The sequence below is a fragment of the Electrophorus electricus genome, chromosome 6 (genome assembly GCF_013358815.1).
Source record: "Electrophorus electricus isolate fEleEle1 chromosome 6, fEleEle1.pri, whole genome shotgun sequence".
NCBI classification, from domain to species: Eukaryota; Metazoa; Chordata; class Actinopteri; order Gymnotiformes; family Gymnotidae; genus Electrophorus; species Electrophorus electricus.
The window spans coordinates 3,601,057-3,738,298 of NC_049540.1; the positions used below are offsets into that span (position 1 = coordinate 3,601,057).

At 40.6% G+C, this 137,242-nt stretch overlaps 7 protein-coding genes, 1 long non-coding RNA gene, 15 other non-coding genes and 2 pseudogenes across 25 annotated transcripts in view; 3 read left to right on the forward strand and 22 right to left on the reverse strand.

The window, feature by feature from the left end:
• Nucleotides 1-476: 476 nt before the first annotated feature.
• trnat-agu lies at nucleotides 477-550 on the reverse strand. Its single transcript has one exon. It is a non-coding gene; the product is annotated as a tRNA-Thr (tRNA).
• A 1,918-nt stretch (nucleotides 551-2,468) lies between these two features.
• Nucleotides 2,469-2,542, reverse strand: trnat-agu. The gene has a single exon. It is a non-coding gene; the product is annotated as a tRNA-Thr (tRNA).
• A 1,915-nt stretch (nucleotides 2,543-4,457) lies between these two features.
• trnat-agu lies at nucleotides 4,458-4,531 on the reverse strand. The gene has a single exon. It is a non-coding gene; the product is annotated as a tRNA-Thr (tRNA).
• Nucleotides 4,532-8,442: 3,911 nt separating this feature from the next.
• trnat-agu lies at nucleotides 8,443-8,516 on the reverse strand. Its single transcript has one exon. It is a non-coding gene; the product is annotated as a tRNA-Thr (tRNA).
• Nucleotides 8,517-10,435: 1,919 nt separating this feature from the next.
• trnat-agu lies at nucleotides 10,436-10,509 on the reverse strand. The gene has a single exon. It is a non-coding gene; the product is annotated as a tRNA-Thr (tRNA).
• A 4,141-nt stretch (nucleotides 10,510-14,650) lies between these two features.
• trnat-agu lies at nucleotides 14,651-14,724 on the reverse strand. Its single transcript has one exon. It is a non-coding gene; the product is annotated as a tRNA-Thr (tRNA).
• A 1,783-nt stretch (nucleotides 14,725-16,507) lies between these two features.
• Nucleotides 16,508-16,597, reverse strand: trnar-ucu. Its single transcript is given in 2 exon segments — nucleotides 16,508-16,543; nucleotides 16,561-16,597. It is a non-coding gene; the product is annotated as a tRNA-Arg (tRNA).
• A 613-nt stretch (nucleotides 16,598-17,210) lies between these two features.
• Nucleotides 17,211-17,284, reverse strand: trnat-agu. Its single transcript has one exon. It is a non-coding gene; the product is annotated as a tRNA-Thr (tRNA).
• Nucleotides 17,285-19,067: 1,783 nt separating this feature from the next.
• trnar-ucu lies at nucleotides 19,068-19,157 on the reverse strand. Its single transcript is given in 2 exon segments — nucleotides 19,068-19,103; nucleotides 19,121-19,157. It is a non-coding gene; the product is annotated as a tRNA-Arg (tRNA).
• Nucleotides 19,158-21,627: 2,470 nt separating this feature from the next.
• On the reverse strand, nucleotides 21,628-21,717 carry trnar-ucu. Its single transcript is given in 2 exon segments — nucleotides 21,628-21,663; nucleotides 21,681-21,717. It is a non-coding gene; the product is annotated as a tRNA-Arg (tRNA).
• A 613-nt stretch (nucleotides 21,718-22,330) lies between these two features.
• trnat-agu lies at nucleotides 22,331-22,404 on the reverse strand. The gene has a single exon. It is a non-coding gene; the product is annotated as a tRNA-Thr (tRNA).
• Nucleotides 22,405-24,187: 1,783 nt separating this feature from the next.
• trnar-ucu lies at nucleotides 24,188-24,277 on the reverse strand. The gene is given in 2 exon segments: nucleotides 24,188-24,223; nucleotides 24,241-24,277. It is a non-coding gene; the product is annotated as a tRNA-Arg (tRNA).
• A 613-nt stretch (nucleotides 24,278-24,890) lies between these two features.
• trnat-agu lies at nucleotides 24,891-24,964 on the reverse strand. The gene has a single exon. It is a non-coding gene; the product is annotated as a tRNA-Thr (tRNA).
• Nucleotides 24,965-26,747: 1,783 nt separating this feature from the next.
• On the reverse strand, nucleotides 26,748-26,837 carry trnar-ucu. The gene is given in 2 exon segments: nucleotides 26,748-26,783; nucleotides 26,801-26,837. It is a non-coding gene; the product is annotated as a tRNA-Arg (tRNA).
• A 613-nt stretch (nucleotides 26,838-27,450) lies between these two features.
• On the reverse strand, nucleotides 27,451-27,524 carry trnat-agu. The gene has a single exon. It is a non-coding gene; the product is annotated as a tRNA-Thr (tRNA).
• A 2,829-nt stretch (nucleotides 27,525-30,353) lies between these two features.
• Nucleotides 30,354-36,446, reverse strand: LOC118240074 (annotated as a pseudogene).
• Nucleotides 36,447-41,169: 4,723 nt separating this feature from the next.
• On the reverse strand, nucleotides 41,170-53,055 carry LOC113586811 (GTPase IMAP family member 9-like). Its single transcript, XM_035526865.1, is given in 6 exon segments — nucleotides 41,170-41,335; nucleotides 41,574-41,924; nucleotides 41,926-42,205; nucleotides 52,315-52,502; nucleotides 52,792-52,845; nucleotides 52,997-53,055. Coding segments are annotated over 6 exon segments (1,098 nt in total).
• An 11,531-nt stretch (nucleotides 53,056-64,586) lies between these two features.
• LOC113586812 (verrucotoxin subunit beta-like) lies at nucleotides 64,587-65,934 on the forward strand. Its single transcript, XM_035526866.1, is given in 4 exon segments — nucleotides 64,587-64,593; nucleotides 64,898-64,984; nucleotides 65,268-65,371; nucleotides 65,374-65,934. Coding segments are annotated over 4 exon segments (759 nt in total).
• Nucleotides 65,935-73,724: 7,790 nt separating this feature from the next.
• LOC113586813 lies at nucleotides 73,725-80,403 on the reverse strand (annotated as a pseudogene).
• Nucleotides 80,404-87,854: 7,451 nt separating this feature from the next.
• On the forward strand, nucleotides 87,855-96,209 carry LOC113586809. Of its 3 annotated transcripts, XR_004776186.1 has the most exons (4): nucleotides 93,407-93,783; nucleotides 93,865-93,940; nucleotides 94,344-94,424; nucleotides 95,019-96,209. It is a non-coding gene; the product is annotated as an uncharacterized LOC113586809 (long non-coding RNA). The 3 variants fall into 3 exon arrangements; XR_003411660.2 differs by lacking the exons at nucleotides 93,407-93,783; nucleotides 93,865-93,940 and adding an exon at nucleotides 87,855-88,073; XR_003411659.2 differs by lacking the exon at nucleotides 93,865-93,940.
• Nucleotides 96,210-102,513: 6,304 nt separating this feature from the next.
• si:ch211-284e13.4 (insulin receptor substrate 1-B) lies at nucleotides 102,514-117,096 on the reverse strand. The gene is made up of 3 exons (XM_027025182.2): nucleotides 116,300-117,096; nucleotides 111,600-114,812; nucleotides 102,514-102,639 (listed from the first exon to the last, which is right to left on the reverse strand). Exons 1-3 carry the CDS (start codon nucleotides 116,649-116,651, stop codon nucleotides 102,632-102,634), a joined length of 3,573 nt encoding a protein of 1,190 aa, XP_026880983.1. The 5' UTR covers nucleotides 116,652-117,096; the 3' UTR covers nucleotides 102,514-102,631.
• A 939-nt stretch (nucleotides 117,097-118,035) lies between these two features.
• si:ch211-284e13.5 (uncharacterized protein LOC793850 homolog) lies at nucleotides 118,036-121,610 on the forward strand. The gene is made up of 3 exons (XM_027025202.2): nucleotides 118,036-119,493; nucleotides 119,647-119,982; nucleotides 120,185-121,610. The coding sequence occupies exons 1-3, from the start codon at nucleotides 118,947-118,949 to the stop codon at nucleotides 120,748-120,750; spliced, it is 1,449 nt and encodes a 482-aa protein (XP_026881003.2). The 5' UTR covers nucleotides 118,036-118,946; the 3' UTR covers nucleotides 120,751-121,610.
• Nucleotides 121,611-122,629: 1,019 nt separating this feature from the next.
• On the reverse strand, nucleotides 122,630-124,957 carry LOC113586824. Its single transcript, XM_027025198.2, has 4 exons — nucleotides 124,697-124,957; nucleotides 124,191-124,249; nucleotides 123,837-123,878; nucleotides 122,630-123,296 (listed from the first exon to the last, which is right to left on the reverse strand). The coding sequence occupies exons 1-4, from the start codon at nucleotides 124,839-124,841 to the stop codon at nucleotides 122,865-122,867; spliced, it is 678 nt and encodes a 225-aa protein (XP_026880999.2). The 5' UTR covers nucleotides 124,842-124,957; the 3' UTR covers nucleotides 122,630-122,864.
• Nucleotides 124,958-125,243: 286 nt separating this feature from the next.
• On the reverse strand, nucleotides 125,244-130,595 carry si:ch211-284e13.6. The gene is made up of 3 exons (XM_027025201.2): nucleotides 130,318-130,595; nucleotides 126,972-127,889; nucleotides 125,244-126,763 (listed from the first exon to the last, which is right to left on the reverse strand). Exons 2-3 carry the CDS (start codon nucleotides 127,857-127,859, stop codon nucleotides 126,752-126,754), a joined length of 900 nt encoding a protein of 299 aa, XP_026881002.2. The 5' UTR covers nucleotides 127,860-127,889; nucleotides 130,318-130,595; the 3' UTR covers nucleotides 125,244-126,751.
• A 2,498-nt stretch (nucleotides 130,596-133,093) lies between these two features.
• gucy2d (guanylate cyclase 2D, retinal) overlaps nucleotides 133,094-137,242 on the reverse strand; it is a 14,657-nt gene continuing 10,508 nt past the window's right edge. The window contains exons 11-19 of the mRNA XM_035527239.1: nucleotides 136,995-137,146; nucleotides 136,719-136,882; nucleotides 136,251-136,443; nucleotides 135,832-136,006; nucleotides 134,854-134,952; nucleotides 133,985-134,079; nucleotides 133,589-133,674; nucleotides 133,337-133,445; nucleotides 133,094-133,172 (exon numbers count right to left, since the gene is read on the reverse strand). Of these exons, the coding sequence (XP_035383132.1) occupies nucleotides 133,361-133,445; nucleotides 133,589-133,674; nucleotides 133,985-134,079; nucleotides 134,854-134,952; nucleotides 135,832-136,006; nucleotides 136,251-136,443; nucleotides 136,719-136,882; nucleotides 136,995-137,146 (1,049 nt within the window). The 3' untranslated portion in view covers nucleotides 133,094-133,172; nucleotides 133,337-133,360. The remainder of the gene's footprint in view (nucleotides 133,173-133,336; nucleotides 133,446-133,588; nucleotides 133,675-133,984; nucleotides 134,080-134,853; nucleotides 134,953-135,831; nucleotides 136,007-136,250; nucleotides 136,444-136,718; nucleotides 136,883-136,994; nucleotides 137,147-137,242) is intronic.

Below are 137,242 nucleotides of genomic sequence, written 5' to 3' on the forward strand. Positions count from 1 at the left end.
AAGCATGCCATAAGAGACCTATAGGAAAGTTAAAAATTAAAAGGCTGAGATGAGTAGACTTGTCAATAGGCACTCTCTTTGTAATTGATTTACAATTGATAATCATTGCCAGGCACTGGCGGTATTAGCAAGGAACAAGGAAAAGTAGCAACTCTGGTGGCACAACCTTTAAAGCTGAGTCTGGCAGTCAAATGGCCGACTCATTACACCAGAGAGGCTAGGTAAGACAGAGGTCGTACTGTCAATACATGCCCTAGCAGATTTTTCCACAGAGCAATGGCACAGATAAAATTTGAATGCTGCACCTAATATTTAAGAGGTATGCATTATCATAATCTAAGATCTCCCACCCTGCTTTAGGGAGTATCACTGTTTCTTTGATGTGCCCTCTCCATACTTGCAACTAATGTCAGCTGAATTGTGAGCATGAATATGGAGTCCTAACAAAGATTACCATGATGTTACCATGATGTAAGAGGTACCGCTGGGAGTTGAACCCAGGACTTCCTGTTTACTAGACAGGCGCTATGACCAGCTAAGCCACGGCACCTTCTCGGTGAGCTGGTTGAACAAATTGCAACAAATACAAGTTCCCGATTGACTGCCATGCAGAAAAATTCATTTGCATGTTGGGCAAACGTTACAGCATCTACCATTAACTGTAAATCATTTAAAAAGCAGTGACATATTGCATTAGTCTCTCAGCTCTAATTAATCTGCAGACTTGAAGGAGGTTTCAAACCATTGGTATTAATCAAGACAATTATGTATTAGCAGCACAAAAAAAATCAAGCAAAGTGTTTCTGCACATATCTAAAAAACTAACAAAAATTGGCAACTCCAAAATATGCTGCCAGCATATTTGCTACTTTATTAGGCAGGTACTGGTTCTTAGAGAAAACAAGCCATAAGAGACCCACAGAAAAATAAAAGAATGACATACACGTGTTAAACTTTGTCAGACAACAGTGGGAGTAGCAAGGAACAACAGCTTTCAAGGTCCTCCAGAAGAGATACGACTGGGGGAACTCAAACCCACAGCCTTTGAATGATTTCGAATTTGAGCCTAGAAGCCCAACGCACTATTCATTGTGCCAACCAGCCTAGAAAACTTAGTTTTTGACACTCATTCAAAAAAACTAATTTGGATTTTGTGCAAATGTCACAGAATCTACCCATAGCATTAAATCAGAGAATAGGCTGTGACAGCATTCGAAAGCCAGGCAAGTAGATTTTCAAACATCTCATGTAAATGCTAACCTGAATGATGAATTTTGCCTGATATATACTCATATTGGCTGTTGACTTGAAGGAGCATTCAGAACCCTGGTGCATATTGGTGTTAAGCAACACATTTATGAAATACCACAATACAAATAAATAAATCAAATCGTATCTGCACCTATATAAAAAACTCACAATGCCTCAGAATGCCACATCCTGTAAAGTGTTTCCATAAGGTAAAGGTAACACTGGAATTGGAACATAGGACCTCCCATTTACTACACAGGTATGAAGGCAAGTTAAGTCACAGTACACTTTTGATCAAGACAATGCAGGGTCTTTGATGAGTACTTTCACCTTCAACAATGGCAGCAAATGCAAGTTTTCGATTGAAACCAGTGCAGAAAAACTCATTTGGATTTTGTGAAAATGTCACAGTATCTACCCATAGCATTAAAAAAGAGAATAGGCTGTGACAGCATTCGAAAGCCAGGCAAGTAGACTTTCACCCATCTCATGTAAATGCTAACCTGAATGATGAATTTTGCCTGATATATACTCATATTGGCTGTTGACTTGAAGGAGCATTCAAAACCCTGCTGCATATTGATGTTAAGCAACACCTTTATGCAATAGCACAATACAAATAAATAAATCAAATCGTATCTGCACCAATATCAAAAACTCACAATTATTTGGCAATTTGACTGTGTGCTAACACGTCCCTCTCTTTGCTAACCTAATGACTTGGAGAAAGAGCAGTTACTGGTTCAAAGAGAAAGCATGCCATAAAAGACCTATAGGAAAGTTAAAAATTAAAAGGCTGAGATGAGTAGACTTGTCAATAGGCACTCTCTTTGTAGTTGATTTACAATTGATAATCATTGCCAGGCACTGGCGGTATTAGCAAGGAACAAGGAAAAGTAGCAACTCTGGTGGCACAACCTTTAAAGCTGAGTCTGGCAGTCAAATGGCCGACTCATTACACCAGAGAGGCTAGGTAAGACAGAGGTCGCACTGTCAATACATGCCCTAGCAGATTTTTCCACAGAGCAATGGCACAGCTAAAATTTGAATGCTGCACCTAATATTTAAGAGGCATGCATTATCATAAACTCAGATCTCCCACGCTGTTATAGGGAGCATCACTGTGTGTTTGATGTGCCCTCTCCATACTTGCAACTAAGGTCACCTGAATTGTGAGCATGAATATGGAGTCCTAACAAAGATGACCATGATGTAAGAGGTACCGCTGGGAGTTGAACCCAGGACTTCCTGTTTACTAGACAGGCGCTATGACCAGCTAAGCCACGGCACCTTCTCGGTGAGCTGGTTGAACAAATTGCAACAAATACAAGTTTCCGATTGACTGCCATGCAGAAAAATTCATTTGCATGTTGGGCAAACGTTACAGCATCTACCATTAACTGTAAATCATTTAAAAAGCAGTGACATATTGCATTAGTCTCTCAGCTCTAATTAATCTGCAGACTTGAAGGAGGTTTCAAACCATTGGTATTAATCAAGACAATTATGTATTAGCAGCACAAAAAAAATCAAGCAAAGTGTTTCTGCACATATCTAAAAAACTAACAATGAATTAGCAACTCCAAAATATGCTGCCAGCATATTCGCTACTTTATTAGGCAGGTACTGGTTCTTAGAGAAAACAAGCCATAAGAGACCCACAGAAAAATGAAAGAATGACATACACGTGTTAAACTTTGTCAGACAACAGTGGGAGTAGCAAGGAACAACAGCTTTCAAGGTCCTCCAGAAGAGATACGACTGGTGGAACTCAAACCCACAGCCTTTGAATGATTTCAAATTTGAGCCTAGAAGCCCAACGCACTATTCATTGTGCCAACCAACCTAGAAAACTTAGTTTTTGACACTCATTCAAAAAAACTAATTTGGATTTTGTGCAAATGTCACAGAATCTACCCATAGCATTAAATCAGAGAATAGGCTGTGACAGCATTCGAAAGCCAGGCAAATAGACTTTCAAACATCTCATGTCAATGCTAACCTGAATGATGAATTTTGCCTGATATATACTCATATTGGCTGTTGACTTGAAGGAGCATTCAGAACCCTGGTGCATATTGGTGTTAAGCAACACATTTATTAAATACCACAATACAAATAAATCAAATCGTATCTGCACCTATATAAAAAACTCACAATGCCTCAGAATGCCACATCCTGTAAAGTGTTTCCATAAGGTAAAGGTAACACTGGAATTTGAATATAGGACCTCCCATTTACTACACAGGTATGAAGGCAAGTTAAGTCACAGTACACTTTTGATCAAGACAATGCAGGGTCTTTGATGAGTACTTTCACCTTCAACAATGGAAGCAAATGCAAGTTTTTGATTGAAACCAGTGCAGAAAAACTCATTTGGATTTGGTGAAAATGTCACAGTATCTACCCATAGCATTAAAAAAGAGAATAGGCTGTGACAGCATTCGAAAGCCAGGCAAGTACACTTTCACCCATCTCATGTAAATGCTAACCTGAATGATGAATTTTGCCTGATATATACTCATATTGGCTGTTGACTTGAAGGAGCATTCAGAACCCTGCTGCATATTGATGTTAAGCAACACCTTTATGCAATAGCACAATACAAATAAATAAATCAAATCATATCTGCAACAATATCAAAAACTCACAATTATTTGGCAATTTGACTGTGTGCTAACACGTCCTTCTCTTTGCTAACCTAATGACTTGGAGAAAGAGCAGTTACTGGTTCAAAGAGAAAGCATGCCATAAGAGACCTATAGGAAAGTTAAAAATTAAAAGGCTGAGATGAGTAGACTTGTCAATAGGCACTCTCTTTGTAATTGATTTACAATTGATAATCATTGCCAGGCACTGGCGGTATTAGCAAGGAACAAGGAAAAGTAGCAACTCTGGTGGCACAACCTTTAAAGCTGAGTCTGGCAGTCAAATGGCCGACTCATTACACCAGAGAGGCTAGGTAAGACAGAGGTCGTACTGTCAATACATGCCCTAGCAGATTTTTGCACAGAGCAATGGCACAGATAAAATTTGAATGCTGCACCTAATATTTAAGAGGCATGCATTATCATAATCTAAGATCTCCCACCCTGTTATAGGGAGTATCACTGTTTCTTTGATGTGCCCTCTCCATACTTGCAACTAATGTCAGCTGAATTGTGAGCATGAATATGGAGTCCTAACAAAGATTACCATGATGTAAGAGGTACCGCTGGGAGTTGAACCCAGGACTTCCTGTTTACTAGACAGGCGCTATGACCAGCTAAGCCACGGCACCTTCTCGGTGAGCTGGTTGAACAAATTGCAACAAATACAAGTTTCCGATTGACTGCCATGCAGAAAAATTCATTTGCATGTTGGGCAAACGTTACAGCATCTACCATTAACTGTAAATCATTTAAAAAGCAGTGACATATTGCATTAGTCTCTCAGCTCTAATTAATCTGCAGACTTGAAGGAGGTTTCAAACCATTGGTATTAATCAAGACAATTATGTATTAGCAGCACAAAAAAAATCAAGCAAAGTGTTTCTGCACATATCTAAAAAACTGACAAGTAATTGGTAACTCCAAAATATGCTGCCAGCATATTTGCTACTTTATTAGGCAGGTACTGGTTCTTAGAGAAAACAAGCCATAAGAGACCCACAGAAAAATGAAAGAATGACATACACGTGTTAAACTTTGTCAGACAACAGTGGGAGTAGCAAGGAACAACAGCTTTCAAGGTCCTCCAGAAGAGATACGACTGGTGGAACTCAAACCCACAGCCTTTGAATGATTTCAAATTTGAGCCTAGAAGCCCAACGCACTATGCATTGTGCCAACCAGCCTAGAAAACTTAGTTTTTGACACTCATTCAAAAAAACTAATTTGGATTTTGTGCAAATGTCACAGAATCTACCCATAGCATTAAATCAGAGAATAGGCTGTGACAGCATTCGAAAGCCAGGCAAGTAGACTTTCAAACATCTCATGTAAATGCTAACCTGAATGATGAATTTTGCCTGATATATACTCATATTGGCTGTTGACTTGAAGGAGCATTCAGAACCCTGGTGCATATTGGTGTTAAGCAACACATTTATGAAATACCACAATACAAATAAATAAATCAAATCGTATCTGCACCTATATAAAAAACTCACAATGCCTCAGAATGCCACATCCTGTAAAGTGTTTCCATAAGGTAAAGGTAACACTGGAATTGGAACATAGGACCTCCCATTTACTACACAGGTATGAAGGCAAGTTAAGTCACAGTACACTTTTGATCAAGACAATGCAGGGTCTTTGATGAGTACTTTCACCTTCAACAATGGCAGCAAATGCAAGTTTTCGATTGAAACCAGTGCAGAAAAACTCATTTGGATTTTGTGAAAATGTCACAGTATCTACCCATAGCATTAAAAAAGAGAATAGGCTGTGACAGCATTCGAAAGCCAGGCAAGTAGACTTTCACCCATCTCATGTAAATGCTAACCTGAATGATGAATTTTGCCTGATATATACTCATATTGGCTGTTGACTTGAAGGAGCATTCAAAACCCTGCTGCATATTGATGTTAAGCAACACCTTTATGCAATAGCACAATACAAATAAATAAATCAAATCGTATCTGCACCAATATCAAAAACTCACAATTGTTTGGCAATTTGACTGTGTGCTAACACGTCCCTCTCTTTGCTAACCTAATGACTTGGAGAAAGAGCAGTTACTGGTTCAAAGAGAAAGCATGCCATAAAAGACCTATAGGAAAGTTAAAAATTAAAAGGCTGAGATGAGTAGACTTGTCAATAGGCACTCTCTTTGTAGTTGATTTACAATTGATAATCATTGCCAGGCACTGGCGGTATTAGCAAGGAACAAGGAAAAGTAGCAACTCTGGTGGCACAAGCTTTAAAGCTGAGTCTGGCAGTCAAATGGCCGACTCATTACACCAGAGAGGCTAGGTAAGACAGAGGTCGCACTGTCAATACATGCCCTAGCAGATTTTTCCACAGAGCAATGGCACAGCTAAAATTTGAATGCTACACCTAATATTTAAGAGGCATGCATTATCATAATGTAAGATCTCCCACCCTGTTATAGGGAGTATCACTGTGTCTTTGATGTGCCCTCTCCATACTTGCAACTAAGGTCACCTGAATCGTGGGCATAAATATGGAGCCCTAACAAAGATTACCATGATGTAAGAGGTACCGCTGGGAGTTGAACACAGGACTTCCTGTTTACTAGACAGGCGCTATGACCAGCTAAGCCACGGCACCCTCTCGATAAGCTGGTTGAACAAATTGCAACAAATACAAGTTTCCGATTGACTGCCATGCAGAAAAATTCATTTGCATGTTGGGCAAACGTTACAGCATCTACCATTAACTGTAAATCATTTAAAAAGCAGTGACATATTGCATTAGTCTCTCAGCTCTAATTAATCTGCAGACTTGAAGGAGGTTTCAAACCATTGGTATTAATCAAGACAATTATGTATTAGCAGCACAAAAAAAATCAAGCAAAGTGTTTCTGCACATATCTAAAAAACTAACAAAAATTGGCAACTCCAAAATATGCTGCCAGCATATTTGCTACTTTATTAGGCAGGTACTGGTTCTTAGAGAAAACAAGCCATAAGAGACCCACAGAAAAATAAAAGAATGACATACACGTGTTAAACTTTGTCAGACAACAGTGGGAGTAGCAAGGAACAACAGCTTTCAAGGTCCTCCAGAAGAGATACGACTGGGGGAACTCAAACCCACAGCCTTTGAATGATTTCGAATTTGAGCCTAGAAGCCCAACGCACTATTCATTGTGCCAACCAGCCTAGAAAACTTAGTTTTTGACACTCATTCAAAAAAACTAATTTGGATTTTGTGCAAATGTCACAGAATCTACCCATAGCATTAAATCAGAGAATAGGCTGTGACAGCATTCGAAAGCCAGGCAAGTAGATTTTCAAACATCTCATGTAAATGCTAACCTGAATGATGAATTTTGCCTGATATATACTCATATTGGCTGTTGACTTGAAGGAGCATTCAGAACCCTGGTGCATATTGGTGTTAAGCAACACATTTATGAAATACCACAATACAAATAAATAAATCAAATCGTATCTGCACCTATATAAAAAACTCACAATGCCTCAGAATGCCACATCCTGTAAAGTGTTTCCATAAGGTAAAGGTAACACTGGAATTGGAACATAGGACCTCCCATTTACTACACAGGTATGAAGGCAAGTTAAGTCACAGTACACTTTTGATCAAGACAATGCAGGGTCTTTGATGAGTACTTTCACCTTCAACAATGGCAGCAAATGCAAGTTTTCGATTGAAACCAGTGCAGAAAAACTCATTTGGATTTTGTGAAAATGTCACAGTATCTACCCATAGCATTAAAAAAGAGAATAGGCTGTGACAGCATTCGAAAGCCAGGCAAGTAGACTTTCACCCATCTCATGTAAATGCTAACCTGAATGATGAATTTTGCCTGATATATACTCATATTGGCTGTTGACTTGAAGGAGCATTCAAAACCCTGCTGCATATTGATGTTAAGCAACACCTTTATGCAATAGCACAATACAAATAAATAAATCAAATCGTATCTGCACCAATATCAAAAACTCACAATTGTTTGGCAATTTGACTGTGTGCTAACACGTCCCTCTCTTTGCTAACCTAATGACTTGGAGAAAGAGCAGTTACTGGTTCAAAGAGAAAGCATGCCATAAAAGACCTATAGGAAAGTTAAAAATTAAAAGGCTGAGATGAGTAGACTTGTCAATAGGCACTCTCTTTGTAGTTGATTTACAATTGATAATCATTGCCAGGCACTGGCGGTATTAGCAAGGAACAAGGAAAAGTAGCAACTCTGGTGGCACAACCTTTAAAGCTGAGTCTGGCAGTCAAATGGCCGACTCATTACACCAGAGAGGCTAGGTAAGACAGAGGTCGCACTGTCAATACATGCCCTAGCAGATTTTTCCACAGAGCAATGGCACAGCTAAAATTTGAATGCTGCACCTAATATTTAAGAGGCATGCATTATCATAAACTCAGATCTCCCACGCTGTTATAGGGAGCATCACTGTGTGTTTGATGTGCCCTCTCCATACTTGCAACTAAGGTCACCTGAATTGTGAGCATGAATATGGAGTCCTAACAAAGATGACCATGATGTAAGAGGTACCGCTGGGAGTTGAACCCAGGACTTCCTGTTTACTAGACAGGCGCTATGACCAGCTAAGCCACGGCACCCTCTCTATGAGCTGGTTGAACAAATTGCAACAAATACAAGTTTCCGATTGACTGCCATGCAGAAAAATTCATTTGCATGTTGGGCAAACGTTACAGCATCTACCATTAACTGTAAATCATTTAACAAGCAGTGACATATTGCATTAGTCTATCAGCTCTAATTAATCTGCAGACTTGAAGGAGGTTTCAAACCATTGGTATTAATCAAGACAATTATGTATTAGCAGCACAAAAAAAATCAAGCAAAGTGTTTCTGCACATATCTAAAAAACTAACAATGAATTAGCAACTCCAAAATATGCTGCCAGCATATTCGCTACTTTATTAGGCAGGTACTGGTTCTTAGAGAAAACAAGCCATAAGAGACCCACAGAAAAATGAAAGAATGACATACACGTGTTAAACTTTGTCAGACAACAGTGGGAGTAGCAAGGAACAACAGCTTTCAAGGTCCTCCAGAAGAGATACGACTGGGGGAACTCAAACCCACAGCCTTTGAATGATTTCGAATTTGAGCCTAGAAGCCCAACGCACTATTCATTGTGCCAACCAGCCTAGAAAACTTAGTTTTTGACACTCATTCAAAAAAACTAATTTGGATTTTGTGCAAATGTCACAGAATCTACCCATAGCATTAAATCAGAGAATAGGCTGTGACAGCATTCGAAAGCCAGGCAAGTAGATTTTCAAACATCTCATGTAAATGCTAACCTGAATGATGAATTTTGCCTGATATATACTCATATTGGCTGTTGACTTGAAGGAGCATTCAGAACCCTGGTGCATATTGGTGTTAAGCAACACATTTATGAAATACCACAATACAAATAAATAAATCAAATCGTATCTGCACCTATATAAAAAACTCACAATGCCTCAGAATGCCACATCCTGTAAAGTGTTTCCATAAGGTAAAGGTAACACTGGAATTGGAACATAGGACCTCCCATTTACTACACAGGTATGAAGGCAAGTTAAGTCACAGTACACTTTTGATCAAGACAATGCAGGGTCTTTGATGAGTACTTTCACCTTCAACAATGGCAGCAAATGCAAGTTTTCGATTGAAACCAGTGCAGAAAAACTCATTTGGATTTTGTGAAAATGTCACAGTATCTACCCATAGCATTAAAAAAGAGAATAGGCTGTGACAGCATTCGAAAGCCAGGCAAGTAGACTTTCACCCATCTCATGTAAATGCTAACCTGAATGATGAATTTTGCCTGATATATACTCATATTGGCTGTTGACTTGAAGGAGCATTCAAAACCCTGCTGCATATTGATGTTAAGCAACACCTTTATGCAATAGCACAATACAAATAAATAAATCAAATCGTATCTGCACCAATATCAAAAACTCACAATTGTTTGGCAATTTGACTGTGTGCTAACACGTCCCTCTCTTTGCTAACCTAATGACTTGGAGAAAGAGCAGTTACTGGTTCAAAGAGAAAGCATGCCATAAAAGACCTATAGGAAAGTTAAAAATTAAAAGGCTGAGATGAGTAGACTTGTCAATAGGCACTCTCTTTGTAGTTGATTTACAATTGATAATCATTGCCAGGCACTGGCGGTATTAGCAAGGAACAAGGAAAAGTAGCAACTCTGGTGGCACAACCTTTAAAGCTGAGTCTGGCAGTCAAATGGCCGACTCATTACACCAGAGAGGCTAGGTAAGACAGAGGTCGCACTGTCAATACATGCCCTAGCAGATTTTTCCACAGAGCAATGGCACAGCTAAAATTTGAATGCTGCACCTAATATTTAAGAGGCATGCATTATCATAAACTCAGATCTCCCACGCTGTTATAGGGAGCATCACTGTGTGTTTGATGTGCCCTCTCCATACTTGCAACTAAGGTCACCTGAATTGTGAGCATGAATATGGAGTCCTAACAAAGATGACCATGATGTAAGAGGTACCGCTGGGAGTTGAACCCAGGACTTCCTGTTTACTAGACAGGCGCTATGACCAGCTAAGCCACGGCACCCTCTCTATGAGCTGGTTGAACAAATTGCAACAAATACAAGTTTCCGATTGACTGCCATGCAGAAAAATTCATTTGCATGTTGGGCAAACGTTACAGCATCTACCATTAACTGTAAATCATTTAACAAGCAGTGACATATTGCATTAGTCTCTCAGCTCTAATTAATCTGCAGACTTGAAGGAGGTTTCAAACCATTGGTATTAATCAAGACAATTATGTATTAGCAGCACAAAAAAAATCAAGCAAAGTGTTTCTGCACATATCTAAAAAACTAACAATGAATTAGCAACTCCAAAATATGCTGCCAGCATATTCGCTACTTCATTAGGCAGGTACTGGTTCTTAGAGAAAACAAGCCATAAGAGACCCACAGAAAAATGAAAGAATGACATACACGTGTTAAACTTTGTCAGACAACAGTGGGAGTAGCAAGGAACAACAGCTTTCAAGGTCCTCCAGAAGAGATACGACTGGTGGAACTCAAACCCACAGCCTTTGACTGATTTCGAATTTGAGCCTAGAAGCCCAACGCACTATTCATTGTGCCAACCAGCCTAGAAAACTTAGTTTTTGACACTCATTCAAAAAAACTCATTTGGATTTTGTGCAAATGTCACAGAATCTACCCATAGCATTAAATCAGAGAATAGGCTGTGACAGCATTCGAAAGCCAGGCAAGTAGACTTTCAAACATCTCATGTCAATGCTAACCTGAATGATGAATTTTGCCTGATATATACTCATATTGGCTGTTGACTTGAAGGAGCATTCAGAACCCTGGTGCATATTGGTGTTAAGCAACACATTTATGAAATACCACAATACAAATAAATAAATCAAATCGTATCTGCACCTATATAAAAAACTCACAATGCCTCAGAATGCCACATCCTGTAAAGTGTTTCCATAAGGTAAAGGTAACACTGGAATTGGAACATAGGACCTCCCATTTACTACACAGGTATGAAGGCAAGTTAAGTCACAGTACACTTTTGATCAAGACAATGCAGGGTCTTTGATGAGTACTTTCACCTTCAACAATGGCAGCAAATGCAAGTTTTCGATTGAAACCAGTGCAGAAAAACTCATTTGAGATACTACAAACTCATTTGTAGATACTGTGAAAATGTCACAGTATCTACCCATAGCATTAAAAAAGAGAATATGTTAAGCAACACCTTTATGCAATAGCACAATACAAATAAATAAATCAAATCGTATCTGCACCAATATCAAAAACTCACAATTATTTCCAATTTGACAGTGTGCTAGCATGTCCCTCTCTTTGCTAACCTAATGACTTGGAGAAAGCTGTTACTGGTTCAACGAGAAAGCATGCCATAAGAGACCTATAGGAAAGTTAAAAATTAAAAGTCTGAGATGAATTTGACAAACAAATAGGAAAGCAAGCATTGGAAATCTATGAGTAGACTTGTCGACAGGCACTCTCTCTGTAATTGACTGACACTTGTTAAACATTGCCAGGTACATTCAGAACCCTGGTGCACAATGGTGTTAAGCAACACATTTATGCAATAGCACAATACAAATAAATAAATCAAATCGTATCTGCACCTATATAAAAAACTCACAATGCCTCAGAATGCCACATCCTGTAAAGTGTTTCCATAAGGTAAATGTAACACTGGAATTTGAACATAGGACCTCGCATTTACTACACAGGTATGAAGACCAGTTAAGTCACATTACACTTTTGATCAAGACAATGCAGGGTCTTTGATGAGTACTTTCACCTTCAACAATGGCAGCAAATGCACGTTTTTGATTGAAACCAGTGCAGAAAAACTCATTTGGATTTTGTGCAAATGTCACAGAATCTACCCATAGCATTAAATCACACAAAAGGTTGTGACAGCATTCGAAAGCCAGGCATATAGACTTTCACCCATATCATGTAAACACCAACCTGAATGATAAATTTTGCATGATATATACTCATATTGGCTGTTGACTTGAAGGAGCATTCAGAACCCTGGTGCATATTGGTGTTAAGCAACACATTTATGCAATAGCACAATACAAATAAATAAATCAAATCGCATCTGCACCTATATAAAAAACTCACAATTATTTGGCAATTTGACAGTGTGCTAGGACGTCCCTCTCTTTGCTAACCTTTTTCAAAATTAAAAAACATGTAGTAAAGCAAGCATCGGAAATCAATGAGTACACTTGTCGACAGGCAGTCTCTCTGTAATTGATTTACACTTGTTAAACATTACCAGGCACTGGTGGTATTATCAAGGAACAAGGAATTTCAAGTTCCTCCAGAAAAGCAGCATCTCTGGTGGCACAACCTTTAAAGCTGAGTCTGGAAGTCAAATGATCTACTCATTGCACCACAGAGGCTATGTGAGACAAAGTTTGCAGTGTCAATTGGCACTCTGAGCCTTAGCTTCATGCCCTAGCAGATTTTTTCACAGAGCAATGGCACAGTTGAAATTTGAATGCTGGACTTAATGTTTAAGAGGCAGGCACTATCATAAGCTAAGATCACCCACACTGTTATAGGGAGTATCACTGTGTCTTTGATGTGCCCTTTCCCCCTCCATACTTGCAACGAAGGACACCTAAATTTTGAGCATTCACTTGCATGTTGGGCAAATGCTACAACATCTACTATTAATGGTAACTCATGGAAAAAGCAGTGATATGTTGCATTAGTCTTTCAACTCTAATAAGTCTGCGGGCTTGAAGGACGGTTCAAACCATTGCTATTAATCAAGACAATTATGTATTAGCAACACAAAAAAAAAACAAGCAAAGTGTTTCTCCACATATGTAATGAACTGACATTGAATTGGCAATTCGAAAATATGCTGACAGCATATTTGTTACTTTATTAGGGATCTGCTGGTACTTTGAGAAAACAAGCCACAAGCGACCTACAGCAAACTAACATAAACTTGTTATATTTTGCAACACAAGTGTGGGATTAGCAAGAAACAAGGGATTTCACGATCCGCCAGAAAAAAGCTGACTCTGGTGGGACTCGAACCCACAATCTTTGAATGGCTTCTAATCCTAACCTAGAAGTCCAATGCGCTATCCATGGACTGTCATTCATGATTGTGAACCTGAACGTTACATTCTATAAAGTGTTTCCGTAAGGTAAAGGTAACACTGGAACTTGAACATAGGACCTCCCATTTAATACACAAGTGTGATGACCTGTTAAGTGACAGCACACTTTTGATCAAGACAATGCAGGATCTTTGATGAGTACGTTCACCTTCAATACAGGCAAGAAACGCAAGTTTTCCAGTGAAACCAGTGCAGAAAAACTCATTTGGATTTTGTGCAAATGTCACAGAATCTACCCATAGCATTAAATCAGAAAAAAATGCTGTGACAGCATTCGAAAGCCAGGCAAGTAGACTTTCATGCATCTCATGTAAATACCAACCTTAATGATTAATATTGCCTGATATATACTAATATTGCCTTTTTACTTGAAGGAGCATTCAGAACCCTGGTGCACATTGGTGTTAAGCATCACATGTATGTAATAGCACAATACAAATAAATAAATCAAATCGTATCTGCACCAATATAAAAAACTCACAATTATTTGTTAATTTGACTGTGTGCTAACACGTCCCGCTCTTTGCTAACCTAATGACTTGGAGAAAGAGCAATTACTGTTTCAAAGAGAAAGCATGCCATAAGAGACCTATAGGAAAGTTAAAAATTAAAAGGCTGAGATGAGTAGACTTGTCAATAGGCACTCTCTTTGTAATTGATTTACAATTGATAATCATTGCCAGGCACTGGCGGTATTAGCAAGGAACAAGGAAAAGTAGCAACTCTGGTGGCACAACCTTTAAAGCTGAGTCTGGCAGTCAAATGGCCGACTCATTACACCAGAGAGGCTAGGTAAGACAGAGGTCGCACTGTCAATACATGCCCTAGCAGATTTTTCCACAGAGCAATGGCACAGATAAAATTTGAATGCTGCACCTAATATTTAAGAGGCATGCATTATCATAATCTAAGATCTCCCACCCTGTTATAGGGAGTATCACTGTGTGTTTGATGTGCCCTCTCCATACTTGCAACTAAGGTCACCTGAATTGTGAGCATGAATATGGAGTCCTAAAAAAGATTACCATGATGTAAGAGGTACCGCTGGGAGTTGAACCCAGGACTTCCTGTTTACTAGACAGGCGCTATGACCAGCTAAGCCACGGCACCTTCTCGATGAGCTGGTTGAACAAATTGCAACAAATACAAGTTTCCGATTGACTGCCATGCAGAAAAATTCATTTGCATGTTGGGCAAACGTTACAGCATCTACCATTAACTGTAAATCATTTAAAAAGCAGTGACATATTGCATTAGTCTCTCAGCTCTAATTAATCTGCAGACTTGAAGGAGGTTTCAAACCATTGGTATTAATCAAGACAATTATGTATTAGCAGCACAAAAAAAATCAAGCAAAGTGTTTCTGCACATATCTAAAAAACTGACAAGTAATTGGTAACTCCAAAATATGCTGCCAGCATATTTGCTACTTTATTAGGCAGGTACTGGTTCTTAGAGAAAACAAGCCATAAGAGACCCACAGAAAAATGAAAGAATGACATACACGTGTTAAACTTTGTCAGACAACAGTGGGAGTAGCAAGGAACAACAGCTTTCAAGGTCCTCCAGAAGAGATACGACTGGTGGAACTCAAACCCACAGCCTTTGAATGATTTCGAATTTGAGCCTAGAAGCCCAACGCACTATTCATTGTGCCAACCAGCCTAGAAAACTTAGTTTTTGACACTCATTCAAAAAAACTAATTTGGATTTTGTGCAAATGTCACAGAATCTACCCATAGCATTAAATCAGAGAATAGGCTGTGACAGCATTCGAAAGCCAGGCAAGTAGACTTTCAAACATCTCATGTAAATGCTAACCTGAATGATGAATTTTGCCTGATATATACTCATATTGGCTGTTGACTTGAAGGAGCATTCAGAACCCTGGTGCATATTGGTGTTAAGCAACACATTTATGAAATACCACAATACAAATAAATCAAATCAAATCGCATCTGCACCTATATAAAAAACTCACAATTATTTGGCAATTTGACAGTGTGCTAGGACGTCCCTCTCTTTGCTAACCTTTTTCAAAATTAAAAAACATGTAGGAAAGCAAGCATCGGAAATCAATGAGTAGACTTGTCGACAGGCAGTCTCTCTGTAATTGATTTACACTTGTTAAACATTACCAGGCACTGGTGGTATTATCAAGGAACAAGGAATTTCAAGTTCCTCCAGAAAAGCAGCATCTCTGGTGGCACAACCTTTAAAGCTGAGTCTGGAAGTCAAATGCTCTACTCATTGCACCACAGAGGCTATGTGAGACAAAGTTTGCAGTGTCAATTGGCACTCTGAGCCTTAGCTTCATGCCCTAGCAGATTTTTTCACAGAGCAATGGCACAGTTGAAATTTGAATGCTGGACTTAATGTTTAAGAGGCAGGCACTATCATAAGCTAAGATCACGCACACTGTTATAGGGAGTATCACTGTGTCTTTGATGTGCCCTTTCCCCCTCCATACTTGCAACGAAGGACACCTAAATTTTGAGCATTCACTTGCATGTTGGGCAAATGCTACAACATCTACTATTAATGGTAACTCATGGAAAAAGCAGTGACATGTTGCATTAGTCTTTCAACTCTAATAAGTCTGCGGGCTTGAAGGACGGTTCAAACCATTGCTATTAATCAAGACAATTATGTATTAGCAACACAAAAAAAAAACAAGCAAAGTGTTTCTCCACATATGTAATGAACTGACATTGAATTGGCAATTCGAAAATATGCTGCCAGCATATTTGTTACTTTATTAGGGATCTACTGGTACTTTGAGAAAACAAGCCACAAGCGACCTACAGCAAACTAACATAAACTTGTTATATTTTGCAACACAAGTGTGGGATTAGCAAGAAACAAGGGCTTTCACGATCCGCCAGAAAAAAGCTGACTCTGGTGGGACTCGAACCCACAATCTTTGAATGGCTTCTAACCCTAACCTAGAAGTCCAATGCGCTATCCATTGCGCCACAGAGCCTAGGCATACCAGTTTTTGGACTGTCATTCATGATTGTGAACCTGAACGTTACATTCTATAAAGTGTTTCCGTAAGGTAAAGGTAACACTGGAACTTGAACATAGGACCTCCCATTTAATACACCTGTTAAGTCACAGCACACTTTTGATCAAGACAATGCAGGATCTTTGATGAGTACTTTCACCTTCAATACTGGCAAGAAACGCAAGTTTTCCAGTGAAACCAGTGCAGAAAAACTCATTTGGATTTTGTGCAAATGTCACAGAATCTACCCATAGCATTAAATCAGAAAAAAAGGCTGTGACAGCATTCGAAAGCCAGGCAAATAGACTTTCATGCATCTCATGTAAATACCAACCTTAATGATTAATATTGCCTGATATATAATAATAATACATGCCCTTGCAGATTTTTCCACAGAGCAATGGCACAGCTGAAATTTGAATGCTGCACCTAATATTTAAGAGGCATGCATTATCATAAACTAAGATCTCCCACCCTGTTATAGGGAGTATCACTGTGTCTTTGATGTGCCCTCTCCATACTTGCAACTAAGGTCACCTGAATTGTGAGTATGAATCTGGAGACCTAACAAAGATTATCATGATGTAAGAGGTACCGCTGGGAGTTGAACCCAGGACTTCCTGTTTACTAGACAGGCGCTATGACCAGCTAAGCCACGGCACCTTCTCGATGAGCTGGTTGAACAAATTGCAACAAATACAAGTTTCAGATTGACTGCCATGCAGAAAAATTCATTTGCATGTTGGGCAAACGTTACAGCATCTACCATTAACTGTAAATCATTTAAAAAGCAGTGACATATTGCATTAGTCTCTCAGCTCTAATTAATCTGCAGACTTGAAGGAGGTTTCAAACCATTGGTATTAATCAAGACAATTATGTATTAGCAGCACAAAAAAAATCAAGCAAAGTGTTTCTGCACATATCTAAAAAACTGACAAGTAATTGGTAACTCCAAAATATGCTGCCAGCATATTTGCTACTTTATTAGGCAGGTACTGGTTCTTAGAGAAAACAAGCCATAAGAGACCCACAGAAAAATGAAAGAATGACATACACGTGTTAAACTTTGTCAGACAACAGTGGGAGTAGCAAGGAACAACAGCTTTCAAGGTCCTCCAGAAGAGATACGACTGGTGGAACTCAAACCCACAGCCTTTGAATGATTTCGAATTTGAGCCTAGAAGCCCAACGCACTATTCATTGTGCCAACCAGCCTAGAAAACTTAGTTTTTGACACTCATTCAAAAAAACTAATTTGGATTTTGTGCAAATGTCACAGAATCTACCCATAGCATTAAATCAGAGAATAGGCTGTGACAGCATTCGAAAGCCAGGCAAGTAGACTTTCAAACATCTCATGTAAATGCTAACCTGAATGATGAATTTTGCCTGATATATACTCATATTGGCTGTTGACTTGAAGGAGCATTCAGAACCCTGGTGCATATTGGTGTTAAGCAACACATTTATGAAATACCACAATACAAATAAATCAAATCAAATCGCATCTGCACCTATATAAAAAACTCACAATTATTTGGCAATTTGACAGTGTGCTAGGACGTCCCTCTCTTTGCTAACCTTTTTCAAAATTAAAAAACATGTAGGAAAGCAAGCATCGGAAATCAATGAGTAGACTTGTCGACAGGCAGTCTCTCTGTAATTGATTTACACTTGTTAAACATTACCAGGCACTGGTGGTATTATCAAGGAACAAGGAATTTCAAGTTCCTCCAGAAAAGCAGCATCTCTGGTGGCACAACCTTTAAAGCTGAGTCTGGAAGTCAAATGCTCTACTCATTGCACCACAGAGGCTATGTGAGACAAAGTTTGCAGTGTCAATTGGCACTCTGAGCCTTAGCTTCATGCCCTAGCAGATTTTTTCACAGAGCAATGGCACAGTTGAAATTTGAATGCTGGACTTAATGTTTAAGAGGCAGGCACTATCATAAGCTAAGATCACGCACACTGTTATAGGGAGTATCACTGTGTCTTTGATGTGCCCTTTCCCCCTCCATACTTGCAACGAAGGACACCTAAATTTTGAGCATTCACTTGCATGTTGGGCAAATGCTACAACATCTACTATTAATGGTAACTCATGGAAAAAGCAGTGACATGTTGCATTAGTCTTTCAACTCTAATAAGTCTGCGGGCTTGAAGGACGGTTCAAACCATTGCTATTAATCAAGACAATTATGTATTAGCAACACAAAAAAAAAACAAGCAAAGTGTTTCTCCACATATGTAATGAACTGACATTGAATTGGCAATTCGAAAATATGCTGCCAGCATATTTGTTACTTTATTAGGGATCTACTGGTACTTTGAGAAAACAAGCCACAAGCGACCTACAGCAAACTAACATAAACTTGTTATATTTTGCAACACAAGTGTGGGATTAGCAAGAAACAAGGGCTTTCACGATCCGCCAGAAAAAAGCTGACTCTGGTGGGACTCGAACCCACAATCTTTGAATGGCTTCTAACCCTAACCTAGAAGTCCAATGCGCTATCCATTGCGCCACAGAGCCTAGGCATACCAGTTTTTGGACTGTCATTCATGATTGTGAACCTGAACGTTACATTCTATAAAGTGTTTCCGTAAGGTAAAGGTAACACTGGAACTTGAACATAGGACCTCCCATTTAATACACCTGTTAAGTCACAGCACACTTTTGATCAAGACAATGCAGGATCTTTGATGAGTACTTTCACCTTCAATACTGGCAAGAAACGCAAGTTTTCCAGTGAAACCAGTGCAGAAAAACTCATTTGGATTTTGTGCAAATGTCACAGAATCTACCCATAGCATTAAATCAGAAAAAAAGGCTGTGACAGCATTCGAAAGCCAGGCAAATAGACTTTCATGCATCTCATGTAAATACCAACCTTAATGATTAATATTGCCTGATATATAATAATAATACATGCCCTTGCAGATTTTTCCACAGAGCAATGGCACAGCTGAAATTTGAATGCTGCACCTAATATTTAAGAGGCATGCATTATCATAAACTAAGATCTCCCACCCTGTTATAGGGAGTATCACTGTGTCTTTGATGTGCCCTCTCCATACTTGCAACTAAGGTCACCTGAATTGTGAGTATGAATCTGGAGACCTAACAAAGATTATCATGATGTAAGAGGTACCGCTGGGAGTTGCACCCAGGACTTCCTGTTTACTAGACAGGCGCTATGACCAGCTAAGCCACGGCACCTTCTCGATGAGCTGGTTGAACAAATTGCAACAAATACAAGTTTCCGATTGACTGCCATGCAGAAAAATTCATTTGCATGTTGGGCAAACGTTACAGCATCTACCATTAACTGTAAATCATTTAAAAAGCAGTGACATATTGCATTAGTCTCTCAGCTCTAATTAATCTGCAGACTTGAAGGAGGTTTCAAACCATTGGTATTAATCAAGACAATTATGTATTAGCAGCACAAAAAAAATCAAGCAAAGTGTTTCTGCACATATCTAAAAAACTGACAAGTAATTGGTAACTCCAAAATATGCTGCCAGCATATTTGCTACTTTATTAGGCAGGTACTGGTTCTTAGAGAAAACAAGCCATAAGAGACCCACAGAAAAATGAAAGAATGACATACACGTGTTAAACTTTGTCAGACAACAGTGGGAGTAGCAAGGAACAACAGCTTTCAAGGTCCTCCAGAAGAGATACGACTGGTGGAACTCAAACCCACAGCCTTTGAATGATTTCGAATTTGAGCCTAGAAGCCCAACGCACTATTCATTGTGCCAACCAGCCTAGAAAACTTAGTTTTTGACACTCATTCAAAAAAACTAATTTGGATTTTGTGCAAATGTCACAGAATCTACCCATAGCATTAAATCAGAGAATAGGCTGTGACAGCATTCGAAAGCCAGGCAAGTAGACTTTCAAACATCTCATGTAAATGCTAACCTGAATGATGAATTTTGCCTGATATATACTCATATTGGCTGTTGACTTGAAGGAGCATTCAGAACCCTGGTGCATATTGGTGTTAAGCAACACATTTATGAAATACCACAATACAAATAAATCAAATCAAATCGCATCTGCACCTATATAAAAAACTCACAATTATTTGGCAATTTGACAGTGTGCTAGGACGTCCCTCTCTTTGCTAACCTTTTTCAAAATTAAAAAACATGTAGGAAAGCAAGCATCGGAAATCAATGAGTAGACTTGTCGACAGGCAGTCTCTCTGTAATTGATTTACACTTGTTAAACATTACCAGGCACTGGTGGTATTATCAAGGAACAAGGAATTTCAAGTTCCTCCAGAAAAGCAGCATCTCTGGTGGCACAACCTTTAAAGCTGAGTCTGGAAGTCAAATGCTCTACTCATTGCACCACAGAGGCTATGTGAGACAAAGTTTGCAGTGTCAATTGGCACTCTGAGCCTTAGCTTCATGCCCTAGCAGATTTTTTCACAGAGCAATGGCACAGTTGAAATTTGAATGCTGGACTTAATGTTTAAGAGGCAGGCACTATCATAAGCTAAGATCACGCACACTGTTATAGGGAGTATCACTGTGTCTTTGATGTGCCCTTTCCCCCTCCATACTTGCAACGAAGGACACCTAAATTTTGAGCATTCACTTGCATGTTGGGCAAATGCTACAACATCTACTATTAATGGTAACTCATGGAAAAAGCAGTGACATGTTGCATTAGTCTTTCAACTCTAATAAGTCTGCGGGCTTGAAGGACGGTTCAAACCATTGCTATTAATCAAGACAATTATGTATTAGCAACACAAAAAAAAAACAAGCAAAGTGTTTCTCCACATATGTAATGAACTGACATTGAATTGGCAATTCGAAAATATGCTGCCAGCATATTTGTTACTTTATTAGGGATCTACTGGTACTTTGAGAAAACAAGCCACAAGCGACCTACAGCAAACTAACATAAACTTGTTATATTTTGCAACACAAGTGTGGGATTAGCAAGAAACAAGGGCTTTCACGATCCGCCAGAAAAAAGCTGACTCTGGTGGGACTCGAACCCACAATCTTTGAATGGCTTCTAACCCTAACCTAGAAGTCCAATGCACTATCCATTGCGCCACAGAGCCTAGGCATATCAGTTTTTGGACTGTCATTCATGATTGTGAACCTGAACGTTACATTCTATAACGTGTTTCCCTAAGGTAAAGGTAACACTGGAACTTGAACATAGGACCTCCCATTTAATACACCTGTTAAGTCACAGCACACTTTTGATCAAGACAATGCAGGATCTTTGATGAGTACTTTCACCTTCAATACTGGCAAGAAACGCAAGTTTTCCAGTGAAACCAGTGCAGAAAAACTCATTTGGATTTTGTGCAAATGTCACAGAATCTACCCATAGCATTAAATCAGAAAAAAAGGCTGTGACAGCATTCGAAAGCCAGGCAAATAGACTTTCATGCATCTCATGTAAATACCAACCTTAATGATTAATATTGCCTGATATATAATAATAATACATGCCCTTGCAGATTTTTCCACAGAGCAATGGCACAGCTGAAATTTGAATGCTGCACCTAATATTTAAGAGGCATGCATTATCATAAACTAAGATCTCCCACCCTGTTATAGGGAGTATCACTGTGTCTTTGATGTGCCCTCTCCATACTTGCAACTAAGGTCACCTGAATTGTGAGTATGAATCTGGAGACCTAACAAAGATTATCATGATGTAAGAGGTACCGCTGGGAGTTGAACCCAGGACTTCCTGTTTACTAGACAGGCGCTATGACCAGCTAAGCCACGGCACCTTCTCGATGAGCTGGTTGAACAAATTGCAACAAATACAAGTTTCCGATTGACTGCCATGCAGAAAAATTCATTTGCATGTTGGGCAAACGTTACAGCATCTACCATTAACTGTAAATCATTTAAAAAGCAGTGACATATTGCATTAGTCTCTCAGCTCTAATTAATCTGCAGACTTGAAGGAGGTTTCAAACCATTGGTATTAATCAAGACAATTATGTATTAGCAGCACAAAAAAAATCAAGCAAAGTGTTTCTGCACATATCTAAAAAACTGACAAGTAATTGGTAACTCCAAAATATGCTGCCAGCATATTTGCTACTTTATTAGGCAGGTACTGGTTCTTAGAGAAAACAAGCCATAAGAGACCCACAGAAAAATGAAAGAATGACATACACGTGTTAAACTTTGTCAGACAACAGTGGGAGTAGCAAGGAACAACAGCTTTCAAGGTCCTCCAGAAGAGATACGACTGGTGGAACTCAAACCCACAGCCTTTGAATGATTTCGAATTTGAGCCTAGAAGCCCAACGCACTATTCATTGTGCCAACCAGCCTAGAAAACTTAGTTTTTGACACTCATTCAAAAAAACTAATTTGGATTTTGTGCAAATGTCACAGAATCTACCCATAGCATTAAATCAGAGAATAGGCTGTGACAGCATTCGAAAGCCAGGCAAGTAGACTTTCAAACATCTCATGTAAATGCTAACCTGAATGATGAATTTTGCCTGATATATACTCATATTGGCTGTTGACTTGAAGGAGCATTCAGAACCCTGGTGCATATTGGTGTTAAGCAACACATTTATGAAATACCACAATACAAATAAATCAAATCAAATCGCATCTGCACCTATATAAAAAACTCACAATTATTTGGCAATTTGACAGTGTGCTAGGACGTCCCTCTCTTTGCTAACCTTTTTCAAAATTAAAAAACATGTAGGAAAGCAAGCATCGGAAATCAATGAGTAGACTTGTCGACAGGCAGTCTCTCTGTAATTGATTTACACTTGTTAAACATTACCAGGCACTGGTGGTATTATCAAGGAACAAGGAATTTCAAGTTCCTCCAGAAAAGCAGCATCTCTGGTGGCACAACCTTTAAAGCTGAGTCTGGAAGTCAAATGCTCTACTCATTGCACCACAGAGGCTATGTGAGACAAAGTTTGCAGTGTCAATTGGCACTCTGAGCCTTAGCTTCATGCCCTAGCAGATTTTTTCACAGAGCAATGGCACAGTTGAAATTTGAATGCTGGACTTAATGTTTAAGAGGCAGGCACTATCATAAGCTAAGATCACGCACACTGTTATAGGGAGTATCACTGTGTCTTTGATGTGCCCTTTCCCCCTCCATACTTGCAACGAAGGACACCTAAATTTTGAGCATTCACTTGCATGTTGGGCAAATGCTACAACATCTACTATTAATGGTAACTCATGGAAAAAGCAGTGACATGTTGCATTAGTCTTTCAACTCTAATAAGTCTGCGGGCTTGAAGGACGGTTCAAACCATTGCTATTAATCAAGACAATTATGTATTAGCAACACAAAAAAAAAACAAGCAAAGTGTTTCTCCACATATGTAATGAACTGACATTGAATTGGCAATTCGAAAATATGCTGCCAGCATATTTGTTACTTTATTAGGGATCTACTGGTACTTTGAGAAAACAAGCCACAAGCGACCTACAGCAAACTAACATAAACTTGTTATATTTTGCAACACAAGTGTGGGATTAGCAAGAAACAAGGGCTTTCACGATCCGCCAGAAAAAAGCTGACTCTGGTGGGACTCGAACCCACAATCTTTGAATGGCTTCTAACCCTAACCTAGAAGTCCAATGCGCTATCCATTGCGCCACAGAGCCTAGGCATATCAGTTTTTGGACTGTCATTCATGATTGTGAACCTGAACGTTACATTCTATAACGTGTTTCCCTAAGGTAAAGGTAACACTGGAACTTGAACATAGGACCTCCCATTTAATACACCTGTTAAGTCACAGCACACTTTTGATCAAGACAATGCAGGATCTTTGATGAGTACTTTCACCTTCAATACTGGCAAGAAACGCAAGTTTTCCAGTGAAACCAGTGCAGAAAAACTCATTTGGATTTTGTGCAAATGTCACAGAATCTACCCATAGCATTAAATCAGAAAAAAAGGCTGTGACAGCATTCGAAAGCCAGGCAAATAGACTTTCATGCATCTCATGTAAATACCAACCTTAATGATTAATATTGCCTGATATATAATAATAATACATGCCCTTGCAGATTTTTCCACAGAGCAATGGCACAGCTGAAATTTGAATGCTGCACCTAATATTTAAGAGGCATGCATTATCATAAACTAAGATCTCCCACCCTGTTATAGGGAGTATCACTGTGTCTTTGATGTGCCCTCTCCATACTTGCAACTAAGGTCACCTGAATTGTGAGTATGAATCTGGAGACCTAACAAAGATTATCATGATGTAAGAGGTACCGCTGGGAGTTGAACCCAGGACTTCCTGTTTACTAGACAGGCGCTATGACCAGCTAAGCCACGGCACCTTCTCGATGAGCTGGTTGAACAAATTGCAACAAATACAAGTTTCCGATTGACTGCCATGCAGAAAAATTCATTTGCATGTTGGGCAAACGTTACAGCATCTACCATTAACTGTAAATCATTTAAAAAGCAGTGACATATTGCATTAGTCTCTCAGCTCTAATTAATCTGCAGACTTGAAGGAGGTTTCAAACCATTGGTATTAATCAAGACAATTATGTATTAGCAGCACAAAAAAAATCAAGCAAAGTGTTTCTGCACATATCTAAAAAACTGACAAGTAATTGGTAACTCCAAAATATGCTGCCAGCATATTTGCTACTTTATTAGGCAGGTACTGGTTCTTAGAGAAAACAAGCCATAAGAGACCCACAGAAAAATGAAAGAATGACATACACGTGTTAAACTTTGTCAGACAACAGTGGGAGTAGCAAGGAACAACAGCTTTCAAGGTCCTCCAGAAGAGATACGACTGGTGGAACTCAAACCCACAGCCTTTGAATGATTTCGAATTTGAGCCTAGAAGCCCAACGCACTATTCATTGTGCCAACCAGCCTAGAAAACTTAGTTTTTGACACTCATTCAAAAAAACTAATTTGGATTTTGTGCAAATGTCACAGAATCTACCCATAGCATTAAATCAGAGAATAGGCTGTGACAGCATTCGAAAGCCAGGCAAGTAGACTTTCAAACATCTCATGTAAATGCTAACCTGAATGATGAATTTTGCCTGATATATACTCATATTGGCTGTTGACTTGAAGGAGCATTCAGAACCCTGGTGCATATTGGTGTTAAGCAACACATTTATGAAATACCACAATACAAATAAATCAAATCAAATCGCATCTGCACCTATATAAAAAACTCACAATTATTTGGCAATTTGACAGTGTGCTAGGACGTCCCTCTCTTTGCTAACCTTTTTCAAAATTAAAAAACATGTAGGAAAGCAAGCATCGGAAATCAATGAGTAGACTTGTCGACAGGCAGTCTCTCTGTAATTGATTTACACTTGTTAAACATTACCAGGCACTGGTGGTATTATCAAGGAACAAGGAATTTCAAGTTCCTCCAGAAAAGCAGCATCTCTGGTGGCACAACCTTTAAAGCTGAGTCTGGAAGTCAAATGCTCTACTCATTGCACCACAGAGGCTATGTGAGACAAAGTTTGCAGTGTCAATTGGCACTCTGAGCCTTAGCTTCATGCCCTAGCAGATTTTTTCACAGAGCAATGGCACAGTTGAAATTTGAATGCTGGACTTAATGTTTAAGAGGCAGGCACTATCATAAGCTAAGATCACCCACACTGTTATAGGGAGTATCACTGTGTCTTTGATGTGCCCTTTCCCCCTCCATACTTGCAACGAAGGACACCTAAATTTTGAGCATTCACTTGCATGTTGGGCAAATGCTACAACATCTACTATTAATGGTAACTCATGGAAAAAGCAGTGACATGTTGCATTAGTCTTTCAACTCTAATAAGTCTGCGGGCTTGAAGGACGGTTCAAACCATTGCTATTAATCAAGACAATTATGTATTAGCAACACAAAAAAAAAACAAGCAAAGTGTTTCTCCACATATGTAATGAACTGACATTGAATTGGCAATTCGAAAATATGCTGCCAGCATATTTGTTACTTTATTAGGGATCTACTGGTACTTTGAGAAAACAAGCCACAAGCGACCTACAGCAAACTAACATAAACTTGTTATATTTTGCAACACAAGTGTGGGATTAGCAAGAAACAAGGGCTTTCACGATCCGCCAGAAAAAAGCTGACTCTGGTGGGACTCGAACCCACAATCTTTGAATGGCTTCTAACCCTAACCTAGAAGTCCAATGCGCTATCCATTGCGCCACAGAGCCTAGGCATATCAGTTTTTGGACTGTCATTCATGATTGTGAACCTGAACGTTACATTCTATAACGTGTTTCCCTAAGGTAAAGGTAACACTGGAACTTGAACATAGGACCTCCCATTTAATACACCTGTTAAGTCACAGCACACTTTTGATCAAGACAATGCAGGATCTTTGATGAGTACTTTCACCTTCAATACTGGCAAGAAACGCAAGTTTTCCAGTGAAACCAGTGCAGAAAAACTCATTTGGATTTTGTGCAAATGTCACAGAATCTACCCATAGCATTAAATCAGAAAAAAAGGCTGTGACAGCATTCGAAAGCCAGGCAAATAGACTTTCATGCATCTCATGTAAATACCAACCTTAATGATTAATATTGCCTGATATATAATAATAATACATGCCCTTGCAGATTTTTCCACAGAGCAATGGCACAGCTGAAATTTGAATGCTGCACCTAATATTTAAGAGGCATGCATTATCATAAACTAAGATCTCCCACCCTGTTATAGGGAGTATCACTGTGTCTTTGATGTGCCCTCTCCATACTTGCAACTAAGGTCACCTGAATTGTGAGTATGAATCTGGAGACCTAACAAAGATTATCATGATGTAAGAGGTACCGCTGGGAGTTGAACCCAGGACTTCCTGTTTACTAGACAGGCGCTATGACCAGCTAAGCCACGGCACCTTCTCGATGCGCTGGTTGAACAAATTGCAACAAATACAAGTTCCCGATTGACTGCCATGCAGAAAAATTCATTTGCATGTTGGGCAAACGTTACAGCATCTACCATTAACTGTAAATCATTTAAAAAGCAGTGACATATTGCATTAGTCTCTCAGCTCTAATTAATCTGCAGACTTGAAGGAGGTTTCAAACCATTGGTATTAATCAAGACAATTATGTATTAGCAGCACAAAAAAAATCAAGCAAAGTGTTTCTGCACATATCTAAAAAACTGACAAGTAATTGGTAACTCCAAAATATGCTGCCAGCATATTTGCTACTTTATTAGGCAGGTACTGGTTCTTAGAGAAAACAAGCCATAAGAGACCCACAGAAAAATGAAAGAATGACATACACGTGTTAAACTTTGTCAGACAACAGTGGGAGTAGCAAGGAACAACAGCTTTCAAGGTCCTCCAGAAGAGATATGACTGGTGGAACTCAAACCCACAGCCTTTGAATGATTTCGAATTTGAGCCTAGAAGCCCAACGCACTATTCATTGTGCCAACCAGCCTAGAAAACTTAGTTTTTGACACTCATTCAAAAAAACTAATTTGGATTTTGTGCAAATGTCACAGAATCTACCCATAGCATTAAATCAGAGAATAGGCTGTGACAGCATTCGAAAGCCAGGCAAGTAGACTTTCAAACATCTCATGTAAATGCTAACCTGAATGATGAATTTTGCCTGATATATACTCATATTGGCTGTTGACTTGAAGGAGCATTCAGAACCCTGGTGCATATTGGTGTTAAGCAACACATTTATGAAATACCACAATACAAATAAATCAAATCGTATCTGCACCTATATAAAAAACTCACAATGCCTCAGAATGCCACATCCTGTAAAGTGTTTCCATAAGGTAAAGGTAACACTGGAATTTGAACATAGGACCTCCCATTTACTACACAGGTATGAAGGCAAGTTAAGTCACAGTACACTTTTGATCAAGACAATGCAGGGTCTTTGATGAGTACTTTCACCTTCAACAATGGCAGCAAATGCAAGTTTTCGATTGAAACCAGTGCAGAAAAACTCATTTGGATTTTGTGAAAATGTCACAGTATCTACCCATAGCATTAAAAAAGAGAATAGGCTGTGACAGCATTCGAAAGCCAGGCAAGTAGACTTTCACCCATCTCATGTAAATGCTAACCTGAATGATGAATTTTGCCTGATATATACTCATATTGGCTGTTGACTTGAAGGAGCATTCAGAACCCTGCTGCATATTGATGTTAAGCAACACCTTTATGCAATAGCACAATACAAATAAATAAATCAAATCGTATCTGCACCAATATCAAAAACTCACAATTATTTGGCAATTTGACTGTGTGCTAACACGTCCCTCTCTTTGCTAACCTAATGACTTGGAGAAAGAGCAGTTACTGGTTCAAAGAGAAAGCATGCCATAAGAGACCTATAGGAAAGTTAAAAATTAAAAGGCTGAGATGAGTAGACTTGTCAATAGGCACTCTCTTTGTAATTGATTTACAATTGATAATCATTGCCAGGCACTGGCGGTATTAGCAAGGAACAAGGAAAAGTAGCAACTCTGGTGGCACAACCTTTAAAGCTGAGTCTGGCAGTCAAATGGCCGACTCATTACACCAGAGAGGCTAGGTAAGACAGAGGTCGTACTGTCAATATATGCCCTAGCAGATTTTTCCACAGAGTAATGGCACAGATAAAATTTGAATGCTGCACCTAATATTTAAGAGGCATGCATTATCATAATCTAAGATCTCCCACCCTGTTATAGGGAGTATCGCTGTTTCTTTGATGTGCCCTCTCCATACTTGCAACTAATGTCACCTGAATTGTGAGCATGAATATGGAGTCCTAACAAAGATTACCATGATGTTACCATGATGTAAGAGGTACCGCTGGGAGTTGAACCCAGGACTTCCTGTTTACTAGACAGGCGCTATGACCAGCTAATCGACGGCACCCTCTCGATGAGCTGCTTGAACAAATTGCAACAAATACAAGTTTCAGATTGACTGCCATGCAGAAAAATTCATTTGCATGTTGACCAAATGTCACAGCATCTACCATTAACTGTAAATCATTTAACAAGCAGTGACATATTGCATTAGTCTATCAGCTCTAATTAATCTGCAGACTTGAAGGAGGTTTCAAACCATTGGTTTTAATCAAGACAATTATGTATTAGCAGCACAAAAAAAAAATCAAGCAAAGTGTTTCTGCACATATCTAAAAAACTGACAATGAATTGGCAACTCCAAAATATGCTGCCAGCATATTTGCTACTTTATTAGGCAGGTACTGGTTCTTAGAGAAAACAAGCCATAAGAGACCCACAGAAAAATGAAAGAATGACATACACGTGTTAAACTTTGTCAGACAACAGTGGGAGTAGGAAGGAACAACAGCTTTCAAGGTCCTCCAGAAGAGATATGAATGGTGGTACTCAAACCCACAGCCTTTGAATGATTTTGAATTTGAGCCTAGAAGCCCAACGCACTATTCATTGTCCCAACCAGCCTAGAAAACTTAGTTTTTGACACTCATTTATTATTCTGTGCCAGAATGCCACATCCTGTAAAGTGTTTCCATAAGGTAAAGCTAACACAGGAATTTGAACATAGGACCTCCCATTTACTACACAGGAATGAAGACCAGTTAAGTCACAGCACACTTTTGATCAACACAATGCAGGGTCTTTGATGAGTACTTTCACCTTCCACAATGGCAGCAAATGCAAATACGACTGGTGGGACTCAAACCCACAGCCTTTGATTGATTTCTAATATGACCCTATATGTCCATTACGCTATTCATTGTGCGTAAGAGACTGCTCTAGAATCTCTCTCTGTTTTCTTCCACTGTCCTCACCATCTTCTCCAGCAGCTCTGAGACCTGAGACCCATCCCCACACTCCTTAATGTTGAGTCAGTGAAACACATTCCTGCATTTCTCCACAAGTGTCTGGATCTCCTGTCTTCCTGACTGAATGAATTGTTCAGGGTTTTTATCTTCCTCTGTAACAGTAAAAAGGATCATGGTGTTTCTCCAACATCTCTCTCCAAAAATCTCCTCCATTTTCTTCAGCATCCCTCTCTCCTCTCCTGCAGGCTGTTTCACTGGTATGACTAGGAGGAAGGCGTGGGGTCCTGGGGCAGACAGGCAGACACAGAGTTGCACGTCCTGTCTTACTTCCTTCAGAGAGGGTTCAGGGCAGAACCAGTCAGGAGTGTCCACCACAGTCACCTGTCTTCCAGCAACCTCCTCCTGTCTGCTCTCACTCTCCTGGATCACTGTAGATGTACCAGCCTGGTTTCTCTCCTCTCTGCCCAGGATGTTGTTTCCTGCTGCACTCTTCCCAGACCCAGTTCTCCCCAGCAGCACCAGCCTGAGTTCTGGTACAGAAACCAGCACTGAAGAGTCTGGACTTGAGGATTCTCCACCCACTGGAAAAGAACAAGAATTTACCAAATTTAATCAAATAATTTTGTATTACATTCTGGTGATTGTGCAGTTCAGAGAAAATACTAAAGCTACTATATGAAAGTCTATTAATCACTTACTTGCTGGATGTCCCTAGATACTGATTCTCCTCCTACATGATGCTGCTGAGTCTGGAGTCTCTCCACTCACTATAATAAAGCAGAACCAGGCAGAATGGGAAACACATTTTCTTCAAAAGTTAGAGTTAGCAGAGAACTGACATTATGAAGATAATCTGTTTATATTTTACAAAATGATTTTATTGCTTAAAATAGTGTAATATAGCATTTTGAGGAACCATGAAACCGCTATGTTTTAATTATAAATTAATTACTTTTTGGTACCTGCAAACTACTGCTGTGTCTTCTCCTGACTGGGACTGATGAGTCTGAATCTGTCCTCTCCTGCTGCTGTTTGCTTCTCTCCTCTAGAAGTCTTTTTCCTCCACCTGTTTGTCTTTCTCTTCAAGCTGTTTGTTCTTTTCTGCCAATTCATTTTTCTGTTGTTCTAGTAGGATCATCATCTCCTGTAGTTGTCGTTTCTTCTCCTGCAGTAATTTCTCCAAAGTTTCCAGTTGCTTTTTACTGGTTCCTGCCTCTCTGAGTGTTTTCTCCAGTAGTCGCTCTTTCTCCTTGAGCAGTTCATTTATATAATTTATATAAATGTGACATCTACTAAGGACTGCAGAGAGGCAGTGGGGGAAATCTCGCATAGATTCAGACCTCAGCTCATACAGGTCTCTCCTTTCCAAGTTCTCACTGGAAGTAACATCTGCAAAGTCATCCTACTACAGAGAAAAATTTGAATCATCAGCATCCAATCCACGCAAGCTCTTCACTATTTTTTCTTCTCTTCCTGAATCCTACCCCTCCCCCTCCTTCCTCATCTCTTACTCCAGAGGATTTCATCACCTTCTTGGAGGAGAAGGTTGCAGCAATCCACCAGTCCTTTTCCTCTGTTCCTACTTCTCCAACCAATGTGCATTCCCCAACATCCAACTCTCTGACTGTAATGATGAGCAGTAAGGAGGTGGACGCATGTGAGGAGAAGAGCAAGATTTAACTGGGACAAATCCAAAATCAGAGTCATTATCAAAGTCCAGGGTCAAAGAGCCAACACAGAGAGCACGGGGATACATTATAAATGGGACAAGGGATAGAATAACGAGTAACAAAACAAAGAGGCTAGAACTAAACACACAGAAGCAAACTGGGGAGCAGGTTATAACTTAAAAAAGGAAACATGGAGGCTAGCTGAACACAAAGACACAGAGTACAAAGAAACCACCATAAGAATAAACATGCAAATGCAATGAACCAACCGCATACAATAATTCAAAGACCAGCCAAAACACAGGGAACAAGACATGGTCTTAATACATGAATTAATGACGGACAGGTGTGGACACTCAAATGAAGGGTGGAGAAAACGAAACTAAGGCATGGAACCAGGGAGTGCAGGAAAACAGAAGACAGGGAAACCATGACAATAGGGATGCCAGGAGGGTGGCCATTCATGACACTGACTTCTTTTTCTCCTCTCTCTTCAGATGAAATTCTTCAACTCCTGAGTTCCAGCAATCCATTGGATCCAATTCCTTACACTCTGTTCCAGACAATCGCAAGAAATCTGTTTCCTTTCATCTCTGTCATCATCAACAACTCCTTATCTTCTGGAAACGTGCCAACTGCATTCAAAACTGCCAGGGTGGTACCAATCCTCAAGAAGGCCAACATTACCAACTACAGACAGGTATCACTTCTCTCTTTCCTCTCAAAAACCCTTGAATGAACAGTTTATAATCAATTGTCTCTTTTCCTCACCCAGAACCAGCTGCATGATCCCAATCAGTCTGGCTACAAATCAGCACATTCTACAGAAACGGCCATCAAAGTAGTGATGGAAAAACTTTATGCTGCTAAAGCAGCCAAACAGTCATCTGTTTTGATTCTTCTAGACCTTCCAGCAGCCTTTGACACAGTGAACTACAACATTCTTCTTTCTGATGGTGTGACTGGCTCTGCTTGGAGATGGTTTCAGTCCTATCTGAAGGGACGGTCCTTTCAGGTGACATGGAGATGATTCACATCCAAACCATGTAGACTCTCCACTGGTGTTCCACAGGGCTCAGTATCTCTTTGTATACTCATTCTCTTGGTGATGTAATATCTTCTCATGGTTTCTTCTACCACTGCTATGCTGATGACACTCAATTATTTCTTTCTTTTCCACCTTCTGACACACAGGTCTCAAGACATATCTTAGGGTTCTTGACTGACATCATGTCATGGATGACAGCCCACCACTTGAAGCTCAACCCCAGTAAAACAGAGCTTCTGTTCATCCCAGGTACTCCCAACCCTTACCATGACCTCACAGTTTCCTTTGAGAACTCCTTGGTATTACCATCTGAAGCTGCCCATAGCCAGGGCATAACTTTGGACAAGCAGTTGTCGTTCTCAACTCATGTTTCTTATCTAACCTGGTCTTGCAGATTTCTCCTTTGTAATATACTAAGGATTCCACCCTTTCTCTCACAGGAAGCTACCTAGGTGCTTGTTCAGTCTCTTGTGATCTCAAAGCTAGACTACTGCAACTCGCTACTTGCTGGTCTTCCTCAATGAGCCATCAAACCTCTACAACTTGTCCAGAATGCAGCAGCATGACTGGTCTTCAATCTTCCGAAGTTTACATGTTACTCCACTGCTGCGCTTCCTTCATTGGCTCCCAGTAGCTACACGCATCAGATTTAAAACCTTGATGCTTGCCTACAAAGTCAAAAAATGGACCAGCCCCTTCATACATGAGGTCAATGGTCAAAGCCCAATCTGTACCTGGAGTACTTGAAGTACCTTGCTTCAGGACTCATGGACGACAAGCATCGAGACTATTTTCTTTCCTGGCTCCAAGATGGTGGAATGAACTCCCACTTACTGTCCAGACAGCAGAGTCCCTTGCAGTCTTCAAACACAGACCCATCTATTTGCATAATATTTAAACTGACACAAAGGTAGACACAGTTCTAAATAACCTGAGAACAAAAACAGCAGACAGAGAGTGGAAAAAAAAGATAAAAAGGGAATCAAAAACACTAGAAATCACTCAGTATGCTTAGCCTTATCAGAAACAATACAACAGAGGGATTATATAGAAGAAAGGGATTAAGGAGAAAAGGAAGAGAGGGATTAAATAGGAAGATAGTAGGAAGTGAGCCAGTTGCAGAGTCTGAATTAGTATTTGGGAAATAATGAATGAGGTGGGTGTGGAGTTTGTTTGGTTGTTCTGGTACTGGAGTGATTTGTGGACATGACATTATCATGGTCTGTAAAAATAAAAGGGATTTAAAAATAACACGTGCAGCTCAATTTATCAATAAAATCAACAGTTTATGGGAAACTTTATACTGTAACTGAAGTTGGAATATTCAGGTTGTTTCTATACATAATTAAATGTGTGTTAGTGGTGTTAATGGTGACAGGGCGAGCCATGGCAGGGTGCGTGACATGGCACAGAGGCAGTCTGCAGCCAGAAAAGGGAGATGATTAAATGAAATCACTGTGTAATGATGTTCTACACACACAGTTTGTTTGTCATATTGTTAATAAGATATAATCTACTGGTAATTGAATTCTGGCTCTGACTGCTCTTATTATGGCTCTGACTGCTTTCACTGACCGGTTGTGTAGGACATCTTTTGACAAAAAAAGCACTAATATCCATCTGCCTCTATGTTTTTATGCTTTCTATATCGCCTATTTTGGCATATTGGCAGTGCCAAACAACAAAGACATAAATTGCTAAAATTTAGTTACTTCAGTGGATAATGTTACTCTTAGTAATTTCTAGGGTTTGCTAGGATAGCTAGCTGAGTAATGCTAGTTAACTAGCTTGTTTGTACATATGGTATAATACCAATTTATGTTCCCCTAATTACATATGTTAACAATCACTCACCCTATTACATGTTACTGAACTGCACAAACAAAATTGTAGATTGTTGTGTTTTAATGTTAAAGAGACATTAAAAATGTGTTAAGTCAGCTATCGTTATTTTAAATTTTGTTTTGGCTAAAAGTGGCTGTATTGAAGTCCAGTCACATGAGCCTGGTGGCACTATGTGTGCACTGCAGGCAGTCTTGAGGTAGAAGACATATAGATATAGCAGTGAAGTTCAATTAAGATGATGCTGGAAAATCGAAAGTTAGCTAATGAAGTGACACTTCTGTGCCAAGGCCAATCAGATTCCAATTGGTGCCAATTCCCCTGTGGTGCCACCTGTAGATGCACCACTGTTGGGCCAGATTGGCTAATCTTGTTTCTAATCATAGGCTGTTAGATAATAAAATGTCATTAAGCAAACTTATAGACCTGTTCATTTGAGGCCTGCTGTGTTTACCTGTTTTGTAGCACAATTACTGGGCAATTACTGGGCAAAACAATTTTACTTTACATGTACAGTGCCCACCACTGCGTGCTGCACCTCATTTACCTGACCAGAACTGTGAACATATATTTATCACATTTATTCCTGTTAATGTCTCGAGATGAAACCACTGATGAAGATGATGATAATGGCTTTATGTAGAATGGAGCTACAGATTACTTACCTTCCCATACTAATACTGTAAACTCCAGTGTTCTGTCTCCACTGATGACCTGACACAGATAGTTTCCTTCAGCTGACCATCTGCTGTAAGGAGATGGGATCTCAGCTGTAAGGAGATATTTCCTCCGTGCAGCTCCTGAGTGAACAGACTCACTCTGCCCCTCCCCTCTGTCACCTGTCTGTTCTTATAGAGGCAAACACAGTCTGTCTCCTTAAACCACCTGATCTCCATGGAAACAGCACTTGTTTCAGGAGAAAGGTAACAGGACAGTGTGACAGCAGAGCATGGCTGAGGGTCCAGAACACAAGGACCAAGGACTTTAAAGTCATCTGTGTAGGAAAATACACACACACACACACACACACACACACACACACACACACACACACACACAGAGTCTTTCTTGTCTCTCTTCACAAAAATAGTATAAACAGAATGATGTAACGTTATACAATACAAAACCTAGTCGAAGTTTACACATGTAGGCTACTATTTTACAATATATTGATAAATCTCTGGAACTTTGACTTACTTTTCCTTGTATCTGCCATTTCATGCCCTCTTGTAGGTTCAAACTAAAAAATATCCCAGTGGGGGGTGGTGTATGTGAGTAAAGAAGGAAGGGAGGAATAGAAGGGCCCAGACAAAAATATGGGTCTTTAGAAATGCCTTAATGAATTACATCAATTACATGAGTATAGTCATTTGGTTATACAGCTACACATACAAAGAAATCCATATAATCCTGATTGCAATTTCTCTGACCTTTGATGTTCTTCTTATAGTCTGATGTCATATGTGAATAAGATTATATCTGCGCAGATCTTTGTCTATTGTCACATCTAATGATCAAGTGTCTCTCCATTTTGCAATCCACGGAGGAAGCAAACTGGGCTTTCGCTTTCACAAAGTGCTTTGGTGGGTCAGACCTTCTAGCCAATACACATTTCTCCACTCTGTTCATGTCTCAGCATCAGTCAGGCAATATCGGGTTTCAGATCGGACTTGTTCTCTGTTTACATTATTCAGATTTTTTTTTGTTAGAAGAAAAAAAAATCAGCAAGTATTATTTCATGTCAACTCCCACATTGTGTCCTATTTAATATTTTTATTTCTTGCAGTTGTCACGGACTGCTCCTCTCATGTGGTCTGGCCGGCTGCTTGTACTGGGAGTTGGCAGTTGGCTGCTTGTACTGGGAGTTGGTAGCTCAGTTGTTAAGGTACTTGACTTTTAATCAGAAGGTTCCTGGTTTAAGCCCTGCCACTGTAGGGCTCCTAAGCAAGACCCTTAATCCTCAATTGCTCAAGTTGTACTCACTCATAATTGTAAGTTTCTTTGGATAAAAGCATCAGCTAAATGATGTAATTGGGAAGTTGTTGATCTCTTATCTGTAACCACACACCTGCACGTGGTTTAGTGTTGTTTGTTTGTATGTATTTAAACCCCTGCTGGTGTTTGCAATATTCTCGGCAATTGTTCGTGTTCACCTCTTCAATGTTGCGCGTATTTGTATCCAGGTTCACTGCTTGTGTTATATGTGAGTGCCGTTGTCCTCTCCATTTGTTAATAAATTTCTGTCTACATCGATGGCATCTGTGCGTCCTGCTCCTCACTCTGCAGCACTCGGGCCATTACAGCAGTACACTGGGAATCAAATTTCTATATTTTTTACATTATGTCTTCATTACTGACATTACTAAATTAATCTGCATTTCTGTTAAAAAATGGGTATAAATGAAGAAGCACCAAGCCCATATTCTCCACTATCGTAGAGACTGTAAATCAAAACCAGTAACAGGCTCAAAAATACAATCAGAGGGGCTAACCATAGGCCAAAAATGTTCTCTGCAACATTATGTGGTTAAAAACAGTTCCAGCTGTTATGATCTAGTGCATCAGTAACAGAAGTTATGAAAATGAATTAGCAACTAACAGGTAGGCAGTAAGACTTATTGTGCTTGTAGTACACAAGTTCAATTCTCACAGTGTCATTATTGCTAAAAAAAAAAAAAAAAAAAGAAGAAATGGGAAGAAATGTGGTTAAAAATGAAAGGAAAGCAGAAATCAGAAGCAAAACCAGAATGCTTGAAAATGTGAATGTTGACAGTTTTTAGCTTTTTGGTACAGAATCTCACAAAGTAAGTCAAGCAAACATCCTTTGCAGTGTGTATGTGTATTTAATCAGTGTTTGTTTTTCTTTAGTGAGACAAAATTTGTATTGCTTTAATAATTTACAGTACACAATAGCAAAAGGAATAAACATGTGGTGCTGAAAGGGTAAACAAAACATTTTACAGTATATATAAATTTACAGCATGTTGTCACGATCAGTCCCTCCCAGCCTCTGTGTTCCCTGTCTTGTGTTTTTTAGTTCCATTCCATAGTTTCGTTTTCTCCTCCCCTTGTTTGATTATCAACACCTGTCCCTCGTTTAGTTCATGCATTTAAACCCTGTCTTGAGGCCTGTGTTTTGGCTGTTCATTGAATGCTTATTGCATATGGTTATGTTCCTTTGTACTCCCTGCCTTTGTGTTTATCCTAGCTTTTGTATTTCTTAGCCCTGAGTTTTTCCTAGCATCTTGTTATAGCCTGATTCCCCTGTTTCCCTTCCTGTGTTTGTTTTATCATGTATCCACGTACTCTCCGTATTGGTAGTTTAACCCTGGACCGTTATACCGACTCTGATTCTGGATTTTCCCTGAATAAATCTCGCTCTTCTCCGTACGTGTCTGCCTCCTTACCGCTCACCATTATACATATAGATTTCTGTGTGCAAAATGAATAAAACGTGACATGTAAGCTGCAGTTGTAACAGTGTGATAACAGTATTTCAATGGGTGTCATTTCCAAACTCATAAGACAAATCTGGAAAAATTATTGGTCTTCAAAAAATACTGATTGTGGCCAAAATCAGTATGTAGTATACAGTATGTTACCAAAATTAAACTCTTGTGCACTGCATCCTAAAATGCAGAACTGCTATTACCAGCATTCCTATTAAAAAAAAAAAAAAAAAAAAAAAAAAAAGGATAAATAAATAAGGCGAATATGATGAAAGCCAAAAACATAAATAGTTTAGCTGGAATTATTGTTTCTGCAAGAATCATCACAAGCAACATATCTGAGGTTAGTGAATGTTACTTCTTACAACATACATGGTATGAGTTTTGACACAAAACATAGATCTTATCTCCTCTTTCTGCAAGTTTACAGACTATGGACACAAGCGCTATGCACTGAAATAGATCTCGAGACAGAGATATGGTGGTGTTTACTTTTAGCCTTATAGAGCTTGTCAAAGACACAAAAACCTGATCTTTTTTCAAAACACCCTGTCACAAAGCTTCACAGAAATATACAGGAGTTATTCTTTTGTGTCATCCTATCATTTTCCCCTTAATTGACTCTGCTTAAGTATTTAGCAATAACTTTTTCCTACACTTACAAAATTGTAAGTGAGAGTGGGTTTGTGACACTGATATGGTTGTAGTGATTTTTCTCCTTCCTTCTAATGTACAAATTAAGGAGCAAGAGTAAAGGTAATTAAAGAACTACGTCTGATTACAAAATGAAACAACTTAATTTTGTGGTAACACCTCATTGTAATGAATTAGTAATTAATCATGATTAGCTTTTACTTCATAATTGACTAATCAACAAACCAAATATTAAAGTTCTTCATTATTAGTATCTTTATTAACAAATGGATTCCTATGCGTATGCTGGTGATGGTGGGGTGAATGAGATTCATCCTTCTTCATCAGCTGGGTGGGACTGAAGCCACATCTGGACTGGATCCACACTGCTGGAAAATCTGATTCCAGTTTGTTTGTCTATGCTGGGAGCAAGATATCCTGACCCACTCACATTCCATTCACACGCATCAGTAACACTTGATAAAACAGTCAAGTGATCAGCTCTGTGTGACTGTGGGAATAAAATACTCATGAAGTGTAACAAACCGGGTTAATAAAGATTAATGACCTTTATCATCTCTGCTATTACCAGCAGACTAACTTAAGGTGCTAATAATAAATAACTTAAATATTTAATCTGTTCATGAATAGTCTATGAAATAAAAGTTCATAAAAGCCTCATAAGCTGTCATTATTATCCTGTGTGCAGGAGCATCTCCCTCCTAGACTCTTCCCTGTGTGGTTTTGTATGTGTATGGGTATACAGGTATGTAGGACTGGCTGCAGTCACCGGCCAATAGGAAGCATTTGTTAGTGAAAGGAAACCAATAAGATGGCTCTGGAGACTTCTCCTCATTTAGTTATTTAACCACATTCATTATTAAAATATATACTCTAGTCTGAATATAGTTCGCAGCACACCTAAATGACATTAAGAACAATGAATACCTGGTACAGGTGTATTGGGAGTTGGTTAGACTGGGTTCAGAAACATTGGATTAGAGTAATAATATTTCTCTCTGCCCATCTTTTTCCACTGTGAACCACACTCTTCCTAAGGATGAAGATGATTTTGACTGTGACTTCCTCAGTATGACTTCCAAGTTCAGTATGGTGAGGTGAGGGGATGGGTGTGTGAGAGAGCTCCTGAGAGAGTACACACATAGAAATCAGGAAACAGCTCCTACACACTCTTCTCCATGTTGATGTATCCTAGAGAAATCAAATATAAGCAGAGATTTATCCTCTTTGGCTGACTTGGAGAAAGCAGGATTTCTTCTGAGAATGGCACTATGCTGCCTAGTATGTTAGCACCATTTTTATTTTATAATATAAAAGTTTAAAATCTTACATCTGGATATTTTTCCAATTAAACATTTATTTTAAACATTTATTTTGCTGTTGCATGCTTAGTCCAGGCTCTGTGAGCCCTTGTGCTACACCTCACTTCTGTGCTGCGAGGGTGTCCATGTTTATACACATCCCCTCCCCTCTCCAGTTTTCCCCTTCAAATCTGTCTCTCTCCCAAAGCTCCTCTTAGCCATTACAGTTCCTCCCTGTTTTCTGGTTTTAGTTTGGTTTTCCCCAGTGCATCGGGGCTGCCATTCTTCCTGTGGCATTCTTGGTTCTCACTTTTCCCATGCTCGGCGTGGTGTTTAGTTTTTTCCTCTAGTTTTGTCCTCCTCCATTCCTTTGAAGGGCGATATACGTGCAGGTAGTTTTATAGCTGTCTAGTGGGTATTTGTTTACCTTGCAAGAAAACGGCTTCACTCCCCACCTTTGGATATTTACTTTTCTTGTTTTATCAGTTCTACAATCTAACTGTTTCGCACATTGTTTTGCACAGTTTCATGTACTATGCTACTCTCTTATTCTCCATAATGTTCATCACGCACTAAAGAGTGTATGTGGTCCCATGTTCTCCTTTCATGACTGGAACCAGTCCTTAACCCTCTGAGAGAAACCCTTGGCTCCCCCTTCTGTTCCTTACATTTCTCTCATAAACCTCCTCAAGAACTGAATCAGTCTCTCTGAGCTTTAACAGCCTTTGTTTCAGTGTCTCCATCTCTGTCTTTCTCCTCCATCTGCCTGCTAAACTCCTCCTATATTTTACATTTTGAGACTAAAGTATTTCTCTGGAGTTCAGGCAGAATGATCTTCAGGAGGTTTCTCTCTGTCTCAATCCTGGCCTCTCCTTCATACAGCTCCTTGATCTTCTCCATTTCCTGTTTGTGCCTTTCCTCCATTTCTTTCCCCTCTCTCTCATTTCTCTTTCAGTTTCTTCACTTTTTCTTCCATTTCTGTCCTACGCTCTACCTCTCTTTCCAACTCTATCTTTTTCTCTTTATCTCTCTCCTTTCATCCTTATCTCCAGTTCAGTTGTTTGGACATTAAGCTGTCTGATATCACCTTCATGTTCTTTTATCACTCCTTCTATCTTTGTCAGAGTCCTGCACCTTATTTACCTGTTTCTCAATCATTTCTTTTTTCAAATACTTTCAAATACTTTCCAAGTAAAATCTCACTGCTGTACAATCTCTCTTTGTTTTCCTCTACCATCTTCTCCATCTTCTCCAGTAGCTCTGAGACCTGAGACCCATCGCTACTCTCCTTAATGTTGAGACAGTGAAACCTGTTCCCACATTTCGGCACAAGTGTCTGGACCTCTTGGCTTTGTGACTGAATGAACTGTTCAGGATTTTTCTCTTCCTCAGTAACAGTGAAAAGGATCATGGTGTTTCTCCAACATCTCTCTCCAAAAATGTCTTCCATTTTCTCCAGCATCCCTCTCTCCTCTCCTACAGGCTCCTTCACTGGTATGACTAGTAGGAAGGCATGGGGTCCCGGGGCACAGATGAACACAGAGTCCCACATTCTGTCTCACCTCCTCCATAGAGATTTCAGGGCAGAACCAGTCAGGAGTGTCCACCACAGTCACCTTCCTCCCAGCCACCTCCCCCTCTCTGCTGTCACTCTGCTGAGTCACTGTAGATGTATCATCCTGTTTCCTCTTCTCTCTGCCCAGGATGGTGTTTCCTGCTGCACTCCTCCCAGACCCAGTCCTCCCCAGCAGCACCAGCCTGAGTTCTGGTACAGAAACCAGCACTACAGAGTCTGCACTTGAGGATTCTCCACCCACTGGGAAAGAAAAATTACCAAATTTAATCTAATAGTTTTTGTATTACACTCTGTTGACTCTCCTGTTCAGAGAAATCATAAAGCTACTATAGGAATATATTAATTGCTTACTCCTTGGACAAAGTCCCGCAGGCTCCTTCACTGGTATGACAAGGAGAAAGGCATGGGGTCCTAGGGCAGACAGATGGATGCAGTGTCTCACATCCTGTCTCAACTTCTCCAGACAGAGTTCAAGGCAGAACCAGTCAGGAGTGTCCACCACAGACACCTTCCTCCCAGCCACCTCCCCCTGTCTGCTCTCATTCTACTGGTTCACTGTAGATGTACCAGCCTGGATACTCTCCTCTCTGCAAAGGATGGTGTTTCCTGCTGCACTGTTTCCCAGACTCAGTCCTTCCTAGCACCAGCCTGAGTTCTGGTACACGAACTAATACTGGAGAGCCTGGACTAAAGGATTCTCCACCCACTGGAAAAGAACAAGAATGGGTCTTTTAACTAAGGTTATTTTATGGCATTTTGGTGATTGTGCTGTTCGGTGGAATACTAAAGGTACTATATGAAACTCACACTGTTTCTTTACCTGAGTGGGGCTGCTGAGTCTGGAGTCTCTCCACTCACTATAATACAGCAGAACCAGTCAGAATGGGGAATACATTCTTCAGAAGGCAGCGTTAACAGAGCTGATATTACTAATTTATTAATGAGTATAGTATAAGGCTGTATTTGATTTTAAACTGTACTTGGCTCAAATATTGCACAGTGCTCATTTAACCAACCACATTTTAATAACAAATTATTCATTATGTGGCAGCTCCCCCTTGCTGTGTCTTCTCCTGACTGGGACTAATGAGTCTGGATCTGTCCTCTCCTGTAGCTGATTGCTTATCTCCTCTAGAAGTCTGTATTTCTCCTCAACCTGCCTTTCTTTCTCTTCAAGATCTTTGTTTTTTTCTGCTAGTTGAGTGTTCTGTTGTTCCAGTAACAACATAATTTCCTGTAGTTGGCTGTTCTTGACCTGCAGTTCCTTTCCCAGTGTTTCCAATTGCTTTTTACTGGTTTCTCCCTCTCTGACTGTGTTCTCCAGTAGACTGTTCATATTCTCCAGTTGTCTGTCTTTCTCCACAAGATGTTTAGAAGCAGTTTCAAATGTTTCATTTGTTTCCTTTAACAGTGCATCTCTCTGAGAAGCAGACCTTTATAGTCTTTATTCTTTTAGTCTTGTCTTTCTCTTCCAGCTTCATGTTTTTATCCTTCAGTTGTTCCTTGATTTCATTTAATTTTTTTACTTTCTCCACAAGTCTTTGCTCCATTTCTCCCAGTTTTCTTCTGTTCTCCTCTAATTTCTTCTCTAATTTCCTTGTTTGTATTAGTTCATCTAGTTCATCTTTTATCTCCTCTTCCAGTGTCTTGTTCTTCATTTTAATTGTATTTGTATTTTCTTTCAGAAATATGTCTTTCTCCTGCAGTCCCTTTCCCAGTGTATCCAGTTGTTTTTATTTTACTCATTTCCACATCTTTAACAGTGTTCTCCAGTAGTCTCTCTTTCTCCTTGACCAGTTCATACTTCTTATTTATTATTTTATTTTGGTTCTCTATTGTCTTTACATGTCCTTCTAATTCAGTGTCTTTTTGTTTTAAGTTGTTTTATTTTTCTCTTCTACAATCTTATTTCTCTCCTCCAGTTTCTTTTCTTTGTCTTTCTCCATCTTTGACAGGTTTAGTTTCAGTTTCTCTAATTCTCTGTGTTTTTCCTCCATCCTACTATCAAACTCTTTCTGTTTCTTTATGATAAGGGTCTGGGTAATATATAAGGGCAGGTTCCTGAACAGTTGTATGTGTCACGGTAGACCGGTCACCTACTGGGAGGGACACGCCCCCTCCAGACCAGGACCGTACCACTTGCCTCTCCTGCTCACAATCACTTGTCTTCTGACAGGAGACACCTGCTGCTTGTTAACACTGCACACTATTTATACTCCTACAGGTTCGTCAGGACAGTGCTGCGCATTAGCGGACAGAACCACGATCATCTGTTGGTGTAACGCTGCTCCAATCCTGGAGACCGCCCAGACTCGTCATCACTACTTTAAAGATTATGGAAAATAAAGAACATTAGTTCAACTTCACCTCTCGCTTCCTCCATGCCGCCCCTGTCACAGTACGTCTGCCTTTATTGCTCTCTTCTGTCTGTTCTCCATCTCCAGTCTGTATTTCTTCACTGTCTGTTTCCTCTCCTCCTGCATCCTTTTGAGCTCCTGATTTGTCTCCTCCATCCAATGATCTTTTCTCTGATCTTTTCTCTCCAGTTCCCTTTCAAGCTCTCTCCTCTTCTCATTATTGCTCTCTTCTGATAACCTTTGCTTACATTTGTTTTTCTTTTTTATACTGTTTGATATTCTCTATTTTTTTCAATTTGTTCTGCTAAGCTCCTTAAAGCTTCCACCACAGCAGTCATTGTGTCTCTTATTTCCTGCTCTTCTCTTTGTCTCATCTCCACACTGATCTCACTGATGAGATCCTTCTCCTCTTGTTGCATTTCATCCTCCTCTAATTTTTCTCCTTTACCGTGTGCTTGTCTGTCTGTTTGCTCCAGTTCAGTCTCAGTTTCCTGTAGCTTATCCTCCCATGCTTTCCTTCCTTCTATTAAGGTCATTAGGTTTTTAAGAGCAGGTCCAGGAAACCACTCCTCTTTTAATTCTGTAATGATACAGATATGAAAGATTAAATTGTATTCTGTCACCTTTGTATCCTAAACTAAATGTAGAAAAAACAGCATTTAACAGCATCATAGGCATATAAATGCTTATGATCAGAAAGTCACTACTTTAATCAATGTATCAAATTAATACACAGCTTTTAACATCATAATTAATGTTATGTAGTAAAAGAACAAAACATGCACCTGTTTTGGTTAAATTCTGCATAAACTACAGTGTAATAATGCAGTTTTAATACATCCTAATATATAGCCCCTATTCCTGTGTAGCAGATCCTTCCCATTACAAAAGAGAATCACATCTGGAAAGACTGAACACAGTGATGAGTCTGAATGACCACGTGAAGAGTCCCAGTAACCAACTCTGCCCTATGACCCCACAGGCACCCAGCAGGGTAACTGGGTAATGAAGATGAGAGAGGGTGAGAGACTTTGGATATACACTGGGTCCAGATCTCTCTCCCAGATATGCCTCTCTGTATCCCCACATGACTCCCTAAATATTTACTGATCAGCAGACAATCTGCATCTCCTGCTATTGAACAGGCCACATTACTGAAAAGGCTGGAAAATGCATGTGTCCAGGTAAAGACCCTCCCACTCCTCATTCACTTGGGAATAATGTCTTGAAAATCCAGATTTAGGCTGCAGTGTGAACCCTAATCCCCTTGTGAGTAAAGCAGTGAGCTCACAGTACTGTTCCCTCCAGTGCCAGAGAGATGTGGAGAGCTGCTCTCTGACTACCTCTTCCTTAACAAAATCTCTGAGGAGGACTAACACCAGTAAAGATTATGAGCACAGGAAGCTCTCAGACAAAGAATACACAATAGTTGTATTTCTTCCACACATCACTCTTGACATGTCTAGATGGACAGCAGTGGTTCAGCAGGGGGGAGGTGTTGTTTCTGTGGTATTGTTACAAACGATCACATCTAAAATAGTGATGCTGCCTGGAATGTCACATTCAATGTTTCCATCAGGATCATCAGAGCTCCTTAGGAAATCCATCTGTTCATGCACTCAGAAGGTGCTGATGGCTAAAAGGAACAGGGAAACCTTCAATTGTTAAATCCATGAACTCTTTTTTGCACCTTAAATTAAAAGATTTAATATTGATTTCTCAATAACGCAAAACCCTCATAAACGTATGACTGAAACTTATAAGCACGTATAACAACACCTATATAAACTATATAACCCATATTAATAAGAACACATTGTACAAAAGCTCTTATTTTCATCCTCACCAGTCAGCAGAGCAGCCTCCTCCATTTTCATTCTCTCCTCTTCTGTCCATTTTCTGTAACTCTGAAGTGAATAAAACAGAGTGAAGGTTCCATGCATGGTGTCATACTGTGTGTTATATGAAGGGCCAGTGTGGATTATTGAGAGTTGATATTATTAACAGTGGAGATCCTGCTGATTGTAGCTGCTTGAAACTGATATAGTGTTTGGTAGCACACAATCATAATGTAGCCAGCTGAGGAACATAATCACAGTAGAGACTGAACAGCTTTACAACAATTAAACCTTAAGCATTAAAGCATTAGACCTGAAATAAATCATAAAGCAGTGTGGTTTATATATATTTTATAAAAAGTATAAATAACCTTACAGTTAGATTAAATCATATGTATGTTACTCTTGTATATACTGTGTATCTGAGACTGTACTTGCTGGGTGTAAGTACATGACACTGGTGTCTGAATTGAGCTGTTTTCCCTGATAAACTGTAGCTCTAATAGAATAAAGGCCTGATGGAGGCAGTCAAGGGTGGAGCTACTGCAGGGGCAGATGGGGAAATTGTCAGCAGACTGGGGTTAAATTAATGAACCTGTTTTGATTCAATTAACCTTCATTTTTGTGTCAATTAATGTTATTGTGAATTACTCTTCTCATAAAGCCTTTTGTTTAGAATTATGAATAAATAGCTCAAATAGTGCACTTACCAGTGCAGTTTGAAAAGAGACATTAGGATAATGGAGAAAGGAGCAAGTTACCAATATGATAGACTTCACTGGTTAGCATTATGAAAGTGTAATGAAAATAAGATGAACTTCTGATCCTTTCCTTTACTCTGGAATTATGTATTTAACAATTTACTTCTTTGTAATTAATAAGATAGTTAAAGAAAAGTGGATCTTAGTACAGTGTGCTCACCTGATGTTAAAAACATAAACTAGTGGGGTAACTGTACCTATTAAGCCCACCAGGTAATATTTTTCATAGATATTGACCTGATTTATAATGGATATCTGTTGCTAAAATGCAAGATGAATCTACCATTTGAAAATGTATTCATTAGTTCATGTACATTTTAGAATATTTAAAATAAATATATTTTATGACATAAGTCAAATGTCTGGCATGGACTTGTAAGGTATGCAAAATTATTTCTATATGTAATTCCCTCTTGATATTATGTTTATTAATTTAATGGGAAATCCTTCTTTTCATTTAGTTGATATTTCTCAGTTGTTCTCATGGCTAATGGGAGTATAAGTGTATATGTATTGTTTTAACATTTATTGATATGAATAGATTTACATTACAGATATCTTTAATTAATTTACAGCTAGACATAATGCTAACTCAAGATGCCATGTAGTTTTTCTTCTTATGTGTAAAAAGCATACGCCACGATAACAGCAGCAGATGTAGGTTGATGTCACGGAATGCTCGCCTCCCGCGAGTCACGTGGTTTGGTGAGCCACGTGCAGTGGGAGGATCTGTTTGTGGCCACACCTGCACATACTTGCACCTTGTTTGTTTATATGTATTTAAACCCGTGTCGAAGCGTGCAAAGTGTTGGTCATTGTGGATGTAACGCCTTGCTGTAATGTTCCTTTTGTCGTTGTTAAACGTATGCTTGTTTATTGTGCTTGTTACTTGTTAGCCGTTTCACGTTCGTGTTAACGTTTGTAAAGCTTTTGAGTGCCGTTATCGTTCCATGTTTCTATGTCGATAAATGTACGTCGCAGTCGCTGGAGTCTGAGCGTCCTACCCCTCGCCCTGCGGCACTCGGGCCACCACGTGTTACAGCTGAATGATGTTAGCACTATAAAGCTAGACAAGAAGCAATTTGCACTAACATATGTAAGAATATTGAAGGTATAATATTTTTGTTATTGTTGTTGTTGTTGTTGTTATTTTCATTGTTGTGTATATGCATATGTATATATAATTGAATAGGTGATTTCATGTACTAGTTTATATATATATATATATATATATATATATATATATATATATTCCTGCATCATGTGTATACCTATATATAATTGCATAGGTGATTTCATGTATTAGTGTATGTATAATATAGTATAATGTATAACAACATATGAGATATTAGTGGAATATGTCTATGGCAATGTTTGTATATAGAGAAAAATATGTCTATGGCAATGTTTGTATATAGAGAAAAATATACATAATTATTTTTGCATATAGTTTACGAATGTTAATGCACCATTACAAATGTGAACTTCATCAGAAGTCTGGAGCCAAGCCAGCTGGGAAAGGAGTTTGAGGAACATTTTCATTAACTTTTATCTTGTTTTTATTTTCTAAATACAGAGAGAGACAGAGTATAAGTGAAACCAACTTCCCATGTTTGACCTCTTCATTCACGAACAAAACGCAGGGAAAGGAGTAATAGGACATACAGACAAACCGGTTACAGACTTAATTGGTACTGTGGCACCATTCAAGCCTGTGAAAAATAATGGCCCCTCTCCTAAGGACATATGGAAGGTATGGACATGAAATATTGAAATCCTGGATGATGTCAAATCTTGGATGTGAGTGGTTTCTTTTAGGAAGATCTTTGTGAAAAAGTCTCAAACACTATCTTCTCCATATAACCATGGTCTGTCACAGCAAAGTGTGGTCTGGCCACCTTGACACCAAGTACTATGTTTTTGCGTTTTGTTGTCACATCTACAACATCCATGTCCTTTAAATTAGTGAGTGAAAATGCCAGTATCAGCTAAGGCCCTCGATCCAGCCACAGAAAACTATTCCGACTGGTGAATGGTCAGCTCAGGATGATCTCACACAAAGTGGTAAAGTGCTTTTCACCCTGGTCTCCCATTGGTGAATGGGCTCACATTGACCTCTATTCAAATGTTCAGGATGTCAACTGCATGATCTCCCATTGTTCATATTTGTACAGACTGTTATAAGGATGTGTGTACTAACCACAGACAGTATATAGTCTATGGTCCAAACAGACTGCTGAGAATAAAAGTGTTAAACCTTATAAACTGTGTATGATCATCTTACAGTCTGATGTTTATAATTCAGTTGTTATGGACTCCAGATTTTCACTATGTATTGTATTTCATCTCTTGACATTATTGACTGCATGCAATTTATGTTATACATAAAGTGCAGGGAAAATATTTTAATGAATTTATTTCATTTGTTGTATTGTGTTTTGTGTTCTGACTAATGATATGGCCTTGTGAATCACTAGCTCCGATCAAACTCCAAATGAGTTACACCTGAGTGATTAGTTGTGTGATGGTGTAGTTACACAAGGAATAGAATCATTACATCACATTGATGATGGCATTGTTTGGTCTTTGTTGACATGACTCTGTGATGTAAATGTTATGATTAAATTAGCCTGGGTCATCATTTTACACATGACTTCAATAATCATGGTAGTGAGCAAAGTGTTCATCATTCTCATCAGACCCAAGACAATTAATTTATGGTGTCAGTTAATGTGAATGTTCTGGATAACTTCTGTTCTGTTCTGATTAAGATTTTAAACCATGTGTCTATTAATTAGAAATCTGAGTAAATCATTAAAATAGTGTACTCACCAAAATCTGGGATGTCTCCTGGTAAGAAAAAAGTGATTAATGACAGAGTTTTGACAGCAGTGAAAATGTGTTTTTAAAACTATGACAACTAGAGTAAGTCATTCTACAGCTCTTCACAAGATGTCTGTCTTCCTGCTCTACTGGCCTGCTTCTGTCATAAATCTAAAAGTGGACAAATCAAATATATGCAACCGCTTGACATAATAAATGTAATTACATTCATTGCAGAATCTGTTTACATAAACATAAACGTGTGTGTGTGATTGTGTGTGATCTGTGGTACTTCTGCAATAGAGGAGGATGATAAAAACTATAGTATGAGAGAGAGACTCCAGTGATAATGATTTATTGATGACATATGTTATCAAATAACCCATGATCCATTCTACCAGTGACATCACTGCCAGAAGTATACAGCTGTTGTTAGACTGTTGTGTGTTCTGGTTGTCATGGTAAACTCCACTGTCTCTACATTTCTGCAGTGCCCAAGAGCATTGTGGTAAGGAAGCAGATGGAAGTCAATAGAACCTCAGTAAGATTATCAGGGTTTTTATATACCACATAAATATTACATTGAAGTGCATGTTATTTTGCCATCTGATTAATGGATTACAAATTAATGTGATGATATTTGAAAAAACTCGCTTAACATCAGTGGAAAGAATAGGTATTGTTATATGCGTATCAAAATGTTTCGCCCTATGTAAAACAAGAGAAGAGGACATATTGTTAGATAAAAAAAACACAATAAATATCATCATAAAACTTTTTCCATTCTTGTTCACATCCTAATCACTATACTGGGACTCTGCTCATGTGTGCTGTAACTTTACATCCTTCACTGCAGCACTGTCACCTTCTACTTTCAATACAACTCCATGAAGACATTCAGTTAAACAATCAAACATCTCAATCCTTATAGAAGTGTTTATATTCAAAACAATATTAAAAACTTCATGTAGTGTTTTCATTTAATACCCAGTACTGTAGTCGTCTATTAACAACAGTAACAGTTACAGCAATACAAAATTACAAAACAGCAGTGACACATGAATGCATCCTGATAAACAACTCTATGGGTTCAACATTTCTATAAATCTGTTATCAAAAATCACTGTTACTAGTATCTTAGATTAGTTTAGATTATGGCCTGTCATAGAAGCCCAGTGCATGTATCCTCTGTTATGTTACACAGTGGATCTGCAACTGCTTTGGCTTACAAGTAAAACATGATTGATTTGGGAGAAACAGAAGCTCTGCCCATTTCTCCATCATAAGTGAGCTGTTAAAAACCAGTGTAAGTCATGACATTTAAACCTGTTCTCTGTTTAACTACAGTGTGGTGTAGAGAAGGAGGGTCACTGTGTTATTCTCTTCATGATATACAGCAGTGTGATAGAAGAGTGGAGTTGGGGCTTTACACCAAGTCCTTTTAAAACTACTGTGCAGCAACTCTTGAAAAGCAGCTGCAGTCCTGGTTTGTTGTAGGAAATCTGCTGTTATTGTGGATCTACATAAACATTCAGGTTGTCAGTGTCCATTAATGTCAGCAGTCATCAAAAGTTATCTTTTCATCACAGCTCGTCTGCTTCGTATCCAGATGTATATAAAGACTCTGGAACCTGAAGCTGAGTCAGAGAGGGTCTCCACTGCTGCACTTCACCTCACCTGATGTGGATTTTCCCACAGTGTTTAGATGTAAAGACTTTCAATACTCTTTTACTGATTGTATTTCAGAAAGTGTGTCTAAAGGCTTGATTTTGTGCTGTGATTTAATCCCTTTAGTCCAGATTACTAGTCATTAGTCATTAGCTAACTAATTAGCAGGGTCTCCTCTGTATATAAAGACTCTGGAAGGTGAAGGTGAGTCAGAGAGGTCTCTTCACAATCGCTTCACATGAAGTGGATTCTTCTCCCATGGTATTTAAATGAAAAGATTTTAAATTGTCTTACTGATTTTATTTCAGACAGGGTGTCCTAGGTCTTGTTGATTATGTGTAGTAAAATGTAAAATCTTTACTTTGTAGTGCTCTTTGTATATACAGCTATCTTGTGCTGGGTCTCCCTCACAGTTTTCAGACCCACTTTTCTGTTTGGGTTACCCCCTGGAGTTGGGAGTGGTATAGTCTGTGTTAACAGACCTGCTCTAGATCATAAAGTCCACAATTACATTATAATCACCCATCTATTGTAGTTAAAGTGTCTCTCATTTGTTTAGTTCAGACTCACACTGAGCTAATCTGTGATTTATTCCAGATTACTAGTCACTAGATTTAATGTAGATCTGTACAATTTATGGTTTTTAAATGTTGCAACCATGATATGGAGATCTGTGGTAGAGTTAGGAACTCTTCCTGTTTGTTCCTCTAAAATGAACCATCTGCCCTTTACTCCATATTAGCATCATTCACCACCTGTGTGCTGCACTTCATTTATCTGAACCGAACAAAAGTCTGAACATCTGACTTTGTTATTTCATGTTCATTCTGAGATGAGACCACTGATGATGATGTTGAATTTATGTAGAGTGCAGCTCTGATATACTTACACCTTAATCTTACTGTGATCTCCTCTGTTCTGTTCTGCGACCTGACACAGGTAATATCCTGTATCTGACACTCTATAGTCTCTCAGCTGTAAGGAGACATTTCCTCTCTGTAACTCCTGAGTGAACAGACTCACCCCCCCGTTCTTATAGAGGCAAACACAGTCGGTCTCCTTAAACCACCTGATCTGCATGGCAACAGCACTGGTTTATGGAGACAGGTGACAGGAGAGAGTGACAGCAGAGCCAGACTGAATTTCTACCTTACAAGGGCCAATGAGTTTAAACTCATCTGTAGGAAAAGAGGCACACACACACACACACAAATAATTAAAATAGTTTTATCATGTATATTCATGAAAAAGAATAAGCTGTCTGATATTACTGATAAATAATAAAATGTTGATTTGTTATTAGAATTTGTAAAACCCACTGTAGGTTAATGTAATCTAAGCAATGCACAGGACTGATGAACTCTGGAAGTTTGACTTACTGTTGCCTGCAGCTGCCATCTTGAGCTCCTTCTACAGGATCAATCTCATGAAATCTGACGGGGAGGACGCAAAATCATGGTTAGTTCCTTAAAGAGTTCTTTAATACATATATGTTTGTGCAATATACTGCATATATTATTTTAACAAGTTTCTGTCTTGTTGGTGACTAGCGTGCTTTAGAATGATGTGAACTCTTATCTTTACGGTTCTTCGTACACATCTGCTGTTTTAGGTGAAGTAGTCTTTCTTTCAGAGTAGCTCATATTGGATCTTTCCCTTAGAACAACATGACACATTAGAGTAAACTTTCGCATGTTACAAACAAATTGAACTCCGTTTTGCTGTGCAGGAAGAAAGCCTAAACTATTTTAATTTTCATGTTTATTCCTGTCACTTCATTCCTGCACGCACAGGAGCTCCACCCATCAACTTCCCCACTCTAGAGCGATAGAACAGGTTTCTCCAATCAGTAATCGCACTGTTAACATCCAAACGTAGATCAGGCAATCCAGAGATACATAATGTCAGAATTGTTGTTTTACATGCTTAGGTTTTCAATGTTAATAATAGTAATAAAGTTTTGGTTTTTTTTTTGTTATTGTTGTTTTTGTTGGTGGTATTGTAATAATAGTAATAATAATAATAATTATAATAATAATAATAATACATTGTGTGTAAAATCTACAGTGTGTGCTTAAACAACAGACCTGTTCTTTGATCACAGTTATCAAATGTATAAGTACTTTATTACATGTTACTGTGTATATTTTATTAATCTATTTAAATAAGTATTAAATATAAGAATAAAATTGCGATTTTTATAGTTTCAATCTTCCACATTAATCATTTGCATTAAGTTCTTATCATGTATGATATCTGATGAGGGGTAAGCATTGGCAGGGGTAGCTCAGTGCTTAAGGCATTTGATGTGTATTTGAATGGTTGCTGGTTTGAACCCCACCTTTGCCAAATTGGGCCCCTGAGCAAGGCTCCTAAACATCACTTGCTCAAGTTATTTTCAGTCATAGTTGTAAGTCACTTGGTATAAAAGTGTCAGGTAAATGTGCCTCCCAACAAATGGCATTACTGCACTTTGAGAATGAATTGCTAGGAAATTGAGATTTTAGCCACAAGGGGGAAGCAGCCATCTGAAGTTAACGAGTTACCACTGACATTGCAGTTGGGCACCAGCACACGCAAAACACCACTATTTTATTATTGCACCTAGAACTCAGCAAAAAGGAGTTTTATGTATTCAAAAGTTCCATGGGCTTCTTATGCACAGCCAATAGTGTTCAAACAATCCATAAAGAAGCTTTACTGATGGAAACACTACATTCACACTACAGACTAAGTGGTGTGTGTAAAGGTGCCTGTGTGTGTGTGTATGCGTGTGTGTGTGTGTGATTCAACATGATTTATTCTGACATTTTATTACAAAATTTTCAATGGCGACATGTTTGAATTTTTACTCTCACTTAAAGTAAGTATGTTGGCTTTGTGTGTATGTGTGTGTCAGGCTGCAACCTGTGCCCATTCCTGTACTTCTGCTGCTGCTTGCATTACTGTCTCTGTAAACATCTGAGGGTTGGTAGAAACAGCCATAATCTGAATCTTGTTTAGCACTGCTAGATGTGCTATATTAACTGATTGATTACATTGACAACCAAATAAATTGCAGGACCCTCACAGCAACAGTAGCCAAGGCAACAGCATCAGCAGCTATTTCCTCTCTTGATTCCAATCACACTGCCAGTGTGGGTCCTCCAGTGCTGGATGCTGCAGTGCCAGTGTCCTAAACAGAAGCAGAGCACTGCTGCAGTCTGACCAGTGCAGTGCTCCAGTGCACAGGAAGGAAGGATTCTGCTGGTTAGTAAACTTCTGTAGTAGTAATAACAGCATATATAGTTGACTGTAGCAGCTCTGACATGGCATGACACACTGATGAATATCACTGAACTCTTCAGAAAGACCTAATCTATTGCTAAGGTTTATCAATAGAGATAACGGGTGCGCTGTAAGTTTGAATCTGTATAATTCTAGAAAGGAGGGCCCTATTTTTGACATTTGACTTGGCCATGAGATAAATCAATTTCAACTGTTACTGGTCCATCTCAACAAATAACTTGATGATGATAATAATAATGAGTTTAAATAGATGATGCAAATACACAGGCCAGGGTATTGAAATAGGAAGATGACATCTATGTTGATCCAGCTTTTTAAAGAGGTGAAACAAGCACTGGACTGGAGTCCAGCATGAACTTGAAGAGCTGTGAGTAAATCAGGGATGGCAGGATACTCACCATATGTCAACACAGTTCACCTTCAAACTGCCTTTGTGCAACAAGGAGGAATGTGATACAGTTGGAAATTCTCTTCAAAATGATGAAACACATCGAAGGATGGTAAGTGATTAATATATATAACATACGCTGAGTTGCCTGCTTATTTCATCTACCATGTTTGGTTTATTACAGCTACCATTTATTTAGGGACATATTTTATGAAGTATTTATATTTGCACTTTTTAGACATACACATATTCAATATAGGCCTATGTTTTTTTACATGATTGAGTTGTAACTTGGCAAATCAAAGGAATGGCACTACCGCACAACCATGAAGCACTTAGTCTGTAGCAGTAGCAGTGCTGAGCAATACAGCTAAAGGCTAAGGTAATTGACTTGTAATTGGAAGGTAACCAGTTCAAGCCCCACCACTACCAACTTGCCACTGTTGGGCATCTGGGCAGGACCTTTAACCCTCAGTTGCTCAAGTTGTATTCAGTCATAACTGTAAAGTTGCTTTGGACAAAAGTGTCAAGTGAATGTCAGAACTGCTTTACTCTAAACCATATACGTCATGAATCTGATTTGCTGCTTCCAGTTCACTCACATGGCCTAGCATCTAACACTTTTGTTTTCTTGCTTTTCATACTCTTCATATCAAGTTCTCTTCCAAATTTGTTGCAGATCTCATGACACTCTAAGTCTAAGTCACTGGGTACTAGGGTTCACAGGCATACGACACCTACATCTGGGCACAGTTCAAAAACCAATTTAAGATCCAAAGTCCAGCAGAATTCTAGATTTTCCTGACATACTGTCACATACTGCAGTCATACTCTGTATGGTCTAAAATATCGTAAAAATATGCCCAGCTAGTATACTAGTCATACAACAGTTTACTTCTCAATCAAAATGCAAAACCTGTATCTTTGAAGATGTTCTGCCAGTGCCAGAATATTTTATTTCAAAATATAAAGCATTGTTATATATTATTGATTAATTACTGAATACTCACACAGGAATTTATTATATGCTACTGATGTCAGTAATTTTTCCAAATGCATATGTTGTATTTTTGATCATTATGATTCTGATCCTTATCACATGAATGAAGCTTTGTTTTTTGTGTGCATGTTTAAGTTTCATGCCTTACTTTGGTTGGTGGCAATACTACAGAAGGAAACAAAAGAATTCTCAGTGCTGTACTTACCAACAGGCTGGTGAGTACCTTTAACTGGGCAGGCAAAGAAAAGAAGTAGCCCTTCAAGGATAGTAGACTGCAGAAATGCTTGTTTGGTAAGATTTTAAGATGCACAGTTTCAACATTAAATCAATATCATTAATAAGAACATTAGATCAACAGGTATTCAATCATTGGACAGAGTTGTTGAATCAATGTTAGCTCAATGTTCAGTATGGTTGATTTTTCAGGGCTGAATCAAAGGCCAATACAATAAGCAAGATCAATGCTAAATAAACATCAGGGAGCCACACTGATTCAATGGTTATCCTTGGCATTAAATCAATATTGTTTCAATCAATTCTTGTTATCTGGGACATCAGCTTCCAACTATTATCAAGTCTATGGGAGCCACACATCTGCTCTGTCAGCTCTACATTCCAGACCATGACAACATTTCAAACCGCATTCCAAACCAACCTCAGCTGATTAAGAGATTATTGTTTCCAATCATTATGAAGTCTGCTAGCTCCATGAATTTAGTGAAGCACATAATCACACACAAACACACACATACACACACACACACACACACACACAGCTATAACACCATTCATATTCTCAAACCCCACACTGCAATTCAGTACATTGTAATGACAAATACTTCAAAGAGACAAATATTTCCTGTAGTTTGACACACACCGTGTTGCAACATTAATTTAAAGACTGACATGTACTCATCACTAATAATAAAGATTTCATTCATTTATTTACACAATGTCATACACAATGTTCTTCACTCTGTCTTTTAGGAAGATGTTCAATATTAACTGTTTAACATTCATAGTCCACTTGGCATCATGATAGTGATAACAGTGTTTAAAATCAATATTTCTGCTCACAAAGTGATGGGACCCAATCGTTTTCCATGAGGTTATTTAGCTGTTATGTTAAATAAGCTATGAAATAGTCTCTCTGCATACAATTACAAATATGTAAAGCTGTGATAGTATAGTAAAAACTTGAGTTGTTTTAGCATGTTAGCAGGTGCTTACATAGCCAGTCACAAAAGAGTTGGCATCAAGGACCACAAATAACTACAGCAACTGCAACACTCGGAGTTCTCCTCTTCCGTGTTCTGCGGCAATAGTGGCGAGTCTGGAGAGTCTGGAGAAACATTTCAGTAACAAGAATCATAGTTTGAGTAATGATGGTATAGCTTTATCTGAGATTATCTTCTTAAATACTCTATTACTTTAAATGGTAGACTGTGTAAGTGGTGGTGAACATGATGATGATGAAGTGACTTATGATATGAAAGAGGAGATGTATGAAATGGTTTGTTAAGAGACTTACCATTGCCTCTTGCAGATGACATTTTTTTCTGGAAAGTAAGACTGTTTGTTTTACTATAATGCCCTGTATCCTTACATTTACTGCAGATTGAAACATATACTGGGAAAGCCTAAAATAATTTATTCCAGAATCACCTTACCAGATGGTAAGGTGATTCTGGAATAAATTATTTCAGGCTTTGGTTGGTCTGTCACTTTAGCCATTACATGGTTCTTTCTATATTGCAGCATTACTAATATACAAAATCAAAGCAGACTCTTCTAAATGAACCATTGTAGAAACTAAATTTCTACATTTCCAGAGAATGCTCCAGAGGAATTTGCCTTAGGAGGTTTTCAATGTTGGTTAATACTTTATTAATTTTTTTATTAAATGTTTTTAGGTTTCAAGAGAAAAAAAGAACAATGGTTATAAATATTTTGTGCCATATGTTGAGTAAACATTGTGTGCCATATGATGGTTTATGTTCAACAACTTTCAAAAATAACAGGTAGCCTTGCAACCAAATTTATCTAAAATTTGGCAAATGAGATTTAGGGGGATTTCTTTGATGAAGCACTGATACCTGCTCCTCAATCCACTTTGCAGCTCTTTTGAAAGCTTCAGTATTCTTCTTACAGACCTGCAGAACCTGATCCTCATGGAACAGACAGTCCACTGTGATCATGTTCTCCCTGGATACCCATCTGCTGCTGTCTGGTACAGTGCAGTCTGGGTCAAGTGTGTGATGGAGCACCACTAAAAGAGTAGGTTTGGTAGCTGTGGAAGGTGATTTGAATATGTTTGATTAAATTGAGACTCATATCAATGCAATGGTTTATAATTTCTTTTTTTTAAATGATTACCCAACACACAATTAAGTGTGTTCAGTTTTGCTTCAAGGTCAGATCCCGCTCTTGAAACAATGTAGCAGAAACCTAGAATGAAGTCACATGCCACCACAGCATCCACCTTCTTCAGGCATGATGTTTGTTTGTGGAGATTACTAATAAATTCCTCCTGAGCTTTCATCATCTTTCCAGGCAAAAGGAAATACTTCATTTGCACTGCAGGGAAATGTTAACACCTTCATATTCATTTAAATTTGTAACAAAATCTTTGCATAACTTGATCATGCAGGTGTGTAATGACAGCATCTAGCATGCAACATCAGCTGTGCTAGATTAAATGACTATATATGAATATACTTGTGTTTGTATACAATTAAGACTAGTATGTGTAATTTTAGACCAATTTAGTCCACCAGTCTTTTTTAACCACGAGCTAAAGGACAAAACCGCTGTGTGACAAACTATGCTGTTACTTGTAAATTACAGCCCCAAAATCAATAAAACTAATGGGTTGCATTATGCGGCTGTAGAGTAATAACACAATGCCGCCACCTTTCTAAGAACTAGTGCCATTACATGAGCTATTTAAAGAATGTGATGGTTTGATGTACATCAGTACATCTGCTGTGTCATTCCCAAACACCTTCTATTTAACATTTCAGTTTCCCAGTGGAGGGCAAAACCATCTTTATTATTCTCTATAGGACTCCTACAGAGGTTCACAAGTTATGCTCACTAAGCCTAGTGCTGTCTATGCTTCCAGCTAACTGCAAGAATTTTGGAAGAGGTTGGTTTGAAACAGAAGCCATGTTGTAGGGAGTCAAGTGCAGCATATCCTGGCTCTTCGTACAGAATCAGAACGTACACGAATTATCTCCATAGGACTAGAAACTCTGGTTCTCACATTCAACACATATCATAAACAACATCTCGCACAAACCACACAAATAACCTGCTCGGTGTCACTAATACATACATTTTAGATGTTAAAAGCAATAACCTGGTAGTGACTTACCAGAGCTGGCAACTCTTCTGCTTGCACTATCATTCACTTTCACTTTCACTTTGGGTGGGTTTATGCTAACATAAACAAGTGGTGTCTGGGCAGTGGCATCTCAGTGGTTAAGGAACTTAAGGTAATTAAGGTTGCCAGTTCAAGTCCCAGTACAACTAGGTTACCATTGTTGGGCCCCTGAGCAAGACCCTTAACCCTCAGTTGCTCAAGTTGTGTTCAGTCAGAATTATAAATTGCTTTGTATAAAAGCATCAGCTAAATGCCAAAAATATAAATGTAAGCAAAACTGTCTAAGATGCACCCAAAATAAAACTACCTTCCCAGAAATGAATGAATATATAGATAATACTTCTACCATAAATCCCGAATCAATTGTATAAAGAAGAGGAAATACAAGATCAAACACACCCACTCCAAAGCAAATAAGCAAAAACGAATATGACGCAATTATTCTGTCCAGTCACATCTTCAATGACGATCGCCTCTGTGGCGTCTGCTCATAATGTCACGCCCTCTGGTGGATGGCCTGTAAAACACTCAAAACACACAAACAGAACAACCGCAATCACATAGACTGTAACAATGTGTGCATTCTTAATCTATAAATTGAATTCGTATGCCATAATCTTAAAATCTCGTCTGTCTTTAAGACTTTTTTCCAGAATGGCTTTGTTACAGTCTGTAGTGCTGTTCTCTCATTCTTCACCAATATTAAAAGTAATCATAAATGAGAAGGGCTGTAGCAGGGCTAAACTCATCTACTGCACTGAGATCTACTGTGTTGAAATGTACTACACTGAGATCTACTGCACTGAGATCTGGCTGTCGGGTCTCTTTGTAGAGTAACACTCACTCATCCAGTTTAACTTGTATTTGACATAAATAGTGAAGATCTTAGATGGATTATGCATGCATATAAGCTTTTATGCTGTGTTATGTATGTGACTCAGAGGAGTACAAACAGTACTGACAAACAGGTGTTTTTTTGTTGTTGTTTGTTTGTTAGTTTTTCCAAACTTTTAAAAATTTACTGGACAATGTGTAGACAGACACTTACATAACATGGAAGCTATATACAACAGCAAGAAGATAATCCAAGATAATGACTATACACACATAGGTGCAGGGTCAAAATCAAGCTAATTAGGTTCCTCTTGCATGACCCTCCTGTCTACCTCTCCACCTTACAGTGCTCCTCGGTTCCTTCCTATACCTGTTATTCCTCCCTGTCAGGTCTGGGTTCTCAGCTTCCATAATGCTATACAATAAAACAAAAGTAAACATTAAAATAGACATTGTGTCATTCTATCAATAACATTTGGTGTTTCATGATTAGTATGTGCACATGTGATCATCAGTTCATTTGCAAGTTCATATAGCTGTATGTTTCATCGATGTCATTGTTTCTCTACCTTCCTGTCTCAGCTCTCTGGGATCTCCATGATAGGACAAAGACACCGAATGATCAGCTGTTTCATTCCTAACAAGTAAACAGGTACGTCAACAAGAGTTATTTTATAGTTCAATTGTCTTTGGGGTTATTGATGTTCTGGTGATGTGTTAGTATAGACTAACATCAATACAATACTTGTTTACATCAGCTTCCCAGTGACAACCATGGAATGTGAAATTGGTTTTTCCACTCAGTACAAAGCAATGATTGTTCTGATAACTCTGCCTGTGCAGCCAGTTTGAACAGATGACAGTAACTGTCATGTGCCTGAGCCTGACAGTGAACTTTCAGATAATCGTCTGGTCAGCAGCCACAGTGACGCAGAGTTAATCTGCTGATTATTTGACGTTCCCCTATAGCATAACCCAGCCCACCTCTAGGGTGGTTAGATCATGAAGTTACCAATCTCTTACCACATTTATCAAAGGCAACTAAAAGAGTTGTTCTGCAGATATATATCTGGACAAATGACTCAAAGGAAAACCTGAAGTAGAGTTTAGAGATTACAGAGAGGGACCTATATGTGTGAAGGGTGTGTACACACACAAAAAATAATGAGCATCTATCTCATTATTATTGTAATGAGTAATAACGAGTAATGTGAATATCAATATTTATGAAAGAAAAACTTGACATGAGAACCTATACTTGGTAGTCCACACTCTGGGGAAGCTTGGTAAATGTAAATGTAAACGTAATATAAGATTGGCATTTACTGACATCCAGTGGCCATGAGAGGTACTTCAGAATAATTTGAAAACGTTACTTTGTCTACATTTCTGAATGTCACACCAAGTTAAGGTTATAAATAAATATCCAAGGTGAGCAAATATTTCACCAATAAAGCATATCATTATCATTATTGGAACATTGAGCTTATATTTAAAAAATAAATATTACTAATTATATACAAATAATGACCTCTTCCCCAAGTTATTAACCCATGATCATTAATGTGGTTTCTGAGGTCAGTCCATTTGACCTGCGTGTGCGGTGAGGCTCTCTGCTTGACAGAGCAGTGGAGCTTTACACTCACTCTGCATATCCAGGTCTAACTACCCTTGTGATTTCTGGCTACTTGTGTATTTCAGAAGGAGCTGGTGGACAGGTGCGGGACATCAGTCATCTCTAATCCCTCTAATACCCAAAGACTGAGAGTGTACCACTTGGCTCATTCCCAGGACTATTAGGTTTCCTTCCACAGAGGTTGAGCTGCATTAGAAGACAGTTTGCAGCAATGTCCAGTTTCCTAATGTAATCAACACCATTGACTCACTACAATATGAGCACCACAAGAGAATTAATTAATCTTAGTTTGTTGAAAACACTTTCATTCTATCAGTGTGAAATGATCTGTGATGCGTTGTTGTGAAAAGGTTTGGTTTCAGCCACAATTACACATATTAACATATGTTTTCAAGACTCTGCTGCATGTGAGAATGAGTGCGCATTGTGTATGTGGCTGCTGAAATGTACATATGATTTTAGTGGGGACTTTGCGTAAATTTTGATGGGGTGGATGTTATTTGTATCTGGTTTATTCAATATATTATGACTCCCCATTAAAGTGATTTATAATTGGTTGGGAGTATTAGTCACACAGGTACGTGCATCAAGATGATGTGTTAATGACAATATACAATTGCCACATGTCATCATTCAGGAATTGGTTGACCCTGTGGTGAATGACTGTCCTGTTCACTCCAAAGTTGTTCATTAATGATGATAGACCACGACAAACCAGTAAAGGACAAACCAGTGTCTTTAAGTCTCCCCTGCAGAGGCAGTCTGCACTGAATTACACATATGCATTAAGGTTCAAGTATGGTGCTTCAAAGGGATACCTCACAAGACTTCTGCTCTGGATAAGGGAAAAGGAAAATGTCACTCTACTACTCATCACATGCATGTAAACATAGGTGTAACTGCTTTGAAAAGTGCAGGGGACAGGAATGTGGACCAGGTGTTGCATTCATCTCAGCTGCCAGACAAATTCCTTTTATCACTAGCATAACTAAAGTTTCTTAATCCTCAATTCAAACCCCTCCTTCTTGCCAAAGAACAGTGGACCATTAGACAGTTTTTGTTATTTAAGTGCATGACAGAGAAGCACTGAGGCTGCAGATGTATTGTGCATGGCATCAAGAATATATAAAAGTAAATGTAGAGTGAGAAGGAGGGTGCCGAGGACCGTAACAATGGTGAGGATGACAGGGAGGCCAAATTCCTGTGGTTTTGGTCTGAGGGGCCAAAAGGCAGAGTGTTGAGGATACATGAGGTTGTTGTAAACCTGTATTTTTTTATCTGTGGGTTGAGGAACTGTAGCTAAAGTTCACTTTGTTTATTCACCTTATTTTGAAACAATGTTAAATGGGCAAACACTATCAGTGATCTTTAGTCCATGGTCAAGGTATGTCTGCAGATATTAGAGTTCCTTGATTTCCAGAGGACACAAAATAAGGCAATAACAAATTAAAAAAGGTACATGTTATTTAAAGTTAATAGAAAGGCAGAGGAGGAGTGAATCAAACAGGACACAAGTGTTGGCTTTGTCCAAATGTACTAAAACTTTGTCCAGTAGCAGGAAAGTGGCAGATAAGAGAACATAAGCTCATCTGTTAAATTAAAGTTCCTCACATGCAGTGGCACATTTTCCACTGGGGATGCTGGAGACATGTTCCCACAACTTTCTAAAATGGCTGATTTTATTCGCACCACTTTTTGAATGTGTACAAAATATTATATACACCAGTTTGCTGTAGATACCGGTACAACAATCTGTGAAAACTGCACTAAGATCAAAATGTGTGGTCTGTCAGTGCCTCTAACGGGAACAATGACTGTCATTGCATGTGAACTCTGTAAAATTAGAAAGAAAGAAAGAAAGAAAGAAAGAAAGAAAGAAAGAAAGAAAGAAAGAAAGAAAGAAAGAAAGAAAGAAACAGAACAATTGCTGAAAAGTCATATGACATTTCTTAAATAAACAGAAAACAGTTGTACTACAAAACATATGTAATTTAAATAATTGGGTTGATATTATTATTTATATATTTCAACAACTGTAAGACAGAACTGTAAATTGCACTAACAATTACAATGTACATATACACTAAGACTGGATAGTAAGAGAAAAAAACACATTTTCACTCACCTCTCCCATATTTGATCCTCTCCTCTCAGTGTTCTCTGCACAACAAAATGGAAGAAATACTATCCACAAAAAAATGAGGACTTTTCACCTTCATCTCTTTCTCTGCTTTACAGAGACCTGGCTTTCTGACCTAATCACGGACAGCATGCAGCATTCAGCTGTACAGAGTGGACAAACACACAGACACACAGACTCATTCGACAGAGACAGACATTTATTACACAGAATACAAATGATAAACAAGGGCACTCATGTAACATCCAGGGTGAATACAAACATTGTCTAACATGGGCACAACTATGATTACAAATTACAACTGCAACTAATAACTAACAAAGTGCTACACAAGTGTTACTTACACACACACATACACACACAGAAATGACACTGAACCAGGTGCAGGTGTGTGCTAACAATAGGTGCATGGTTACAAACAAAGACAGTCAACCATGAACTCCGACTGTACGTGATACACGCGATGGGCCCTACCACATGATCAGTGGGAAGGGGAGCATTCCATGACAGGTAGAAGTTAAATTAAGCTTATTATTATTATTGCTATTATTACTACTACCACGACCACCATTTCCCTACCTTTTATACAAAGAAGAAAATGGCAGTTTTAGACCAAACCTGGCTGTCAGAAGCAGCATGTTAGGTCAAAGAGGCTGTTAAAGCAAACAATAAATGAGGCTATTATGCACAAAAAAAACACTATTTCTTATCTTTGCTATACCATCACATTGAACCAACAAAGTCAGCACCAATATAATAAGGTGTCTAATTGTGTTTTGCATCCCATGGTGTTCTGTATTAACGGTGGATACAGGAGAGGATACATCAGAAATTGCAGCCCTGGGGAGACTATTCCATTTGGGAATGCTCTATGATAGCCGAAAGGATGCACTAGTACCAGGTATTGCAAGCATGCAAGATTTCTGAAATGTTTTCCACAGTGCAGACCCTCTCCTGCCAAAATGGATGGTAAGGTTTTTATTATGAATCAACACATGCACTGCCATAATGTCTTCTGAAGGTCTTTTATTTAGTTCAAAAACTATAAACATGAATTCTTATAGCATATCTTATAGCATATTTTAAACATGAATTCTTATAGCATATCTAGAATTCTTATAGCATATTTTTACAAGACTTTACATGTAAATGGCATGGAATCTATTCTTTCTAATTTCTCAAAGGAATCACACTTTGGGATCATGAACAACTAAGGCACAACACAGATGTTCGTTCTCAGCATAATACAGAATTCAAAGTCACAAAGGAGGACTCCATTGAAGAAACAGTCTATTTAGCAGTCTAAAGGTTGATGATGCTCTCAAATTGACTATTTTGGGTAGACTAATTGATTTAAATGGAGTTGCCAAATATTTTAGGGACAAAAAAGAATCTTTTAGACAAAAGAGGTTGACACTTCACTATGCTTCAAACACCAAGTTTGCACAGTTGACAATGGATCATTTGGGAAGATTGGCTCACCCTGATGTCTTAATACACCCTGATGACAATAATACAGCAACACATGTGGTTACAGCAGTGCTATATGAAGCTAAAACATACTTTGTGTTTGATAGACAGGTTTCTTCAGATGAGAAGAATGTAAATGGGGAGATAAAGATTGCACTTGATAAACTGAAGGGTGTTCCTGCAGGTTTTCTGCAGATAACACTAAGCATTGGTCCAAATAAAAAGGAGGCACTAGAAAAATGTAATTGTACATTTTATGGTGATTTCAAGTTGTCCTCTAACCCAAACACTTTTGAAGAAGCCATAAAGGTTTACACAGATCTTGCCAAAATTCTTGGAGAGAATGCAGAATATGCAGTCCCTCTCAAAGTGTGGCTTTAGTCTCTCGTCAAACTAGACTCAAGAGCATCCAAACTTGAGCGAAACATCAGCACAGAGATCATCAGGGCTGTGGAGTCAATAATTGAGACTTTAAATGTCACAGAAATGAAATGTGGAGACCTTCTAGAAGATACAGTAGCAAAATCATTTATAGCATTTCAAAATTGAGTAATGGACATTAAGAAATACTGCTGTCATTACAACATGGATTTCATGACAAAACTTGGACTCTTGGACTCTGTACTTACATCTGGGTGGCCCACTTCCCTCACCCACATCTGTCTAACTTCACACCTCTCTATCCCAACCACTTTCACTTTAAGCCCTGTCTCCTGCAGCCATCTCAACACTGTGTCTAAGCTCTCCAAATGCTCTGGAAATGTTCTGAAAAACACGAGCATTATTTGGAAAATTGTCATGGTCACCTGCATCAACCGCTGAAACGTTATGGGCCATTGCGGACTCCCATAGGCATGTGTACATGTTCATATAAACCAAAAGGAGTGGTGAATGCAGATTTTTGCCAATCCCTTTCTTCAACGGCCACCTGATGATAACCACTAGCGAGATCAATAGTGGAGAAAAACTTTGTTCCACGCAAAACATCACGACTCTCATCTATTCATGGCAGAGGAAACGCATCTCTGTTGGTTTTCTGATTCAACTTGCAGTAATCGACACACAAGTGAATGCTGCCATCCGCCTTCCGTACCACTACTGGCGAGGTATAGGAGCTAGAGCTGTCTTTAATAACCTCTTTTTTCAATAATGGAGAGATATGATCCTTGACCTCTTTATACTGGGTAGGTGGAATTCTACGGTACGGCAGGTTCACCGGCATGTCATCCACCAGCTTAATCTCGTGTTTCACTGTCTCTGTATACCCTAGATCGTCATCTACCACAGCAAAAATGTCAGTGTATTTGTTCAGTAATTCTCTTAGCTTGTTTTTCCACTGTACCTCCTACATCTGGCTTACTCATTATGCATGACAAATTACACTGAGCCTGTTCCTCCTTCAGGTCCACAGACACTTGTTCTGTGTTTGAAGCGATCTGCTGAAACTTTACTTCATACTGCTGTTCTTGGTTCATTCTCTGTACCGAGGACAGGACTCCTATCCAAGTGCGGGGCCTCAAACATACTGCCTCTGATGAGAGATTAACTACCTGCACTGGTACTGCCTGTCTTTGAGCCCTCACCAGTGATTGCATGACCAGTACCCCGCCCAGTAACATGCAACTACCTGGCTCTAGCATCCACAGCCTTTCTCTTGATGACCTAGGTGAGAAACCCGTGATCATAACTGTAGCCATTGAGGCTGCAGGGATGTGTGCTAACTCTTTACCTGCTATTCGAGCCATGATTGTCCTGTCCACTCTACATGTGTGCATCTGTTGAAACATGTTTCTCCAATCAGGATCTAATGTCATATCTAAAGTATAATTGAACTCAGCCTGAACTAACTGACGGCAATGACCTATGAGGTTCGTGCCTAAAATATAGGGCTGTCTGCTGATTCTGGAGATTCTTTACCTCTAGAAACCCACAATCTGGGATCTTCATACCCATTGCCTCTACTTCCAACTCTAAATATCCTAAGTAGGGGATATCTAATCCATTAGCGGCTGTTAACCTGAGCCATCCTGCAGTTGACAACATATCTCCTGCTTCCCCACCCAACTGCTGATGAAAAAACTCCTCCGTCAGGGTGCTCACTTGATTGCCAGTATCCAGTAAATGTAAGGCAGTAACACCACTGAGTTTGACTTCCACTATGGGACAAGTGCCCACAGCTCACTCTAATATTTTACTGTGACCAGGGCTAGTTTCATGGGAATCTATGTTTTGCCTCTGAATGACCCGGCTCACAGCCACCTGGGGCATCTCATTTCCCTGAGCACCAGAGCTAGCCCATCCTTTTATTTTACATGCTGAGAGATAGTTTTTCACTATGTGCCCCTCCTTCTGACACTTATAGCATATAGGTCTACCATCATCAGTGAAACGGAGTTGGCCTCGTGCTTTACTCACAGCTGGTTGTTGAAGGGCCAACTCTTTTACCGCTAATGTCAACTTATGGAGCTGCTTCCTTTGCTCTGTCACCAGTAGCACAAAATCTTCCAAGATGCAGACTTTGTGGGTCCTGTCCATGGCACAACGAGTCATCTCCCCTTGCTCAGTGCTCTTACCTCTAGATTTAGAAACCCTTGGGCTTACAGAGGGTTCCTCCCCACTCCACAAATAAGCCTCTTCACACACTTCCACTAGCAAAGGAGAAGACCTATCCCTCACACATCTACGGAGCTCTCTTTGCAAAGCAGGATCACGAACCCTTTCCACAAACTGGTCTCTCAATATCTGTTTCATGTTAGAGACGACATCAGGTGCCCTTTTCACTGTCTTACTAAGAAACTGTGACAAGGCATGAAAAAACTCAAGTAAGTCCTCTCCTTTTCACTGCTTATGGCTATAAAAGTCATGTAACAGCTGGGGACCATTATGTCTGTTACCAAAGGCTTCCCGTAAGTATGTAAAGCTGATCAATTTCATTGTCGCTTCACAACTGAATTTCTTCAAATGCAGCACTTCTCAATAGTGACACAACAAAATCATACTGATCAGTCACAGACTGATCCATACGTGGAGCACATGCTCAACTTCTTCAATGAAGTCCGCTAAAGATCTCCCATCTCTAGCTAAAACACCAGAAAATGGTGCTATGTGTCGTTCCCTTGGCACATAAACATACGAACAATCCTGTGCTCTATGTAAAGATTCCTCTGGACTCCGTGAGGAAGAGTTTTTGTAGACAACCTCCTCTGTAGTTAAACTGGCCTCACAGTCTGTGTTACTCCACAGTCCAATGGCTGGTTCCTCGAATGCCCTCTTCCACTTACCTTGGCTCCTGGTCCACAGTCGTCTCCGCTCCACCTTCTTCAGCACTACCATTGTTGATCCGTGCCTCCCCACACACAAGCTGACACTAGGCTAACTGTTAGAACGTCCACCCCACGCCTGGTATCACTTTGTAGTCATGGGGGAAGACACCACACTGATGGCTTACAAACACTTTAAGGTCTTTATTCCAATATTTCCCACTGACTGGGATTTTGAATAAGATTATAAGAAGAAAAAAAAACATGAGAAAAGAAAACAAATCATGTCAGTCTATTACAGGGGATTCATAAACCAAAAATGAAGCATTCACATCTCTGGTGAGCTTAAGTCAGGAACCTGTAAACAAAATAAAAATAACCCTAGTACTGTGTTATCACTGACACTCGATATTGGTATCATTCGCATCTGAAGTAGCTCTCACTCCACTGCATGCGCACGGTGCTACTCTACAGTACTCGCTTCCAACCTGTGAAAACCCAAGGAAATATCTCCCTCTCTCCATCAGACATGGTCCTAAATAGTCTAATCCACTCAAAACACAGAATAGAACTTAACTTCTCCCCAATAGAACTCTATCCCCCTAGCTATGTACTCCCAGTGCAAAACTTAGCACAATACCATATGCTAACACGGAACAATCAGCATATATGGGCCAAAATAAAAAAATAAGAGAGACCACCACAGAGATTGTGCTTGCCTTACTCAGATACACATACAAGAAATGCAACACCTTTCCCCAACTCAAGCCAGTACTACATTTTACTATTTCCATATTTACCATATCAGGTTCTGTGTGTTTTCATAATGACCCTATAAAAACTGCATCATCCAGGAGCACTACGTGATGCTCACCTGTTCCCGTTCTCTCTACAACTCTAGTACAAGACACGTTATGTCAGTGCTAGCCTAAGTAATGTTAATGCTAAATAATTATGTTGGCCTGGCTCCAAAAAGATATTGTCACAGTGCCGTCCCCCTACCGACAGCTACCGGCTTTCAGTCGCGATCATGTACGTTGACTTGTGTTGGCTTGTTAATGTTCTGTTTGTCCACGCATGGCTCAGGTGGTGTGTGTGGTCTATTAGTAGCCACACCGCCTGGGGCTTATTTCATGTTGTTAACTATTTATGTATGTTTAGTTTGTATGCCTGTTTGTCGGTCAATGACGTTGCATTTGCTTCTTCTGTTATAGTTGCGCTTCTGTGTTCGATTTCGTTTTTGCTATCTTGAATTAAACGCTTCAGTTGAAGAGTCACGTTTGGTTCCTTTTCTTTCTTTTTCTCTGCATGTTCTTCACGTGTGACAGGCACAAAGAGAACATATGAGTCAGACTTAAGCAATAGAACACGAGAGGGAGTGTTCACTGCACGTTTTACCACTTCAAGTACTAATGACACTACACAAAAACTTCAGAATAGCCAGATGCTATTAATAATTGTCATGTTCATATATGGTAAGAATAGATGGAAGCTTTTAGTGTAGCTAGCAGGAAATTTTAATAAAAGTCTATATGAGCACATATTAAGTCACAGAATATGTATTAAGACTTCAATAAAATGTCTTCTGTTTATGTGTAAATACAGAACAAAATAAACCATAATTGCAAACAGGTTTGGCAAACTCACATAATACTGGGACAACTGTAAAAAACAGTTTTGTTTTCTTAAAGTATGTCTACCATTATTGTGTATATAAAAACATCTTATGCAGACACAAGAACAGAAAAAAACAAAATGCAGCAGATTAAAAATAATAAAAAGGGGACAAGGGGACAGTAGGTCAGGCCAACCGGTGCACTCCCCAGCTGGTGGCGTCTCTCCTGACAAGCTTGTCCAGCATGTCTGCCAGATGATGTGCCGCTAGCCTGCTCAGTGTCATTGGGCATGTGCATCCAGAACATGGACCTCTTGCCAGACTCTCTAATGGGATTCACTACATCTTAAGGTCTGTCAGTTATTCTGTATTGAGTGCAGGGCAGGATGCAAGTACTAATTGTCTGTGGTTGGTGCGGTTTTTAATGAAAATGAAAGCAAGCAAGAACATACATTTCTACTGTCACATACACAAAGTAATACAATCAGACAAGATAAAATAACTAACATTAGTGGTTGGAAAAGCAGAAGTCTAAAATATTCTCTTGCAGACTACTGCCACACACTACTGTAGCTGACTGATTCATTGAAGAGGGAACCAACTCTAAAGGCCAGATTTATCTGGGGAGAGGAACACACATATAGGCCAGTGACTAGAAATACACAAACAGAAGTGAGGCCTCACATCAGAAAATGTGCAGGACAGACCTTGGAAGTATTAAAGAAAGTTCAACATTGATTTAGCTATAGTAGTTATAAGTTTATGCAAGACATGATGTAGCAGAACACCTAACATAATACTTATTTTCAATGATAATGCAAATTAATTAAAACATTAGACATTAAAATTAAAATGTGTAAGTAAAGTTTTACATTGTACAGTCTCCAGAATCTTTCTGCCCATTGCAGAAGAGGTTTACAACACAATTTATGGCATAAAGGCATGTTCACTGCTAGTGAGGTTTTAGACAAGCACTCTGTTGACTGTGGGTTTGTACACCTGGTATTGCTCTGTTATCAAATACCTGGTTTGTACACCAGGTATTGCTCTGTTATCAAATCAACTTCAGATTCTTTATCTCTGTAATTATAGTGTCCTCTACTTCAGAAAAGTTGATGTTCCTCTAGAACCTAGGCTATTTAATCCCCCCTCTATTTCATCTACACCTATATTGATATCTTTTTATCAAAGAGCATGGGAGTGTATGGGAACCGTGTGACTATGTGTAGTCAATAAAAAAGAGTTGATGAGCTGAAGAAGCAGTGTTTCAGTGACCACAGGCTTCTGCAGCACATGTCTACTTATATAAACCCACTGACTGGCATGTACTGTATATGGATAGATAGAATTCATCTTCCCAGATAAATAAGAACAGGACACTGTCTTCCTGGTGATTTATTGCATCTTTTGACATCTTTCCATAAAGTTGCATAAATTTGTCTGTAAATTTGTAATATTCACATATTTAACTATTATGTAATCCACATTTAATATATTCATTTTACAATTTGATTACGAATATAAGGTGAATCGAAAGGTTCCCTCAAATATAATACATTAGCAGAAAACCGACACATTTTACGAAAAGGTATATTGAAAACAGCTTAGATAATGACAGTGCCACTGCTTCAGTACATTTATACAGAGACTCACCACAGCACTGTCACCTTACTGCTGTTTCCTAATACTGTAGAGTTTCCACCTGCAGCAGCTGATGAGAGTCTAATGTGACTGAGGTTGAACATGAAGAGCAGAGATCCAGTGGTCCGGCAAACCCAACCTGCACAATGATCTGCTGGAGTGAGTCAGGAGTGATGAGGTCCAGACCCCATTGTGCAGGGTACTCTTGTCACCAACTACAAACATTTAATAGTGAGTCAGTGATACACTGTGTCTTTCACACAGACTATACAGTGAAGTGTAGTGAGCCCTGATCTGCCACAAAGCCATCAACATCTTCAATCAGGTTGACTGATATTAGACAGGGTGTAGATCTCTTCTGTCTGTTTCCTTTATTTTTATTGATCTTCTCCTACTTCTCCTGGTGAGACAAAGCAGCCCTTCACTGCATGTTTCTGATCTTCCTCTAGTATTAATGTATTTTGCTCCGCCCAGTATCTTTTCTCCAAGTGCTGGTTTACACCCTCAGTATTTATCATGTATCTGTGAATCTGTAATAGTTAAGATCTACCAGTTAAGTTCTACTGATTTCAGTATGTAGTGAAAAATGTACGTTATCTATTTAAAATACAAGTTACATTTTAAATATCTTGTTGAATGGAAATATGGTAATCCCCACTCTCTATTCTAGTGCTCCAGGAGTTCCATCTTTCTTGATATTTTGTAGTTTGAGCAAATGTAACAAGCTCAGCTATACACTGTTTTCAGTTAGAAGGAGTCTGATGAATTACATGGTTCTTGTAGCAGGAACTGCATCTACTTCCATAGCCTTCATTTCTAACCAGCTGCTCCAGATTCACTGAAGTCTAAACTCTGAGTGACTATTGTGGTGTACAGAGTCATGATGCAGAAAGTCTATTTTTGCCATTTGTATATATGGATCCAGATTATCCGTGTAAAGCAGTTTGGTTCTGAATGTGCTTTATAAATAAATTATTTCTTACTTATACGCATTTAAACTATGTGACACATAATGAAGCTGCAGATGTTTCCTAATGTTGAACTAAATGTGTCTTAGTGTTTCATATGTAGCCGCATGTTCTTTGTTTATTCTGTCTCTGGTTTTCCTTCCATTCAGCAGTATGTTTAGTTAATCAGAAGATAACCAAACCACTCACAAATATCATTACACATTGTAATATTGCTCTGTAAGATGACCAATCACACCATAAGATGAGTAATATAAGATGAGTAATTGCTTGTTGTCCTGTATTAATGATCTCATCACACTTATAGTACTTCATTTCCACAACAGCAACCATAAAACAGCTGTTTACACTTGGCCATGAGCCCCCTGCTCTCTTCTTCATCATCTCCTAACGCCTCTTCATCCTCTCCATCCACATCATCCTCGAAGCCCTCTGTTTGACATGTATTTGCTGCTCTTTCTGCTCCTCCTTGCTGATGCTTCCTCCTCTGCTTTCTCCTCTTCCTCCTCTCTGTCAGTGTCTCATTTTCTGCTGGTTCGTGTGCTCTATTATTTCTGTCCTCTTCACTCTCTTCCTCTCTGCTCTGAACTCTCGATCCTTCTCCATCATTTGGCTTCTGGACTCTGTCCTTCTCCTCCACCTACCTGCTACATTCCACCTGCAACTTTGACTTTGAAAAATGTTTCTCTAGTGTTCAGAGAGGATGATCTTCATGAGGTTTCTCTCTGCCTCCATCCTGGCCTTTCGTTCATATGGCTTCATAATCATGTCCATCTCCTGTCGTCATCACAGTTAAAATATACCTCCTCCTTTCTGAGTGAGTGTCTGTGTTCCCATGCTCTCCTTTCATCCCTCTGAGAGAATCCCTTGGCTCCCACTTCTGCTCCTGGACCTGGCCTCTCTGAGCCTGAGCTGCTCCTCATGATTCTCCCATAAACTTTATTTTGAATTTATAAGTTAAAGAGACAGAAATCAAACATCCATAACATCTCTACTTGTTTTTTCACCATGATACTTTTTTTCAGAAGAACCACTTGAACAGTCCAGACTCTCCCTCTAACTGAGTTTCTTTTCCTGATGCTGGGCCTGCTCGCTCTGCCTCTGCAATGGATGGACAGCTGAATGGTAAACCTCCTTTCTAAGTGAGTGAGTCTCTCTATGCTCTGACAGCGTTTGTTTCAGTGTCTCCGTATCTCTGTTCTTCTCCTTCATCTACCTGATAAACTGCATCTTAAATTTTGAGACCAAAATGTTTCTCTGAATTTCATAAGGTTTCTCTCTGCCTCCATCCTGGCCTCTCCTTCATATTTCTCCCTGATCTCCTCCATCTCCTGTTTGTGTTTTTTCTTCATCTCTCTCTCTCTTTTCTGCAGTTCTGAGTATGGCAAGTCACAGAGGGACAAACATTCTGTACACAATGGACAAATCTGTTATAGAAAAGTCTGTTATATTAACAAAATATTTTCTTTGTTTGCGCAAATCCATAATCATTATATATATATATATATATATGTATATGTGTATATGTGTATATGTATATATATATATATATATATATATATATATATATATATATATATATATATATATATATATATATGTGTGTGTGTGTGTGTGTGTGTGTGTGTGTGTGTGTGTGTGTGTGTGTGTATACACACACCATGAATTTGTTTAGAAAAATCCGTTACATTAACCAAATATTTTTTTCCATTTCTTAGTACAAATGTACAGCAATTATCCTAAAACAGGTACATACCATATACACATATGACAGATCAGCTGACTTCTGTCCACATTGCTTCATTTATTCAGAATTAGAATAACATCAGAGTTGAAAAAGTAATTTTAAACCAGCAGTAGGTCCTCCAATCACTTCTTTTTTTTATGGCACATAGCTGACACTTTTATCCAAAGTGACTTACAAATATGACTGAGTACAACCTGAGCAATTGAGGGTTAAGGGCCTTGCTCAGGGGCCCAAAAGCAGCAATCTGGCAGTGGTCAGGCTTGTACCAGCAACCATCTGATTACTAGCCAAGCAGCATAACCACTGACCCACATCTCATCTTCAGCCATTAACTGAACAGAGGAGCAAATGGACAGAATGCACAGACCAATCACAACATAATCACCTCTACACTGTTTATCTATGGTAGGAAGGCACCGCTGCAAGCGGTACTGTGGGCTGCAGTCCTGTCTAAAGTTACTTTTTTTTTTTTCACTTAGGCCTGTTATTACAAGTGTCATGTTACCTTGGCATACATTCTTCAATGTAAACATTAAAATAGTGACTTCAGAGACTCATTCTAGAGCAGAAAAATACTCCAGGCCCTGTGCTGACACTGGTTTGGGTTTGATTGAATTTGCACAGTTGACTACTATGGTTGAACCCTGAATGGTTCGACTTCTCTGCTAGACCTCATACAGACCTGATGTGGATTCATAGACTCATTTACTCATTCACATATCTACACACATGTTGAAAGTCTTTAAGCAGAAATCTATTATTCTTCCCCAAAAATCCTAGTTCAAGTGTCCTTTGTTGAGAATTCTCACTGATAAATTTTCATTGCATGTTCAGTATATTAAAAATATTCACTTAAAAAAACTAAATGTTCTAAACATCTTCTCCACTCTGGGTAAAGCCACTTCAGAAGTTTAATGTGCTGATGCTACTCTCTTATTCTCTATAATGCTCATCATGCACTAAAGATCCACCTCCTTTCTGAGTGAGTGTCTGTGGTGCCATGTTCTCCTTTCATGAGTGGTACCAATCCTTGACCTTCTGAGAAAAACCCTTGACTCCCACTCTGCTCCTGGAGCTGGTCTCTCTGAGTCTGAGCTGCTCCTCATGGTTTTCTCATAAACCTTATTTTGAATTTAGTGAAAGAGACAGAAATCATACATCCATAACATCTCCACTTGTTTTTTCTCCATGTTCTTTTTTCTGGAAAAGCCATTTCAACAGTCCAGACTTTCCCTTTTCTTGAGTTTCTTTCCCTGATGCTGGGACTGCTCTCTCGTTCTTTGCAATGCTTAGGACAGCTGACTGGTAAACCTCCTTTCTGTGTTTCTCTGAGCTATGAGAATTTTTGTTTCTGATCTGAAATTCTGTCTCCAGGTAGATCTCATTGCTGTAGAATCTCTCTCTGTTTCCTTCCACTATCTTCTCTATCTTCTCCAGCAGCTCTGAGACTTGAGACCCATCCCTACTCCTTAATGTTGAGACAGTGATACATGTGCCTGCATTTCTCTACAAGTGTCTGGATCTCTTGGCTTCCTGACTGAATGAACTGTTCAGGATTTGTCTCATTTTCAGTAACAGTGAAAAGAATCATGGTGTTTCTCCAACATCTCTCTCCAAAAATCTCCGCCATTTTTTCCAGTATCCCTCGCTCCTCTCCTGCATGGGGCTTCACTGGTATGACTAGGAGGAAGGCGTGGGGTCCTGGGGCAGACAGTTTGACACAAAGTCTCACGTCCAGTCTCACCTCCTCCAGAGAGAGTTCAGGGTAGAACCAGTCAGGAGTGTCCACCACAGTCACCTTCCTCCCAGCCACCTCCCCCTGTCTGCTCTCACTCTGCTGTGTCACTGTAGATGGACCAGATGTTTGGATACTTGTTTCAGGTAGGTGGGAGCTGACTACCTGTCAGTGTTCCCACCATAATCCCTGACTGGTGTTTCTTTATAAGGAGCTGATGCAGAGGAGTTCAGACTATTTCCCTAGCATGTCTCTTTATGGTTTGATTAGTAGTTTCACCCATGTAGGTCCTACACTTTTTTCCACTTATTTTATTAATACATGTACTTACCAGCTAGAGGCTCCCACTCTTTGCTCTGCTTCTCCTGACTGGGACTGCTGAGTCTGGGTCTGTCCTCTCCTGCTGATGCTTGCTTCTCTACTCTAGAAGTCTGTCCTTCTCCTCAAGCTGCTTGTCTTTGTTCTTTTCTGCCAGTTCAGTTTTCTATTTTTCCAGTAGGATCGTCATCTCCTGTAGTTGGCACTTCTTGTCCGGTAGTTATTTTCCCAGTGTCTCCAGATGCTTTTTACTGGTTTCTCCCTCTCTGACTGTGTTCTCCAGTAGTCTCCCTCTCTCTCTCTCTCTCTCTCTCTCTCTCTCTCTCTCTCTCTCTCTCTCTCTTTCACTAAGCACTTTGTTCATATTCTCCAGTTGTGAGTCTTTCTCCTCCAACTTTCTCTGTTTCTCCTCTAATTTCCTTGTTCTTTGTGCCAGTTCATCTTTTGCCTCCCTGGGAAGTGTATCCTTCTCTTCCAGTGTCTTGTTCTTCATCTGAATTGTATTTCTATTTTCTTCCAGAAGTCTCTCTTTCTCCTTGAGCAGTTCATCCTTCTCATTTATTGGTTTATTTTGATTCTCTATTATCTTTAAATTAGTTTCTAAATCAGTGACTCTTTGTTTAAGTTGTTTATTTTTTTGTTTAAGTTGTTTATTTTTCTCTTCTAAAGACACTCCTGACTGGTTCTGCCTTGAACTCTCGCTGCAGGAGGTGAGACTGGACGTGGGACTTTGTGTCCTCCTAGTCATACCAGTGAAGCCCCATGCAGGAGAGGACAGAGGGATACTGAAGAAAATGGAGGAGAAAATGGAAGAGATTATTTCTCTCCCCCAGTTGCTTTTCTTTGTCTTTCTCCATCTCTGACAGGTTTAGTTTCAATGTTTCTAACTCTCGTTTTTTTCCCTCCATCCTTCTATCAAACTCTTTCTGTTGCTTTATGATAGTGGTCTGGGTAATATATGCGGTGTCTGCCTTTACTGCTGTTACTGCACTCTTCTCTCTGTTCTCCATCTCCAGTCTGTTGTTCTTCACCATCTGTCTCCTCTCCTCCTGCATCCTTTTCAGTTGCTGTTCTGCTTCATCTGCTGATCTTTTCTCTCAATTCAATTAAATTGAATTCTTTCACCTTTGAACCATAAACTAAGTGTACAAAAAATAGCATTTAGTCACTGCTTTAATCAATATATCAAATCAATAAATAGCTTTTAACTTTATAATTAATATTATGTACTAAAAAGAACAAAACTTGCACCTGTGATAAGCAATAAATTCCATACAAACTACAATGTAATAATGTAGTTCTAATACATTCTAACAGGTGGTCCTTATTCCTGTGTAGCAGATCCTTCCTAAAAGAGAATCACATCTGGAAAGACATGTGATCTGTGGTACTTTTGCAATAGAGGAGGGTGATAAAACTAGAGTACGTGAGAGAGACTCCAGTGATAATGATTTATTGATGACAAATCATCAAATAACCCATTATCCATTCTACCATCTCATCCCTATAGGCTCTGTGGCACAATGGATAGAGCATTGGACTTCTAGGCTCAGGTTTGAGTCCTGAGCGACCATCACCCCATGTTTTGGGATTTTAAAGCAAAGTGTTGGTCAGGAATCAAATCGAGGTCAACTGCTTGGAAGGCAGTTATACTCACCTCTATACCATCACCTCGACCAAAGATGAGTTGTATCTAAAGCATTTCTTTAAAATGCTAAATGTTGGGGTGGTGATAGCTCAATGGTTAAGGTATTTGATTAGTAATCATAAGGTTGCCAGTTTAAGCCCCATTACTGCTAAGATGCCACTGTTGGGTCGCTGAGCTAAGCACTTAACCCTCAGTTGTTTAAATTGTATTCAATCATAACTGTAAGTTGATTTGGATAAACGTGACAGCTAAATGTAGATTGTTGTGTGTTCTAATTGCCATGGTAAACTCCACTCTATCTACAATTTTGCAGTCCACAAGAACATTATGGGAAGAAAGCTAACAGTTTCAAGTCATACATATGCATGTTATTTTATTCTCTGCTTAATGGATTAAAAATTAATATGTATCATTTATTGCATGTTATTTTATTTATTTACAATTTCTTAAAATCAGTGGGAACAATAAATATTATTTGCTTACCAAAACACCTGTGTAAAACAAGAGAAGGGTACAAAATGTTAGATAAAACAATAAATACCTTGTTAAAACTTTTTCCACTCTTGTTCGATTGCAAATCACCACACTGGGTCTCAACTCATGTGTGCTGTCGTTTTTCATCTTTCATTACGGCACTGTCACACTCTGCTTTCAATACAACTCCATGAAGATGTTCAGTTATGATTTAACACCTATAAGAGACTCTCAACCCTTATAGAAGTGTTTATATTCCAACTACATTAAATACATAATGCAGTTTTTTCACTAAATAGCCAGTACTGTGGTCCTCTATTAACAATAGTAACAGATACAGCAACGCAAAGCTACAAAACAGCCATGGGATGTGAGTGTATCCTGATAAACAGCTCTATGGGTTCAGCATTTTTATAAATTTGGTATCAGGAATCACTTTACTGATATCGTAGATTAGTTTAGATTATGGCCTGTAGTGGTGTAGTCTGTTTTATGTGTTAGCATTCAGTTTTCCCCCTGTAGTTCGAAGTGGTGTAGTCTGTGTTATGGGTTAGCATTCAGTTTTGCCCTTGTAGTAGGAGTGGTGCAGTCTGTGTCATGGAAGGTCACTTGAACAGTTTTGTTCTACAGCATAAAGGCCATCATATTACACTGTTATCTGTTTACTTCTCTGATGTAGTTAGTGTCTCTCATTGGTTTAGATCAGATTGATACTGAGCCAATCTGTGATTTAGTCCAATTAGTTACAGATCACTAGTCATGATGAGGAGATCTGTGAAGACAAACTGTTCCTGTTTGTTCCACTAAAATGAACCATCTGCCCTTCACTCCACATTAGCATCATTCAACCCCTGTGTGCTGCACCTCATTTATCTGAACAGAACAGAATTCTGCACGTCTGGGTTTATTATTTCTGTCTTTTCACTTTCATTCTGAGGTTAGACCAATGTTGAGTTTATGTAGCATGGAGCTCTGATATACTTATGCCTTAATCTTCTTGTGAACTTCTGTTTCCACTGGTGACCTGACACAGGTAATCTCCTGTATCTGACTCTCTGTAGTCTCTCAGCTGTAAGGAGACATTTCCTCTCTGCAGCTCCTGAGTGAATAGACTCACTCTGCCCTCATAGGCCCTCCCCTCTGTTACCTGCCAGTTCTTATAGAGCAGTCTGTCTCCTTAAACCACCTGATCTCCATGGCAACAGCACTGGTTTCAGGAGACAGGTGACAGGAGAGAGTGACAGAAGAGGCAGACTGATAGTCTATATCATGGGGGCCAATGGGTTTAAACTAATCTGTAATAGTACATACAAATTTTTGTGTCTTAGAATATACTCTAAAATAACATAAATGATGTGAAAACTATTGTAGGTTATGATAATATAAGAAATACCAAACATTTATAAATATGGGGATTTGACTTACTGTTGCTTGAAGCAGCCATTTTTATCCTCTGTAGTTTTGACCTACACATACAGAAAGACACAGAGACACATCAATCATTGAATTTGGTTTATGCAAACACGGTTAATATACCGAAAAACATTTGCATACTACTGTAACAATCTTTTGACATTGCTTGAGCTGTGTCTTACATAATGAAACATTTTAAAGTCATGTTTTAAACAATTCTGCTTTTTGCTGTGCTGTAAGAAAGTCTAGCATGACCCTGCTTTCACTTTCACGTTTATTCAAGTCTCAATGCCTTGCGAGAGCTCCAACTTTTTCTCTACACTTCCACTTCACTCTGAAGCACGAGGGCCCCACCCACAAGCCTTCCTCTGCAGGGGCTCAACCAGCAGCTTTCATCATTCTGTCCCAGTCTAAAGAGAATGAAGCAGAGGCCCAGCTCTAGGGGTTGATCAGCAGAGGCATCGACTCACATATCAAGCACTCAACTGAGAAAGCCACTCACCAGGGTTAATGCCCATGGAAAAAACACACATATTTAGAGTTTATGTGTTTATGATTCAGTTGCATGACTTAAAAATGAATGGAAATTTTGTCTGAAAATGTATTATATTGCTGCCTCTTTTTATATTAACCTCTACACATAGGTTCTGTGGGTAATTTACATATATTTTAGAATGATGCCAGCTCTCTTTACCGTTACTGTTCTTCACATATACATCTGCTTCTGTAGATGAAGTGTGTCTACATTTCCACATCAAGAAAAGCTGAACAAATTTTGTTGTAATTCAACTAGTAATTTCACCTGTAGAACCTTTAGTTTTCACTAAACAAATGTACATTTATCATAATATCCACTCTAATGCCTGTCTTTAGGATCTAGAAAAAGATTATTTTTATTCCCTGAGAATATTTCTGGGTCTGAAGTTCAACAGTAGTTTAATGAGTAACTATCTCTTTCCTTGTTTTAGCTGCACCTCATACCTTAGCTTCACCTCTTAGCTGCACCTCTGTGGCCACCACTTAATCATTATCTGTCAGTGAACTATACATGTAAACTAATTTATCAAAGGTATATTTCTAAAAATATGTTGTTTATATATATATATATATATATATATATATATATATATATATATGCTCCCGCTGCATGCAGTGGGAATTCACACTTATTTGTCTTGTTTGTAGCCACACCTCTTGTTTGTAGTCATACCTATGTTTAGCACACACCTGCACCTGCTTAGTCTCCTTATGTCGGTATGTATTTAAACCCCTGTTGGTGTGTGCCTAGTTGTCAGTCAATGTTCGTGTTCATGGTCAGATTGGTCATGTTAGCTATGTTTGTATTCATGTTCGCTGTTTACGTTATACGTGAGTGCTGTAATACATTTCTGTCTTCATCGAGGGAGTCTGTACGTCCTGCTCCTTGCCCTGCGGCACTTGGGCTGTTACAATAATGTGATGGAAAGAACCAGTAAAATATGAAGTTTATTTGAACTTCTTACCTTTTCCAGAGTTTAACATTTAAATTAAACCCATGTTTACTGCAAAGCGTGTTGTTGATGTGGATTGCAGCACTAAAACAAAGAATGAATTGATCATGTGACTCCACTCTGCAGCTCCACCCACAAACCTGTCCCTGGTCTTTTCAGCCTGCGGTTCTCTACTCCAGCCCTGCCTCTCTGGCTATACATGTTAGTTCCTGTCACTCTCATGCTCTGCTGAGCCATACCTTTTCACAGTTCTGTCTCCCTTGTGGTTGTTTTGGTGTTTCAGGTTTGTTTTTTGGGTGAATGTTGTATTTACCTATCATGTATCTTTCCTTTTATTTTTGCTTATGTTCATTTATATTCTGTTTCACTGAAGTGTTCCTGTTACTCTTGTGCCTTATTCAGGGATATGAGCCTTATTTCTTTGCTTTTATACAAAAAAATATACAACTATACAGACCTGCTTTTAGAATATATATATACACATACACACACACACACACACTCCTGTACTCCTGTTACTCTTGTGCTTTATTCAGGGATATGAGTCTTATGTTATATATATATATATATATATATATATATATATATATATATATATATATATATATATATATATATATAAAATCTGACCCGGTCCTGCAGATTTCTCCTTTGTAACATACAAAGGATTTGGCCCTTTCTATTGCAGGAAGCCACCCAAATGCTTGTGCAATCTCTTGTAATCTCAAAGATAGACTACTGCAACTCACTACTTGCTGGTCTTCCTTTAAGAGCCATCAGACCTCTAGAATGCAGCAGCATGACTGGTCTTCAATCTACCGAAGTTCACATATGTCACTCTGCTGCTGCGCTCCCTTCATTGGCTTCCTGTAGCTTCCAGCATCAGATTTAAAAACTTGATGCTTGCCTACAAAGCTAAAAATGGACCAGCCCCTCCATACATGAGGCTAGGATGTACAGTATTCTATGAGTAAATGACAATGCACTTTTGTAAGTCACTCTGGATAAGAGCATTGTTACTTGTTTTGCAGTAAGAAATCCTGAACTACTTTGACTTTCACATTTATTATAGTCACTGCATTTAACCAGGGGCTCTTAAAACAGTAATGGAATCGAAGGAAGGGCTTCTTAACCAGTAGCTTTGTTCTGAGATCCAGGTGGAGGCAGTATGTCTTATACATTACAGATTTAACATGTCGTTAACAGCAAATGGTGCCGGGGTTATATGTTGCATCATTATTCATAGTTCTTATTAACATGCATTCATGGATTTCATGGTTTATGTGATATGCGGTGCTACTGCATTGTATCACTATTTGCATACAATATTAGCAATTCTAAATAAAACATCATTCCACAAAAAATACCACCTGAACCTGTCTGATGGTAAATGTTCCAATACAAGGACAAATAAAGACAATGATAAGTAAACTAATTTGTTATTGAGTTCTTTTGTCTTATGCTCCTGTAAAGTCTTGGAATGATAACTTCCATTTTCTCACATTTTGTTATAAGAAGCTGTAGAATACAACACATGTCCACATATGTTTTTAGCTTTATGTTTGCAGTTGGAAATATATATATACATATATATATATATATATATATATATATATATATATATATATATATATATATATATATATATATATATACACACACACAACACATGTCAACATATGTTTTTAGCTTTATGCCTGCAGTTGGAAAAAAAAAAAAGTTTATATATATATATATATATATATATATATATATATATATATATATATATATATATATATATATATAAAACACACACACAAAGTAGCTGTTTCAGTATTCTGGGATTATATCTATAAAAGTCCTAACAGAGTGAGTACTGACACTCATTCTACAGGCAGAAGGGACTGGTGAACCTCTCCTATGAATCTTTCACACTTTTCTTGTTTACTTGCATGACAGGTGACATCATCCTTTCAATTTCATTCACCAAGCTCCGCCCAATCCAAAATGACTCCAGATCAGCCTATTCTGTCTCTTAGTGGAGAGGGAGAGACCTGCTGTTTGCAGCTCATTGCCCTACAAGTTCCATTTAGCAACACCTCATCACTGCTGCTTCTTCCTGTATGCTCAAGTTCAAGTTTCTTTTATTATATGCATAATATATATTCTACTTTTGTTATATTTGTGTCATTTTAGGCCATGGAGTGATATCTCCTGTTTGATTGTTTGTATGTTTGTTTGTTTGAGTGATTTTAATCATGTTTTTTGCATTGAACAGACAGAATTCAGATATATGTAAGGAGCAAACTATTACTAAATCTGTCACGCACGCAGACAGGAGCGTCCCCCGTTTCCCTGGGAACATAACCACGTTCTTGTTTTCCCACTATCGTACGTTTCTATGGTTTCCTGTCTCCTCCCTTTAGTTCCAGCTGATCCTCGTTTAGCCTTCGTTGGTGTGTCTATTTAAACCCTGTCTCTTCGGCTTCTGTTTGTTGGTCAGTGTAGTTTCTCCCCGCGGGCCATGTTCGCTCGTCTGCTGTACTGTCTCTCTGTGTTTTGGTCTACGTTGTTTCCCTGTTAGTGTTCGCTTGTTTGATTCCGATCACGTTGCTCGTCAGGTGTTCTGCCGTCGCTTCGCTTCTGTTTAGGTTTCTTTTTACCTTTTTTATATACGCAAGTGTTGTCTGGTTTTCCTTTAAGTCCTGTTTACCTGTGTTGTTTGTCTCGGTTATTGTTTGTTTATCTTTCGTAGCCCGGTTCTGTGAATTCCCCGATTGTCCTAATTTCATGCCTCATCGTTATTCTCCGTTAGTCTTTCCTTAGCGTTCATTTCCTTTCTTACGTAGTTCCCGCCCTCAGTCTGCTAGCCTGTTATTCGTTAGCCTGTTTTGTTCTTTGTTCTGTTCTCTGTTGTTGGTCTGTTTCTCTTATTAAACTTATTCTATTCTATCCATCCCGTTCATTATTGCTTCCCTAGTTAGTGGCGTCGTCACTTCGCAAGTGGGTTCGCTCTCCACCTCCCAAACGTTACAAAGTCCCTGCAAGACAATTTATAGTGCTGTATAAGCATATCCCCTCAGTTATGTCATAGGCCTGATTAATTTGGTAGGACAGTATCGCGTCTTCATTGTCTGTCAGTTCCTCTTTATCACTGACAAAGGGCATGTAGGTTACAGACAAGGTGTGAAACAATGTAACAAGCATTTCATGAAAAGAAATTACAGTACAAAAAATTATCATTATTGGCTATATTATAACTCTGACAGAACAGGACACTATAACACAATTATGAGGAGCTGATATTAGATTTTTATTAGTTTCACATTTTATGAAACATGGAATTCCCCAAATGACACATGACATTAAACATTTGATATAAAACATTATTCTACTGCCATTTCCCAAAGGCATAACTCAAATCATTAGCATATGTAAATCCAGAATAAAAATATTATTTAAAAAGTTACAGTATTACTCTACTACATGTTGTATTATATATTATAATATCATGTTATGTTGTATTAAAATGTGTATGTACATGCGTGGATTTGTGTGTGTGGGTGTCCACAAAGCTATATAGCCACCCATCACATTGCTATGCATATTTTCAGCAGTTAAATCTTCTTGTAGAAAATTCATGATAATTATTTTCAACTGCTTTTCCTTCAGTAATTTATCTGACTGTGTGATTGGATTTATTATTAATGTAAAGAAGGATGTTTCAGCTGCAGCACATCATTTTCAGCTACATTTAATTAATGCTTAGTGACACACTGGATCATCGACATAATCACACAAATTTAACCAAATATCCTTTATTTAAGTCTTAAAAATCAACATGGAGTGCTATGGTATTTTAGTCAAATGTGTATGTCAAAACTGCACAGATTTAGCTTTTTTTCTGTGCATGTTTTCTATTCTGTTCTGTTTTGGTGAAAATGATGTCCCTCATACAGTTATATGTGTCATTATTGGTGAAGAATGAGATGGTGTCAGGACATCCATGCAAAAACATCACACAAAAGAACATTATCCCCTAGTGCATTGATAGTATGCTGACTGATGTTAGATGTGATACCTCTCATGGATGGTTGGCTGGCTTTGGCTGTTTTGCAGGCTTGGGCCTTTTGAGATTTTTAAAATTTCTGTGAAAACAAATTAACACTGAAAACAATGTTGAGAACCAGCAGATGTAGTCTGAGAAATAAACGGTAGTATTTCTGAACTAGAGGCTTCTTTGCTTGCTTCCAGAGGCTAATAAGAAAAAGGGAAAATATTTCTAAAGTAATATCACTGTCCTGTGGCATGCCTTTGCCTCTGTGTTCTAGTTGTCTGCCTAACTGGATTTGTGTTTTTCATTCCCATTGGTTTGCTTTCCTGACTTTGTCTTTTGATTTACTGACTTATGCTTGTCTCACCACTTGACCTGTTGGATTGTGTTTTGCATTTATTTGTTTTTTCTATTAAACCGCACGTGGCTCCTCATCTGCTCCCCATGCAGACTGTGTCACAAACATTTAGCAAATACTTTGTTTTTTGTATAAAATACGAAGTGACAATACTTTTTTTGCTAGTCTGCAATTTGAGTTAATGCACTGTTGCTTCACTGTGTCCCAATAACAACATGATGTATTTTAATAAAGTTACTATGACATTGAGCTGGCGAAGAGATGTAACTGACAGTAGTATGGTATTTGAATTTTTATTTGATAAGGTCATACCTCAGTTCTGATGCAAATTTTCTTAGAGCTGTTTTATTTTTAGCACATTTCAGCAGTCCGTTGTCCTCATGGTACAGACAGTCCACTGTAATCTGTTTTACCCAGGTTACACACCTGCTGCTGTCTGGTACAGTGCAGTCTGGGTCAAATGTGTGATGGAGCACCACTAGAACAAGAAGCTTATCTGTAAATGTAATAACATTTACAGGAAATGACTCTCTTGTAAAACACGCATAATATTTGATACAGCGAACAACCAAATATCAAACGAACCCTTTAGATGATCCTTTTCTTTTAGTGCAGTCTGAATGTCAGTTCCAGCTCGTGAAAGCACCGGGCAGACAACCAAAACGGTATTAAACTCCTTCCCGTTAGAATCCTTCAGAATGCACCCATGTTTTTTAAGCTTTTTTTTAAATTTCTTCAAAACGCTTGTGACATTGTTGGGCACAAATTGGAGGCATCTAACTTTTAGGGGGAAAAGTAAGAATAGATAGTTGCGTATTCTATTACTGTTGATTAATTTATCCTTATCCGCAAAAGGCCAGCTGTTCGATCATTAACAGTATTTGGTTAACTGTGTAGATCATAACTCTTTATAGCCAAGTCTATAACACTTTATAACAGCGCGTGGATCATACCAAGCTTCGAACTTAGACTACACACTCAGTCTCGCGCTGTAGTGTCATAGGTTTAAATCAAATTAAGAAAACTTTGAGTCGATATAAAATGTTTAGGCTATTATGTGCTGAACCATGTGACTTACATTTTGTGTTCTTTTTCTGTAATAAGAAAGGAAATATCTGGAGTTAAACTAGGATATAGGCCTATTACTTATGTTAATCATAATCAAAAGCTTTAAAATATTTTTTTTTTTAAATAAATAAAAAAATAAAAATAAAAAAACCTTACCGTATATGGAAACCAAGAAGGCATATTTTATAAACAGTAGTGTGGCTAATCTTTCGAATAAACTTTCACAGTATTATGTGTTTAAGGTACCAGGTGCTCGATCAAACCAACCTGAATGGAGTAAGAATTTAATGTCAGAACTGCCCATTTCACTTTTACTTTGAGACGTCTCGACAAACCGCATACCTACGACACATCCGTGGTTTACTAGCAGCTATGGAAAGCTAAAGTGTTCAAAATTCGCCTCAAACGAAACGCGTTTTAATTGTAAAACGGACGCTTTTGTGCCGCTAATATGTCAGTTGAAATGCCGTACTTTAAATTGGCAATTTAAATGGACAAGTACTTTAAATAGGCAGTTGTCTAACTAGGTTAGTTACCTAGCTAACTAGCTAGCTAGAAGTTTAGTAGACCTAGCAGTAGTGACATCATACTTGAAATGGGCAATTGGCTAATGAGTTAGCTAACTAGCTAGCAGCATTTCCTACAGCTGGAAGATGGCGAGAAGGAACTTCATTTTACCTCGTAGACGGACACAGAATGACACCACTCGACAATCCATGACCCAGTGTAATTAAATCCAAATTAACGAGGTAAAGGCCGTTTTAAATGAGTTAATCACCGAGTCCTTTAAACTGGTAAAATACTAACCAGAGGCAACTAGCTAACTGATAATTGGCTGCAAAACAGCGCTCACCCAAAGGTAGCTTTAGTTGGCCAGTAATGAGTTGTTTCAGGTGCTAGACTGAAAGCAAGATTATTTTGCATGAACAAATGTACGTTTGGGTCGAGCTTGTTGCTTCGCTAACTATCAGAGGTGCAGGTTGGTAGTGTTGTTATAGTAACTGCTGACTTCAGAATTTTATTCTGTTTAAAACTGAATGAAAGGGGAAGGGGTTATTGCAACAAACTCAAGAGGGATGCCAAACGGTGAATATGGATAACAGGGATACTCCAAGACCAATAGTGCTGTTTGTACACTTGTGTCCTTGCTCCAAGTCTAGCACTGGGCAGTTGGGACCCTCTGTCTCTCAAAGTTTCAAGAACTGCCTGGTCACAAAGCTTCTGAGGAATCCATCTTTCCTAGTATGTTACTAATTGCTGTATGCTCCCATCTTTTTTTAAATTGGGTCCTATCTCCCATTGCTTTTTTTTTGCATTGCCTTTGATATCTGGTGTCTACCTGAGGATCGGATGCATTAGAGTCTTGGTTGCTCTCATGGTTTCTTCATGATCTGAAAGGAGTTTTTCTTTACTAATGTTGCCTTGTTATTGGACTCTTATGTCTACAGCTGGTTTGTGATGACACCTGTCATGAAAAGTAATATACAAGTAAATCTGAACTGAATGATAGTTTCACAAGCTTGCACATGTAGGCTGATTTAAATGAAAAATTATATATTTTACCATGATGACGCTAACATTTGCTTCAGATTTGGTAACTGTCTTAAGGTTAGCAAAGAAATGTGGTTTAGTAGGTTGAAAATAGCCTCATCTGGCAGAGTGGGTCTGCAAATAATGATTGGAAAAGAACAGAATTAGTGGGAAGTTGGGCTGAAGTCAGTCCAGTATTATTGGAGATCCATACTAGTTTCCACTTGGTCATCTGGCACTGATCCCTAAATGTGGCAGTAGTAGCTCAGTGGTAAAGGTACTAGTAATAAGATGTTTGCCAGTTCAAATCCCACCACTGCCAAGTTGCCACTGTTGGGCCCCTGAGCAAAGCCCTCAATTGCTCAAATTGTACTCAGTTATAATTGTAAGTCGCTTGGACTGACATAAGAGGACATCATCACTGGACGTTTAAGATCTGCAGCTCGGGTCCCTGATCATTTCATCTGGAAGAGTCTGCCATGTCAGAATATGATGCAGAACAAGAGAACTCGAACTGTCTGAAAACCAGAAAGACAACCAGATTAAAAATTCAAAAATATATAAATACATTTTAATATACTGTACAAAAATTAAGATGTTATAGTCCCATTTTGCAAAAAGTTGATTTAAAAAATATGATTAGACAAATGGTGGTCACACCAGATACTGTGGGAATTCAGTTTCACACCACTCTTTTTTTTGTGATGCATGAGTAAAATGTTTATCTAGGTAAGCATATTCTGTATGAATTTCATCTTATAGGGATGTATCTATATGCAAGTCTCAGTTTCAAGTTTTATATAGCTTAGGGGGAAAAAATGAAGTCATTCCATCAGAAACAAGAATTAAACTTCTCAAATGTCTTCTGACTGTACACAACAACACATGCAAAATATCTGCCATCTATGTTGCTGTAAAACCACATGACCTCAGAAATAAAAATTGATCTCTAGTGATAGAATAATGTGGTCAACCTCTAGTGCCACTCCAATTCCGTGGTGCCTGGTAACGAAATGGCTGCAACAATAGTACTGGTCTGCTTAGATATAGACTATAGGCCTGCAAAAAGTGGCAGCTTTCCCCACTTGAAGGTATAAACCATCAATTTTTCAAAAGTACAAATCTAAATTTTGCTGGCGATGAATATATGTCCAAACTTCCTGGAGATATTTACTTATGTCATTAATTAGCTGATCAGCTGCAGTGATATTTACCAATCTTCCCCTGGCCCATTCAAGACTCCTTTGCATTGTTTTCAACCTACACAGATGTATGAACTTGCAGTCATTTAAAGTTATATGTATGAGGACAAAAAGCAGGCACTGTGTAACATTTTAATCAAATATGGGCATTTATGTAACAAATTAAAGCATTGGTTCCCAACCCTGGTCTTGGAAGTGCACATTCCCTCCATATATTGATGTCCTTCATGCTCAAACACACTGTTCCAACCAATCTGATAATTAACAAGTAACTCCTAGTTGGAAGAGGATGTGCGAGATCAATGGTTCTTAGATCTACCAGACCTGTCCTGGTAGCACACATTTTACAGGCACAGGTGTAGGTGCAGCCAATTCTTGATACTTTACTAGGCAGGGTTAGAGTTGGAACAGGAACACAGAAATAAGTTGCGTTTGGTCAAATAACCCTAACTAACAAAGCTAGATAGCCATCTGTCTACCTTTGGGTGAACTTTGTTTTGCAGCCAATTATCAGTTAGTTGTCTCTGGTTATAGTTTTACCAGTTTAACGGACTCTGTGATTAACTTGTTTAAAATGGCCTTTGCCTCGTTAATGTGGAATTAAGTACATCAGGTCCAGGATTGTCTGTTAATAGTAGTCGCGTGCAGTCATTAAGTGTCCGTCGACAACATAAAATTAAGTTCCTCCTCTCCATCTTCCAGCTGTAGGAAATGTTGCTAGCTAGTTAGACAAGTGCCTATTTAAAGGACGATCATTTAAAGTATCCAACCATGGTCAATATTGCCAGGTCTACTAAACTTCTAGCCAGCTAGCTAACCTAGCTAGCTAATAAGTGTATGAATAAATACATTCTTGAGTGAATTAACACATATGTAAATCCCAGAATAAACAAACTTGAGCAATGGTTCTTCAGCCCATTAAGATGTGTAGTGAATTGGTCTGGTCTGACCTTGTTCGTGAGTGATTGGGTGAAGAAAGTTCAAGTCTATTGGCTATCAAACCCAATAGGCGGAGCTCATTATCATACTATAAAACGGCATTTTAAGTGCCGTTGTAAGCACACAAAAATGGCGTTTTGAGGTGTATTTTACGGCGTAATGAAAAATATTTTGGGGGGGGGGGGGTTTCGGCATTTTACAAATAAAATGTTTTTCGTTGAGGCACATTTTGACCACTTTGGCTTTCGATATGCAGCTGCCTCTCTCTCACTATCCACTGTTAGTGGGTAATAAATTTTCATTGGTGTCGTGCCCTTTTTATTATGCTTTTCCAACAAACAGAAGCGAAGGTCCAGCTGTTGTTTTTACTGTTGTTTGTTTTGGGGTTTTTGGTTTGTTTGGTTTTGTCTTGTCTTGAGAGGTCAAGGACTTTTTTCATCTCTAGATGGTTTCTCCCGTGGAATGCGGAACCTTATCAATATTATCTGTAGGCCTATAGGACAATAATCATTTATTAAAGTTAGCAGACAGATATGTGTCTGATTTGGGCCAGACTAGTGTTTTTCGCTTTGGATAATGAGTTCTCTCATTTACTTGAGACCACCAAAATGAAACAAGATATGTGTAGTTCATGAGACACAGGATGTTACTGCTTTAGAAGGCATACAAGGAAGGAAGGTGATTATTAAGAAGCTGGCGACAATAACTCTTCCTGTGTAAAACTGCAATAGTTTCTTGTTTCCATATCCAGTTTAGTCAGACCGGTTTTCTGTGCTCTGGTAATAAAGTGAGGGAGCCGGGTTTCAGCAGTTCTTGAGGAGGTTCCCCAAATGCAAGCCAGACTTATTTTGCAAATGACACTGAACTCTGGGAATGTAAATAAATACTGATAAATAGAATTTTCGTTACTTTTTAGAAACACTGTTTTCATGATTTACCTGAATTTGAGCACTAGTGTATACTTTTTAAAGACATGATACCATGAAGGAGATTTGCCATTTACTAATATACACCTGTTTCCACGTTTTTAAGTCAGCTTTTAAGAAATCTCCACTACAGGCTAAGTTTATTGACGTCATTCAAGCAAGTGTTCATTTTGTACACCAGATGGTGCCATGGCCTTATAATCCTGTTTACCTACCTGAACTGATCTGTCGCTTGTAAGCATTAGCTAATTGATATGAATAATAAGAGCTGTACATAATATCCCTTGCAGAGCTTGCAATACGGAACGCATCCAATCTGCTGGGCGCTTTAAATTAATTTCTGTTTTTCATATTCCTTTTTAACACTTTACATTTTATCCATGCAACTCCAATGGAGTTATGAAACGCATTTAGGAATTCTGTTATGGTTAATTTTTAGTTTTCGTGCGCATATGTGTCACGTGCGTCGACTAGTCAGCCCAGTAACCCTGCGGTTGTACAGGCAAATGTGCGTGTTTTCTTTACTACTGAAAAATAGCAATTATGATTTTCCAGTTGTTCCCTAGCCCGGCCACATGGTGTCCCTAAGAGTCAACCACAGGCATAGGGATACAGTAAAAAAAAAAAAAGTGTTTGTGTGCGCGCGAATTTGTTCTTTAGTATTTGTTATTAAATCCTTCATTTTTATTCTGTAGAATAAGCACAGTATTTCGATACAGAGAACAACTGAGTGTCAAACACACCATACAGATGAAAATCAGTCAGTTGTAGTAGTGCAGAACGAACGTCAGTCCCACTCGACAAAACCACTGGCAGTAAACCAGCTATACACTCCGTCTTTGACGGTGCTTTCAGAATGCACCCTCGTTTCCAAGTTTATTCTTAAAGTCATTGGATGGCCTTGTGACAATGTCAGGCACAATAACTTTTTTAGGGGAAAAAACTAAGAATATATAGTAGCAGTGTATACTCTTTATTAGCTCAGAAAACGGCAGTCGGACCAAGCTGTATAATAACTATTTATAGTTGGTCTATAACGCTTTATATCAGCTCGTGAAACATTACATTCCACACATTCAGAGTCGTGCTGTAGTGTCTTACGAGAAACTGTGAAGAAACTGTTGTTAAAGCATGATATTTTTTAACTTATTCATATTCGGCTATGGCGCGAAGCTTTCTCATTCCAAATTTAGCGTTAAATTTACCAGAGTGAAATGATATAAATGTCAGCGGTGATCTTGCTAATCCTCCTAATAATTTTCCGCAGTATTGTGGGTTATAGATCTCAGGTGGAAGATCATGCAACCTGAAAGGAGAAAGAACATAAAGGCCAGAACCGTCTATTTCAGTTCCATTTTGTGCCATCTTGAAAGACAAGATACCTCTGTCGCGTCATTTGTTTACCACACAGCAGCCTGTATCTCAGTATGCAGCGTGTGTTAGAGGGAGGGGCATTACGTTCATGGGCGTAATGCTGCTACTGACTGCTGATTGGTTGGTGACGCGACGTTGGGGACGCAGCTAGCACAGTAGCGTCCTGCTGCCCAAAACCCATTTGCTGTAGAAAAAACGGAAATATGCAGACACAATTTCTTTGCTATTGTTTAGTAAAATAAATATTTCTACTTTCCAAAATTAAAGGAGGATCCTGGCAAAGTGATTAGAAACTATTTACATTTTTAGCCATTTAGCTCAATTTACTCCTATTCATTGAGGAATCGCTCGCAGGCGCCCTCTGGCGTTTTGCAGTCATTTTCTGACATAATGGGAGGAATAGAGAGTAATCAGGCTCCTCATAAACCGACTCCGGTTTAACTAACATTATTAGAGACGAGACAACCAAGCTGAAGAAAACGCAACAAGTAAGTATTGATTCGACAGAACCGAAAAGTATATTGAAGAGAAAATGTAATGCTATCGAATTTATTTAATGGCTTCTTCAGTAAGAAAACAGCAGGAGAGAGAACAGAACAGAGAAAGGACAGAAGAAAAGTGCCCAGGAGGTGGACATAGACGAGAGTGAGCGAATCAGAGAGCCGACAGAGGAGCTTGTGATTGTGTGTGTGTGTGTGTGTGTGTGTGTGTGTGTGTGTGTATGTGTGTGTGTGTGTGCGTGTGCGTGAGAGTGTGTGTGTGTGCGTGAGAGTGTGTGTGTGTGCGTGCGAGTGTGTGTGTGTGCGAGCGCGTCTGTGTGTGTCTGTGTGTGTGTGCACGAGTGTGAGTGTGTGTGCGCAAGAGGGTTTGTTTGTGTGTTAATGCAAACAATTGATTTAGTTTGACTGTGAAAGAGAGAGGGTGTGTGTGTATTAGTGAGAGTAAGAACATATGTAAGAACATCCAAACTGAAGAACATGTGTATGTCTGTAATTAACAGCTTGGTGTGGAAAATGACCGATAACTGTTAATTGTTCACTTTTTACAGATTTAAGACACAGAGGGCCCAAAGCAGCCACACCTAAATTTCTTCCCAGGGGGACAGCAGAAAGACCTTCAAGAAGCTATGGTGCAACACCACTCTTACCAGCTTATCATTAATGTTTATGTTTAAGTAATCCTCACCATTGGTTTACTGGCGATTATGCATTCAAACTGGAATTTGAAAGCCTAGTTAATGACAGATTCTGTGGCTGATCTCATGTGAATATCAGATGAGATGTTCTGTTTTTCTGCCCAATGTTTTCATCATTTCACTTTGCTGCAGACCTAGAGTATGTTCATATTCATTCATTCATTCATTCAGCCTTTATTTATATTGGGTGAGCAATGAGAGCAACTCTTTCATGTGGGCACCCTTTCAACACAGGACTATATTAAAGTAATTGGACATTAATGTATAGAGTTACAAGTATAACTTAAAAATTCCATAAAAAAACAAGAATATGAGGAAAAACATGATTAAAATATCTACAATCAGTCATTGCAGGTGTAAATGCAGTTCATAGTGAAGTGAACTTTAAAACCAGGTGATTACATTTCAGATTATGTGGCAGTTCATTCTAACTAACAGGAGCAAAACATTCAGGCCTACTATGGTAAATGTCCAAAATGAGTTATGCTTTGATTTAAAAGTAGTAATCATTTTCTTTCACTCTTTTAGATTTGCCACCTACTGCCATCTACAGGCATTTTGGAGACATACTGAATTGTGTATGCTGGTATGCAGTCATCCGCTTTAAACAGCACAACAGCAGCTAAAACACCCTCCCCCACACTCCACACACACACACAGCAGTGCCTTCCAGTGATTGATGAACTGTTCCTGTTCATGTTGTACCTGTCACTGACTGTGAAGGTGAAAGATGTGGGTGATCATTTGAACATTCATCAATCCACCATCACAAGGGTAATCTTTATTGGGCGTCGTTGGGAATTGGCTGTCTCCTGAGACAATTAGAGCCATGATGCAGTGTGTTTGGCGAGTACTCTGACAGCAAGGTGTAATTTACTGTACAGAGATGAGCTGTCAGATCCTTTCTTCCTTACTCGCATTGAGTGAGATGTTCTCACAGTATAAATCCCACACTACCCTGAAAGGAATGACAGGTGTGTCACCCCAAGGTGGTGTTAATCTTGTTTCCTTTTTGTGTTCTGACAAAGAATGGTTCAGACAATCTGGCAGTGAGCCACCTTTAGATAAAGATGTGGCTGTAATGGTGGATAAAGGATTCACAATTGACAACTGAGTGCCCTGCAAACATGGCAGCCCACCTTTTCTAAATAAAACATAACAGCTCTCTCATGTTGAAGTCTGGTCATTCAGACACTATACAGTTAATTGAGGATACATGTGGAAAGGACAATTAGGCTCATAAAAAAATAACTGATTGACAGTATTATCCCTATGACCACTGCTGACAGAATCAACCAGCTTTCTGTGGTAGCCTGCCTCCTAACAAGGCACTGGTCAGGGCATGGGCCAGAGAACTTACTGTGCTAACCTGAGTGAGACAGCCTCTCTGGATACTTGCACACTGAATGGCCTGTCAGTATGCTCTCTTAAACCATAACATTACAGAACAATTTCAACAAGAACTGGATTTCCTAAAGATTTGATATTCTGATCCAATTTTATGTAGCAATACAAGACATATGTTTTGATTTTGAGTGTGTTTTCATTAACTGTCCCCTCTCTGTCTCTTGTATATCTAGTAAATTGTATGAAATCAAACATACAATAAAAATATGAAATCTTTTTTATGCATAACATTCTTTATACAATCACCATGAGACAAAACTTGTATATGAAATGTTTCATTTTTGTCACTGACAAATAAATCTTTGAAAAAAATGTCTCTATGTTCATTGCAAAATATACAGTACCAGTTTAGCTACATTAATATATAGTTACCTTTTGATGAACATATCATGTCTGTAGCCATCTAAATGGTTGAGGGTGTCTGTAATCCAGTTTTCACTCCTCCAATCTTCTCCAAGTCCAGGCAGGTCCACTCCGATTGTGAATCATAAATGTTAAACATGTTCAATATACATGACTTCATATCCTGTAGTGTGGGCTTTGATGTGTGAAAAGTGATGTTGATGTCATGCATGAAAGACCTTCAACAAATAAAAGCTGAGCATTTTTCTACAATTCTACTATAATTTTCTATCATTCTACTAAATTTCAAGTTTATCCGGAGGAATAATAGTAGGGGGAGTAGAATTCTGGCAGTTCTGCTTTGACACCTGCAGAAATTATACTCCTCCTTTTTATCTATGGAACTGCAAGGATTGTTTTAAATAAAATGTTTTCAGGTGACTGTTTTGTAGGTTATACCACAGAAAGCATTTTTTCTTAGTTCAAAATATCAGGGGGAGTAGAATTCTGGCAGTTCTGCTTTGACACCTGCAGAAATTATACTCCTCCTTTTTATCTATGGAACTGCAAGGATTGTTTTAAATAAAATGTTTTCAGGTGACTGTTTTGTAGGTTATACCACAGAAAGCATTTTTTCTTAGTTCAAAATATCAGGGGGAGTAGAATTCTGGCTGGTGTCAAAATAGCACTGTCAAAATTCTGTTCATGTTAGCATTGAATATGACTTCGTATATTTCTAAGTAAGCTTTTTAAATGTGGTTATCCCAAGTATATATTATAGATTTGTCCACCTCTTCTAGCAATGAACATGAACCTTCCACGAGTACTAGCAATGTGACTGTCATATTTTTGGATTGACTTTATAGCATGTTCTGGTGTCTACCGAGAAGGATATGTAAAGTTTAACACTCAGCCTATAAACTAAATAGAGTAGAATGGCGTCCGTAAGCGCGTGCAAGCGAAAGAAGGATTCACAGCACGTCACAGCACTGTAGGACAAAAATTAGATATTAAAGTTAGCCGACAAGTGTGCGACTTATTAGAGCCAGACTAGTGTCTTTCGCTTCAGATAGCGATTTATCTAATTTATCCAATTACCAGCAAACTGAAATAAGCTCTTTGTCATTTACGAGATGCGAAGACATGTTTCAGGATACCCGCTACCCGAATGAGCCAACATACGAATACAAGGAGTGGAGATTTTTAATAAGACCAACCCTGTGTGACTTGTGCAGTTTTAGATGGGTTTCAGCTGTGTTGTTTAAAAAATTAGTATTTTATTCCATACTAAGCTGTGAATTATCAGACGCAACGTTCTTTTAAAAATTTGTAAATGCAAATTACAATTTTAAAATCATAAAACTAAAAATAAATAAATAAATAAATAAAAAATCTGAGGGGGGCACGTGTCCCCACCGTTTGAAGTAGCACGAGCCCTCTGGTTTCTTTCAAAGAAAATTTGTTTCATAAAAAGTCAAAAGAAATTAAATTCAAAATTATGCTTAAACACTACCTTGCTAATAAATATGCATTTAACTAAAAAGGTATACTAGAATCGATTACCCCTTCTTTAATGCGCCCATCTGTTTAGATTTGCGTTCTTTATGAGTCCTTGGCAAGATATATCAAGATTTGTTTTTGAAAGAGGCTGATAGAGTGAAGACTTTTCTCTGTTGAGGAAAGATGTAGTATGTAATATTAGAAAAACCGCTTGATAAATTTCTTGCTAAGATTTATATTCATGAATCAAAATATAAACCTTTCTAACCAGTGTTTGTGAAGGAGTGCGCTGTAGTTAAAGCATAGTGTATGATAAAAATCAAATATTTTTATTTTGTCATTGTTTCAAAATATGCTTATTTATACATTTACTGTACTTCCTAATCCAAAATGAAAAGACTCCATTTACAATGAGTACCAATGTAGCTTTTTAAAGACATAATATCTTGAAGGGGCCTTTTCTCTTTTTACTACACACCTGTTTCTGTAATTTTACCTCTGATTTTAGGAAATAGCCACCACAGGCTCAAATCTTTGACGTCATACAAGCAAGTGTTCATTTTGTACAGCAGATGGCGGCGTATCCTCACTTATAATCCTGTGTGTCTGCACCATCTGCCGCCAGTGGTAATAGTTCTATACTTACGTGATATTGTGACCGTCATTAATTGACACGAATAATGAGAGATGTACATAATAACCCTTTCACGGATAGCAATGTGCCATAATCTCTGCTTTAATTTCTGTTCTTCATATTTTAATACTATCCTCATTTTTATCCATGCAACTCCTGTGGAGTTCTGCACCATTACGCTTTTAGGAACTCCGATTGATTTTGAGTTTTCGTGCATATATGTGTCACGTACGTCAGCCCCATAACCCCACGGTTGTACAGGCAAGTGTGCTTATTTTTCTTCACTACTGAAAAATAGCTATTAAGATTTGCCTGTTATTCCCTGCTCAGCCCAAATGATGTCCACAAAGAGCAAACGTAAGGATGTGTGTGTGTGTGTGTGTGTGTGTGTGTGTGTGTGTGTGTGTGTGTGTGTGTGTGTGTGTGTGTGTGTGTGTGTGTGGGTGGCACTTGAATTTAAGACACACATATAGATCATAGCAGTCATAAAGTTTAGCAGGTGGCTTTTCCCTTGATATCAGTTTAAAAGGGAGTCTCTTGCTAAACACACACCTTCTTAAAACTGTTACAAAGGAAAGCAAGTCAAAAACACACAAGGCACACCCCAGTTTTCCTTTCGTTCTTTTTACCAGTTGTCCATAAAACAAAGTGACACTGTCTACATCACAGGCAATAATCATGAAGGAATTTCTGAATTGACCAGAAATTTCTACCATAGCCATTCGATATAAGCCCCATATGTGCCCACCCGAATTCCAAACACCTCCCTTTATACACAGAACTACACCCCACACCCTATTAATTCTCTCTTTACAATTCACTATACATCAGTGTCATTGGATTCTTCATAGTACCAGATATACATTAGTAGGATAAATCTCCATAAACAGTACCCTGATTGTACATACCAAACCCTTTTTTTCCAACAAATGGCAGGTGCTTTGGGAAAGACATTGCTTTCCTTCTTTTTAATCTTTTTTATGTTTTTCTTTTTTTTTTCTGGACTATACATACTGTAAGTCTCAGCCACATTTCTACATCACATGGTGCCATGATTTGGCTCCACAGACTGAGGGCCAGAGATACACAATTTTTCTACACATAACCGGACTACAGAATCTTCAGACTGAAACGAAATTTCAACTGTCCTAGAATGAAGGCTCAGGTGGATTTCCAGCTGTTCCAGCCATTCTAGAATGAAACCTTGCACAGAATTCCCACTGTTTCAGCTGTTCTAGAAAAAGGCTCAGGCAGAATTCCAATTGTTCCAGCTGTTCTAGAATGAAGATTCAACAGGAATTCCAACTGTTCTAGAATAAGGACTCTAACAAAATTCCAACTGTTCTAGAGTAAGAACTCTAACAGAATTCCAATGGTTCTAGAATGCAAAGCGTCTTTTATACAGCTGCCGTGTTTGATGTGAGAGCTAATACAGATGATAAGGCAATAAAAGAGAGATTAAATTAATCAGACAGTGGCCATACAAACACACACACACACACACACACACACACACACACACACACACACACACACACACACACACACACATTCACAAACAGACCACAAAGGAAACAATCACAAACACACACATAAATCAGTCTACTTGTTTCAGTGGCCAGCCGCTAGAGTGAGTTTAAGGGGTTTCATTTGGGGTGAGGAAAAAGTCAATGGGGTTGACTGTGTTAAAAATGTCACCAAAAAAAAGCTCCCATTTGCTGAAGCACCACCTGGCCCTATGTGTAATCCAGAATGGAAGTAAGATGATATCTACAGTCAATGGAGAAGCTATACTGTGTATCAGATGCAGAAAATGAGTTGTGTAGCAGGGTGAAGAGTACTCTTATTAATATTTTATAATCATATGTTATAATATGTTCCTTTTTAATAAGCATTTATAATCATAAGCTATTAACTTAAACTTGTCTGTGTCACATTCATATCAACTACTGTAGCTTAATGCTTTAATATTCTTATGTGTAACGCATGTGTAACACCAGTATATTATAATGAAATGGTAAAAAAAGACTTTAAAAAATTATTTTAAAAATTATCTTAGAAAAGTGGAAACGTTTGGCTCTCTGAATTCGGTTCATTGTTTTGTTTTATGAAACAGCGTTTATCAGTATGATAAGTGCGGAGGGATGTTGTTGGCACTGAGATCGGCGGAGTACACCAGTTTTCCGCAACTCATAACATGGGTCATCCGAAACAAGATGTCCATTAGAAAAGTGCAAAAGCAGCCAAAGTTAAGTCTGAAGAAGCAGTTAAAATATCTAAAATAATTTTTTTAAAGGATCTGTTAAAAAAAAAAAAAACATAGGCATGCTACAAAACGTCGGCGAAGTGGAGAGGCACCGCGTCCCAGCGTCGTAAAAAGACCCTGTTTCAATTTGAACTCGCCGTTTTAAAGCATTTGTACGGTCACTTTTAGCCAAGTACCAAAGCTGGAACACAACGTAGCGAAGAGCAGAGACGCGTGCACACTAAAAGAGGCTCAGTGCAGGTAAAACTGAACAGGTGCGTTCCCAAGCCCGTGTGTCTAGAAATCCAGAACAAACCATTAAGCTATCAGCCAACCGGACCGGACTAAACATTAAACCCTAACTGTCTATTAAATCAGTGACCAAATGAAGTGAGGGAGCATGGGGGAATGTGTGTAAGACCACGGTTGTCATGTTTTTTGTGCATGTAAAAAATCTTCATAGAGTCAGTATTTCGGACTGAAAATAGTCTGTTTGAGTATTTGAGAGTGTGTATGTGTGTGGGGGGGGGGGGGTATTTTCAGGAGCTCGAGTGAGTGTGTAAGCTTGTGTGTGTGTATGTGTGTGTGTTTGCAGGACCGGAGCCCAGGTGAGTGTGAGTGTGTGTGTGTGTGTGTGTGTGTGTGTGTGTGTGTGTGTGTGTGTGTGTGTGTGTGTGTGTGTGTTTGCAATAGCCTGTGTTGGTTGGACTGGTGAAATCGTAACTGCAGCTGAACCAAGGAGGCACTTCAGTGTGTCACTGTCAGTTGAGTCCTGCATACCAGTACTGGCTGCAGAGTGATGAGTCTATCATCACAGGACGGGATTTGTGTGTGTGTGTGTGTGTGTGTGTGTGTGTGTGTGTGTGTGTGTGTGTGTGTGTGAGTGTGTAGTTTACATATCAAAGTGTTGAATTTTAATACAGTGTAATTACCCTGGCTTTAAAACTATGAAGAAATCAAAGTGGAAATGTAGCACACACAGAGAAATCCCTTATTTAGACTCTCAGGATGTCTGAGTGAGGGCAGCCAATCAGATGATGGTGCTGTGCTCAGAGGGAGAGGGCCAGAAGGGCAAACATTGAGGATAATGGTCTATGTGTTCACCAGTGCTTATGGGTCAACTCCCAGTACTGCAGGATAGGCAGACAGTTTGAGGTCTTGGTGTACTGTGTGTGTGTTTTCATGTTGATGTGTTTGTGTATGGTTCAAGGTTATTGAGTTGAGTATAGAGGCACAGGATGGCTGAGGGTTAGATGATCATCAAGCAAACACACACACACACACACACAAAACAAACACTATAAGGCATTCAGATTATACAAATTAATACACTAACAGTATTGAACTATTCTCTGACACTCTCTCTTTATCTTTCAATATGTTACACTCTCTCTGTTTCTCTCACTTTCTCACTCTCTCTCTCTTTTCACTCTCTCAGAAACAGGAACACAAAGGGACATACAAAGTGAGACAATAAACAGAAACATTTCCCCTCTCACATCAGGAACTGTGTAAAAATGGCTACAATCAAAAATGAGGCACTTTTTTAAAAAGTCATATATACTTCTCTCATTATTATTATGTATACTATATATGTTTTTCTATCATTAGACTATTTCACATCTGTATTACAATTTTTTTTTCAATTTTGCAGTGAAGAATAAAAGGAATATCATTGGCTCTTGGTTGGCAGTCGGAGTCGCTGTAATCCTTCCTGATTGGCTGAAGGATATGTCCGTCTCAGAGTTTGTGGGTGGATATGACCAATAGTCTTTTGGCAAATTCCGTTTCGATTGTAACCAATGGAAAAGAAAATCTTACACTTGAGAGTCACACAGGTGAGCCTCCACACCTGCAATACACTCTCTCATACACTCATATACACATAGTCATATGCACACACACACACACACACACACACACACACACACACACACACACACACACACACAAACAGAGATCAGCAGACCAGGCATCTATCAGTTCTCTGTTCCTACGTAGCAGACAGGCGAATCAGCACTCTGAAAAGAAATAAAGACAGAAAAAGAAAGCGAGAGAGACAGAGAGAGAAAGAGAGACAGAGAGAGAATTATTACACTGGGCATCAGAAGGGAAATGAAACTGATGAGACCAGAACAGCGACGGTAGAAAGTGACCTCAAAGTTCCTTCAGTCAGCCTGCAGGCTTAAGACCCTGATTGGCTACCAGCCCAGCAGAGCTGTTACATCATCGCTGAGATACTGCGTGTGATAAACGTGAGAGATCTGTGAAATATCATATGTCCAAGTGGTGTTCGATGATTTATAAATCTACACTGTAACATTGAACATTAATGAATTGCATATTTCTTTATGGGGATATAAAGTTCAGGTCATGAGGATCAGGGCCGGCTAGCAGCATAGTAAAAAACACCACTTTCACCAGTAAGAAGATCACACCATGGCATAAGAACAAATGGGTCAGTGTGAGCGCATTCCGACCTGTCGGTGAATTCATAAAAGTGAATTCATGTCAGTGAATTCTGCTAAGGATGATTTCAGCCCCAGGTCTGGACCAGCCAGCCTTCCTTCTTCAAGCATGATGAAGTCCTCTCACAAGGCTGCTGGCTTTCGAAACCAACGACCCACACGATCGTGATGTCAAAGCAGGAGAAACGGGCCCTGCATCACTGGAGAGGACATGGTCCCTGTGGTAGAAGGGAGTGAACCCCATCCACAAACAACAAGGGTGGAAATGTAGCCCACTGCCAGAGCCTCTCTTGAAGCTCTTAACTCCAGACTCATGTCTTCAGTTATTAACCTGTTATGGTTAGTCATGGTTAATGAAAACACAAATGTAAACTGGGATTAATGGTAAGTCTGGAGCCAGCAGCAGGCTATCGGAGTGTAAAGGGTGTGAAGTGTAAAGAATTAACTCAGAACTGAAATAAAATGCACCTGGTTCTCAAGTATTCAGCCCTGGTTGAAGATCAGTGTGATATTCCATTCAAAAGTAGTAAGTCTAAAAATCTAACATTGTAAAAAGAGGCCCTTAAGAAAATGCATAGCCATACTACACAGCTTCAATAAAGTGGAGCTATTTTCAAATCAGATCAGACACGATAGTCTCTCAAAGCGTGTGTGTGTCTGCTGATGACTGGTGTTTCCATCTTTAAGCAATCACTCAGGCTAGTGGATGTCATGTAGATGCCCAAAAGAAAAACATTTGCTGTACAGTTCAGTATCTCTGCACTGTTTACTGTTTATGCAGACACACACACACACACACACACACACACACACACACACACACACACACACACACACACACAAACACACTGTTATGGCAAACAACATACCGAAGTAGACATAACTGCCATATTGGCTACAAACCCTCACCAAATTTGTCTACAAGCGCACACACACATACACCTGTGTACTGACACAGGAGAGGTTTGAGAGGACCCCTAACGGGATTATGAGTGCACACAGGTGGAGAGGTGCCGGCCGGGCATCTCCTCCCCCCGGCTTCGCCTCGCTTCCCCCGGGACTGCAGCCAAAACGATCTGCTACTCAGTGATTCTCGCTGGTGAGAGACAGTAGCCTTGCTCTCTTTCTGTCTCCCCATCTCTCTCTATATCTCTTCTCATTCTCTCTCTTCATGTCTGTCTGTCCTTCTCCTTCATTCTCGATCTCTTAGTCCTCCTCCTCCTCCTCCTCTGTTACTACACATCTGTCGTTTCCTGACGCATTTGTTAGGAGGCTTCAAAGTATTCAGTATTGCTGTGTGTACTTGAGCAAACTAGGGCGCACACACACACACGCACGCACACACACAGTAACACGTGTCCAGACAAGGTTAAAAAAACCTCTATCCAGACAAGGCAAACACAGAGCGCACAAAGTGCACACGCAGCAAGCAGTCTGCGCTGCATAATTGTGAGCTCCACCCTCTCCGCCAACACTCGGCCACGGCGACACCCAAAAGTCACTCTTCTAGAGTGCATATGCAAGTGAGCAAGCACACAGACACCGTCACATGTGCAGACAGAGAGAGTGGAAAGCGCCCTATCTGAGTCCGCCTACAAGAGATGTCTGCAAAAAAGCAAAACAACATCCATCCTCACGTTTCCCCTGCCCGCTCCATCTTTTTGCATCCATCCCTCACTCCCTCTCTCTCCCTCCACCCCCACATCCATCCCTCACTCCCTCTCTCCCTCCACCCCCACATCCATCCCTCACTCCCTCTCTCTCCCTCCACCCCCACATCCATCCCTCACTCCCTCTCTCTCCCTCCACCCCCACATCCATCCCTCATTCCCTCTCTCCCTCCACCCCCACATCCATCCCTCACTCCCTCTCTCCCTCCACCCCCACATCCATCCCTCACTCCCTCTCCCTCCACCCTCACATCCATCCCTCACTCCCTCTCTCTCCCTCCACCCCCACATCCATCCCTCACTCCCTCTCTCCCTCCACCCCCACATCCATCCCTCACTCCCTCTCCCTCCACCCCCACATCCATCCCTCGCTCCCTCTCTCCCTCCACCCCCACATCCATCCCTCACTCCCTCTCTCCCTCTACCCCCACATTCATCCTTCACTCCCTCTCTCTCCCTCCACCCCACACATCCATCCCTCGCTCCCCCTCTCACCTTCTCACCCCATCACAGGAAGCTCTCACTAAAGGAGGGATAAACCAGCCTCAAGTCTGGAGGGGCTGGCCACCATCCTCTGTCTCCTCGTCTCCATCGGATCTCACCTCCTCTACGTCTGTTCATTCTTCTTGAGTAGCCCTGACCCTAACAGAATGTACAGTCTGAGACAGAGCTGCGGTGTGCCTCATTGTGTGTGCACGCATGTGATCATTGTGATGTAGAAAACTGTAGAAAAGTGAGGAGAGTGTTTGTATGTGTCAGTCAAGCACAGCATGTAGTGTGGGAGGAGATGAGGACAGGTTCAAGTGTGAAAGAGCTCAAAGAGTATTTGTGAGTGTGTGTGTGTGTGTGTGTGTGTGTGTGTGTGTGTGTGTGTGTGTGTGTGTGTGTATGATGTGCATGTATGTGTGAAAAATCTGGCCAGATGCCAGGTTTACCTTACAATGCAAGGCGCCACAGACATTCTTTTGAGCACTGGAGTGAATCCTTTCTGTCTCACATGACAAAGTAGCAACTATGCATGCATGTACATGCGCTCGCGCGCACGCGCACACACACACACACACACACACACACACACACACACACACACACACACACACACATTTTGGCCACGAGAATACTAAAAACATCTTCTCACTTTCCCATACATTCTCAACAGAGGCTAATTATCGTCTTCTCTTTTGCATGTGTGCATGTGTGTGTGTGTGTCCGTGTGTGTGTGTGTGTGTTTGTATGGAAGCTAGATCAATTGGCTCTGTCCTCTGTTTAACTACTCGAATTAACAATATTACACGCTCACACGCACATTATATTTCATGCAGCAATATAAAAATTGGAAAACTCGAGAAACTGGATGGCATGCTAAAATAGAAATAAAAGAGTGGAGGAGAGGAAGAGAAAAGAAGGCAAGAGAAACAAAAAGACAGACAGAGCGAGAAAACAGTTTTATTGGCATCACTAAGGAGACCAAACGGACGAGACATCCTTTGACGTGCACAAAATCAAAAGTCCAAAAATACACCTCTGCCCCTTTTGAGCAGGTCAGCCCACGAGGCACACCGTCTCTGGCCCTGGCAGGCGGAGCAGAGCTCTCCATCAGAGTTCCAGCTCAAATGCATTAGGACAGGCCACTCTGCAGGACTGGGACATGTCTCGGTGCCGAGCACATTTAGAACCATTGTGGTCTCAGCAAATCGCTGTAAAAAATATCAGTTTGTTTTCATAACTTTTTGTATTTTGTCAAGTCAGTTTTGGAGTCAGTTAAAAGGTTCAGACAACCAGGTTACTTACTTTTATTAAACAGCTAATATTTTTTTTACAGTGATGAAATGAGGACCTTAAAGCTGTACTGCAATGCAGATTTATTTTTAATTAAATTAAACATTTTTATTATTATTTTGAGAAAAACTGTGACTTCAGACTTGTGTGGTCCCAGTGGTCAGAGATTCCATCTATCAACACATTGCTGTGGCATCTAGGCAAGACACTTATCCTCTATTTATACTGCATTCTTGTAACTCTATATCAATGATACTTCAGGCAAAACCATCAGCAAATATAAAGCCATATTACAAGCATGTAAGAAAAGTAAATCACTGATTTCAGCTCTGACAGATTTCAGCCAGTTTAGTTCGATGTTTCTTGGGCACTGCAAGTGTTAATGGTCTCTTCCCCCGAGACACCTACTCATATCATTATAGCATCTTCATGAGTATCTTTGTAAAATTAGATGTCAACATTTTATTCTGTCAAGAGATAATGAGCAGTAACGTGTTTATTACTACAGAGCAGAATGCTTTCAACGAACTTATTCTTAATTTTAAACTCCAAAATATCCCCTTTTACCTTTGATGACAGCCTGAGTTTTGAAGCCCCCTTTTATAAAGTTCAGCAGGTATGTCGCTGGTATGGCCTTTAAAGGTTCTTCTGGGAGTCATTTTGAGTAATGGGACATGCTTTTCTCATTCAGAAGTTCATACCACATGAGCTCCGCTGGTAAGAGAGTTAATGCTGACAGCGTGGGTCAGACTTCCTCTCCCAGTAGCCTACATCTCGCTGTGTGTTCCTGTCTAAATAGTGCTGACGATTTTAAAGCATGCTTTGGGGTCGTTATCCAGTTGCATAGTAAAACTCTCACCAATTATTTACTGCCTGGAGAATCACTTCAATATCTTTGGGCTGTAGTACACATTTCTCAGGCGTGTGTACTAATTAAATACCCAGCGTAGGCACACAGTGATGTATGCATCAGAGGTCCTTGACTATTGCTGCATGCATGCCTGCCATTGCAAAACTGCTTTTCCTTATCCAGCAAATATTCCATTATCAGTTTTAGCAAGGTTTTTGACGTGCGGCTCCACAGCAAAGTTCTAAATGCGGCTATGCGCTACACACAGAATGGTGTTGAAGAGCGATAACAAAGAGACAAAGCAACCAAAACAAGTGGCTTACGAAGAGAGCACACAGAATCAACCTTTACCAGCAAACAAAACCGCAGGCAAGCAAACAAGAAAACAGGTTGGAAAGCCAGACTTCAGTTTTCCTTGGGTTTGTTAATCCATGTTAATCCCTTTTCACATTAAGTGTAAACACAGTGCCTAACAAAAATGTATATATATATATATATATATATATATATATATATATATATATATATATATATAGCGAGAGAAAGAGAGAGAGAGAGAGAGAGAGAGAGAGAGAGAGAGAGAGAGAGAGAGAGAGAAAGACAAACAGTGGGAAACTATATATATATATATATATATATATATATATATATATATATATATATATGTATAGTTTCTCACTATCTTTCTTTCTCTCTCTCTCTCACACGCCCTCTCTCTCTCTCTGACATACACACACGCATGCACGCGCACACACACACACACACACACACACAGTGATATGAGGTGCATTAATGGACCTGTATAATGGAGAGCAGTGTTCTCCAGGCTCCTGGTGATCTGGCTTGATTACAGCTTCTCTGACCCAAAACAGCCTGGCCGTCTAGACGTCTCTGACCCAAAGCAGCCTGGCCGTCTAGACAGCTCTGGCCTAGGCCAGTTCCCCTGCTCCTGCCCATAACTCAACTCCCCCTTCACAAACACAAACACATCCCTCCTCTCCTTCATCCTCTCGTCTCTTGTCATCTCCTCTCATCTCATCTCCTCTCCTATTATCTCTTTTCTCCCTTTCCTCTCCTCTGCTCTTCTCTCCCTTCTCCTCTCCTCCTCTTTCCCTTCTTCTCTTCTCCTCCCTTCTCTTCTTCTTCTCTCTTCGTCTTCCCTCCTTACCCTTCTATCCTCTAATCACTAGTAAGGCGACTGCATCTGTGATGCCTTATGCACAATGACACCCTACCCCCTTCACTCACTGTCTGTGTGTGTGTGTGTGTGTGTGTGTGTCTAGCAGTGGTCCTCCACTGAAGCACAGATTCTTCTGCATCTACATTCCTTTACTGCATGTCATGTCCATGTCTGCCCTCCCGTCTCCTAACTGGGCTTCTACCTCCTCTTTGTCTCTGGAGTCCTGGCATTCCATTCCCTCTTTTTCTGTGTCATTCTGCCATTTATTTTCTTTCTCTCTCTCTTTCTCTCTTGCTTGCTCTCACTCACACACTCTTTTTCTCTCTCTCTCTCTCTCTCATACACACACACGCACATATTCCCAGTCCTTCGTCCTTGATGAAGTGAGGACATATCCATGCTGAAGTTGAAATGCGAGAGTAAGTTCTGATTTGGCGCCAAGTGGCCACATGACCTGTCGCAAACAGACGGAGCGATGCCCACCGCAAGTATCGCTCACAGGCAACCTCCCCTGGTGCCCGGTGACGGCTTCAGCATCAACCTCCCCGTTGCCCACTGACTGTTCCAAAATTACACCAGTAATGGTTGTAAAAAATATAAAACATTATGACAGATAATGTTTCACACTATGTATATGTATAAAAATTGTAGAAATAATGACATATACTGTTTCAGACTCCATCTGCTTTTAGCCCCAGGCAAACTTTAACCTTAAAGACAGCGTCAGGCTGGAGAAGACCTGTCTGTTTTCCGCATACATTCTTCACCCACTCATCAGCTACTATTAATCTGATTACAATAGTACGGTTGCAGTACAATGGTAGAGATATCTGATTCACTTGGTCTGCAAAAGCCAAACAATGAAAGTTTGAAAATCTGTTTATATAATTTCGGTTTGTGCTATTAGACATAGCCTGACTACAACCCCATAAGCCATAGGTGACACCTGAGTAAGAGATTTGCTTTGAATGTAAATAATTGAGAATACTTGATTTGTCAACACATCCAGAACACCTGGAACAAGCTCTGAGGCAGGTTCTTGAGAGAACACACGTGAAGGGAAGTACACTCTTCTGCATTGGTCCTGCTTAAAAAACACAGGAATAGCATTCACAGTTTTTGATGGGATTCTGAAGTTTGCATTAGGTGGGATTTCCAATGGTGTTCTGAAGGCTCATGTTGAGGCTATCTCTGGATGTTTTTAACCATAGTGTTTCATAACACTTCAATAGTTTAATTGACAAGAAGCTACATATATGGTAACCACATAGAATACACAGACCCATAGAATACAGCCATTCTGACCACCCACTTTACATACCTAAAAAAAAAACATTCCAAAATACATAAAAGTATGTTTTAAAGTCAGCAACTTGACCTGTGTTTACCGAGGGCTTGGTTTGCTCAGCTAAGCTTACACACTTGTGTTCTAATGCTCTGGACTAAACCAAATCCACCAAAGAATTCCAGAAGTGCCCCAACACAGCAACTGATTGTGAGTTGCATTAGTTAATGAATCTGACCTCACTGTGCACATGAGCAATTTTATCCCTGTGTTTTGGAAGTTTTCAAGGGCTAACCACGGAGAGCCCATGGCAGCCTGGAACAGGGGTAAAGGTTGGATCATTGCACTTATGGCTATCTGAGTGAGTAGACATCTCTGGCCGGGGATGTACAGCTTCCGTAACTGAGCGGAGCGGAGCACTGGTCCGACATGCAGAGTGAAAAAATGAATAAAGTGTAAAGAATGAATAGAAAGAAAGAAAAAAAAATGAAAGGAAGAAAACAAGCTAAAGAGAAGGCAAGAGCATCAAAGAAGATAAACAGAGATACAGAGGGAGACAGAGACAGAGAGAGAGGGAGAAAGGCAGAGAGACCACTAAAGCAATAATCAGGCCAGCTTTCTGTGAGAGGGAGACTAAATGCCCATAATTATCTACAATCACCATGTGCGTTAAACACATGCGTGCGGCTGGAGGGCAGCAGAAAGGAATCCCTAAATGGTGCTAAAATCCCGAGCAGAGTCTCCTCCAGACTCCGCACGAGTCAGCGGCTTCGGCGGCCCTAACGCCGTCTCGCCAGCTTCATATCACCGGCACACACAACTCCCCTCGACACAGCCCCACACACACTCATACACTCTTAATTACCTATAATCACAGAGCACCAGTTAAATATAAGATAGCATGTGGCCATGCTAAGGAATCCCTCACAAACGCACACACACACACACCCATGTTCACGTCTTTCTCATCCACAGCACACGCTCATCAGATTTAACACTGTCACATGCTGTTCATACACAGACACACACACACACACACACCGAGGTTAGCACTACTATATGGAAGCTGTCATCCCTGCACCTTGTCTTCATGCACTAATGGGACCAGACGCAGAGCCGTTCAGACATGGGACAAGGCCATTTACTACTGCTACACTTTAAAAAGCAAGAGAAAACACACTGATATGAAATGGGAATCAGTATTTCTAGTCTAGTGCAGTATTTCTATGTCTCTGTCTATCAACATCAGTATTTGTGTTATTCATTGTATTATTCATAGGTCTGCTATGAAAAACACATTGTCAGTATAAATCACTTCATATTTATGAATTTGATGCACCCACTAATTTAAAAAATAGGAGTATTCATGTGACATGACATTATTGATACTAAATACTGGTCAAATTCTAACACTAAAACAACACTGATATGTTATTTTATCTATTTCAAATTAATTCCTAGAAATATATGAAGTCTTTTTGCTTAGAGAAGCCATTTTAATTAATTTCAAAATACAGAACTTCGTGTCCATGAAATGCCACAGCAAATGATCTGTAATTATGGAATATCATACAGTGTAACTTAACTCAGTACACACTCAAAATCTAGCAAAGGCTATGCATAAAATGGCCAAATAATATTAAGCTATTCCACTAGGAATAATTTGGAATTTGGAATTTACATACTAGTAATTATTGTTTATATGATGCACCATATCTACACACCAAACTATTACAATTAATTACCAACCTTTGCTGTCATTCCGGTTATTTTGTTGGACTCTCAGTTCCTCCGACTTGAAGAAGTCAATGCTGGCGTAGGTGTTAATAATAGAGGTGGTGTTTCCTCCTACTGCCGTTCCACCCAGCCCCACCGTCGACCCTCCTCCGAGGACCGAGAAGGGTGGCCCAGATGGTCCATCCAGGCTGATCTGAGGGCTCTCCTTATTGGCTAAGTCAAGATCAATATAGTTTAGACCTTGCTCCAGAGTCGAGGATGAAGCCTGGTCTGCGGGTACAGCTGCCACCCCAGGACCGGCACACTGCGCTACGGGTGGCTGTCCAGTGGCCCAAAGGGCGCTGTCTAGGCCATGGCGTCGAGCTGGGGTGACTTGAGGGGTTTCCGGAAAGACAGAGGAGGAGGAAGCGGGAGACACAGGGAGAGGCACAGGCGCCTTGAAAGTGTCTGAGCGGTGCCTTCGTCTCACTGGTGCCTCAGCTCGGACCAGTCGAGCTCCTTGGTCTGTCTTGGGGAAAACCTTGGTTGAGGGGAAGCCCATACTTTGTTCCTGCTCCATAGTAGAAGGATCGGCTATTTGGTCAGGTTTGGGGCAGTGTGAAGAGCCGTCTCCTGCGCCCAGTCCAAATGCCATTTCTGTGTAGTCTGTGAAAGTGTCCCCAGACGGCAAGGCTGTCTTACCGCCCTTTCTGTGTCCAGTTTGAGCTCCCTGTGCTACTTGAGGATCCCCAGTAAGCTTTTCTCTGGCTATTGCTGTTGCAGGGCTGAAAGACGAGAGGGGCGTGCAAGGCATTGCAGATGGTGAACTGCCCAAATCCATGTTAACATATTCAGAGGATGAAGACATAGAGGTGGAAAGGGGTGCGGAGAAGCTACGGGGTAGACTGGTAGTACCAACTTGGCATGGAGGTGGTCGGTGTATGGCTCTTGGATGTCCTGACACCACAGAGTGCCCTTCATTTACCCCTATAGCCCCTCCATTGCAACCTCCCTGTTCACCCTGATAAACAATGCTAACATATTCACCGGAGCTCTGGGACACTGTGGGCTGCAGGGTCTCCCTGACTCTGGGCAAAGTGTTGGCTTTGGACATGTCCACAAAGAGGCTGAAGGGCCTGCCTTTCCGATGCTGTGAATGACCCTGTTTCTGGACACCCGGCCCTCGTCTCTGCTGATGATAGTGGTGGGATGAGTCTTTGGGGTGAGTGCCCCCTACCCTGTGTCCTGTGTTTGGGCGGGTGGACCGGCCTGCTTCCCCAGCTGGCAGGGACAGCGGCTTATCCTCCAAACTCTCAGTGCTCGCCGAACTAGAGGAGAAAGATGAGGAGGACGGGGATAGACGGCCGTTTCCATTTGGGCCGACGGAACGTTCAGCTCTGGTGGGGTAGCCGCCACGCCCAGCCCTGCCTCCACCACCACCCTCACTGCCACAAACGCCCTCAGGCCTCCTCCCATCACCAAGATTGTCCTCAAACCGAGTGGAGAGAGTGGTGTGTTTATAGGAGCGTGGCAGGGAGAAGTAGGAGTAGACTGTCTTGGGCTGCAGTGGGTGCTGTTCAGGGTGTGATGGGGGTGTGCTGCAGGCTGATCTGGCACTGATGGGCGACATGTTCATGTAGTCACTTCCTGTTCGGCTCTCCATGCTGCTCCTACTCCCCCACAAGCACCCACTCATGCCATGTAGATCTGGTGAACAGCTGCTGTTGGGGGACATCATCATGTAGCCCTCAGACACAGGAACCCGAATGTGCTGTGGGGGAGAAACACTGCTGTTCGGGGTCATGGCCATGTACTCGTCCCCTCCCTTTGACTCCACTTCGGACACTGACAAAGACAGGCTTGCCGGAGGCGCTGTAACACCAGGCAACATGGACATATATCCACTGTCGATGGACACATCTTCCGGAACCTCCCTCGTGTTGACGCCTTTATCAGCCGAGTTTTCTGGCTGTCCACTCGAAGTCGTTGCTGAGCTTCCTGAGCCACGTCGGGAAGTGAACGATTCCCTGCTGGCGCTACGAGACATGATGGCATAGTCTTCATCTTCCTCCTCTTCCTCGTCCCTGCGGCGAGGTACCAGGCGCTCCTGGACGGAGGAAGGTGGGAGAGAGGCGCGCTTGCTGAGCAGCCTGCGCTCAGCTTCGTAGTCCCTGCTGGAGGAGCGACGAAGGACCCTACGCCCGTGCACTCGCTTGTGAGAGCCGTCCCGCTGCCTCGCCAAGATGCAACCAGTAGAAGCATCGACTAGAGCAGTAGGGAGCCCTGCAGCCAGAAGGGAGTGCTCGCCGGGACTGGATCCATACTCATCAGAGGAGCCATAGTCACTGGGCGAGCCTGACATAGATACTCTCTGTGGGATTCGAGCATAGGTGCAGATGGGCACTGGCCCCATTGGAGCTCCACCCAGTCCACACTCAGAACCATGACCAGAGCTGGAAGAGAGGCTGGGGGCTGGGGAAGGTGCTGGATTGGGGGTGTATGGTGCCAGACTGAGCGTGATCTTGGCCGGGGTGGGTGCACGTGTGGGTTTGGGTCGCAGGGTAGGGGTGGTGGAGCAAGAGGAGCCGTTAAGGCTCGGACTGGTGCTGAGAGCAGTCATTCTGCCACTGCCGTCCTCCGTACGAGCACCGATGCTGGCTGTACGGGACCTAGAGAACCCGTGTCGAGATGTTGGGGATGTGTTGGTGCTATGTGCAACTGCAGGGGTCTCTGTCCTAGCCCGTCTGGAGAAGCCCACCTGGGAAGGTGGCAGATTTGGGTGGTGGCGACGGGATGGTACGCTGATAGGATTAGAGGCGGTGCCCCCTCCACAGGAGGCGCCCGCTGCCTGGGTCTTGCTGCGCTGACGGAACTCTTCACTCAGTGCTTTCATAGCCTCCAGCAGGGTCTCATGCATGTTCTGCGCTACTACAGAATCCTCCACTTGCATCCAGAACTCTCCAGGCCCGGTCATGGCTGAACGGCCCACTTCAATGAAGAAAAAGTTCTCCGAATGACCACAACGGCGAACGTTCATCAGCTGCAGCACCACGGCAGGCACATCCGAGTTGAGCTTAACAAAATTGACCGTCTTATCAGTAAGGCAGAGCCGGTAGATGCCTATCAGGTTCCTTGCCTGACCCAGGCCCTTGGGCCAAAGCTTCACCTGCCAGACCTCCTTAAAGAGCGGACCAGGGGACAGCAAACCACATTCTCCTCCACTACCAAAGTCATCAGGGGTCTTACCTACAGTGACAACAGACACAAAGAGGTCAATTTATCTACATAAATGCATGCAAACGGAACATTGCAAATGGAACGTTGCAAGCAGAATTGCCAAATTACTTTTCATGATGAACAGACTAAGCAGCCTCAGGAAACACTGATGTTGGTGTAACATATTTTGTTTAGTTCGGCCATGACTTTTAATGTGACATAATCCACAGGTCACTGCATTGGACAGAGAATTTGTTAAGGTGTTTCTCTAGCAACAGTTTTTAGTGGTTATGCTGTGTATGCTGTTCATGTACAGTGAAAGGAAATGGAGCAAAAAGAGTGCTACACTAAAAAGACGCTGTGGCACAGTGAATGTCTTAAATCAGCTAAAATGTAAAGATTTTCACTGATAAAATTGAAAATTGTATATATATATATATATATATATATATATATATATATATATATATATATATATATATATATATATATAAAAGCTTTAGTTAAATAGTTAAATGGTGTGATACATGATATCAATTGAACAATTTTTAAAATATTTTATTCGCTGTATTTTCTGTCGATTCATTATTTTTCTGTGCTTATATATTTCGGTGTACTGTACAGCGGTTGTAAATTTGGCACGCTGAGGAAAACACCGACTCCGCATAGTAGACAGGAGTGTGGGGAGTAGGCTACGTGACAGCAGTGTGATAAGGGCGTTTACGAATAAACAGACAGTCGGCTACGAGGTTTTGAATAAGCAGGCACATACAAGGACACGGGCATGGTGGGGTAGCAATCGTTTTAGTGCGTCCCGCCGATCCGTTGCCCTCGTTCAACCCGGTGATCCACTCGTACGACGATGGGGTGGGGAACCGCGGCAACCGAAACACGAGGGATATGGGGCTCGAAAAATTCCGCTTGCCAATGAAAACACGCGGCTGCTCGGACGCCCTCTGCGACTACAGGGCTGTAGCACAGAATGTAGGTTACACGCACAACATGCATAAACGTGTTGAAAAACAATAACAGACGGCCGTGCGCGCTGCTGCAGGAGCCGCCGCTGCACAGTGCGCCACCCTCGCGCGCTACACACCGTAGTAATTCACGTCTGCTGAGGACAGCACCAAAACATTGCATAGTGCTGATATTCTTAACCCGTGAAATGCACCGGTAAAATCAAAATGCAATCAAGAATGGGCACTATTCTTTTCACTGCGGGTTTGATAGCTCTGCAACGCAGTGCGTGCTGCTGCGATGCGCTCCATCCATTTAATAACTGTTCGTGCATTTTGCTGTGCGCGCGATTATAACTTAATTTTTTTTTTTTTTTAAAGAGTAGGGTGTGGGAAATGGATGTTCAATACTTATGGTTTCAAATATTACTGCAGTATGCGTTATAGCAAAGATAGGCACAAGTTGATGCACGAACTACAGCAGAGTACACACGGATTGTGGTACACCAGGTATGGAATAGACGCAGAGATGTGAGGGTGCACTTATTATTTCTCGCTTACTTCTACGCTGGAGGTCCAACATGGCCTGATACCACTCGTTCTGAACCTCCTCAGTGTCCGCAGCGATGGCAAAGCTCTCCCCGCGGGTATATAACACTATCATGTGTTTATTCTTCGAATCCGCCCGCTTATTGATGTTGAAGCAAGACTCCAGGATAACGACTTTCTTGGGGACAGGGGACTTGCTTCGGAATTTCTTCTCGTTCTCATAGTACTCGAGTCGGGCAGGGCCATGCTCCGAGGGGGCCCGGAGGACGAAGAAGCGCCGGTGCATAGATTTTTGTTTGCGGAGGTACCCGCTCTTGCGAACGTCCTCGTAGCTTTGCTGCTCCGTTGTCGTCTGGTTCTCCATCGCTTAGCAGTTCGCTTGTTTTCCTCCACTGTTCGCTCAAAATCCCCCGTCCTCTGCACATTCGCTCATCGCATCGCCAATTCTCTCTTCTGTCTCATCGTGCATTCGCGTGCCCTCCAAGGAGAGCCGAAATAAGAGCCTCAGTTTGTTTTCCTCGAGGTCCTGCTCGTGTCGTGTGCACCCGAATACGAATAGACTGACAGGCGTGCACATGCGGCATGCGACGTCTGCACTACAGGCTGTGCTGCCAGCCTACCAGAACTGTTTACTGTACAGCGCCACTCTGCTGATGCCCCAGTCTGTCTGTGACTCCGTCAGTCAGTGTCATCGTATGTGTGAGTGGGGTAATGATGGCGAGCTCCGAGCCTGCGGTGCAATGATGGATGTGACTGCAATTCTGGATACGTGTAATAGCCTAAATTACCCATTCGGTTATAATCCTCTATTTTCACTTAATCTTTTAATTTTTGTTTCCTCTGAATGTTTTAATACGATTTTCTATTGTCATTAATCCTAACTAGGCTACGTGTTCTGTCCACAAAAAGACTAAGCGAATGCATGGAAGAGGCAGATCGTTTTTTACATTTATTTTTATATTATTTATCTATTTGTTTTGTACAAGATGTATTTTTTAATTATTAAATGCGGAATCCCCCATTCCATGGTCATCGCCAGGTCTGCGGGCCTTAGAGCGACCCCTGCTGGTTAACGTTATGTTCAAACGTTTTTACACAGATTAATAGCCTGTATTAATTCACGGGTTATGCTGAGCGAAGTGCTCTAGACTATTCGATTAGATTCATGAATGCACAAGCAGAATTTTTACCCTACTATTGTATTTGATTTCTAAATATAGCCTATACACCTTGCATATTAAGTAATACCAAATGTTGCCCTGATTCTTTTTTTTTCTCAGAGTAAAACCTTTTTTTAGGATTTATTCCAGTCATATAAAACTTTTCCTAAACTTTCATTAAATTTAAACAGTGCACTAAAATGCTGTCCCTATCCCAGCATCATGTGTGACAAAATAGAGTGTAACGCCACATAACTAACTCGCATAAAACGTTTTGCACAGTCCCTTCTGGAATGATGAAATTAATTTAAATTTAATTACAGTTTAATTTCGTGGACAAATGCAATGATTCTCTTTTTATTCTCAGCACACAAACGTGACCTTGCAGATATTTTGCCCTACTTAAATGTTATGAGATGTTATATAAAATAAGTTTTAAACAAAATGATATGGGGTCAAATGGCATTCCATGAACATGCCTATAATAAACAACCCACCCAGCATCATCTCAGACTGTTAATTTCTGGCGACAGAACTCGTGACATTTATTTATTTGTTTCTTGGCTTATTCACTCGTTGAATACAACATTACCACATTCTGTTCAATCAAACTTTTATTTGGTATAGCCTATGTGGCGCCATGCATGTTGATATATCCAGGGCTTCCCATAAAGGTTCTGGCAGCCTATAATAGTCCAACATGACAAGACTTAGAACGGTGAGCTGCTTAGAGTTCCTCCAATGAGTCTGCAGCGCAAGACGTTGGACAACCGCAACGTTTCCCAGAGTTTTATTTCACCATCAGCCCTTTCCTCCAAAACCATTATTAGATCAGACATGAAGCAGCGTATTGTGTAACTTTGGTTTGTAAACTATCATCATGACACATGTAGATATATATATTCTACAGGCATATTTTGGGGAGGGCTGCGAAACCGGCGAGTGTAGCTCTTTTAATCAGCTCTGTGCTCCTTTAAGAGGGGTTGCTTTGCTTCAACGATTGGGAAACAGGAAGTGATTAGTGTTGGATCACTTTTTCAAACAAGAGCTAGCTTAGTTAGCTAGCGTTAGCAAACGGGTCTAACTTGCATTCTTGAGTTGTAGAAAAATAATGCGAATGATATTTTTTCTGACGAGTTACTCGAGACTCTCGTCTTTTCTTTTTTGTTTTTTTTCTTTTGCGATAAAATGCGCAAAGACCGTGAAAACGTGATACCAGGTAAATAGCGAGGTAGCTCACTGGCTAGCTAGTTAGCTAACCAGCTCCATTATCCTGCAAACCTTCAGACAAAAAAGCTAGCCAGATAGCTAGCTAGCTTACGGTGCAAAAAGCTTCAAAACATCGAAGGGTAAAACATAACCCATGTTTAGTACTTGTGAGAAAGTGTACGTGATTACATGTAATCGGCTATTTAGCTAATTAGTTCGGTAACTACCAAATAATTTGTGTAAAATTAAAGAAAGAGAAACGGAGACTTAGTGGTTGGTTCGAGACTGTTATGGCAAACCACGAAAGTTCGCCAAACTCTGCTCTTGTTGCAGAGCTGTCGCTTTCGTTTCAAGATGAACTTACTGCAAGCATTCAAAATGCCCTCGGGGTCGCCGTCGAAATTGCGGTCGTCGAAATAACTAAACTCGTAGGACAGGTGCTGAGGGACGTGCGCGACCAGATGCACGAGACCCTGAGTGACAACAAAAGTCTCAAGTCTCGCCTCCGAGCGGCAGAAACCGAACTCCGTGCTGTGCGTGCTCTCTTGGTGGAGGCACAGCGGCAAACCCCGGCGATTACCGTTAACACAGGCTGCTCCGGCAGCGAACAGATGAGTGGATCCGCTGATGTGGATCTGAATGAAGAGCAAAGGGTGGATTCTCTATTGGATGTTGAGCAAAAGTATGACGTGAGTGTTTCTAGTGAAACAAATTCGAGTGTGTACCAAAGGGAATCATTCTGCGAGATCCGAGAAGATGGAAGCGTGTGCACTCAGGATCTGAAACCCGATTTGACTGAGGAAGAATCCAGTGCACCTGAGTTAGAGGAGGCTAAAGGTAAGCTCTCAGTTCAGTGACACTCAGCACATCAAATGCATTGTTCCAAAACATGTACTTCAAATGTGTTCCCTAGAAAAAGTTAAATTTGAGTTATAATTCTGCATGATGTAGGGGGCAAGGTCTTATTTGCATTTTAAAATCGTCATACAGATATAAAAGAAGTTCATCAAGGCATACAAGACAACCCTTCGCATTTTGATCGGGCATGTGTTGGCGTGACCATGGGACCTGGAATGTCTGCAATCCTGGTGGAGGGGTCCTTGTCCCGTGAAGCTGGCCGTGCAGTGCCTGAGGTAGCTGTAAAGGTGGAGGATGGTGAGCATTGCGGTGGCCCAGAGTCTAGCTCACTCTCTGAGCGAGAGGAGTTCGGCTCAGACTGCCTCTCCCTCGCCCAGTCGAGGTTACTGGAGGACTGGAGGCCTGATCCACTCCAACTGCAAAGCTGCCAGTCAGACTCTTACGCTTCCTCGTCGAGCACCGCTCTGGGTAAGTGTGGGTGTAGCAAACACATGCATAAATGCGTCAGGGGTGAGTTTTAACAGAAATGCCAAACACCTTTTCAGTTTATATTCACAGGTCTCATGTAAGCAGCCTCTTAATGTAAATCATTAGATCAGTAATTAAAGTAATTAGCTCAGTAGTTGATGAAGTTGGTGATTGGTGTTTCTTATCTCTAATTCCCCAACAGCTGATGCCTCCCTCTTCCCAGGAGACATCCCAGATCTGGACTTCCTCTCATCTGCTGCTCCCAGCCAACAAGATGCATTCCCTGCCCCACTCTCGCACCGGGACGTGGCCTCCATCTCTAACCACGCCCCTCACCAGCTTTATCCCACATCGAGCTCAGGCCCATCCCAGCACGTCTGCAAGCTGTGCGGCCAGTCCTTCCACCTGCAGGAGGACCTGCGCCGGCACCGCAGCCTCCTGCACCCCAAACAGGCTGGCCACCAGCACAAGAGCCCCAAGCGCAGTCTGTTCCCCCCAGGCCGCAGCCCCTACCACTGCTCCCAGTGCGGCCGCGACTTCAACCGCATGGAGCACCTGAAGATCCACCAGCGCATCCACACAGGCGAGCGGCCATACGCATGCTCCGTCTGCAGCGCCCGCTTCCGCCACTCATGGGCGCTGACGCGCCACTTCCGCATCCACACAGGCGAGAAGCCGTATACGTGTGCGCAGTGCGGGAAGACCTTCCGAAACTGCGGCGGGCTCAGGTTCCATCAGAGGTCGCACGCGAGGGGGGGCGTGGCCTGATGGACGTCAGCACGGGTGCCAGGGTCTGTAGGAAGAATTTGAGCACAGTCCCTCTTCATGGCATTGACATCATTTTCTTTTTTCATCTGGAGACTCAAAACATTTCTACTTAAGTCAGCCAATAAACGTTCTGAATATTAAGTAATTACATGAATGATATACATTAAGTAACATTTTGATAGCAAGTTCCTTTACTGATCTCATGGCTGGCTGTGTGACTTATTGTAAAATGATAAGAACCTTAAGAGGCCCAGGATGCCTACTGTGTCACCCTGACAATTATAGGAGGACACAAATTAAGATTTACTTTTATTAAGAAGTTTTTCATTTCATATCTGTTTTTTTAAGATAGTTCCCAGTTAAGTCAACCAGTGTTCTAAACACCTCTGTTGGTCTTTCTCCCATCACACTGGAAAGGTGCTCTGGGTTTGTTTTTCTTACCAGCCATATTCACTGAGTGTCACAGCACATTAGTTGGCAGGGCACAGAAGACTTGACTCTGTCCACATGACGCCAACAAAGGCCCAAAGGCGGCACCCCCTCCTAGCCTGAGCCTTGGTATTGGTTCTGTGTGGGGGCGGGTTCACGTCTCATCCACCAACCCCGTGTTTGTGCTGCTCTGGCAGGACATTTGCAGAGGACCGAGCTGCGCAGGCCGTTCCTGCCGATGTGATGTGGCGTGGCGTGCACACGGCATCTGTCCAGGTGTACCAGGCAACAGCGTGACTGAGTGATGCTGCACTCCTGTTACTATGCTTAAAGTGCCTGGCAGCGATAAATTTGTTCCCTAACATGTATGATGTTTGCCCTCTGTCCAGTGTTTTATCTTAATACAGGTATTAAAAGTGAAGTGGGCTTCAGTGTTCTCACCTTATTTTGCACATGTGGGAGGGTGGGTGTCGGGGTAATTCAGAAGAGGCTCCAGCCTCCCTCTATGGGAATTTGCTGAATATTATATTTCCCAAAGCATTTGCTTCTTAACCTTGTTCATCAGGATGCAAGCCCTGGTTCCTTCCTCTATGTTGGTGGTACACTCACAAAAGAAAGCAGCAGTGGATCAGTGTCTGGGCTAGGATGGCTGACTGAGCCTTGGATCAGGTTCCTGGTTTTGTTTGAGGGTTGTTGAAATAGGCCTAAATCCAAGTTTCAAGTTTGGTTTATTTCTCACATACATAGTCACACACAGTATAACTCGCAGTGAAATCCGGTTCTACGGCAGTGTTGTTCCCTACCCCCAGGCCTGGAAAGGTGACAGCACTGTAGTCTGCTGTGTTTACACCTATTATTCCTTTCAAGTTCCCCTTAATAATTAGCTTCTGAGTGACATCAAGTATGTAAGACTAACCAGCTGAGGTTGTGTAAGCTTCTCAGAGTGACAAGGTAAAGTCTCAATGAACAATAAAGACAGACTGTTTATATAGTGTTTAAAAAAAGTTTACAAAGTGCATTACAGAAAGTAAAAGATCAATAAAATAAAAACGGTGCAAGTTAAAAGAATGAACATTGCACATTATGCAATATAATTGTATAGCAAATCAGCTGAATTAAAAGTAACTGTTATTGCTCTTCAAGAAAATGAAAGGAAAGTCAAGTGAAGAGAGTACAGTAAATAGAAAAGAGAAATTAAAAGTAAAAAAAACATGTTAAAATGTGCAAACTTCAAAATACAGTAAATGCAGAACAGGTAGTCATAACTATTACGAAGTCATCTAATTAAAGGCCTTTCATAATAAAAAAGGCCTTAATTTTGTTCCTGAATGTATTTAATTTGAGAATCCTTGGGTTGCTTGGAAGAGACCCAGAATGTAGCCTGTGTTTTTAGACTTCAAAGTACCTTTTCTACAGATTTGCCCTCCATATATCATAAAAATGCTTCTGATTATAACTATGTAATGAAGCACATCGCTAGTAATGTTCGGATGTGCAGTTTTAGTTCCTGTCTTTAAAAACAAGAACACCTCAGTGCATTGTGTTTTTCATCCAGCGGTTAGTTGCCCAAATCATAGAGTGATGTGGTCCCTCTAATGAAACGATTACATGCGTGCAGTCACGTCCAGTAATTGATGGGCTCAGAGTGGCTGGCTCTGCTGCTGAGAGGCTGTGTACACAGCTGCTCATGTGTGGAACCTCTGCCTGCCAGCTCTGGGTTGGGAGCAGTGCAGGAGGAAGTACATACCCCTGTCTTTCATGCACTCTGCACTGTCGCACAGGCACATGAAGCAGTATCTGTGTTTGCAGTGTTTGCATGTCACATACTTGCACCCTTTCTCATGCATCATGAGATTGTGACACTTGGGACAGGCACGGAACAGAGGGCATCCGGACACCTTGCTCTCAGGGTCCATCACTAGCTCACATGTGAGCAGTGTGGCAACGAGCTGGCAGGACTTGTTGGTACAGGCAGCGACACCGCCGTTCGCTGTGCACGGGTACAGGCAGTGGCCACACAGCAGACGGGCCCCTGGACACCGTAGGCACAGGAGCAGAGGTGTGACAAGTCCAGACGCATTTGTTATGGGCTTCAGTGAGGAGGAGCAGTCCGGGCACTACAGAGCACACACAGGGTTTGGTTAGAGCTGTCTCAGATTCATTGTGACCCTGCTTGGGTTAGACGTGTCACTGCTCGGTAACCAGCAATTAGCTGATGAGATTGTTCTTGTTCAAGCAGGAAAGTAAAGCTCCTGTAACTAACTAATTTAAGGAATACTTACACTGAAATGTTTTTACATCCTGACAGCTTTCCCTAAAATAGAGGGGGGAAAAATCTTACTTGTCCTGGGCTCTGTAATCGGCAGCTAAATGCTTCATTATGGCCTAGCTGTACCAACCAATCAGGAGACTTATCTACAGATGGCAGTTTACCCAGCCTGTAAGTTATTTTGTATGTGCATGCTGCTCATAGAAGGCTAATTACTAAGTGTCCATGTCTTTGGAGGGAGGGGTGGAATTAAAAGGACGAGTTGGACTCCTGTGGTTAATTCTGGTGCAAGTTGGCAGTCTAAATTACAGATGCTTTAAAATGGACAAAGGAAAGGGCATTTCTCTTCTAAAGGATATAGATGCATTTTTATTTATGTTGTGCTTACCTTCACAATGACATCTGGCTCCTTGAAGAGGACATTTGGCTCCTTTGGTAGTGGAGAAACAAACTATAATATTATCTTAGAAAATGACACTGTTTAAGGTATTAATGCTATGCACTTTTTAAAAGCACAATTTTCTTACATTTGAAATCTTAGACAGTTAGCGTTCAGTAGTAAACCCATGAGTGGAAGAGCAAGAACCTCAGTCACTTTTTTTTTGGGGGGGGGGGGGGGGGGGGGGGGGGGTCCAACTCGTAAGTATTTTTACCACTGTGTATGAATGCAGATATATTGATTTCCACCTGGAATGAAAAGAGTTCTGTGGTCATTTCACCTGAACAGGGATGAGTCTCTTACCTGTGAAACGGTACAGTCTTGACTGGGGGCATCAATCAGACCCTCTTCTTGTGAGGTACCTATCGAAAAGCATGTGTATTTAAAATATACGGCTGTATTAAATTAAAGAGTCTGGACCACAACACCAAAGAGAGAAGCTGAAGAGGTCGGAGTGGCAGAAGGAACGGCTCCAAGACACTGCTGTGTGAACTCGGCTCCAGTCCCGCTGGCTCACTGCGCTGTACTGGTTCAAGATGCCCTTGCACACCTGATTTGGCTCGTGAATCTTTTTTCCCCTAATTAACTTGTGACAGGAGTTAACGAGTGGCTCGCGAGCCCGGAGCTAACGACACGGTTAAAGCCGAGTGTGGCATAGAAGTGAAAGTGAAAGATCTACGCAAGTACCGACATACTTCACAAACGCGTTTCACGTTTGAAAGCACTTTAATCACATATATAGATTTACATTGGTTTAGTGTTTTTCTGATGTACTAAGAAAGATTATTCTTGTAGCTAGAATCGAGTACCTGTTCCCATGCCTGACTTTTTAGTCCTCTGTCTCGCTCTTCTCCCAGTCGTCCTACGCTGTTTTCTCCTCTTCACACCGCCATCATTTTCCTCCGAACAGTTCTCCCTTAAAACTGTTTTCCTCCTTGTAGCACGTACAGACATAGGTGGATCCTGTTGAACTCTGGCTGTGTGAACCGGCTGTGGTTGCTGCCGAACTGTAGGTGAGTGAACGAACTCCGGGAGGTTTCTGTTTCAGAGGGCCAGCCCTGCGTCCTGAACAGGGAATCCCCAAATTTACCAACGCCGTGCTTGGCTTGTGTCCATCAAGTGACGAATTGTTGCCCAAAACATGGCAAGTCAAACTAATGTTGTTCTAAGCAGTTCCAACTAGTCTAAGGTCTTTGATGTGATACTTTTATATAGTCTCTGATAAAGGACCGCAAGATCAGTCCTGGGCATTGATCGGACCTGTTGAACAAGTTTAGATTCAAATGTTCAAGCTATCATGAAAAGGAAGTGCATGTGTGCACAAAATTCCATGTTCAATAACAACCAGACAGCTTATCTCTGTACAAAAATCTTTAATGCACACAAACAAGGAAACATTTTGAAAACCAGTTTTTATGGGTTTATATGTCAAGTTAAATCTATCAACTATAAACAACCATACATCAATTGCCATAAAAAAGACAGTAGAAATACAAAGAATAAAAAGATCAGGTAATAATAGATCAACAAACCTGTTTTTGCAGCATAAGCAATAGATACTGTTTGGATAGGCACCCAAAGCTAGTCATCCAGAACTGCTATACTTATAAACCTCAAATGAACAAAGCACAAATGAATCTGTGTCCTGTTGGATGCTTGGTTTTCAAAAGCTCAGATCATCTTTCCTCTTGGAAAAAGTTAATTGTTGCTCATGCTAGACAACCTAGGTCCCAAGGCCCCTGAGCCATTCTGATGTGCCTTACCCCAGCTCACCTGAATTCCCTCATATCAGCTGACTTGAACCCCTACAATAAGCTCGCATGAACCTCTTATGATCAGCGCACCTGAATCCCCTACATTCAGCTCACCTGAACCCAGCACACAGGAGCTACATAACACATCACAGTGCTCTGGGAGGTGGGCAGAGGTGGAAATGATCTGGCTCAAAAAGTAAAAGTTATTTTGTATTTTGTAGTTTATTTCACCAATTAATACTGCCTTCTGGCTCGAGCTAATCTGTAAAGCCAGATAGCTGGAATAAAAAAGAAATCCTTTACTCTCTGAACCATATTTAGTCCCCTCTAGAGCTGAGAACCCCATGGATAAGGCTGAGAACATCTCAACTATAATGCTTAACATGTGCTCCTCAGCCCTGAAGAGCCCTGTATAGACACAGACACAGACAGACAGCCACCATATCCGTGTTTTTCAATGCAGTCCTCGCAACCCAACAGACGGCCCACATATGTGCTCTATCCCACCTCCCAGTGCTCCCAAACACCGAACCCAAGGCCTTAAGGCATTACACTGAATACCTGGTGCAGGTGTACCAAGAGCTGGGTTACAACAAAAATGTGGTGGGTTTGGACTGTGTTGGGAAACACTGCACTAGATATCACTGCTCAGAAACCCACAGACAGGGAATATCAGCAACTCCGTCAGTTCTTAAAGCTAGTTTCACCAGATAGTTTCTCTACCCAGAGTTAATTTATGTTCTTTGAACCCACAGGCCAAGTACATCAAGTGGTCACCACTTAAGTAAGAGGAAAGTAAATATAACCTTTATATGAGGCATGTGTGTATGTGTGTGTTTGCCATCTCTTATGGCCAGTTATTCAGCCTTTACTTTTAACATCTCACATGTTCGGTAGGCCCATGTTATAAATTCTAATGGACTTTGTATGTTTAATGCAAGTTTGATCTCTTGGTCTCCCCGTTGCCTAACACACCATCCATAAGCACTGGCATGACCAATCCTTGTCAATCAGGAGCTCCCAGTAGCAGTGCAATGCACCGATAGTTCAAAGACACACTGTTAGTGAACCGGTGACTGATAACATCTTTGAAGAGTCTCCAGTCAGGCCTCAGTGTGGTGTCTGTGAACAACAGAAGTAACAAAATGAGTTGGAATGTTACCAGTATCTTCGCCCACAAAAACAAAGGATTCTGTAGTAAATATGTTTACATTTTTTGTCCACCTGCTTTACTGTAGCAAGCAACACATGAGAAACTAGAATAGCTTCTCTTGAACGATGGTAACATGACTATGTCCGGCGAGTCGGGGGTTTTGTCAGATGTGTTCACCTGGTCTTTGTGGACATGGTGTTGACTCAGCATCTCCTTCGGCTCCATCAGCATCTGCCTGCCGGAGGGACAGACGATCTCCTCATTGACCTGCTGCTGCCCGTGTGCTGTAGGATCTGAAGGTTCCTGCTGCTCCACCCACTCTGCCCCCTCCTCCAGCATCGTTCTGTGCTTTCGTCGGTTGGTGTGCACCATGCTGATGACCGATGGCCTGTACGCCTTCTCATCTCCTGCCGCCACGCTCTCCAGCTCCATCCTGAAACCCGACTCAACTCTGGAATTGCACTCTGATCTAGGAGCAGAGCGTGTCCGGCTCATGTGATCTGGCTCTGAGAGGCCACCCCCTCCCGTCTCCCATCCAGAGCTTGGTGTCACGTTTCTCAGCTGGTGAGCAACCGGCACCTCCGTCATTGCCACCTGGGCTTCTCCATTTACCTTCTGGTCCCCCAGCACCCGCGAGGGGCTCTGCCTCTCTGGACTGGGCCTCGTCAGCCCTGAGCTCCATATCTCCAGCGGAGGCACAGACAGCTGCTGGATGCAGTGGTAGAGCGATGGGTAATCCACATACTTAAACTTGGGCGCCCTCTCCTTGGGGCCACTGGGCTGGCAGGCAGGTGCTTTGGCCAGTGGGCACGAGGCCAGCCAGCCCTGCAGCGGTGGCACAGACAGCTGCTTGATGCACTGGTGCAGAGAGGGGAAGTCCACATACTGGAAACGGGGCACCTTGCATGGCACACCCGACATGTCCTCCTTGGTGGCATGCGAGGAGGTGACTGGATCGCCCATATCCCTCCTAACCCGCTCACGGACATGCTCCACACGGACGGCCGAGACGCTGAGGTTGGGCTTACCACCCCCATCCAGAGGGAGGCGCCTCCTGTTGTCCATTTGTGGAACTGCAGGATGATGCTTCTGTCTCTATTAAGAATCACAAGCACAACAAAAGTAGAGATTATTTTACACAGTATTCATTTTTTCACGTACAGACCATGACTTCATTTATTAATTACCCATAGGAAGATTCTAATTATTCAATTATTAGTTAGTTATAGGAATAGTTTAATTATTATTTGTGCTTAAATATGAGCTAGGTGTGGGTGTTGTGAATGAATTGTGAATGAAGAAGTGGCATGTTCTTTTCTCCCAAACGTCAGTCATTTCAAATTTACTTTAAATTGACATCAGGTGACCCATGCCAAACATTTCCAGTCAGCATTCAACCATGTCACCCCCTGCTCGGTTTAAAAGAGGCTGTACAATGCCATGTTCGTTAATCGTTATCACAGTACTGCCTCCAAAAGGCCCTTCTTGTGTGAAGCTGTGAACCAGCCCTCACACAATATACTGGCGTCACGTGCCGATGGTAGGACAAAGAACAACTCGATCTGGGGGGAAAGAAGAGGAGGCCAGGGAAACATCCGGTGCCATTTTTTCTGAACCGCCGTGGGTGAGGAGGAGTATCAGATGGCAGTGACGGCCCAAATGTCCTTTTTAGGGTGTACAGAGTCTGAGAGGCTCAAAGAGCTGGGCTGTGGGCTTTCTGTGAGGGTGGTTGGGTGGGTCAGGTCTCACCAGGGCCAGTCTGGCTACACAGTAATACCAGTGAAGGAGAGTGTTTGTGCGTGTGTGAGTGTATGCATGTGTGTGGGTGTGTGGCTCCACGTGCATGTGTGTCATGGGTATAAATAGCTCGGCAGGTATGAAGTGAACAAGAAAAGTAGGTCAGCTTCAGACTGATCGCCTTCGCCAGGGGGCCCAAAACAAAATATCTGTCACACACACATTTTAAATAAATAAAATATATATATATATATATATACACACACACACACACACACACACACACACACACACACACACACACACACACACACACACACACACACACACACACCACACACACACACACACACACACACACACACACGTCATCGTCATCGTCTCCCGTTCTTAGAACACTGGCTAGAGCTGGGGCCAAGAACACCCGATACACTCACCCACAAAAGCCTTGGAGGTGCAGCGAAGCAGGCTGGCTGGGATCAAAGGCAGCATATACCTGTAAAACACATTCCCATTCTCCCCAGGTTACACACACGCACACATATTCCCATACTTTCCAGGTCACACACATGCACACACTCCCCAGGTAACAGTTACATGTCAGCCATGGTCCAGCTTTTTCAGACCTTCTGACCTGCTATAGAAAATTGTTTTTTCCCCCCTTGAATACTTTAGTTAAAATTGTCCTTTAGCAAACTCTTCTCGATTTAAACAATAAGTTGTGATTATAAAAGTTATTTAAAGTAGACCTATAAGATCTGAGATGCAGGTTTTCCATAAAACGAATAAAACGTTTTCCCCAGTACCTAAACTCCAATTCTTGACTATGACTGGCTATGTGAGGTTGAGACAATGACTCCCAGTAGGATTTGTGTGATCTAAATATGACAAGACTTGTAGGGTAAACCTTCCCTGTATGTGTTGCTTGTGAGGGACAGTTGTGCTGTTGGAGGGTTTGGCTATGTTAGGGATGAAAAAATAGGTCACCTGACATCTACTGACATATTGCGAGAGATGAGGTGTGCTGGAGAAGAGAGTGATATAACAGCACAAACTGTTGCCTGTGTTAAAAAATACACATAAATACCACGACTTTAGAATAAATTATGTGATTCCGTCTTACAATTTTTTTCTCCCCTGTACAAACCGCTGAACATCGCCCTGGCACACAGGGAAAAACACACACGAAAACTGGAACCGTGCCGAGGCGCGCGGAGGGGCGCGCGGAGGGGGTGGAGCGCGTGCTCCACATTCACACTCGCGGTGTTGTGTGCGAGGAAGTGGGTCACGCGCGGTGGCCTACATTTCGAGGATTTGTTGTTTTCTTTTCCCTCCCCACGTTTATTCGGACTGGCCCCGCCTTCGCTGCAAGAGTGTGCAGCTTTATATCTGTGTTGAGTTGAAACCGTCCCAGTGTTCAGACATTTTACACGCTTGTGCAACATGTTGGCGGGCCATTTCAGTCGCCAGTATCTGAATGTGAGCTGGCGAGCGCAAATAAGACTAGAGGAATTTGCAAATTAATGCGTGTCAAGTTAGTAAAGTTTTTAGAACAGTAGATTTACATGTCATGACTATGAACGAAACAAATCACTAGAACTCAATAATATTAATAACAACAATAATAAACGTAAAAGCGCAGTTGTTACGATTATGCAAAAATACAAATATAACAAATATATTGCTATTAGTTCAAATTCCAGGATATCATTCTATTACTTCTGTGTGGCATCATATATGGTATTTTGATTTACAGGCATTCACGGTCATTAATTAAAGGTTTTACCTTCTGTTATCGTGATCCCTGGAGGTCCGTGTAGCGCGTGATAAGTGAGCCCTCGGTTGATATATTCTTCATCGTCTTCGCTTGAAGTGGAAAGAGTGGGACCTGTTTCCACTACACGCCTAACGATTTCCAGTTGGTGTAAGGCTCCGGGCTTCCTAAGGGATCACTTTGGACTGCTTAATTTTAAAAGGAAAATAAAAAGTGATGAATGCCGTTTAATCGGTCACTAGGTCGGCTGTCCGTCCTCGGAATCAGTCGCTTAATGTGTTAAATGTGGTTTAGGTCGGGGAGCCGCTACTCCCTTTCTGATAGAGCAAGTCAACGACCAATCACTGCACGGTTACGCTGTCCAACCACACCAATAGAATCCGGCTTCTCCAAGTGTCTCTGCCCAATAAGTGTGCTCGTATAGGATAAATGGGCGGAGCTATCCTGTCCTAGTTTTGGCAAATTACAATTCAGCTCAGACTTCGCTTCCCCAAATCACCCGAGTGTGAGATGGCATCCGATCTGCGTCTCTGCATGTCACTGAAGTTGGGCATGCTTTAATATCTGCCTCTGGCCACTGCTTGTTATAACGTATAACCAGCTGTTAAAACCACCTCTTATGGGCGCAGTATAGCAGTGATATTAGTAGTAACTCTCTCTCTCTCTCTCTCTCTCTCTCTCTCTCTCTCTCTCTCTCTCTCTCTCTCTCTCTCTCTCTCTCAGGAATGTTTGGAGAATTATAAAAGCCACACACCCACCCAACCAGCCACCCACACACACACGGAGAGAGAGATCCATCCATCTCGCTGGGTCTAAAGCTTCTATGCAAAGTTCTGTATTAAATCACATCAATACTATTATTTATGTAATATTAATGAATCTTTTCATGTGTTTTACAAATGCAAGGTCATCATGGCCAGCACAAAATACTTTTTCTCTAGAGCTGTAGCATTCATTAACCACAGTGGACACTCTGCGCTTTAAACAAAACTGGTTACATGTGCCCAACTCCAATATAACACAATGTATCTTTGTAGAATGTCCAGAACTCTGCAATATACTTTAAATAATAGATAATTATGTTTCATCAGATTAGGATCACAGGCACTCACACATATTCAACATGCCTGGCTCTAAACCTACTTTATTTATCGCCCCCATTTTAAATGATCACTTCTTTTTTAATTTTCTTGAATACGTATAAATAGTCTGTGCACTAACTAGTCTAACTAGTATGTTACATACCCGAGTGCACACACCCAGACAAATTCTGATTCTAATCTGTAAAAGAGGGAATACTGAACAACTTATTTCTGTGGAGAGAAGCCATTGTCATAGGGGAAATCTACTCTTTTTTAGAAACTTGGAACTTGCTGTTCCAACCCAATATGGGATCACAGGGAAATATTCAGTCTTATTCAAAAATATTCCAGTTGATGGTGGGAGAACAAAAAATGCATTCGTATGCTTTGACTCACATGAGTTGTCATTATTATGTTTAATTACTGACTTCTGAGCATAGTTAGGACAAGTTAAAGGAGAGAATAGTATTCCGTACATCATTTGAATACGGCAGCAATTCAAAGACATAAAAGTTTCCTCTCGGATTTTTTTTATATTTGAAGTTGACTATAAATTGATACACCATCCTTCACACATTAAATAAATAAATAAAAGTGCAACTGAATGCCAGTCCATTGATTAAAAAATGTTGAGGGCACCTATATTTCTTCTTCAATACAGAATTTATAAGAGAATGAATGCAGTCTCTTCTCTTACATAGCCTGTGTGCCTCTTATGCACACAGTCACGTGTCCTGTGCACAGTTGATTGACAGTACCAACGTCCTACGGTGGCAGGGCTGCTCTGTTTCCTGCAGGTGTAGTGCTTCCATGCCTGGATACCTAGAGCCATGGCAGGCATGCAGCGTGGTCGTGCCTGGATGGATAACGAGGTCCAGGAGTCCACTTCCAGACTGCCGCAAAGTGTCATCATTATGCCTCACAGCATGCTGTACAGACAACTGTTCCTCCATCTGACCACGTAGGACATGTTTGATTTACACATAAGGATGGTGTAAATGACCAGGGAGCAGGAACAGCCTGATATCGCTCTGTTGGTGATGAGGTGTAAATGCCAGTATGCACACAGACTACCACAGAGCTTGACATTAAAGGGAACCGTTGCCTCTCTGCACTGAACTGGTTGCTTGGGGCGTGTGGAAGTGCACACAACCAGGTCTGGCCCCTCTGTGTGGCTCCACTAAATGAATTTAGATTTCATAATGCTGTGTTGCTTTTCAGCAAGAACAAAATAATAAATAAAATGTAGGATAAAAACATAAATGAAAGAGGGTGTTTTGGATTTTTTGGGCTAAACACTGCTATTTTATGTTTTTTAATACCTGTTAAACCCCTTATGTAAATCCTTTCTGAGTCATAGTTTACTATGCAGTGATATATAGATGCCTTACAAAGGAGCATCTTCTGTTGTTGTTGTTGTTTTTCAGCTTTTTTTTTTTTTTTTTTTTTTTTTTTTTTTAAAGGAAACTCTGCTTAGAATGAACCCAAGTATATAGACAGGCATTATATAGCATAGGGCATACTGTAGTACATTCTTGAGCCTCTACATAACATTGTCCATGGCAGACAGTTAATTCAGCCTGATGGGCTGAGATGATTTTTAATACTGTAGGGTGATCCCAGTGTCCTTAGTAGCGGAAGCCGTCTTCTGCATTCGTAGGGAATGGCGTAAGGAGGAAGAGTGTAGAAGGGGCATTAGTAAATACCCACAGCCCCCCTGTCTATCTCTGCCGCCGACTGCCGACAGTCTACAGATGGCTGCTGGAGGAACGTGGACATCACCACCTGGGGAGGAGCACCAGAGGAACAGGAAGTCTCATTTAAGTTTGAGGGATACAGTGCATTCTGTTTCCCAGCAGGGGGTGCTGCTGAGCAGAGAAATGTGGCATTGCTTTTCAGTAAGTGCATGCTTAGGTGTTCAGCCTTACTAAACACTGAACAGCATGTACCTGAAGGCTTTGTTTTGTATTTTTTTAACCCATCCGCTTTTGGCGATCAAGGAACCTCTGCCGTCTGTCTAGGGGAATCTCCTCCAGGCTGATTCCATGGTTACTCGCCCTGCATGACATCACACAGGTGAGGCATGAACATGGTGAAAACAGTAGGCTCTTCTGCATAACATTCCTGCAGTGAATGTGTGTGAGCTGTGTTCGTAGAGTGAGCGAACCACAGAGGTGAGGGGCAGCACTCATTTGTCTTACCCCGGGGTAAGGTCAGGGGGGATAGGGAGAGGCTTGGTGAACCCCTCCCTCCCCACCAACCAGAATGTCTCCTCAAATCCTTTACCCTGGTCAGCAAGAGTCAGACACAGAGAGAGACTTATCTTAACTTTATGTTAATATTTATATGCATGTGTGTTAATATTCATATGCATAAGTGCAAATATGTATATGTTTATTGTTTGTGTGTGTGTGTGCTGGTGTGCGTGTGCATGTATTTTTTTAATGCGTCTGTGCATGCATGTGTGTGTATTCATGTGCATGTGTGTTTGTGTATTCATGGGGGGGTGTGTGTATGTGTGTGTGTGTGTGTGTGTGTGTGTGTGTGTGTGTGTGTGTGTGTGTGTGTGTGTGTGTGTGTGTGTGTTTATCTTTTACCTTAAGTTCTGTCTTGCCCCTTCTTTCTATTTGGTATCCAAGTCTGAGCTCTCTAAGAACCCTGACTGTGCTCTGGTTGACATGTATTCTGTAAGCTGCAGATAAAAGATATTTATGGTTTTAATCAGTCAAACGTCAAAGGAACTCATGAGCAAGAGTCATTTTGCTGACTGACCACTAAAGGGATTTAACTTGAGTGTAGGAAGCTCTTTCTACATTAAACACTTCTGGGCTCAGAAGTGCTTAGTAAGTATGTCACCCAGACTGGACCAAATTCATAATCAAAAAAATATTCTTTCTCTCACTGTAAGACAAGTTCCTTCATCTAAGACACACACTGATTTACAGGGTAGTTGAGTAATGACAAGACGTGTGTGTGTGCATGCATGTGTGTGTGTGTTCCAGGGCCTGATTAAAGATTAGACAGTTTAAGGGGAGAGAGGACACAGGACCACTAGGAGGACACCACCATTAAAGCAGCATTTTCTTTCTAATTTAGCTGATAGTATTAAGAGCTTATCAAGTCCACTGTAGATTAAGCTCTCTGCACCTGTTGCTAGCGCACACCAGTAGAACACACACACATACATACACACACACACACACACACACACACACACACACGCACTCCTGAAGTGGCAGTTTCAGCTCACGTACTCAGACAGGCAAACATAGAATCATAGAAACAGATCCTGAGTCTTCTCACAAAAGCTCGTGAACTCTCCTTGTCTCACTCAGTGAAAGGCCGTCCCTCCTCTTCGCACAGAGTGAGTGTTGTGTGATGCTCACTCTACCAGCAGTGGTGATCTGTGTGTTACGATGCTTTGTGGAAACTTCAACCAGACAGAAACGTTTGATGGAGTACTCACGCAAGCCTGTGGACTCCATCCGTGATGCTGTGTTTACTGTGTCCCCAAACAGACAATACCTAGGCATGGTCAAGCCCACTACTCCTGCTACTACTGGACCTGTCTCACACACACACACACACACACACACACACACACACACACACACACACACACACACACGTGTAACTTGATTGTGTATCATACAGAAACACACTGACATATATAAAATATATGCCCCCTTTCACACACTTAATCCACCACCAGTAACTCCACCACACCAACCACCACCCGTAACTCCACCACAAAACTACGATCCATACTTCCACCACGAACCACATTAACACATAAATTACACATGAAATATTAATGCCATTTCAGTGACGCATAACAATATTTTCAGTTAGTGCAGTACACCGGATCTTTACTGGGGTTTACGTGGACAATGTGGCACAGCCACTGGATTTGCTGCAGTCAAGCCTGCTTTGTGGTAATGGGGTTGGGGGCGGGACCTCAGTGCCTAATTGGATGAGGCAGCTAATTGGAATTTTGCTGTGTTTGGCACCATGCTCCCAATGTGCAAGACACGCGCTGAAGAAGACAAAATAATTATATATCACAGGAACTTTCTGCCTGTATAAAGGGTTAGGTACATGGCTTCTCTTTACACTGGAAGGCAGTTGGAAGGCTGTTTACTTGAAAACTCATTCACTATTTCATTTACTTGATAACTGCACATGTTTAATTAGTTGCTAACAGGCCAACTGTTGAATATGTCAGTTACATTTGAAATTATTCTGCAGTCAGCACTGTTCCCTGAGCAGAAAAGTCACTCTTGCTACAAGCCGACCTGTTCTGGTGCTACATTTGGACTTTCAGTTCTATTGTTTAAACATTCTGTTCTGTGGTTTGTACATTCTATAAAATGCCCCAAAATACTAATGTGGCTTGGAAGATGTGTGTCAGACAGAGAAAGAGAGAGAAACAAAGCAGGCTGACCAGAGTGCAGTCCGATGCGGATTTTGACTTTAACACCAGGCATGTGTCTCATCTTGAACGTGCTGATGCAGGACAGGATGTCTAGGGACATGTTGGCCATTTCAGCAGCATGCCGGTTGCCGTTACGGATGGGAACCCCAGATGCTACCATGTATGCGTCACCAATGGTCTCCACCTACATGGCATTGGTGGAGAAGTGTGAAATGCATATGCACACACCCCCCAGCACACACACTCACACACACACAAACACACACACACACGCACATGCACACACCCTCTCTCCTCAGTGATTGACTGGAATATGATTGGGTAGCCACCTGGGCTGGCATGCAGAGAGAGGTGGAAAAGGACTGAGCAGCTGCCTGGTGTGCAGTGGGGCGGAACCTGATTGGATGACGACCTGAGCAGGCACGCACCTTGTAGACGTCATGCATGCCAATGATGGAGTCGAAGAGTGTGTAGAGGTCGTTGAGGAGGTCCACCACCTCGATAGGCTCGCTGAGAGCCGAGATTGTGGTGAAGCCCACAATGTCGCTGAAGTACAGCGTGGCCTCGAGGAAGTGCTCCGGAGTAACTGGTTTGCCTTTCTTCAGAGCCAGGGCCACAGACCTGGGAACAGGGGGCAGAGTCAGAGTGACACCCAGAGCATGCTGTGACAAGATACCTGGTGTGCATTTATTTTGTTTTTGTATCTGTGTGTATGTTTCTATTTCTGTCTTACTTTCATATTGCACATGCATGTTCCAGTCTGTGAAAGCTGGTTTGGTTTGCGTGTATGTATGTATAAATAAATACATGTCTGAGTGTGTGTGTATCAGTATGAGCATGTGTGTAACTGAGTAGGAGTGTATATCCATGGAAACAGGGCACTGCTTGAGCCTCACTTGGGCAGCATCTGTGCCACCAGGGCGTCGGTCTTCTGCCGCTCTACCTCCAGCTCCTCCGTGCGCTCACGGATCAGGTCCTCCAGGTTGGTGGAGTACTGCTCCAGCATACGCAGCATGGAGTCAATGAGGTTCGTCTTCTTCCCCTTTCTGAGGCTCTTAAACTGCACACAAACGTGAAGATCTGCTTTTGTGTTTGTGCATGGTTAAGTGACTATGTGTTTGTATAGGCCTGTGTGCGTGATTGTATGTGTGAGTGTGTGTGTGTGTGTGTACCTGTTTGAAGATCTCCTCAAACGTGGGTCTGAGGTGTGGATCTTCACTCCAGGCCTGCTTCATGATCTGGATCACCTCCAGTGGGGCCTCATCCACAGAAACAAAAGGCCGGCAGAGAGGAGGAGGAGGAGAGCGCACCTTATCTATGATCTCTACACACACACACACACACACACTCACGCGCACAAGCGCACACACACACACCCACAAACAATTTGTTGCACTCACAAATTGTTATCTTTGTGTGT

Bases quoted from the DNA above. Each gene is read 5' to 3' on its own strand.
- si:ch211-284e13.4 (XM_027025182.2), bottom strand. From the start codon at position 116,651: ATGGAGAACCAGACGACAACGGAGCAGCAAAGCTACGAGGACGTTCGC. The intron at 114,813-116,299 runs GTAAGCGAGAAA...TTGTCACTGTAG, and splicing joins GTTGGACCTCCAGCGTAGAA to GTAAGACCCCTGATGACTTT.
- si:ch211-284e13.5 (XM_027025202.2), top strand. From the start codon at position 118,947: ATGGCAAACCACGAAAGTTCGCCAAACTCTGCTCTTGTTGCAGAGCTG. The intron at 119,494-119,646 runs GTAAGCTCTCAG...ATCGTCATACAG, and splicing joins TGAGTTAGAGGAGGCTAAAG to ATATAAAAGAAGTTCATCAA. The intron at 119,983-120,184 runs GTAAGTGTGGGT...ATTCCCCAACAG, and splicing joins CTCGTCGAGCACCGCTCTGG to CTGATGCCTCCCTCTTCCCA.
- LOC113586824 (XM_027025198.2), bottom strand. From the start codon at position 124,841: ATGTCTGTACGTGCTACAAGGAGGAAAACAGTTTTAAGGGAGAACTGT. The intron at 124,250-124,696 runs GTACTCGATTCT...GCTTTTCGATAG, and splicing joins AAAGTCAGGCATGGGAACAG to GTACCTCACAAGAAGAGGGT. The intron at 123,297-123,836 runs GTAAGCACAACA...TGTGCTCTGTAG, and splicing joins AGCCAGATGTCATTGTGAAG to TGCCCGGACTGCTCCTCCTC.
- si:ch211-284e13.6 (XM_027025201.2), bottom strand. From the start codon at position 127,859: ATGGACAACAGGAGGCGCCTCCCTCTGGATGGGGGTGGTAAGCCCAAC.